General features: G+C 35.3%; 5 protein-coding genes and 3 long non-coding RNA genes across 10 annotated transcripts in view; 2 read left to right on the top strand and 6 right to left on the bottom strand.

Annotated features, from left to right (window-relative positions):
• LOC141391406 (uncharacterized) overlaps positions 1-1,335 on the bottom strand; it is a 1,976-nt gene extending 641 nt beyond the window's left edge. The window contains exon 1 of the mRNA XM_073964307.1: positions 1-1,335. This exon is cut by the window's left edge and continues 182 nt beyond it. Coding sequence (XP_073820408.1) covers positions 1-952 — 952 coding nt within the window. The 5' untranslated portion in view covers positions 953-1,335.
• A 17,756-nt stretch (positions 1,336-19,091) lies between these two features.
• On the bottom strand, positions 19,092-26,787 carry pit (probable ATP-dependent RNA helicase pitchoune). 2 transcript variants are annotated; one of them, XM_073962050.1, is made up of 7 exons: positions 26,557-26,787; positions 26,302-26,505; positions 24,254-24,982; positions 23,886-24,187; positions 23,551-23,703; positions 23,310-23,480; positions 19,092-19,671 (listed from the first exon to the last, which is right to left on the bottom strand). In XM_073962050.1, the coding sequence occupies exons 1-7, from the start codon at positions 26,678-26,680 to the stop codon at positions 19,336-19,338; spliced, it is 2,019 nt and encodes a 672-aa protein (XP_073818151.1). In that variant the 5' UTR covers positions 26,681-26,787; the 3' UTR covers positions 19,092-19,335. The 2 variants fall into 2 exon arrangements, with proteins under 2 accessions (XP_073818151.1, XP_073818150.1); XM_073962049.1 differs by having other exon boundaries at positions 26,302-26,760.
• Positions 26,788-41,417: 14,630 nt separating this feature from the next.
• Positions 41,418-54,274, bottom strand: LOC141389873 (acyl-CoA Delta-9 desaturase-like). Of its 2 annotated transcripts, none has more exons than XM_073962063.1 (5): positions 54,082-54,274; positions 43,286-43,535; positions 42,603-42,939; positions 41,992-42,177; positions 41,418-41,929 (listed from the first exon to the last, which is right to left on the bottom strand). In XM_073962063.1, the coding sequence occupies exons 2-5, from the start codon at positions 43,527-43,529 to the stop codon at positions 41,614-41,616; spliced, it is 1,083 nt and encodes a 360-aa protein (XP_073818164.1). In that variant the 5' UTR covers positions 43,530-43,535; positions 54,082-54,274; the 3' UTR covers positions 41,418-41,613. The 2 variants fall into 2 exon arrangements, with proteins under 2 accessions (XP_073818164.1, XP_073818165.1); XM_073962064.1 differs by lacking the exon at positions 54,082-54,274 and adding an exon at positions 44,711-45,471 and having other exon boundaries at positions 43,286-43,703.
• A 12,198-nt stretch (positions 54,275-66,472) lies between these two features.
• Positions 66,473-68,217, bottom strand: LOC141391405 (acyl-CoA Delta-9 desaturase-like). Its single transcript, XM_073964306.1, has 4 exons — positions 67,974-68,217; positions 67,312-67,648; positions 66,915-67,100; positions 66,473-66,851 (listed from the first exon to the last, which is right to left on the bottom strand). The coding sequence occupies exons 1-4, from the start codon at positions 68,215-68,217 to the stop codon at positions 66,536-66,538; spliced, it is 1,083 nt and encodes a 360-aa protein (XP_073820407.1). The 3' UTR covers positions 66,473-66,535.
• Positions 68,218-85,876: 17,659 nt separating this feature from the next.
• LOC141389866 (uncharacterized) lies at positions 85,877-95,293 on the top strand. The gene is made up of 3 exons (XR_012409192.1): positions 85,877-86,020; positions 94,123-94,691; positions 94,752-95,293. It is a non-coding gene; the product is annotated as an uncharacterized lncRNA (long non-coding RNA).
• Positions 94,075-95,086, bottom strand: LOC141389865 (acyl-CoA Delta-9 desaturase-like). Its single transcript, XM_073962045.1, has 3 exons — positions 94,758-95,086; positions 94,498-94,683; positions 94,075-94,412 (listed from the first exon to the last, which is right to left on the bottom strand). Exons 1-3 carry the CDS (start codon positions 95,084-95,086, stop codon positions 94,088-94,090), a joined length of 840 nt encoding a protein of 279 aa, XP_073818146.1. The 3' UTR covers positions 94,075-94,087.
• Positions 95,294-130,333: 35,040 nt separating the features above from the next.
• Positions 130,334-131,801, bottom strand: LOC141389863 (uncharacterized). The gene is made up of 2 exons (XR_012409190.1): positions 131,537-131,801; positions 130,334-131,446 (listed from the first exon to the last, which is right to left on the bottom strand). It is a non-coding gene; the product is annotated as an uncharacterized lncRNA (long non-coding RNA).
• A 370-nt stretch (positions 131,802-132,171) lies between these two features.
• LOC141389864 (uncharacterized) lies at positions 132,172-133,803 on the top strand. Its single transcript, XR_012409191.1, has 3 exons — positions 132,172-132,619; positions 132,674-132,799; positions 132,865-133,803. It is a non-coding gene; the product is annotated as an uncharacterized lncRNA (long non-coding RNA).
• Positions 133,804-144,179: the final 10,376 nt, after the last annotated feature.

Here is a 144,179-nt window from a genome sequence, read left to right as displayed (position 1 = left end):
CCACAGGTTGGTCTGCTGGAATGGTCTTGGCTTGACGCTGACTTCTCTCCAAAACCATTTTTTCATATTTCGGAATTAACTCCTTGAATTGTGCCAATGTTGTTACGCTAAAGAATATTGATGCGGCCACAGACTTATCTTGCATTCCGTCAACGATATATTCAACAAGTTCTCGTTCAACTATCGGGGCATCTTCTGACAGTTCCTTCATTACTAAAGTATATCGATGCAGGCTCTCGGTTGCCTTATTCCATTTGCGAGCGTCCAGTGTTTTTAACACCTCTCTTGTTCCGACAGGTTTTTGAAACTCGGCACGTAGTTCTATTTTTAGCTTTCCCCACGTATCGGATTTCGTGCTACGTAGGAACACGGCGGCGCTGCCTGCCATCATACGTCGGGCATAAATGAATTTTTCAGAGGGGCCACAGTTCATTACATCAGTCACTCTGTCAAATTCTGATATCCATTTTATAACCGGGTATTCGTCATCGCCCGTGAATTTTTGCAGTACTCCTTCCACATCAGCAAAAGTGGCCACGCACTTTTTCTGGCCTTTTTGCCCTTCTAACTCCATTATTTCTTTCTCTAGCTTTAGAATTCTCAATCTAGCCTGCAGCTGTCTTTCAATGGCTTCTGTTTCGTCCAACTCGGCTAGTTTTTCTTCTTTTGTATGTTCTGCTTGGGCGTGTTCAGCATGTTCATTTGTATCTGCCGTTTCGGCTCGTTCAGCCCGTATATTTTCTTTTGCATGTATATACACTTTTTCACTTTCGTTTGTTTGAGCCGTTGACGATGCTGGCAGCATCGCCGCTGCTTCTTGTTGTAGTGGTGGTGGTGACGCTGTTGCCCCCACCACTCCTCTCACCAATTCCCGTAGCTGCCCTATAGTTGCCGTTGGGGGAAAATCTATTCCAGCTTCTGTTAATTGATTCACCAGAGTATCACGTACCATTTTATTTTCATGTGTTCGCTATACCACCTTTAATAATTTTTCAGCTCAATTTTTTCCGTTTTTTGTTTTACTTCGCTGGGTATAAACTGCTTTATTTCTTTTTTCCTTTTATTTCTTCAGTTTTTTCCTCAGTTTTTTTTTCAATTTAACATTCATTCACATAGACATATATTTTCCAATCTTCAGTTTTCTTTTTCTATTTCACGTTTCAATTACTTATACGGTTTTCAGGACTTTTTCTTCTAGGTTGGCTTTTCCTTATTTCACAATTGTATTTGCGTAGTTATTGTCCACACCTGAAGCTGAAGCAGTCTTCTTCGTTCGCCGGTTACACAAGTAATGGCTTGTATCTTTATTTCATTCTTTTTTATCTATACTAGTATACATGATTTTACAAATACATGGTTGTATTTTTATCGTATTAAGTGTTATCGATATTTGTTTAATTTATAATGGGTGTGTTCGTTGATATTTCTACTACAAATTTTTTTTTTTTATGATGTGCAGCTATAAGCAATGTTGAAATAATAAAGTGAGAGATATTTCAAGTTCGGGAGAGAAAACGTTAAAATTTTTTACAATTCATTATCTTTTCTTGTATTGTATTTGTTTTGCACACTTCTTATCAATACAAAATCAGAGTGGTTGAATTTTATCCTTGTTTTGAGTTCGCAAAAAAATTAAAAAATTTTCTATGTATTTTACAACCAAATTGAAGTAAAATCGCCAAAATTTTGATGCAGCTATGTATGCCAAAAATGCTGCTATTGAATGTGCACTAAAACATAATCGGGTATGTGATGAAAACCGAATCGACTCGATTTGCAGAATCGAAATGGTATATAATCAGAGTGCCGTTGATGATATTTATGGTTTTGCTTCGCAAAAGCCCCTTATTTTAATAATATTTTTAAAATCCATTTTCAATTTCATTAAAATATTCACCAAAACTAGAGATATACGATTTCGATTTATGGCAAAACGAGTCGAATCGTTTTCCATCACATACCCGAATATCTTGAACGGTATCTGTAGTTGCCTATAAACAGATTTTTGGTCAGGTAACGCCAAAATGCAGCTATGAATGATGTAGGTAACCAGAAATTACTGTAGTAACGCCAGAAACGCCACGGAAAATAACGAAATGTACAAAAATCATGAAATTTTAATGCTCTGTAGCGTTACGTAAATCTACTTTAAGATGTAGTTATGCCCGTAATTTCTACGCGTAGTTATTTATGAGTTCATAGATATCCCCCGTGTAAGTAAAATTTCATAATTTCAATGCATATGTTACGTTACCGGGTCGAAAACGGCCGTGTTACTTACACCAAGGATTTTGCCTGGTTGATCATTGCCAATGTGCTAAAAATTGTAAAACACTTATATGTGGCAATGTTTTTACGAAATCATAAATGAAAATCATCAATGTTACCACATGTTTTCAAAATTTACACGCCTTGGTAAATGGCACGTAGAAATTACCAAACGCGTAGGTAAATATATGTAACTAATAGGTAGCTAGCTATCCGGTTACCTAGGGCTAGAAATTGCGGGCATTAGTTGAATTTATATGAATTATTGACCCAAAGTATATAAATTCAACAGAAAAAGTTCACACTATTTAAAATACAATTTTGAAAATTGGTACATAATACCAAATGAAGGCGAACCATTCATACAACAATTTCATCCCGGTTTTCGGTATTTTGAAATTTTTATCTTCTCGGTTTGGCACATATATTCCAAAAATTTTTAACCACATTCGCTTTTTTGATCTAATTTCCATAGAGAACTGTCACTATCGCAAGATTTTCAGTATCTCTTAGCCTACTATTTAAGAACATCGGCTATAATATGCAATTCATATAAAAGAGTTATATATATATATATATACAGTTTGTCAAGTAATTGTTTTCGAACCAAGAAAACTAACATTTTTCTGTATTAATTAATGAAAAATTACTGATAATTGTGATAAAAAATGTCGGGTTTTTTGCAAAAATTAGTTGGACGACTTATTTAAGACAAGATTGTATGTATAAATAAAAAATTAACCCACGTAGACCAAAAAAAGATAACGAAAAGCAATAACTACATGTAATGCAAGTTGTCAAATAAATGTTTTCGAAACGTAATGGAGGTTCCAATATACCCCATATTTTCGGTAAATACTTGAAAATCAGGACAATTTATGCATTTTATTTTTAACAGGGAGTAACTACTAACAAGTATCAACAATATTAGTCATCGAATATCCGTACTAGGAGGGTTACCATATGGACCAAGGGAGTACCAGGTCATATTACATGTAAACAGGGTCCTGTAGGTTTTAAACCGGGAATATTTGAAAACTAAGACGTTTTATGAGTTTCTTTAGTTCACTAGGATGGATTGTCATCAACTAAAATAAATATTACCTTCAGAATAATTAAATCAGGAGGGTTGCCAGATGTACGAAAAAGGTACCATGTTATATAAACAGTAAACGAGACCACCTGTGTCTCAAAACAGGGCACCGAAGTTCGTTATTTCACTTAATATTAATTAAGAGGTAATAACATTTCACGAAACTATCGGAAATATCGCAGTAAGAGACTAATATTGCTTAGAAATGTATGGGGTACAGATTTCGACAATTTTCAGAAATGCCTACTACGACCTATTGGACTCATTTAGTGTACTCTGCAATACTACTCAGCATATTTTTTAAGGGAAAAATAATGCTGGCGGCAAAATAATGCTTCAATTTTACCATGGAAGCCAAAAAACTTAGAGAATTCCTCTGAACTGGCTCTAAACAGTGGACATCGGATGTCCATTATAAAATCAGTATAGACTGACAATATCTTGCATATGTATTTCTAAGCGATATTTGTACCTTTATGTCATATTTTGATTTGTTTTAGAGGATTGTTTCTTCCATTAATTTAATTTGAGTTAAATAAACAAATCTTAAGCCCTGGTTATGGATTCAGGTGGTCTCATTTACTGTTTATATAACCTGGTACCTTTTTCGTACATCTGGCAACCCTCCTGATTTAATTATTCTGAAGGTAATATTTATTTTAGTTGATGACAATCCATCCTAGTGAACTAAAGAAACTCATAAAACGTCTTAGTTTTCAAATATTCCCGGTTTGAAACCTACAGGACCCTGTTTACATGTAATATGACCTGGTACTTCCTTGGTCCATATGGTAACCCTCCTAGTACGGATATTCTATGACTAATATTGTTGATAATTGTTAGTAGTTACTCCCTGTTAAAAATAAAATTCATAAATTCTCCTGATTTTCAAGTATTTACCGAAAATATGGGGTATATTGGAACCTCCATTACATTTCGAAAACATTTATTTGACAACTTGCATTACATGTAGTTATTGCTTTTCGTTATTTTTTGTTGGACTACGTGGGTTAATTTTTTATTTATACATCCTATCTTGTCTTAAATAAGTCGTCCAACTAATTTTTGCAAAAAACCCGACATTTTTATCACAATTATCAGTAATTTTTTCATTAATTAATACAGAAAAATGTTAGTTTTCTTGGTTCGAAAACAATTACTTGACAAACTGTATATATATATATATATATATATATACCCTGTAGGAAATGTCAATAGTGAATCTATACTGACTTCCTACTGACATTGTCAACAGTACTACTGACAAACTGTAGACAACTAATGTAATTTCCTATAGACATTTTGTATGAACGTGTCATTCGAAAGTCAGTACTGACAATGGAACTAGTATGTCAATAGTAAGTCAGTAGTTCCTGAGGAACCATGTGTTGACATTGGAGGTAGTAAGTCAGTATAGACATTGGAGGTAGTAAGTCAGTATAGACATTGGAGGTAGTGAGTCAGTATAGACATTGGAGGTAGTGAGTCAATAGTACCAGATATTCAATACTAAATTGTTTAGGTTATTTGGAACTTTTCATAGATAAAACAGCTATATAGTACGTTTAATAAGAAGATGAAGCTACACATTTGTTTAAATACTATATTTCATTAAAGAATAAAAACAAATAATATTGAAAATGCTAAAAATGTACAAATTGCGTATTACAGTATTTTCATCTTTTTAAATGGCTAAGCCAAAGATTCCACATAAGTAAAAATTACAGCCTGTTTCTGTATGTCGAAAGAAGAATGTGTGCGAATGAAACACGCCCAAACCTTTGCTTTTGCTTCAAAACGAAAAACAAATTTGAAAAACACACAAGAGTTTGGGCGAGTTTCATTCGCACACATTCTTCTTTCGACATACAGAAACAGGCTGTTAGTAAATAAAGACAATGCTTTCAAGGCTGCTTAAATATTTTAACTTATAAATAATAAAAAACGTTCTCGTTTTATTTTCTTGGCCAAGTCGCACCAATGACTTGTCTGCTTAAAATAGTTCTTCTTCTGTTGCACTTAACGTTTTATCAAGCGATTCGCTGAATGTTGATATAACATCTAGGAATTGAAAAGAATAAACATGTATAAATAAACATAAATAAAAAATATGTCCTTAAATTTGCTTACCTATTGCAGCTGTATAACATTGGAAAAATCTCACAATCGATTTTTGCCAAATAATTCTTCAACATTGTAATTCATTATTATGTTTAGTTGCATTCAGCATTTCCAGCGAGACGGGACAATATATACATCAGGCTCCACAATCTTCTCTAAAGGTTCCACATAATGTCTAATTGTCCAAATTTCACCACAAATGTTGTTAGTCGCCTCAGAATTCGTACTTTGCTATAGAATTGTTTATTTTTCACATGTATTTTATATTTTCTTTTGCTCATACTTGTTATTGAAATTATATGCCTAAAGTTTTCACGATATTTTATTGATTTTTACAAAAACACTTTTTTCACCAACCGCAAAAATTATTTTACGCCAAACAATTAAGAAAATTAAAAAAAGGATGCTTCGTTGCTATCATCTGTCAATATACACAATGCTTCTTCTTATTAAGGTAAAGGTATCAATAGTTGACAACCTGGTGACAAAGTGTTGACTTTGTTCACATATTAGTAGACAAAGTGGCGACATGTCAACACATGACCCCACACTTCCTACAGGGTATATATATATATATATATGTACGTAACCCTTTGAGGGTTACGTCTTTGGGCATTTCAGGTGATGGGAGACTTCTCTCATATCAATGAGTGCACCCCGATTCATATTAGCTGAATGATATTGTTACGAATGTAACTGATAGGTTTAAGTTAATTTAGTTTAATTTCCGTTAATTTAAAAATTTGAATTGTAACGTAACGTTTTATTACGCAGTTATTTTATTTAAGCAACAACAACTACCATGTAGAACTCTCTTCATCATTCTAGTCGTTACATTACCTTTTGTTAATGTTCTTTTGTTTGTTTTGCCAAAATCATGTAATTATCGTTTAGTTTGTTACTTCTTTTCTTGCATTTATTTGTTGTTGTAATTACGTCATTGATCATCCCCCATGTATGTGAGTCTGGTTGTTCGCTTAGTGCGAATGTGCGTCTGTGTGTTCGTTGTACATATTCGAGGAGTTGCCAGACATTTTCTAGAGGACTCTCGAACAGGGAGACTTTGGGATATAAATACAGGGGAACTGGCAATGACGAGTGAGTTGTGTTTTAAGCGTTGAACTGAACAGATCGGTTAAATAAGAGCTGCGTGCTAACTAGAGACTTGCTGTGTGCTTTGTAATTAAAGTCGGTTCTGAATAAGTGTAATAAAGTAAATAAAGCATTGTAGAAACGTAATCTAAAACGAACCCTGTTTTATTTGGTACAAATCGTATCGGGGAATAAAACAACGTCTACACGGAGATTAGTTAAATCTAATTCCGTAACAATATCATATCATTGATATGGGACGTACAGTTTATCGCTGAGTCCGAACGGCGTGTCTAAGACACCACTTCTGTAGAGAAGTTTTACATGGCTGAAATACTCAGGAAATGTCGCCAACATTACTGAGGGGTATATTTCCACCGTTGAAAAGTGTTTGATGTTGCCTGGCCGGGGAATCGAACCCACGACCTTCGTGTGCAAGGCAAAAAGAGTTTCGCAGGGGTATAACTCAATATTTTGTCTCTGTATAAGCTACTTTTATAATATTTATCTGAATGAAACTTCTTTGAATTAGACAATTAGACATTAAACAAGATGAATAATTTGAATCCGCGAATGCAGATTGGACTTGTATCGAATATTTCTAATCCAGCTTTTGTGTCGATAACATACGAAAATAATAATCTTTTATGTCTTCTAAACATAACTATTTTACAACAATTGATAGGTACCGTGCAAGCCAACTAAAAGCTCCAAAAATTTCATTAAGAAAATGGGAAAGCGTTTATGCACGGATTCGGGAGATATAGACTACCGTTCATAGACTCCGAATTCTACTCGCCGTACTGCTTGAGACTACCACGGCGTTTTTGCTATTTATTAGAAAAAGAATTCAAACATTTTTATACCCTCCACCATAGCATAGAGGCTATATTAAGTTTGTTTTTCAGTTTGTAACGCAGTGAAATAATCATTTGCAACCCTATAATAATAATAATAGTAATAATAATAATAATAATAACTAAAACAAAACTTAAAACACGTCTTTCCCGACACAAATCTGATCAAAAAACGGACAAACCTATTGAACAAAAAACCGCATTAGGAGTTCATTGCACGCAAACAGGGCACAAACCTGACTTTAAAAACGTTGACATTCTGGCACATGAAAATAACTACAAAAGACGATTTACTCTAGAAATGCTTCATATTATTAATATACCGACTGACAAAAGAATAACCCCCAGTTTTTGTAAACATTTTTATTCTTCTCACACGAATTGTCAAATTTTGTAGATCGATTTACTCGCTTTAGCGCAAATGTAGAGCACTAATTTTTAAATGAGGAATCCTTAATGATATATGGAACGGGTATACGAAAAATTAGATGTGTATGTCATCTGGGGGCTGAGCTATGAATGCCTAAATTATTACGAATATAGACGAACGAAGAAAAATAAGTTACAAAAACTGGGGGTAAATTTTAAGACTGACACATACCACTGTGCACATATATATAGAAACTTAGTTCATAAGCATAGACGAAAGCTCAGTTGACGTTTACATTAGAAACACAATAGTCGCTCTTCTTCCATAAATTCAGGTAAAATGAGAATAACTTGTGTTACATTTATATATTTTATAAGTTGTAATCATGGTAGAACAAATATAAGGTAAAGTTAATACTACAACAACTACAACTCGAACAACAACCACAAAGGAATTTGTTTTTGTTTGTAACGTTACTGCCAGTTGTATTTGTAAACAAAACAAGGAAATGTCTATAAATTATTGGAATTTAAAAAACTAATAATTTTTCACATTTGGTTCAATATTTTGGAAAACATGAATGAAAATTCGTTACATTTTCAATTTTTATGTTTCCACATCATTCCACTAAATGCATAAATTCTCGCAGAAAGTAGAATTCTTGCAGAAAAGTTTGGGGTCGCTGGAAATTCATAGAAAAAGGAGAAGCTGTTTCAATGTTTTGTTTTAGAAATCAAAGAAGCACATGTTTATTAGGACTTTATTTTTTTTTAAATTTTAACAAAATACCTCACATATTAACAAACGTTGTATCGCCTCTACAAGCGGGGATTTACTGCGCTACTTATCGTTCGAACTTGGAGGAAGTTACATATCATTGATATGAAGAAGTCTTTCACATATTTTTTTCTCAAAAAATATGTCCCTAATGTACATCGAAATAGAAATAAATGTATAAAATGTCATATGAAATTTGACACTAACGTTACAACCCAGTTCAGTCAGCTGTGTATTGCTGCTACCTTTTCTTATTCGACCATGAGTTGTAATTATAAATTTATGTTTTTAAAACAGATCCCTGAGGATGATTGTCGAAGACAATTGAAATATTGGAAATAAAACTTAAAACAACCAAATAAAAAACAGTCTTTTAATGACCTTCAGCCAAACTATTACCAAACAATAATAATAATAAGAATAATAATAAGCACTTACAATGAACGGCTTTCCAATAAGAATCACCAACAACCTTATTGAGCAAAGGAAAACACGACGAAGAGAAGATAAAGTAGAAAAAACATACAAATCAATGATTTACATACCACACATATCCGAAAGGTTCCAAAGATCAAATTTATATGACAAAAACAAAATTGTAATAGCCCAGAAAACAAACAACACTCTAAAACATCTCTTTAGTAACACCAAGAACATAATACAAAACGAAGACAAACACAACGTCATATACAAAATAGAATGCGAGGGTAATAGCAATGAGCAATGTGGACAAATGTACGTAGGCACAACAAAAAATAAACTTAAGACGAGAATGTCAGCTCACAAGTCTAACATTAAAATGAGAAACCAAAATATTACTCAAACAACGGCACTTGCGGAACATTGCAAGAGAAATAATCACCTGCCAAACTTCGATAACGTGAAAATACTCCAAATTGAGAACAATTACAACAAAAGATTAACATTAGAAATGCTACACATAAACAATTTACCACCAACCAAACGAATAAATTTCAAGAGCGACACGGATAATGCTGCTTATTGTTATCGCCATCTCACACAAAAAAATAGATCGTGCAATATGTAAAACAACTCAGTGCAATATTTACATTAGACGATGATAGTGAAAGTTCTATCGTAGTTTTTAAGTAACACTTGACACTTAGTTTATACGGTTTTACATGTAAGCGCAATTTTTATAATTTTTGTGTGGTAATGTTTCTGTTTTTATTGTTGTTTAACTTTTACAAATTGCTGTGATAATATTAAAATGCATAAATATTTTGTAGATTCCCTGAAGATGCAATGTAACTCATTGCGAAATATTGGAAACCAATAAAAAAATAAAATCTGGCCTCAAGCTCAAATAAAGTCTTTCATTACATAATAATTATTATTATTATTGTTCCACAAACATCCCAGATGGGACAAGGGAGACTTCTCTCATATCAATGAGTGCACCTCGATTCATATTAAGCTCAATGATATGGGACCTACAGTTTATCGCCGAGTCCGAACGGCGTGTCTTAAGACACCACTTGTAAAGAAGTTTTACATGGCTGAAATACTCAGGAAATGTCGCTTTGCAACCCTATAAATTATATATATTCTTGATCAGGGTAAAATTCTGAGTCGATTCATGCAAGTAATGGTAGTATTATCATCAGGAATATAATAACAATATTTAATTAATTAATAATTTAATTTAATAATATTAATAACTAAAAGTCATTAAGGCCTTCGTACATAAGCCGACTTGCTTGCTTACCTTGCTTACTTCTGATAAAAGAATAAACAAGAAAAGGGCAACCCAGTTCTAAATTTCTTCGCCCTTCTTTATTCTTTTATTTTTATTATGTCAAAAATGAAGCAGGAAAGCAAGGCAATCAGGCAGAGCACCTTATGTACGCAGGCCTTTAAGGCCGAGGAAATTTAGTACATTTTCATTCATCTTTTTCCTTTTTTTTCTAAAAAATTTTGTGTTTTCAACACATTTTTCAATTTTGAATTTAGACATGACATAATTAATTTTTTCGATAAATTCTCTCATTTGTTAGGGATGGGACATACTTATTCGTCGTTCAGAGAGTATTTCTAATCGAACAACGTAGAAAAATCGTCGTTCGTTCATAGAATTTTGTGTGGGGAAATAAGTAATTTATTCGTAGTTATGGGTCGAACAACGAATAGAGAACGAACGACGTACCGTGGAAACGGGCTATTAGAAATACTCTCTGAATGACGAATAAGTATGTCCCATCCCTAACAAATGAGAGAATTTATCGAAAAAATTAATTATGACATGTCTAAATTCAAAATTGGAGCATTTGTTGAAAACACAAAAATTTTTAGAAAAAAGGAAAAGGATGAATGTACATTAATGAACTAAACATTTTATATAGATGCAGGAGGAAGATGGTTGTGTTTCCTTCTTAATTCCACACACATTTCTTGTCCATTAGTTCAAAATCGTGGCAAAAATCAGAAACAAAAGGAAACAAATAACTGAAAGTCTGTATACACAAACATTGTTTTGACTTGTCTCTCCCTCTCTCTTTAATTTTGAAAATAGAAACATATAAAAAATATATTAAAAATGCAAAATTATTCAGAATTTATGGAAAAAATCATGGTATAAGTAAAGAGGTAGGTTTAAATGAAAACAATCTATAGAGCCCTGCTTTTTCCTGAATTCCTATTACTTCAAAATTAATAAAGACAAAAGCAACAAGTGGGTTTGTTTATAATACCTTATTTCGAGCATTTTATAAAAAACGCGAAAAATGAATGAAGTGTCAAGGTTTCTCCACATAATCGAATTGTGGATATTATAAAATGATTGTTTCAATGCAAAGCCGAAGAATTTCTTCCAAACAAATATTCTAAAAACAATTTTAAAAATCATTGAATTCGATTGTTTTTAAAATTGTTTGGCGTATTTTTCAAACAATACACACACATACACAGATTGTGTACTTTGTTTTGACATTTTAGGAATACTCGAATGAAAAAAATTAAATTGACAGAAAGCTTTAGCTAACCTTTCTTATTAAACCATGGAAAAAATGAATGAAATGTGTGTAGTTAAATATAGAAGATACATTTGAAGGAAAGTTTATTGCTTTTCGTATTCATTTATGGGTACTTTACACGGTATGTTTTTTACATATGAGTTGTCACTTTGCATATACATTTTTTCGGTTCAAATTTCCGTGAAAACAAGGAAACAAAAATTAAGGAAATTTTGTTTATGTTTTTGTAAATTACGAATGGTGTCTTATGGTGTATTATTATCGAAACGGGTTAGTTCGTGTACGTCGTTCGACAGGCGAACAACGTAATTGAAACGCTCGTGTGAACATGACATAATACTGCTCCTACCGACATATATGGTTTGTTCCAGTACTGCAAGAATCTACTAATTTGTACTATTTTTTCCGATAACATAAAGGAAAAAATGTTATCGTAGTAAAAAATAGTAGCTTCTTGCAGGTTCTGGAACAGAGCAATATGAAATAACTGTTGCTTTATTGGTCTGTTCTAGTACTGCAAGAATCTACTAATTTTTACTATATTTTTCGATAACAAAAAGGAAAAAATATTATTATAGTAAAAAATACGTTCTGGAACAGAGCAAATTTTCATTTTCTGTTAAAACATATTTTCCATTTAGTCACTTTTCAATTTCCCTTCACATAAATATGTACATATATTTTATGTGTTCAATAAAATAATTTGAATTTTGAAAAATATTGAATTTAAATAAAATATTTAATACGATTAACAAACGAATTTATTATTGGATTTAACCATCAAAAGCATTACTTGCATGTCCGTCCCTCTGTCTGTGGTAATCACCCTAGCATCCACAAAAATTCAAAAGGACTCTTAAATTTTGGCAATGTGCGTATATTTGTTTGCAGGTTGAAGATGGGCTGTATCGGTCCACGTTTGGGTATAGCCCCCATATAACGGTATCGACCGATTTCTAGTATTTTGACGTTTTTAGCTACATTTTCTGGGCGAATTAGCATAAGGGTTCCCAGTAACTAAGAAACTTCTCCACCAAAAATTATGGAGATAGGTCCACGTTTTGAAATAGCCCCCATGTAACTATATCGCCCGATTTCAGGTATTTTCAAGTTTTTTGCTGACCGAATTAGCTAAAATTAAATATTTGGGGTTCCCAATGGTCAAAAAACTTTTCCACGTAAAATTGTGGACATTGGTACTTTCGTAACAAAAAGGAAACTAATTATTTCAGAATATTTCATGTCGAAGGGTACAAGTTTCCGCCAGCTTAACACTTTTTGCTTGTTAAAATTAAATGTATTGCTGCAACAGTAAGATAGTTTTTATATGGTAACATGGGGCGCCTTCGCCACTGGGGCGGATACGTCAGCGCGATTTTCTCGCAAATTACAAGTGCTAGAAAAAATCCGTTAAAGGCAAAATTATGAGTTTAATGAAGATCTATCATCTCGTAAAAGTTGGCTGTTGTGTCATAGGTATGATAGCGGACGCACTCGGTTTTGTGTTTTCAGTGTATTGGGAAAAGACAAAAATATCGAAACTTTTGGGGTATTTATCTTAATGAGAGAAGGAGTACCATCGGTCAAAATGCCCAAAGGGTCCTCGAACAGCCCTTAAACTGCTGTTATGTTGAACTCTTGTGAGCGAAGTACGAGAAGCGAGAAGCGTTACTAGCTGTACAAGTATTAATACAAAATTGTCGAGAGGTACAAAAAGATGTATTTTTATGTTTCGTACACTACGAAAAAGCTTTCGATACGGTAAATCATGATAAATTGGTGGAGACATGGTATAAGTATAGAGGTAGATTTAAATGAAAATAATCTATAGAACCCTTGTTTTTACTGAATTCCTAAAACTTCAAAATTAGTAAACACAAAATCAACAAGTGTGTTCGTTTACAATACCTTTTTTGAGCATTTTATAAAAAACGCGAAAAATGAATGAAGTGTCAAAGTTTCGCCACATAATCGAATTGTGGATTTGATAAAATGATTGTTTTAATGCAAAGCTGACAAATTTTGTGCATACAAATGTTCTAAAAACAAATTTGAAAATCATTGAATTCGATTGTTTTTAAAATTGTTTGGCATATTATTCAAACTGCACACATACATACACACATTGTGTATATTGTTTTGACGTTTTAGGTACACTCGAATGAAAAAAATTAAACTGACAGAAAGCTTTAGCTAACCTTTATTATTAAACCATGGGTGGAGATCCTACTTTCAATCGGATTGGAAGACATAAACTGCATTAAAAACCTATACTGGAAACAGATAGCAAACATTCAAGTAGATAATGAATTAACTAACGATGTTCCAATTTCAAGAGGTGTAAGACAAGGCTGCATATTGTCCCCTCTTTTATTTAACATATATTCCGAGAAAATATTCGAAGAATCTGTACGTGGAAAGAATATTGGTATCCAACTAAACAACACCTTAATAAATAACATAAAATATAAGCTTCTGCAAACAATTATCCAAACAAAAATCAAAAACATTCAAGATTGGACTGGACACCATAATGAAAGAACTCTTCTGAATGCCGCCAAAAACAGAAACCTATATATAAATTAATAAACTGATTTGTTAAATATACCAAATTATTATTATTATTGGTCTGTTCCTTTACTTTTGAAAATAGCAAAACCGGCAAAAGTAGTAAAAGTTGTAAACTGCTCCCATATGAATTGTATGGTGTCTGAAGTAAAGGAACGCTTTTCGAGTAAGAAGTGGTAAAACTTGAAGATTCTTGCACGTAAAGGAACAGAGCTTATTATGTAATTGTATGATCGCTAAAACCCGAATACGGAATGGCAAATAAAGAAGAAGAAGAGCGAAGTACCCGAAGATGTTGAAATTTTGCGTGTGAGGCATGGTACAATTAGAAAGGTAGATGCCTCAGCCCAGCTGATCGAATCTAAAACGTCAAAAAACTAGGAATTCGCCATGAAAAATCAAAACAAAAAACCATATGATTCGGTAAGTAAGAGATAGCATGTCTACACTTTATAGGCAAACACAAGCGATAAAAAGAGACAACAAAAGACCATTTGGCGAAAATTTTGACAGTTTACATTACAAAGCAAGTTGCTTTGTTGTAGCAATTCGCCGATGCATCTACCTTTCTTATTGTACCATGGTGTGAGGTACTTGAAGGAAAGGGCCTATATAATCTAAATTCCAAACTAAATTATTAACCGATATGACTTAAACCATGTTTGAACATGACATCAAATTGTCTGAAACGGATTTCTCCTACTGTTTAACAAAAATTTTGTCTAATAGGTATAAGATTTCAAAATGTTGGCGAAGGCAATGAAACAAATTTTTACTTGGTTTTCGAGATATACTCCACGAAAAACCGATATATGGTACATTTTTACAATAGACATTTCATTTTATGCACATCCACTCACAGAATACTGAACTAGTAACACATTACAAATCATGCTACAAGACCGAGCAATTATATGTATATGTACGTCGGTAGCCGAGTGATGGGGAGGAAACGGATGTAATCAATTGGGTAAACAAAGCGAGAGCAGGATTCGGACGACTGCAACACGTATAGAGAAACTCTCATATATCCAAGAAAACCAAGCTTAAAATATTCGAATCACTATAAACCCGATTCTGCTATATGGCAGTGAAACCTAACTTGTGTCTTACACCATCACGCAAAAGCTACGGGGATTCATATACAAATGCCTCAGGATCATATGCAGGATATCCTGGCCCAACACCATAAGTAACATAGATCTGTGGAAGCGGATGAATCTGGAACCCATACAAAAGCAGATTAATCTTAGAAAATTTTCATAACATAATCAGAACGACGCTTGAATGGAATCTCAAAGATTACAAAACGAGGTCGACAAAGAAACACCTGGCGGCGAACAATAACTTAAGAACTAGCCTTACTTAGGAAGATGCAAAAACATCGGTAACTAATTGAGTAAGGGCGATGCTTTGTGGAAGCCCTATGCTCCTGTATGGGGACAAAATATAGGTCTAATGACCATGGGAATTTGAACAAATGCAGCGTGTATCCCAATCCACATGCAAGACATGTGTTGGGTATCGTGACATACAACTTGAGGCAGCTTCATGGTACGAATCTTTACCGGAATAAAATCACTTATGCTTGCTTTGGCAGCTGCGATTGGTGGGGGTTGTTGTTCTAACAGTGTTTATTATTGTGTGTTCGTTCTTCTGCTCTGTCTGGCTCTGGGTATATCTCTAGTTCCAGGAAAGTGACTGCTTCGATGGGATGTAATCACAGATCCACTGGAGTTTGATGAGTAGGTGTGGCAGGGCAGTCGAAAAGGGTCCATGCCGCATGCTGGGCAGATGTTTTGCACGGCGCGATCGATATTTGCCCAATAACAATTTAGACGACTGCAATATCCTGAATGTAGTTCAGCCAAAACTACTCTGGTTTGTCGTGGCTGCTGACGCTCCTCAGTTGCGATAAATGGGGGATGTACTCCGAGGACTTTATTATTATTTTTATGTTTGTTGATCTAGGGTTTCTCTCCGATATTGTTGGACCTCCCTCTCTAGAGCATGAATATCCTTCCTGGGTATGTCGAGCCTAGCTAGCAGATGGTGATTGGTAACCCCCGTGCAAGTACTGCAACAAGCATCTCATTGTGTTGCTGCACCGGAATAATCGTTGCCTCATCATGTAGATGGTCCACTGAAGACTTGAGGAACCACCCTGTTGCTGTTCTCAGGGCGGCATTCTGACAAGTTTGAATATTTTTTCATTGCATATCTTATAAATTCGGGGACCAAACTGGCGCCGCACAGCTTACCACAGACCGACCTATCGCGTTATATGTGGTCAACAAGGGGACTAGGGACTTGAGGACTTTGTTCCTGCTTCTTTAGTTTGTCGCAGATAGCTGTGGCGTGTGCGCACGACTTGAATGTAGTGTCGAATGTGTTAACCCTAAAATTTAGGGGCGGTGTGTGGTCGGAATTCCGCTATCGTCTACCATGACATTCAACTCTCGTCCAAACTGCGCTGTCCACGTGGTGAACAGAGCGAGTGAAGATTTTGTGGCGGAAATCTGCATATTCCTCCCGTGGAAAAAGTTGGTGAGATCGGCTAAATAGGAGTTCAGTCTCCCACAGATGTCATCAGGGTAAGTACCTGACGCCAGGATCGTACAATCATCCACATACGTTACGATCTCAATGCCCTCTGGAGGGGGCGGAATACAGGAGAGGTAGAGTTTAAACAGTTCCGGAGATATCACCTCACCTTAGGGAACTCCCTGTTTCACTCTACGGGGTTTGGATTTCTTGTTCCTGAATTCCACGTACGACTGGCGTCCACATTAATTAATTATCCAACGTTTCAGACTTGGCCGGAGGGTTGTCTGCTCAATATCCTCAAACAGCGTAGAGTGTCTGACAGTATCAAAGGCTTTTGATAAGTCAAGCGCCACCACCACTGTTCTATAACAAGGCGGTCTCTGGTTGAGTCCTTGACAAATATGTATGTATGTGTGGAGATGGCTTGCAGCGCTGTTGTCGTGCTGTGCGGCTTACGTAATTCATGCTGATGATCGGCAACTAGATAGCTATTTCTGACGCTTGGCATGACTAAAGGCCTAGGTACATAAGCTGCCTTACCTGCTTGCCTTGCTTCTGATAAAAAAATAAAAAGGGCAACCCTGTTCGAAATTTGCCTTCTTTATTCTTCTATTTTTATTATGTTAGAAATGAAGCAGGAAAGCAAGGCAATCAGGCGAGGAGCTTGTGTACCCAGGCCTTGAAGGGGTGAGTACATAAGCTGCCTTGCCTGCTTACCTTGCTTGCATCTGATTAAAGAATAAAAAAGAAAAGGGCAACCCTGTTCGAAATTTTCTCGGCCTTCTTTATTCTTTTATTTTTATTATGTCAGAAATGAAGCAGGAAAGTAAGGCAATCAGGCAAGGCAGCTTATGTACGCAGGCTTTGAGGTCCTATCTTTCCTCCTTCCAGGGTTCGAGAGTGACCCAACTTATCCCACAATCCACTTATACCGGCTCCAATGCTGCAACTCTTCGGATGATTTAACCACTTGTTCCGCTTATGCTCGCCGACCAATTAACCACCAGTATCAACTCCTTGACTCTGGGGTTGACTCGACGAAACTCATTTACTAATCCCGTCGGTTCCGCTAGGAGTTTGGTCTCATTTCGGGTATTCGACCAGCAGGTATATATGGCAGCCGTGATGATGTCGCGGAACGTCCTTTCCGCTACCCGAACATCAGAAGTATTGGGTAGATCTCTGAAGATGTGATTAGTGAACTCTCTGATTGACGAAAGTGCGGCCTTCGGAGGTGATGAAATCGGGCGGTCTGCTTATGTAGACAATTATAAGGTGATGGTCTGATCCAAGAGAAATGACGGGTTGCCAGGCAACGCTATTTATCAGACCAGGTGACACGATGGTTATGTCGGGCAAAACTGTGACACTCTCCTCAAATTCTGGTAGGGGTATCCTCATTGGTCGTGCAAAACGTAGAGCTATCAATCGGCTCAGCCAACGCTGTACCCCTCAGGTCGTTCCCGAGGACCGAATGCTCCAACACATTACATTACATTCCTTCAATACCAGACGATTATGACCTACCAAAAACGGTCTAATGCTAGGCCTGTAACCTGAAATGCAGCTATTTACCGGCTGGATGTATATGTACGTTCAGCAACGCTACCTCGACAATTCCACACCTAACTGCTACCCCCATCTGTATTGAACAGACTGGTGCAATAGGAAAGCAAATCTCCCAACCTCCACTTCTGGTTCAATCCTTCCTCAATACGTTGTAACCAGGACAGCGCTGTAAGCTGCAGTTGTTGTTGAGCTTGGTTTCCTGCACATCCGAGACCTTGGCCTTCTTCCGATTCACGAAATCCCCTATTTCCTCGATCTCACAACGCAGTCCATTGCAATTAAATTGCAGATAGGATGCATTTTCTGGGATTGGAACAACAGCGGCTGGTGTTAATTGCTGCGTGTGCGTGCTGTTGTTCTTAATCTGACGACGACGGCGTAGCATGTCATCATATAGTCCCTCCAGTGGACAAGCAACCCCTTAGATGCACCCACTACTGACATTTATTGCATTTCACCGAAGATTGGATAAGGGTGACGATGCAGATGTGACAAACCGAGCACAAATATATTGGCTCTGGGCTTTCCTCCGTCTTGGCACGGACCAAAAGAATCCGGAGCAGGCATTCCGGGAAATACTACTCCCAACACAGAAAAACGAAAAAAGAAAGCTAGTCGCCCCACGTCCACTTCTGATGGTCCATTAACAACATACTGGCATGTTCGTTCACGCAGCATGCATCAACATAGATTTTACGGTAACATTGGTAAATACAGAAAAGTCCCTTAAATTTTCCATGGACATGGAATCAGAACCTCAGATTTGTTTGCAATATTGCGAGTATGATCGACTACATTCAGAGTCTCGCTAATCACTCTTAAAAAAAACGTTTAAATTTGTTTGTACAATTATATAAAATCTTTATTGTGATTTTTCTTGATTTAGTATTTTTTCACGGTATTTCACTAAAAAAATAAAACTTTACAAAGAAAATATTTATAGGACACATGGACAAACAACATGGCCCTTACATCAATACACAGAAGTCAACATGTGTAATTTTGTAATGGCAGCATGTTTTTTTTTTCGATTTTTTACTATAAAACTAGAAACATCTTAAATTATCTTCTCAGCTCGTATTACCGCATGAAATTTTTACCCTTCTTTTGTAGCTGTTCACGACTAACTTGTTTAAAGATACGCTGTTTCTTTTCGTCGTTGTTGAGGTTCTTGTAATAACCAAAACCACCACCGCCGACACGTTTTTCGGGACGAACACGTTTGGCAGCACCCACCTTAAGATCCACAACGGGAGGTACAAGGAAGCCGAAACTTTTTGCCACCGCTTGCAGATCTAGGGTGTTGACATCGAATATTGTCTTCAACTGATGCGAATCATAGGCACGAACATATGATTTGAATGCCTCCTTGGCCGATTGATTGAGGAAGTAATTTTTCGATATGAGTTTCTCCAACTGAAAGAAAGAAAGAATATGAAGATGTTAGAAGGAAAGAAAGAGAAAGGCAGGGCAGTGTGTTTCAACTGCATATAAACAGGTCTCCTTTTCCGCGACATTGAGTCATATCCCTGGCAAATACACTAAAGATCAAATCATTACCACAAGTCAAATCCTGGAATGTACTCAAGAAGAAAATTCCGGTCGATAGCTACTAGTTTCCTTTTGTTTCCAACGGCGTATTCTCTACAAAAATTGCTACCACATGCTCTTGTGATATGGAGATATCAGCAACAAAGTCAACTGGAACAACTTGAAAATGTTTGTTTGATAATTTGGTACGCAAAATGTGTTTTATTCCTCCGTACAGAACACCTCTTATGAGCCCCGCGTTATATGCCCGATATTAGCTGTTTTTAGAGGACAATGACCGCCTGGTGCTAACCATCTGGGGCTTCAATGTTCATCATTAGCTACCGTAAATAAACCACCCAACTTCATAACCTCTGAACGCCGCATTTTCACCCATCAGGGGAAGCTGACCGCTTCAGAGATCTGCCCATTCCATCATATTCGCGGGTAGCTGAGAGAACTTTCCGAGAGTGATAGTGCTACGACACAGTTTTTCGTGGCTCAAATACTCAGGAAATGTCGCCAACATTACTGAGAACTATTTTGCCACCATTGAAATTTTGATGTTTCCTGGCCTGGGAATATAACCGGAGAGCTTTAGCGTGCAAGACGGGTGCAAACCATTGGCAGATGGTGGTTCCACTACTGAAGCCAGGTTAGGATATCACAAAAAGAAATTTCCCTCCGGCCGCCAGTAGCCATTATTTTTTCGACGATGAGAAGTAGATTCTCAGTTTCCCAACATCAGCATGGATTTCGGAAAATACACAGCACCACAACATCATTACACGCCATATCCACACATATCAGTCGAGGACTGGACCAGAACAGGCCGTGCGACCGCGTGGTCATGATTGTCAATGACTTGTTGAAGGCATTCAATACAATCAACCATGTCAAGCTGTTCGAGAATACAGAGAATACTTCCCTCCAGTAGTGTTTGAAACGTTGGAACTATACGTGCGGACGCAAGTCGTTTGTGGAATTCAGATAACAGGAAGTCCAAACTCGTAGAGTGAAACAGGGAGCTCCCCAAGGAGGAGCTGTTTAACATCTACATGACGGCATAGACATCGTAATGTATGCGGATGATTGCACGCGATAGGTTAAATGTCTAATAAGCTAACCTAGTGCAGTTCTTCCATTCGAGGAATATGAAAATATCCGCCGCTAAATCCACTGTCACACTGTTCACCACTTGAAAGGCTGAAATGAGACTCCCAGTGAACATATTGGTCGATGGTGTATTGATTCCGACCAATAACTACCCTAAAATATTGGGTGTAACTTTCGATAGCATGTTGAAGGCGTCCGCCCAAGCCACAGCAATTTGCGACAAGAACAGAAGTAGTAACAATGTCCTCAAGTCACTGGCCGGCAGCACTTGTGCTGCTGACAAATAAACCTAGCAATAGGCCGGTCTGTTGTAAGCTATGCGGCACCAGTGTGGTATGCAAATGTTAGCGTGGAAGAATATTCAAGCCTGCCAGAATATGGTGCCTACTCCAGTGTACCATCATCATGAGAAGACGAAGATTTTATAGGTGTATTACAACAACATGATCAACGAGCCTATCTGGCAGGCTTGGATTTTATTGCCGTGTTCGGAGACCAACCCCACAAAAGAACTCCAGCTGTCAAGAACAACACGAGTGGTTTTATGCCGTTTAGATCCGGACGATGCAACCGTATCAATTCATACTAGCCCTGAATGGATGCGACGATACCCAACACAAGCCCTGCATGTGAATTGGAACCATTACACAACACACTGCCTTTGTTTTGCTGCCCAGCTAACACCACTCACCTGTCTCCAGATTCTTTATGGTCTGGTTCTTTTGAGTCACTTGCAAACCCAACTGACCTGACACCAGAACTACTATGGACCAATGAACACTAACAAACGATCTCCAAAAGATCTCTTCCAGCCAAGGAGGACCTGGAGACGTTTTCTAGCAATCCCAGAGGTTTAAGGGGAAGAAAAAGAGTACATATTTCGTCGCGTGAGCTCTCCTCCGGTGAAGAAATGCCCATCACAGTTTACACGTTGGATCATACTGCAAATGTCATCTGGAACATTAAATCATCTAAATGTATTGAAACAGCGGAATTAGCCAGCATTGCCGAAGTCTTGAAAAATGGGCAGAGTTTCCTATTACTGAAGCTAAGCACGGATGTAAGCAAATGTAAATTGTACAAAACGATCTAACTTTTGGCGCCATAAACGAAGAGCCTTGGGTACTACTTCTCCCAGCACCAGAAACAGCTTCGAAGTTTTTGATCGTCTTCTTGGATTCTTTATTGTGACATTACGACAACATTTCCAATTTCCGATTATATTAGTCGAAAATATAGCCAAAACAGGCTATGCCACAGAACATCGCTTGGCCATTCAAAAAGTCTTTCATACCGTGCACACTGTTTGAGGAGAACAACTAAGCCCCCCTCCGGTCAAGGTGATATTTGCGGAACCTATAACTTAGGTGGATTCCACCTCCTCCAAACGTCATGTAAATCACTAAGTGGGCGAATGCTTGCACGTTCTGCAATGGTAGAACAATTTCGATCACTAACTATATCAAGATACTTCTGATCACACCAGATATAATATTGAAAACGTTCTTGCATGTCACAGCTATCTGCGACAAGCTGAAGCATAGGAATGTAGGGAACAACTTTCCTTTGCCGACAGTTTGCATTTTTTTCAAAAATCGTAAGATTCATTTATTAGACGGCCTTCGGCCGGGGATTTGGGACTTTCTCCTATGGACAGGAGCCAATCTCGGGAACGGGAACAAAATTTTCTTTTAAATTAAAATTTTTCTCTAAGTAGCCGGCCTTTAAACAAGGGGAATTTTCTGAACTTCAAAGGCCCATATCTCGGGAAGTATACATTTCCCAAACAAAAATTATACAGCGTTGGAATCAGCATAAAAAGCACTATATGTGGTAATTGTTTCATATTTTTCCGAATACTGTCGGTAAAGGAAAGATATGCCGAATGTAGTCATCAACACCTTAACCGATAGCTATTGGGCTGTAGTTATAACGCGAAAGGTCATAATGTGGCAAGTTATGATGTTTGAACACCATCCTTACAAATACAACAGTCATGAGGAGCCATGACACTAAGAGACGCATATTCTTCCGGTACATCTTCATGATCAAAAGCCCGATAAGATGTATTCGTGGCAGTAACTTCCTGGGTGTTGCTGTGGGAAGTCATCCTTAATATTTAATACGCTATAACTGAGGCGATAAGTTATATTGGGGGCTTCATCAATACGTAGACCATCGAAAAGTTCCTGCGGGAAGATGTTTTCTTATAGGAAATCCCAAATATATAACGCGTCTAAAACAAAGTGGCTAAAATCCTCAAAATAACGAATACATTCTGATACTGTTCTATTAGGACTCTCTACGTTAAACGGCACCGAACAAAGTAAACAACTAACCACACAACCCTTGAACAAAATTGTTCTGAAATTTTTGTATTTTCTAAAATATTTTTCATTTCATCTCACCTGTAATTGAATATCGGCAATTTTATTCCATGAGAATTCAAATTCATTCAATGGAACCTTGGCTGCTTTCAAATAGCGCAAGAAACCTAGTTCTTCGGGACGTAACATAAGTAAGGCATGGCCAGAACTACCAGTACCACGGGCGGTACGACCAACACGATGAATATATTCCTATTAAAAAAGAATAAAGCAAATTTACTTTAGAACAGTAAAACAGAATAAAGAGGTTAAAATGCTATACTTTTGGATCATCTGGAGGATCAAATTGTACAATCCAATCTACTTGAGGAATGTCCAAGCCACGGGCAGCAACATCTGTACAAAGCAAAATTCCCTCAGAGGCATTGCAGAATTGGAAGAAAGTTGTGGTGCGTTTGGTTTGTTTTTGTTTACCCTAGAGAAAGGCAAGCAAATAAAAACATTAATATTAAAATCTAAATAACTAGTTCTTCCTCTGTTCCAGAATCTGCAAGAGTCTACTATTTTTAAAATGTTCCTTTACAAATTTGTCAACAAATTCGAAAATAGAACAATTTTGCAGTTTCTGGAAGAGAGCATATGTAAGCAGCTACTTACATGTATGGATGTTACTGGCAAATCAATATAATTAAATAGCTCATGATGATATTTCACAGACATGCAGGACGAGAAGAATACCATAACCTTCTTCTTGCGATTCTTTTTCAAGAAAGTAAACAATACAAGCAGGCGTTTTTCCGAGGGACACACAATATAACCCTGCTCCAAACCACTGACAGTGGCTGTCTCCTTGTTATCATCAACACCAACATAAATGGGTTCTTTTTTCAAGGCCAACTTGGACAAGGCATCGATTTTTTCAGTCTGTGTGGCAGAGAACAACATTGTTTGACGGCGTTCTGCAAGAAAGAATGCAAACACATTAATTTCTACTAAAACAAATGATAGTTTTTTGTATAACATACTTGGCAAAAGATTGACAATTTGTTTCAACTCTTCCTCAAAACCAATTTCCAAAATACGATCAACCTCATCAATAACTAGACATTGTAGATTTTTGTACAAAAAGTCTGGGGAGTTTTGCAAATGATCCAATAAACGTCCCGGTGTGGCAACAAGAATATTAACACCTTTACTAAGTTTCTCATTTTCCACTTGACGATTTGAACCACCCATAACCAAGCCGTAGGTGTGATGATGATAGGTCATTAATTCTTTAAGGACACCAAATGTCTGCATGGACAATTCTCTGGTGGGGGAGATGATAATGACACCGGTACCATTTCTTGGCATAAAACGTAATTTGTAAATTAACTCAACAGCGGGAATTAAAAATGCCAATGTTTTTCCCGAACCAGTACGAGCAGCACCCACTAAATCACGACCTTCTAGTAGAGGTGGTAAGGATTTAGCCTGAATTTCGGTCATTTCACTGAAACCCATTTGTTCGATGGCTTTTAGTGTAGGTTCGGAAACAATGCCTTTCAGAGAGGCAAATGAACGATCAGAATTATCACGTTTAGACAAGGCTTCTGCCGCTGCTGTTGGATCTAGCTCCTCAAAGCCTTGTTCTTCAACAGAAGATTTTTTTGCTTTCTTGTCTTTTTTGCTAGTTTCAGTTTTGGCTTTTTTCGCAGGTACTTCCTCTTCTTCCTCGTCATCCTCCTCTTCGTCTTCTTCACTTTCTTCGGAATCTGAAATGTTAAAAAAGCAAATTTATTAATACAAATTTATAAAAAAATGCGTTTTGAAAAAAAAAAAATATATATTTTTGGAAAATCAGTTATTTATATATCACATGATATTATTGGCCCACCAAAAGACATTAACTTGTCTTTGGACCTATTTCGAATTCGCCTTTGAATCATCATTTTTAGTACATAAGTTATTGGAGAGAAGGGCATAGGTAAAGATACAACAACAACAAATATATTAAGAAACTTGTGACTCTGTAGACATTTTCTGCAAGTACGGTTTCTACATCCGACAATCCATCGATTGTTGGGACTAGAATCAACGACAGATAAGGCACATTTTTAATATTTCGGCATGGAAAAACTAAATTTGATATTTTTGCGCTTAGCTACCACTCGGATTTATACCTTTTTATTTGTGTTTTTTTTTTTTCTAAGTAGCAGTTTTAAGAAATTCTCCTATGGACAGGTACAAATGTCGGGTACGGGAACAAAATATACATATTTTAAATCTTATGTTTTTTTGTAAGTAGTCGGCCTATACACAAGGGAATTTTCGGGACTTCAGGTGACTATATCTCGAGAAGTATACATTTCCCAGAAGAAAATAATATATGGCTGGAATCTGTACAAAAAAGACTATCTGTGGAACATACTCCAAATATTTCCGAGAGCGGTAACTAAAGGAAATATAAGCCAAACTTTCAACCATTCTAACATTATGAATAAAACGACGGGCGTAATTTCTCCATCAACAACTGCCTTCAATCTCACCTTGTCGCAAATTTAAGCACACCCGCCACGCTGAACTACAGGGACGATTCCTATTCTGCGTTTTCCAAAATATTTTCAATCATTTTAAAAGTTGGGGAATAATTTGAGTTTAAGCAATAAGCTCGGATCAAATTATAATCTTTTTTCTATACATACAGGGGGGATTTAAGACTTTCTGCTATGGACAGGAGCAAATCTAGGGCACGGTAACAAAATATCTTTTAAATTAAAAATTTGCTCTAAATAGGCGACATTTAACCAGGGAATTTTCGGAACTTCGGAGGCCCATATCTCGGGAAGCCGAAGCCAAATTTGGGAGTTGACCGTAATTCTTGGCGCAATAATTATAATATCCAAAATGTGCAATACATTTATATTAATTTCGTTTTTGTTCCGCGTGGTAGCCGCAACAGTAGAACTATTAAAAAACATGCTTTCGTCCAACAACATGCAACATGTTATAGTCTCTGTCTCTCTCCAAATGTGCACCTTATCCCAACAACTCTATTATTTTTGGAGAGATGTAGCTCCCTCCCGCAACTTACCATCATCATTATTATCAGCTTCATTCTCATTTTCCTCTTCGTCACCACTGCTTTCTTCATTTTCTTCCTCGTCCTCATCATCATCGTCGTCACTTTCAGAATCAGAATTTACAACTTGCATTTGTTGTTTCTTTTTGTTTGGTTTCTGTTCTTTTTTGGGTAATTTCTTTTGTGGAACTTGCTGGAAATCTTCATCAACTTCATCTAGAAAAGAAGTGTTTTTATTTGTAACGCCACTACACAAATCATTCTTACCATCTTCCTCATTTTTTGGCGTTGGTTTGGGTGGTTTTGCTGCTCCCTTCTTTTGGGCCAACTCCTTCTTCATTTTCTCACGTTTTTTAATCTTTTTCATTAATAATTTTTCACGTATTGACATTTTTAAACAACTTTAAAATAAACTTCCAAAGTGAATCTAGCGTTTAGTTGTGTTGCACGTTTCACGTGTTTTGAACCAGGGATACGTAAGTCGACTTTCGATTAATTAACTTTTTGATTAGTCTAAAAAACGTAGACGACTTTTGGTTATAGAGAAAAGCGAAAAGTCGAATTTCCATTGTTGCAGTAGAAGGGCAATCAAACAAGCCGATGGCGCCGCGAGCTGTCAAACGTGTGGCCTGTTCCCGTACTTTATAAAGTGGTAAAAGTTGTAAAAGTCGTAAACGATTTTCATATAAATTTTGTATATGGGAACTCAAACTGTGTAAAAGTGGTAAAAATTGTAAAAACTTTTTAGTTCTGGAACAGAGCTATGATGTGTGTTCGTTTGTCGAAGGTCACACTAGAGTGTTTCATTGAAACAATTTCATGAAAATAAGTCGAAGGTCACACTAGATGGTTTCATTGAAACAATTTCATGAAATCCAGGGTTCCTAGGTCGATGTCCATACTAGAGTAAAATCATGAAGTTGCTGTAGTGGGGAACTCGATTTAAGAATCCCTAAAAGTTTCCATGAGACCACTCTAGTGTGACCTTCGACTAAGGGTTCCTAGGTCGAGTTTCACAGTAGAGTGATATCATAAAGTTGCTGTAGTGGGGAACTCGATCTATAAATACCTAAAAGTTTCAATGAAACCATTCTAGTGTGACCTTCGACTTTAGTCAACATTTGTACAAATTGTTACTGGATGCTGTTCCTTTACTCTACATTACAATGCAAAAGACCTTAAGGGGTGAGAACATAAGCTGCCTTGCTTGCTTCTGATAAAAGGATAAAAAAGAAAAGGGCAACCCAGTTCGAAATTTGCACGGCCTTCTTTATTCTTTTATTTTTATTACGTCAGAAATGAAGATGGAAAGCAAGGCATTCAGGCAAGGCAGCTTAAGGCCTGCGTACATAAACTGCTCTGCCTGATTGCCTTGCTTTCCGGCTTCATTTTTGACATAATAAAAATAAAAGAATAAAGAAGGCCGAGGAAATTTCGAACTGGGTTGCCCATTTCTTTTTTATTCTTTTATCAGAAGTAAGCAAGGTAAGCAGGCAGGACAGCTTATGTACGCAGGCCTTTATGTACGCAGGCCTTTAGTAGTTTACAAGAAGTTACTGGACTTGTACAAATTTGTACAAATTATTGAGTAAACGAACACACCTATGATTTAATTGTTTAAAATAATAGGTCTGTACGATAACCCAAAAGTTTGTACAAATTTGCACAAACTTTTACGAAATGCTATTCGATAACAAACTTGTTCAGTAAAAGAGAACTGAGAAGACTTGCAAGTAGTTGCAAGAACTTGCAAATACTTTTTACTTGCAAAGTTATCGCACAGGCCTAATAGCTTTGTTCCTTTACGTTAAAGTTTCCTTAAGTTTTACCAGTTCTACCATTTGTAATTCGAAAAGTAGTAAAGCTTGAAGGAAAATTTAAGAGAGAGCATGCCAAAATGCCTTCCTCTTTTACTAGTTTCTACCCGAGAAATTTCGTGGTAGAAAAAGTGGAAAAATCTGTCAAACTGCAGATTCGACATTCATTTGACAATTAAGACAAAAAAAGAAAAAAAAAACAACGCGCACAGTAAAAAGTATTTGTAATTTCTTGCAAGTACTTGCAACACCTCCCAGTTCTCTTTCACTGAACAAGTTTGTTATCGAACAGCATTTTGTAAAAGTTTGTTCAAATTTGAACAAACTTTTGAGTTATTGTACCGACCTAATATAAATAATAAAAAATGTAAACCAGTGAAATAAAAAATTAAAAACAGTTATTATGTTTGTTGTTATTTTTAAGCAGCCATATTTGTTTTTTTGACATTGCTGCCAGATCTACTGTTTTTCCGTTCCTTTACTTTTGTGCAAAACTTGTTACGTGAGAGCAATTTTGACAGTTCTCTCTTTTGATAATTCTACTATTAAAAAGTAAAGGAACAAAGCTAATATCTTTAAATTTAAAATTGTAAAGGCCTAGGTACATAAGCTGCCTCGCATGCTTGCCTTGCTTGCTTCTGATAAAAGAATAAAGAAGAAGGGGGCAACCCAGTTTGAAATTTGCTCGGCCTTCTTTATTCTTCTATTTTTGTTATATCAGAAATGAAGCAGGAAAGCAAGGCAAGCAGTCGAGGCAGCTTATGTACCCAGGCTTTTTAAGGCCTGCGTACATAAGCTGCTCTGCCTGAATGCCTTGCTTTCCTGCTTCATTTTTGACATAATAAAAATAAAAGAATAAAGAAGGCCGAGAAAATTTCGAACTGGGTTGCCCTTTTCTTTTTTATTCTTTTATCAGAAGTAAGCAAGGTAAGCAGGCAAGGCAGCTTATGTACGCAGGCCTTTAGGGCCTCGCCTGGTTGCCTTGCTTCCCTGCTTCATTTTTGAAGGCAGCTTCCTGCTTCATTTCTGACATATTATTCTTGCTTTTGATAAAAGAATAAAAAAGAAAAGGGCAACATATAGTACATATACGAAATCGAGTGGATTTCAACTGTCAATTCCTTTGTGTATACGTCAAATGAAATCTTATCTAAAATCCCTTGGATTTACTTGACGTTTAAGTAATGGAATTTACAGTTGAAATCGAGTCGATTTCTAAAATGCAAACCTATCACTAGGCTTTGGCTCGACTTTTTTTTGGTCTCTGCCTTTACTTTTGAAAATGGTGAAACCGGCAAAAGTAGTAAAAGTTGTAAACTGCTCTCATATGAATTGTATGGTGTCTGAAGTAAAGAAGCGCTTTTTGAGTCAAAAGGTTTTAAAGCTTGAAGATTCTTGCACGCAAAGGAACAGAGTTATAAATACGGACTTTTAGAAAACCAGTATTCCAAATACTTCCTTTGCGAGGAAACCGTGCCCGAACAGGAAGTGTATAAATGTATCGACCACTTACCAATAAAATATCTAATATGATCAACTGCGGAATCTTCGTTTTCCACGACAACACGAAAATAAAAAGAAATATTCAATATTCATAGTCCCAATTTACATTAGGCAAGTCTCTGTTTGTTTGAGAGACACGTAAGGGGAATGGAAAAATATTTGGTCTGTTCCAGTACTGCACATTTCTACACATTTTTACTATTTTTTTCGATAACATAAAGGAAAAATCGGTTATCGGAGTAAAAATGTGTAGAAATGTGTAGTACGGGAACATACCAATTGTTGGTACCGGCAATTTTCAGGCAATTCCTTTTATATTTTTAGTATTTGACATTATTTTCATTGTTTTGAAAACAAAACTTGTCGGAACAGAATTGCCTTTTATAAACGCAAGAGGCAAGTTTTAAAAGGAACGAGAAAAATTGCCGCAAGTAATCTCGCCTAATGTAAATCAGGACATACAATGTAGAATAAGAAAAGGTAAGGCTGTAATGTTAGTGTCAAATTCCATACGACATATTATATATTTATTTCTATGTTCGATGTATATTGGGGACATATATTTTTTGAAGAAAAAATATTCGTAAAAAAAACTATTTCCCATAAAGACTTCTGCATATAAATGACATGTAACCTCCTCCAAGTCCGAACGACGTGCTGCTCTCTAAAACACCGCTTAAAGAGGCGGTACAATATTTGTTAATATGGTGTGGCATTTTGATATATTTGAAAAAATAAAGCCCTAATAAACATGTGTTTTTTGATTTCAAAAACAAGAGATTGAATCAGCTTCTCCTTTTTCAATGAATTTCCAGCGACCTCAAATATATTTGCAAGAATTATACTTTCTGCGAGAAATAATGCATTTAGTGGATATGGACATTCAAATTGAAACGAGTTTTCATTCATGTTTTCCAAAATATTCAATCAAAAAAACATTACTTTTTTAAATTCCAATAATTTATAGATATTTCCTTAGTTTACATTTTTCCTTTTGTTTACATTTGTCTTTGGCACTAACGTTACAAACAAAAAACAAATTCCTATGTGGTTGTTGTTAAGTTGTATTTGTTGTAGTACTTACTTTACATGGTTTGTTCTACCTAGTCCGGTCAAAATAGACATGCGTATAAGGGGGAAATAGCAAAAATTCCCACAAAGCTGAATTTTGGTGGAGAGCTAGGGTTGGCCATTAGAAGCAACGTCCTAAAAGTCCCCATCGATTCCATGTGTGCAAAACAAGTTATTCGGGGTCAAAGGTCATTTTTGGAGGCATTATTCAGTTTTTTAATTTTTCTCAAAAACGGTAATACTTAGCAAAAGCCCGCTAAAGTAAAAGTCCTTATGACTCTTAAAAAAGACTTACCATTCTCGAGATATCTCGATATAAAGGTCAAATAAAAAATTAGCCGCGTAAGTACATTATGAGGCGAACCGGTTAAAGTAACGACACTATCCCCCATTATTATGAGTCTTCTTTTGTAATAGTTTGGATTTACCGAACAGATTTATAGCGTTCCGGTTAACTTAAAGCTAAGAGTGATGATTGCATTTCAAGGAGGAGCTTCTTGTCATTAACTTTCAATGTGAAAATTATATTTTTAATGCCTCCAAATTAGTTTATTTTGCATTTTCAAATCCATAAGATAGTAAAAGAACACATGTACTAATGGCCCTATGTGTTAGATACTTCCGTAAGCTTTCAAACGATATCCACTTTGCAGTAATCGGTTCAGTAGAACCGGGTCTAACCCGGTTTTTAAATTTGGCCTTTCGGGTCTAATAACCGGCGAACCGGATCCGCAACCGTTGAAAATTATACATTTCCGCAATCAGCGCAACAAACCCTACCTTCGGACAAAACTTGAAAAAAATCGGAGAGTTTCCGTTGGGGTCGTTCCCGTTGGGCTTTCGATTATACATGTAGGTTAAATGGGCTATTTTTGCATAAAATGACTCTAACATTGAATAACTGTATTAAACACGCTCCCATTTTGTTGGAATTTTTTAGAAGATAACTATAATTTCGCTCTTCAAGAAAATATATATTTGTTGGGGGACAGACCCCCAACATATTTCCCTTATAAGTGCATAAAAATCATGTGTTTTTTAGAACAGTTATATCTCAAGAATGGTTCCTTCTAAGAAAAAATTGTAAGGGTCAAACCTGTAGATAATTTTTTTGTCTACAATATTTACTTTAGTCACTCTTTGATTAGATCAACCGTTTTCAAAAAATAAATCCGAAAACCTAAAAACCCTTAAATTTTGACCTTTGATCCCGAATAATTTTGTTTGCACACATGGGATCATGGGACTTTTAGGACGTTGCTTCTAATGGCAAACCCTAGCTCTTCACCAAAATTCAGCTTTGTGGGAATTTTTGCTATTCTTGACCGGACTATACCATGATATTCATATTTCATTGTTAACTGTGACAAGTAGTACTTGGGGATTTTTTCTGGGGAAAACAAATATTTTTGGGGAAAACTGAGCCAGAATTTGGGGACAAAGTACAGAAAAATACTGGCAACACTGAGTGCAGTTCTCATAACAAAGTAATCGATAACATAACATATCGAATTCGATTGATGGTTGGCAACTCGTCTTTAGAAAATATCCGTTAATGCCATGTTCATACCAGCATTTGAATCACATCGTTCGTTCTCATAATTACGTACACGAATTAACCCGTTCATACGACATGGTACACAATTCATAGGAACATGATTCATATTTTCATAGTTTTTGTTTACTGATTTTAAAGAAAGTTTCAGCCAAAAAACGAGTAAAGTTAATTGATATGAACTGAAAAAATATTTGTCCTTCTTTTGTCTATCTATTTAATATTAAATTATTTTAGCTTCATTCATGCTTTCTATTTTTTCTCACAATTATGGTGTTTTCAGTATATTTTCAATTTTTTTCTATTTTAAAAATTAACGAGAGAGACCTGCCAAAATAACTTTTTGGTATACAGACTTTCCGGCAGGCATTTGATTTTTGTTTCTAAATTTGTACGCGAATTTAACACGATGGAAAAGAAATGCAAGTGCAATGAAAGAGAAGACAAATTTTTTCTATGATTTGAATATATACTAGTCGTTAAACCGTTTACTTTTCATTCATATTTTGTAGTTTTTCTAAAAATGTTTGAGTTTTTGATAAATTTTTAAATTGTGTATTTTTCTTGTCATAATTAATTTATTTCGATAAATTCTCTATTTTGTTTGAGATGGGACATATTTTATCGTCATTCTGAGAGTAATTTAAATTGAACAATGTACAAAAATCGTTGTTCGTTCAAAAAAAATTTTGTATGGGAAATGAAGTAATTACATCGTAATTTGGGGTCGAACAACGAATAGAGAGCGAATTACCGTCAGTCTGAACAAGGCATAAGGTGCCAACAGACCATGGCGGAATAATAAGGTGTTACATCGTTAACAATAATCGGGCCATTTACCACACCAAACGTCAAAATAACGCATTACTGTGAATTGCTTGTTTACCTTTTGTATGTAATTTTATTCACAATAATACATTTTGACAACTAATGTGATAATCAGCTGTTTTTGCCGTTGTACCTTTATTATTGTTCCATGCAACAGACCATCTGCTTTTTTACGTATGTTATGTAGCTTGCAAGATATATTTATAAGGTCACGTAAGGAGAAAAAGTACAACTCTGATTTGACCGAAAATTCTTCAATCTGTCAAAATGTTTGTTTACGTTTGCATACAATTAATTCACAAAAAAAATTGACAGATTGAAACCAATCAGCTGGTCGTTTTAAGCCACCTTATTATTTCATCATGGTAGCTTGTATATTCACATGTAAATTCATATGTACAACAAAATTCTCATTTTACATACAATTTATGATTTTTCCTATCATACCTGAGGCTGGGTTTTTGTTCTATGAAAATTTAAAATGAAAAATATTTTCTTTATAATTTTTTTTTCATTTGGCAGCTTTCTCCTTTATAAAAGTTTTCATTTCACATTTTCAGAGAAACAGAATTGAGCCCCTGTAGTGCGATTCTGTAACTTTTTTTAATAACGAACCGACATCGGTAGGTAACGAAAATATTCGATTGAATTAACGATTGTGTTATTCTGTAACTTCATGTTACTGATTGTAGAAATCGTTAACTCATACCGACGAATATCGAAAAATGTCAATTATTATATTTTAATATTAAATAAAATATATTTTGAAGCTGAAAACATTATTTCGTAGCAAAAACAAAACAAAGGAGGAACAAATTTCTGCCTTTTAAAGGAATGTGGCTGAAATAAATGTCTTCAAGCATTCCAGCATGCGTAAAGGCCTGCGTACATAAGCTGCCTTGCCTGCTTACCTTGCTTACTTCTGATAAAAGAATAAAAAAGGAAAGGGCAACCCAGTTCGAAATTTCCTAGGCCTTCTTTATTCTTTTATTTTTATTATGTCAAAAATGAAGCAGGGTTTTTTATTACGCAGTTACTTTATTTAAGCAACAACAACTACCATGCATGGTTTAATAAGAAAGGTTAGCCAAAGCTTTATGTCAATTTAAATTTTTTCATTCGAGTATGCCTCAAACTTCAAAAACAATATACACAAACTGTGTATGTGTGTGTGGTGTTTGAATAATATGCCAAACAATTTTAAAAACAATCGAATTCAATGATTTTTAAAATTGTTTTTAGACCATTTGTATGGAAGAAATTCTTTAGCTTTGCTCTGAAACAATAATTTCACCATATCCACACTTCGATTATGTGGAGAAACTTTGGCACTTCATTCATTTTTAGCTTTTTTTTATAAAATGCCCAAAAAATGCGTTGTTAACCAACCCACTTGTTGCTTTTATTTTGAAGTTTTAGGAATTCAAGAAAAACAAGGCTTCTATAGATTTACCTCATTTAAATCTACCTCTTTACTTATACCATGCTACCATGTAGAACTCTCTTCATCATTCTAGTCGTTACATTACCTTTTATTAATGTGCTTTTGTTTGTTTTGCCATAATCATGTAATTATCGTTTAGTTCCTACTTCTTGTATTTCGTGTATTTGTTTGTTGTTGTAATTACGTCATTACTTGTCTACTTGTATGTATGTGAGTATGGTTGTTCGCTTATGGGGTTTCTACACGGTATGTTTTTTACATATTCATACATAGCAACTGTCACTTTTTTCGCCCATATGTAATTCCTTCTGCACGGCAAAATTTTATTTTTCATTCGTTTTCTGTTGTTTTCTTTATTTATATCGCATACAAACAAAACAGCTGTTTACCTTTGGTTGTACAGACAAGAATAGAGCGCGTTCTATTCGAAAAATGTACATATGAGCTTTGTTCCAGAACTAAAAAGTTTTTACAATTTTTACGACTTTTACACATTTTACCCGAAAACCCGTTCCCGTACACAAAAAAGTTGTAAAATGTTCACTTCTCTTTAAACAAAATTGGCGCTGAATTACGCTCTCTTTAAAAACTTTTTACTCGACAAATTTGAACGTGTAAAAAATAGTAACATGGATGCCGGCGTCTGATTGGCTGATACACCGACTTTGACATTTGTCCAGTTTTTTTGACGTATTTTCCATTTTTCCGTTCCCGAACTATTTCAAAAATCTATTTTGTGTGAACAATTTTTTTACAGTTCTCTCTTTTACGAGTTTTACTATTAAAAAGTACGGGAACGAAGCTATGTATGCACATAATACTTTCATGCATTGCAATTTCTGTATGGTTCACACCATGTGTACAAAATTCAGATTTGTAAAAAGTGACAGTTGGTATGCACAAATATGTAAAAAACATACCGTGTAGAAACCCCATTAGTGCGAATGTGCGTCTGTGTGTTCGCTGCACAGATTCGAGATGTTGCCAGATTTTGTAGATAATTCTAGACCAAGGAGATTTTGGTTATAAATAGCGGTATGAACGGCAACATTGGGTGAGTCGTGTTTTAAGCGTTGAACTGAACATATCGGTAAAAGAATAGCTGCGTGCTAACTAGAGACTTGCTGTGTGCTTAGTAATTAAAGTCGGTTCCGAATAAGTGTAATAAAGTAAATAAAGCATTGTAGAAACGTAATCTAAACGAACCCTGTTTTATTTGGTACAAATCGTACTGGGGAATAAAACAACGTCTACACGGAGATTAGTTAAACCTAATTCCGTAACAATATTTTGGGTTGTGGCGCTCTGTATGGAAATTCAGAACAGTGTAAAAGAGCTAGTTTCGCCATATGACGAATGAGCTTTGATATTTGACATGACTTAAGCCCCTTCAGTGGTCATGGATCCACGTTACCGTCATTTAAGTTTATATATTCACATATTTAATTCACGCCCACATTAAATGAAATTTCTCATAGCGGAGAGTATGGAAAGTTCGAAAATCCAAGCTTATATGCCATTTTTAGCATTCTGATTGTTAGTGATGTTGAGTTTAAATCTATAAGATTATCACAGAACAAAGTAGTTTATAGTAATACTATTCACGTGTTGGCCTCAATGCTAAATTAAAGCCAACGAAAGCCTCTTAAAAAGATAATGTTAAGGACATTGGTATAGGTCTTACATAGCAGTACCACACTTGAGTTCTTTTGAAGCATTAGCTAACTTTTTTCCTCTTTACTAAGTAAAACAAAGGTTAGCGCAGTTTTCATACGTAGGGTAGCATGGGGCATCTTCGCCACTGTTGCTGCCCCATGCTATTCTACACAGTTAACATTTATGTAAATGCCTTACGAAGATTTTTCTCAATAGGGCGTAATTTGCCTTGTGTGCCCTCTTTATGATATTCATATATGTTCATAGTTTCATCCCGTCTCTCTTCGTTTTGGATTATGCCAACTTCTTTCTTTCGCGGAATCGAAAGACATATAAAAACATCAAATATTGCTTTCCATACAAAGCTTGTTGTTTCTGCTGTGGATATGGGTATTGTTGTGGCAACTTTTTTTGTTCCAAATCAAATTTAAATTCATTTGTGGGCCTGGAGAATCCGGTTTCAACAATCTGATTTACTATCCTGCAGTAAAAATGTGTTTCCAATACAAAGGCTTAGGTAGTGGAGCATTTGTTGCAAGCACAGACCATGTTTTTCCGCGGATCCCTTCTCCACAGCATGCCTCGGTGATGGTGTTGCTTTAGAGTGCCATACCCCATACCAGTCGGAAAATTAGTTGGACTAATGGACTAATGGCACCTTTAGGCGCATACCTAAATATGTCTGTATTCCCAAAGCCACTGTGGCAAAGATGTACGTATAAAAAGCCAAACAAATCACGAAAATCAATTTATTGTAAAGGAAAATTATTTGTGTCTACGAAACATGGTACAATAAGAAGGTAATTTCATGCTAACATATGATTCAAATTTTTTTTAAATTTTGAATTTGAAGTACATTCATTGTCAAAATGAATTTGACACAGAATGTATGTACATACATATACATATGTATCTATAAATGTCAGTTAAAATTAAATTTTCATTTGAATTGGTTTTAAATTGAAACGAAAAAAATCTCTAAAATCAATACAGTCTTCAATAAAATGCGAGCGATTAACATATTAAAATGCTGATTTTGTTGTAGATGGACCCTGCACTGCTCCAACCGTTGGAGCTTTGCAAAAACATGAAGTAATTGATGATAATTATTGTATTTACCCAGCCAGCCTGCAAAGATTTGGACAAACTTCATACTCTGGCTAAGTTATTTCACGAATCCAAATAAAAGAAGATCATTACTGCCCTCTGCCTCTAACGAAGAAATGCCGATTACACAAGAAATTTGGTGTCTGGTTTATGCAAAAGTGGCAAGGATGGCAATCTATTTAAGGTCTGGGACTGTTCTTGGAAAGAAACCAAAGCATTTACACCTGCAAAGCGGTTAAACTGAGTTTCAATATTTTGTTGCTGAAATTTTTTAAGCAAGACCACCAAAAATCTCAAAATTGAACTAAAACGTATATAAAATAAATTTAAAAAGTGAAACAACGCTTTTTATGCTTTTTATGCCTTTTTTTATGCTTTTTTTATTAATAGAAGTTTACAAAGAATTAGTAAGATTTTTATATCGGTAAAAGTAGTGATGTCGGGAATTGTCTGCCTAAACTTTTCAGTGTGGTGTATCCTATATAATAGACTATCTCAATAGTCTTTTACACATTATTTAACCGTGGCTGTAACACTGGAATTTTCCAATCGTTTCGTTTCCGCAGCATCTGGAAGTGAGCGGTTGTTGAGACTTTGTGGTGTTGAAATTGGTTTTTATATGTATGTGCGCCTTAACAGCCATGAAATTTGTTGATATATTCAAAATTTCTTTTTTTCACAAACATAAAAATAATCACAAATACATGTTTTTGACTTTTGTTATGAAATGTCATTTCACATTATTGTTGTTCTGTATTTGACACGCTCCCGTACAGACATACAGGGTTGTATTTACCTGAATTTGACAGATGCGACTACCTTTTATCATTCTACCATGCTACGAAAGATAAAGGGTTTAATATGTTTTAATCGCGGTTTTGTGTTTTAAACGGGATTTTGGTCATAACGTTTTTGTGGTAGGATTGCGAATTATTTTAGTGCGTCACGTTGAATATTTGGTATGGGCGTTAGTCTTGTACCAGACACACGCTACAATAATTTTCAGGTAGAGTTAAGTGTCACCTGTTTTGATTCTCCAGTAATACTAGTATCAAATACCAATGACATTTTCCCCCATTATTATAAGTCTTCTTTTTTAAAATTATAGATTTTACGGAAAGATTTATAGCGTTCCGATTAACTTAACGTAAAAAGTAACCATTAAATGTCAAGGAGAACCTTCTTCGCATTAACTTTTAATGTAAAAATTATTGGCCTGTTCCCGTACTTTATAAAGTGGTAAAAGTCGTAAAAGTTGTAAAAGTCGTAAACGATTTTCATATAAATTTTGTGTGCGGGAACGCAAAATGTGTAAAAGTCGTAAAAATTGTAAAAACTTTTTAGTTCTGGAACAGAGCTTATATTATTAATGTCTTTATTTTGCGTTTTCAAATCCATCCAATATTAAAAGAAAACATATATACATATATGTCCATATTTATATTAGGCAATTTTCCTAGCGGCAATTGTCAGTTTGCTGGAGAGAGAGAGATGAGGCATATGGTAACCATTTGCCTCTCAACACCCTCTCTCACCGACAAACTGACAATTGCCGCAAGGAAAATTGCCTAATGTAAATATGGACTAAGGCCCATACCTACATACGGTATACGTATACCCAGGGCGTGCGTGGTGAAAAAAGTAGAACACATGTATTCTCATGAGAACTACCGAAATCCGTCGAGCGTATATTTTTTGTAAGTTGAAAAAATTCAACTACGACAGAACGTTATTACAGCAAAAATGAGTTACATAATCCCACTACTGAAATCCAATTAATTGCAAAGGAAAATTATTTATTTTACGAATGAAAACATTTAAGTAAGTTTCGGTCGCGGATTTTGTGTTTTAAATGTGATTTGGGACTCAACGTATTTGGGTAATACGGACGCTCAGAGAGCGTTTTTTTGGTAGGTTGGTGAAATATTTGTGTACGTCCCGCCGTTATTTAGGTTTAGCAGTAATAATAGCCCTTTGTATTCTTATTTCTATTTTCTATGTACATTAGGCATATATCGAATCGAAGATTCTACGAGTCCGCACGACATAACATATGGTCTGTTCCTTTACTTTTGAAAGTGGTAAAACCGGCAAAACTAGTATAAGTTGTAAACTGTACTCATATGAATTGTATGGTGTCTGAAGTAAAGGAACGCTTTCCGAGTAAAAAGTGGTAGAACTTGAAGATTCTTGCACGTAAAGGAACAGGGCTATAATAACATAATTTCATGCAAAGACATAAAATATAACAATATGGGACATTTACATTGCTACTATACATCTGCAGATGGTGCTGGAGGTCTAACATAATGTTATGTTCCAATATGGTGACATAAAACTATGTTATATTTGTTTTTGTTGCCGTCGTCTTCTGTTAGTTGTCTGTTATACACACCCACCATCTATGATTTAATAGTAAAATTGAGCTGCATTATGCATCTTGTCCAATCTTTACCATTTTATGTCTTTGTTATGAATTTAAAAACAAATGGTCTGTTCCAGTACTGCAAGAATCTACTAATTTTTACTATTTTTTCGATAACATAAAGGAAAAAATTGGTCTGTTCCAGATCTGCAAGAATCTACTAATTTTTACAATTTTTTCCGATAACATAAAGGAAAAAATGTTATCGTAGTAAAAAGTAGTAAACTCTTGCAGGTTCTGGAACAGAGCAAATGTTATCGTAGTAAAAAATAGTAGCTTCTTATAGGTTCTGGAACAGAGCAAAAGTATAATTTCAGGTTACAGAACCTAGTGTACGAAGTTTCACCTCCTTCACACCCCTTGCCTATAAACTCATTTTCACGTTAATGAAAATTTTCATAGTTTTCACAAGACTTATTGACGCATGTTGACTATTTTCATTAGTTCATTCTTCTATTGTTGCAGCGGAAACAGGAGATTTTTATTTATTGTAGCTCTGTTCCTTTACCCTGCGTTTACAAATGACGGGACAGTTGACTTCATGTATTGATTGTCAAAATCCCACAACTTGCCTGTGTGACGTAGGCGTCCCGACAACTGCAAAAACAGTTGTAAAATTTTGAATGAAAATCATCGACATATTTTTGTTTTCCATTCGCATATTTTGTTTTTGTTTTTGTTCATGTTCTTTTGTTTTCAACAAATTTCAATTATTATCTCACTTATTTTTATAAAAATGCCAAAAAATTGTCTTCCTTACTGTCTGTGAAAAAATTATGGACAGCTGGGAGACAAACGACAAATGTACATATGCATGTGTTAGTAAATCAGAGTTGTATTTGAAGACAAACTGTCTGGTGTAAACACCTACTTACGTACAGGAATCTTCAAGTTTTACCACTTTTTACTCGAAAAGCGTTCGTTTACTTCTGACACCATACAATTCATATGGGAGCAGTTTACAACTTTTACTACTTTTGCCGGTTTAACAATTTTCCAAAGTAAAGGAACATACCATGTATTAAAATAGCTTTCAGTGCAAGAAAATGAAAATAATCACAAAATATGTGTAGTATCTTGACGATAAAAAAATACGCGGCTTCATGGGCAAAGTCATATCGCACAATACGTATGTACATATGTCTGGTTACTTGCAAGTTCCGGCTAGAAGAAATTTCTCCAGCAAAAACTTCCAAAACTCAATGATGAACTGTAAACAAAGTGAGTTAATATACAACTTTCTGTAACAATTTGTGCAAATTGTTGCAAATTTTGAGTAACCAGACAGTCCCAATATCATGCTGTTTTACAGTAAATTTGGCTTAAATATGTGGTCTGTTCCAGTACTGCAAGAATCTACTAAGTTTTACTATTTTTTTCGATAACATAAAGGAAAAAGTCTTATCGTATTAAAAATAGTAGCTTCTTGCAGGTTCTGGAACAGAGCAATAATTTACTACTAAACAGACCAGAAGACTAATTCATATGGTTTGCATTGTTTGTGTTAATGTTTAAAAGCTCTAATAAAGCTTTTGAAAGTTATTTCTTAAAATATGAAGACTCTTTGCATGTAAAATACAGAAACGCTATTGCCTACTCAGGGGAAGTGAATGTGAAATGGATGCACGGTGAATCCCAGAACATGCCCGATTAATCTTGTTTAAGGAAGATTATTGGAATAGGAGCTAAACGGGTGAGTATTATAAAAAAAACTACACTAAATATAATGTTATTGCATTTTATTACTGTAAAATGTAACGATATCAGTTATTATGGATTTTAATGTGTGAACATAGGGGATATCTTGATATAATACATAGTCATAGTGTTTAAAGATTCCATTTTCTTGAAAACAAAAAAAAAATGTACATACTCACTAATTTAATATCGTAATTTATTTGTAGAATCTAATCGTTAATTAATTTAATTTCTTAGTAATTACTGCACACTCCATATCATTTTTGGTTAGGTCCTTATCACCCCAACCCCATACAGGATGATTACCATCACCAGTACGTAAAACACGTCGTTTAATGATTTCTGGCGAAACGGTTTTCATGTCATAGGCCCAACCAATTTTGGCCATCAGTTCAATGAAAGCTGCACTGATATTTTTGCGAGAACCACCTAGTTCAGCTGCCTTATAATCCCATGGGAAAACATGATGATAATTGTGAAAAGATTCACCAAGAGTTATGCCGGAAATGAGGTCATTTTCACCGGGATTAAAACTTCTACAGAATGAAAAATAAATATTCAGCGATTTATGAATACGGAAAAAATTTATTGAACTTACTTGTCATATGGCTTATTACCAAACAAATGACAGACGCTGTTTATACACCATGTGCTATTTAAAACGAAATACCAACGCAAAATTGCACATACAAATAAGGCGTTCTTAAAAGATTCATTCCAACATAAGATTGGTACAAGTGTGGGTAACACAAATGTAAAGGTGAACATCAGTGTGTAGTAATGTCTGGAAAAGTAAAGAAATATTAAAATCAGTGGATTTTCGAAAGAAGTTTTACTATCCTTAACTATACAAGCGCTATTTCACTGGACCTGTTTAATGATGTCGATACGGAAAAGAAATCTTAAACGCATTTTACACTTGCACTTAAAACAGGTGTTTTGGGAGTTTACGTCATTTATTTGACATATATTGTATAGAATTGACAACTTAAATGATGCATGTTTTGTAAAACATGTTAAATTTAAAATGCGTTTTATGCAAACAACTTAAGGCCGCGGTACATAAACAGCTTGGCCGGTTGGCTTTCTTGCTTCGCTTCATTTCTGACATGGTAAAATTTTACCTTAAAAATATTTGTATTTTGTATCGACATACATATAGAAACAGGATGCGTAATTTGTTTATAATAATAATTTTGTGTGGCTTACCTGTGCTGAAACATAACAACTCGGTTATTTTCTAAGTCGGACACATCCACCGTTTTACCTTTTTTTAAGACATCAGGATGTTTCTTGGCCATTAGCCACCCCATATGTGAGAAAAAGAAACCACGCATAGCATTGTGGGGATCAGCATCTGTCTCTGAGAATTTGTGATGTACCCGATGATCGCGACACCAAACATAAATGGAATTTTCATAAGTCGTGCTATTGAAGATCATCAATAAAATTTGCAATGGTAGTTTTGCTTTATAGGAACGATGTGACCAAAGGCGATGTGCTCCGGCTGTTATACCCAGACCACTAACGACTGACATGACGGAAGCTAAAATGGGAATAAATAAAAAGTCCACATCCTATGAGTATGAGATAATTACACTGTTCCAGAACCTGCAAGAAGCTACTATTTTTTACTACAATAACATTTTTTCCTTTATATTATCGGAAAAAGTAGTAAAAATTAGTAGAGTCTTGCAGTTCAGGAGCAGACCAAATATAACATTTCTTCGTGGGGGCAATAATCATCTATGGGTTAGTGGTGGATGGGTGCACCTTCGAACGTAAATGACACTTTTTCTCAAATTCTGCTTTCTTGCATAATCGTTTTTGAAACAATTATCAGCCATTATGTTCGATTGAGGTGTGCTCAACTTGACTATTTTTGAACTTACCAAACAATAGAGACTGCCATTTCACAGATAATGTGAGTATCAGATATAAACCATAAATTGAAAATACGGTAACAATTGATAACAATATAACATTAAGCCAAACAATTTGAAGTTTGCGATTATCGGCTTGTTTTAATTGTTGTATATCTTTAGATAGGCCGCCATCTGTTGTATCAGCATCCTTTTCGTGAAGTATGCCAGTTGTTGTATTCATATATAGGCCCTGATCCGACTTGGGAGTCATAGTGTTCTGTAAGCAAACGATTAAATTTATTTGTTAATTTATGATTTCATTTTAATATTTTCTATAGAAGCGATGAAGTCGTTCTCCAGGGTTTCCGTGGTTCTATAGATAGCATAACATATATTTCCCTTCTTCTAACCTTAAGTAGAAGATTCCACTTGCCAATCTATATATGTATCATGGTACAAATACACAGGTAGCCGCATCAGAAATTGTTGGTAACATAAGGTGTCAAAATTTGACATCAATTCAATGCACTTGACACATTATGTTACCATCAGCTGGCATGATAATGCTACCTGTATTATTGTACCATCCCAGCAAAATAAATTGGAAGTAGTGCAATGTAGACTAGTTCCTTCACGGCATGTTTTTATGCAATTCAAACGGAATCGTGAAAAAGGCACTCCATTCCTCACATTCTAACCGCATTTGGATGCAATCCAAAGAATCACATCCATTTGTCACATTTTAATAACATGCGGAGGCAGTTCAACGGAGTCGTGAAAAAGGCACTCCAATTCCTCACAATTTAACAGCATCCGGATGCAGTTCAAACGGAGTCGTGAAAAAGGCACTCCGTTCACTACATTTTATTAGTCAGTTTATTAATCAGTTTGTACATCTCTACAGTCAGCAGTCCAAAAAGAGATAATCGTGTTAACATTTCCAAACATTTGTTAATACAAACGAAATAATATTTATTTTGTGAACATTTTTCCGGTAACTCACGAGAAGAAAATTTCCCAATGGAGTGCTGTTGGAGTACATGTCGAAATCTTAACTGGTGATGGGAAGACAATATCAAACCCATTTAGCAGATGAAGCAAAAGCACTTAAGCTTGGATTATATGAAGAGCGGAGAAAACACACATGTTTGCGATTGAATCTAATAGAGAATTTTCATAATTTGTGTTAATTTAATAAAGTTATTAATATTTTTGTTTTACACAAATAATAAATGCATTTTATTTTGTTATTCAAAACACGTGCTCTGGACTGCCTCCTATTCTACCCCAAAAGGTCAGTTAAAATGCAATGCCAAAGGGTCAGTTAAAATGCAGTGCCAAAGGTTCAGTTAAAATGCAATGCCAAAGGGTCAGTTAAAATGCGGTGCAATGGAGTGCCTCTTTCCGGGGTCACTCCCTTGTAAAAATGCAAACTTTTCGCTGGGATGGTATGTATGTATACACTATAGCTTTGCTCCAGAACTGAAAAGTTTTTACAATTTTTTACCACTTTTTACCAGAAAAGCCGTTCCCGTACTTAAAAAAGTTGTAAAATGTTCACTTCTCTTTAAACAAAAATGGCGCTGAATGACGCTCTCTTTAAAAACTTTTCACACGACAAATTCGGGCGAATAAAAAAAAAAACAGTGCAATGCAGAGATATGTGGTATGTTCCTTTACTATTGAAAATTGTAAAACCGGCAAAAGTAGCAAAAGTTGTACACTGCTCTCACATGAATTGTATGGTATCTGAAGTAAAGGACCGCTTTTCAAGTAAAAAGTGGTAAAACTTGAAGATTCTTGCACGTAAAGGAACAGAGCTATGATTTCACAACATCTATCGATGCAATCCATACGGAGTTATGAAAAATGGACTCCGTTCGATGTATTTTAGAAACACTCGCTTAAAGATCTCTATAGGAACAAGCCAATTTGTTGATACCTACAAAAGATGTCGCAGTCTTTTTTCCAAATACAAGAAAGAGTGCCAGCCAAAAATTTTGGAAGTTGTGCATGTGGAGTTATGATTTCACAACATCCTTCGATGCAGTCCACACGGAGTTATGAAAAATGCACTCCGCTAAATACAATTTATAAGCAGTTACTTTAGAGATCCCTACCAAAAAAAAGAAAACAAAAACAGTTGGTTGATCCCTACCCACCGCTGGCGAAATCATTTATTCTAAAAATAAGTCGAAGGTCACACTAGAGTGGTTTCATTGAAACTTTTAGGTATTTAAAGATCGAGTTCCCCACTACAGCAACTTAACGATATCACTCTACTGTGAAACTCGACCTAGGAACCCTTGTTTTCAAAAGATGTCGCAGTCTTTTTTCCAAATACAAGAAAGAGTCCCAGCCAAAAATTTTGGAAGTTGTGCACGTGGAGTTATGATTTCACAACATCCTTCGATGCAGTCCACACGGAGTTATGAAAAATGCACTCCGCTAAATACAATTTATAAGCAGTTACTTTAGAGATCCCTACCAAAAAAAAGAAAACAAAAACAGTTGGTTGATCCCTACCCACCGCTGGCGAAATCATTTATTCTAAAAATAAGTCGAAGGTCACACTAGAGTGGTTTCATTGAAACTTTTAGGTATTTAAAGATCGAGTTCCCCACTACAGCAACTTAACGATATCACTCTACTGTGAAACTCGACCTAGGAACCCTTGTTTTCATGGAATTGTTTCAATGAAACTCTCTAGAGTGACCATCGACTATGAGAGAGTGTATACATTTCTAAGAATTTGTTATAAAATAAAGAAATAAAAACTTAATAGAACGGTTATAGCTCATTTAGACTAGCCATAAATCCTCGACTAGATTTAATAAATCCAGTACAAATATTATTGCATTTAGATATACATTTTGGAGGATTTAAATGGCAGTCAGCTGATTTTTGTTCATAGCACAATTATCAAGGTAGATGCATCAGCCCATCTGATCGAATTTGAAACGTCAAAAGAATTTTTTGTAAATTGAATTCGTCTCAAAAAACATACGTCAAATTACAAATTTATTGTTTAATACTGAAAATGTTAGCACATTATGCTACTAATGCTAACTAAAGAGCAAATAAAGAATTATTTTATCGCAGTTTGCCCATCTAAAATCATGGTAGAACAAACCAGGTAAAGTAAATACTACAACAACCACATAGAAATGTGTTTTTGTTAGTAAACGTAAGTGTCAACGTACATGTAAACAAAATAAGGAAATGTCTATAAATTATTGGAATTTAAAAAAAATGATAATTTTTCACATTTGATTGAATATTTTGAAAAACATGAATGAACATTTGAATGTTTCCATATCATTCCACTAAATGCATAATTTCTCGGAGAATGTAGAATTCTTGCAGAAAAGTTTGGGGTCGCTGGAAATTCATAGAAAAAGGAGAAGCTGTTTCAATGTTTTGTTTTAGAAATCAAAGAAGCACATGTTTATTAGGGCTTTATTTTTTTAAATTTTAACAACAGAAATCAAAGAAGCATATGTTTATTAGGGCTTTATTTTTTTTTTAAATTTTAACAAAACGTTGTATCGCCTCTACAAGCGGGGATTTACTGCGCGGCTTATCGTTCGAACTTGGAGGAGGTTACATATCATTGATATGAAGAAGTCTTTCTGGAAAATGGTTTTTTCCGAATGATATATTTTTTTTCTCAAAAAATATATGTCCCTAATGTGTATCGAAATAGAAATAAATGTATAAAATGTCATATGAAATGTGACACTAACGTTACAACCCACTTCAGTCAGCTGTGTATTGCTGCTACCTTTGCTTATTCTACCATGTCTCTTTTGCAAGAAAATTGTAAAAAGTAAACAGACACATTAAGTCTGTCTGGTTACTTTCCCAGCAAGACCTTTCTCAGAGAGTAAAGGATTTTTATTCTCTTTTGCTAGAAAATTGTAAAAAGTAAACAGACGTCTTCCCAGCAAAAACCAGCAAGCAATCAGCTGACTTGCCAAAACAACAATTTGTCCGCCAATAAAGGAAGCAAACACGTTGTATTTCATTAAAAATAAAAAAGAAAATGAAACAAAAAAGTTTTTTTACACTTTACAAATTTGTTCTCCATAAAACAATACAATTTGACCATGTTATTTTCACAATAAAATTGTTTTTAATTTTCACAAACATAAATCAACAAAAAACTAAAAACAGATGATTGACTATTTTCAAGAAGAAGAAGAATTGCTAGTGCTTGCTAGAAGAAATTTGTCCAGCAAGAATTTGCAAACTCTCAGTGAAAGAACAGTCAAAATGTCTCTCTCGAATCGCTCTCTTTTGCTGGTTTTTTGTGTTAACAGACGACTTCCAGCAACAATTGGTACATGTTGTTACAAATTTTAGGGTAACCGGACAGACCTATTCCCAGCAAACAATCAGCTGACTTGCCAAAACAGAACAATTCGTCCGCCAATGAAGGAACCAAAGAAAGCAAAAATGTTGTATTTTATTAAAAATAAAATGACCCAAAAAAGTATTTTTTTCCACTTTGCAACTGTGTTCTCCAAACAAACAACACAATTAAACTTGCTATTTCCACAATAAGATGATTGTTTTCAGGAAGAAGAAGAGTTGCTGCTAGGAGAAATTTGTCCAGCAAGAATTTGCAAACTCTCAGTAAACGAACTGTCAAAATGTCTCTCTCGAATCGCTCTCTTTTGCTGACGACTTCCAGCAACAATTGGTACAAATTGCTACAAAGTGTAGGGTAACCAGACAGACTTAATATTACGGTGTATGTAGAAAGGAGTTTTCACTTTTTAAGAATTATTTAACCAACAGGAAACTGCATATTGTAGTTTCTGGAGAAAATAGTGAAATGACTGAAGTTGAAATGGGTGTACCCCAAGATAGTAGTCTAGGCCCATTATTATTCTCTATATATTTAAATGACATAGCCAATTTAACGTTAGCTGGGCGTTTGGTCATGTTTGCGTGATAATTTGTAATAATTATTACGAAATGTTACTAAATGCTGTCTTTTTACACAAAAGTTCAGTAAAAGAGAGCGAAGTGAGAGAACAATTTTGACAGTTGTTTGCTGAGAAATTGCTAAAAGTTGCTGAAAGAATTTTTCCCAGCAACATTTAGCAAGTTCGATCAGCTGTTTTTCAATCATCTGCTAATGGTCAGCTGCGAAATGTTTATTTTATTTTTGTGGAAAAATGCTATACATATTACGATTCCACTATAATTATTGATTATTTATTAATATATTAATTATTATTTATTTATTTTGGTTAAAATTGCAGAACTTTGTCATTGCTTTGGAGTTAGTTTTTCTTTCATGCATTGGCGCCAATGTTTTTGTTTTGGTTATCAACTGTTATCTTGCTAACGTTTACTAAATGCTGTCTTTTTACTTTTTTCTCTATTTTCGTATCAAAGAGTAACATTTTTCTTACTCTCTGAAAAGAAGTTACTGAATAATTATTACTGAAAAAGTAAAAAGACACAACTTATGTTAGTATATTTTATCCTTATCCTGTGTACGGGAACGCAAAATGTGTAAAAGTGGTAAAAATTGTAAAAACTTTTTAGTTCTGGAACAGAGCTAAAGTCTTCCACTAAAGATTACCATGGAACGTGATGTGTCGTTACTAAGGCCCTAAGTATACCCGAAGTGACAACATACATGTGAAAAAGTAGATGTTCTGATGGCCGCCTTATTGAATATGTTCGAGTAAACAAGATGTGTCTTATAGTAAAGGGGTGTTTACACTATCTATGAATGTCATATGAGATGTTAAATTTGCTACATGTGAATTTTGTACATATAGTTGGTCTGATCCTTTACTTCTGGAAATGGTAAAACCGGCAAAAGTAGTAAAAGTTGTAAACTGCTCCCATATGAATTGTGTTGTGTCTGAAGTAAAGGAACGCTTTTCGAGTAAAAAGATAGTAAAACTGGAAGATTCTTGAACGTAAAGGAACAGAGCTAGTGTGACCACTATGAAAATTTTCATCTATCAAAATGATGTGGCAACTCATATGTACATTTTTCATTTAGGGAGCGCTCTATTCGCGCATGTATGTATTTTCGTATGCAGTTGAGAAATTGTTAGAAGAAAACAATTTTACCGAAAAATTAAGGAAATATGTAAAGAAAACGAAAGTGTGAGTGCGATTAAAGTTTTTAACAATATAAATTGTGTTATTTGCGTGATTTGTAGTTTGTGGTTATATGAAAGTGTATGCTAGTGTGAACGCAAAAACAAAAGGTGGTATGGACTTTGACAAACATAAGCTTTGTTCCATAACTAAAAAGTTTTTACACATTTTGAACATTTTTCCCGGAAATGCGTTCCCGTACACCAAAAAAGTTCCAAAATGTTCACTTTTCTTTGAACAAAATTGGCGCTGAATGGCTCTCTCTTTAGAAACTTTTTACACGACAAATTTGAGCGAGCAAAAATGTGCAACGTGTTTGCCGGCTTCCGATTGGCTGACACGCCGACTTTGACATTTGTTTCAGTTTTTTGACGTTATTTTCAACAGATTGCTCTTTTGACACTTTTATCATTAAAAAAGTACTGGAACGAAGCTATAAAGGATGTCGAATGGGTAAAAGAAGTGACAGCTCATATGACATTGATAGATAGTGTAAACACCCCTTAAGTTTACATTTAGTCCGTGTTTAGACACACGGAAAGTAAATTCAGTTTTTAGGCAATAGGGGGTAGGAAAGAGTATTGAGGAGCTCTTTCCTCTCCGCTCTCTCCCAAAAACTCAATTTACTTTCCCGAGAAATTTGCGTGTCTAAACACAGACTTACGAAATCCACTCGATTTCAACTGTCAATTCCATTGCTTAAACGTGAAATGAAATCTAATTTCAGACGTGTTTTCGTTTGACGTATACGCAAAGGAATTGACAGTTGAAATCGAGTGGATTTCGTAAATGTAAAGCAAACATTAATGTTAATAAAACAAAATTAATAAGATTTAGACTACTGTCATATCATAATAATAATTAATTTACCATAATTGTTGGTGCAAATGTGATAAATGAACTTAATAATGTATAGTATTTTGCTAAGTTTACATTTACGAAATCCACTCGATTTCATCTGTCAATTCCATAGCTCAAACGTCAAATGAAATCTCATCTGAAATCCATTGGATTTCATTTGACGTTTAACCTATGGATTTGACAGATGAAATCGAGTCGATTTCGTAAATGTAAACATAGCATTTGGGTGTCAACTTGCAAAGTAACCTCAATTGGGACGGGCAAATAGATTATATAAAAAGTAATAGTGCGTTTATATATAATCGGATTTAAGAAGGTTAACCCTGCAAAAGGCTATAATATAAACATGGCCTAAGATAGCTCCTGCTGTGGGTATATTTTATAAAATGATGCACGTTCTAGACACAAAAACAAAATTTATAATATATTATTTAACAATCATTTATGGATTTAACAAATGCATTAAAAAACTTAAGTCCATGCAAAACAAAGCTTTGAAAATTGTGTTTAACCTGCCGATTAATTTCCATACAATAAGTCTATACAGTGACATACATATGTAAAACAGTTCTTCCGGTATATGCTTTGTGCCAAGACCAAATATTAATATACAGTATGCAAGTTCATATTCGTACACCACTAAAAACTGAATAAAATCGTTGTTAATTACATATTTAATATGTAAATGTGAAACAATTGATGAGAATTTCTATGATGAGGAATGAATTTAAAAATATCATATTCCGTCGTTAGGTATAGATAGAGCCTATGTGCGTCCGTGTTTAAGTCATTGAATAACATTGGCTATAGTACAATACAGTTCCTGCAAAATCTAACAATCAGTAATACGAGAAATCGGAACAATTTAAGAATTGTTAGATGTAGATTGGAAATGACTAAGCAGCGGATAACATATATAGGAAGTGGTTTGTTTAACAGCTTACCAAAGCATATAAAAAAAATCGGAATCCTTATCAATAGATATGTATTTTACGTATCTCAACAATACTTCTAATAAGTCTGTGCGCTGCTAAAAAATATCTCGACCTAACATCTGCTCGAGCTGGTGAGACGCCATTTTTGTAGGCATTCGTACACTGCTAGGTCTTGTTTCTGCCCTGAGCTACTTTCAGTTTCAGGAACGCCTAGATGTTGTTTTTTACCCCCCATGTGATACCAGAACAGCAACCCGTTCTTTCTGCTCTGTTTTGAGAATACCTGGTAATAGTTTTCCATACCTGTGCACACAAGCCTCGTTCTTGAAGTTGTTGCGAGTATTTTGCACGGTTTATTCTTCGCTGTTCACGGATAAAACTTCTAGAGATTTTATATTTAATGGGATCCGAGAGCTTCTACTGTAGCCAAAATGATACGAGTAACGTTCTTATAGGACACCTTACAGGGGTCCAGAAGCAATGACAATTTCCTGGTTAGGATTTTCTTGAAGCCACGCTTCATTCTTTTCGGGACATATGGTCCTTCAGATTCTACGATATGTTTAGCATCAAAACAAGACCTAGACCTCACTGAAAATCTATTGAAATACGAAAACACTAACAGCCAAATATCAGAAAAAGAAAATAACAACATGATAAATAATCTGTGGTATCTTAGTCCTGAACTTGTTGACCTGACATTGTTTGATCCGACGGTGCAAAACGCCGTAAAGAGCCAAAAGGCTACAAAAATCTTAACAAAGCAAAGATGGAAATTTGTCCAGAAATATTCGATTCAAACTTCCAAAAGAGCAACTGCTGAAACTCCTAGAAAAAGGTCTGGCATAATTAAAAGTGGGATTTGTTGGTGTTCAAGAGGTTAAACATTAACTCCGAATTTCCAGGAGGCGCAACGAATGGTAACAGCTTGAAAGTTGCGAACTACATAGCAGAGCGTTCTTCAAGTAATCAGCTGTACCCAGACAGCTCCAAAACCAGATGATGTCTGACGCTTGAATAAATTTCAATTAGAACAAAATGTGAAAGACCTTTGTCTTCATTCCAAAAATTTTAAAACAAGGAAGAAACAGTTTTTTTTTAAATATCATTTTCGCCCTAAGGTGTACTTAGTCACGTTTTTCGAGACATCGGCTTTATTATCTCGAATTCAGTAATACTTACGTATTTTGTTGTTCAGCAAGAAATATTAAGAACAGAATGGCCTTTAACTTAATGCATAATACGGACAAAAAGCTTTAACCATTTCAGAGAAATGGGTCGCCGAAGTCGCCAAATAGCCAAAAAATCATAACTTCGAGGCACCAGTGGCACGTGTTAACATATTCCAATTAAAAAAAACTTGACCAAACTATACACCTAGGGGCGTGCCGCCTAAAAATATCCGACGTCGATTTGTTCCCTTTGAACAAAAAACAGCCTAATGCTAACTAAGACACAGAAAATATTGAATTTTACATAGAACGTTTGATAGTTTATCAAATTTTATATTTTTGCATAGTTTAATACATGGCGGAATAATGCTTGGTTTACATTTACGAAATCCACTCGATTTCAACTGTCAATTCCTTTGCTTAAACGTCAAATGAAATCCAATGGATTTCAGATGAGTTTTCATTTTACGAATACGCGAAGGAATTGACAGTTGAAATCGAGTGGATTTCGTAAATGTAAACCAAGCATAAGAAGGTGTTACATCGATAACAATAATCGGGCCATTTACCACACCAAACGTCAAAATAACGCATTACTGTGTATGTAATTTTACTCACAATAATACAAATGTGGACATACAGAAGAATATTGAAAATTCCATGGACGCAGTTTGTTTCAAACAGTGAGGTACTGCAAAGGCTACACCAGGAAAAGGAAATAATCCATATAATAAAAAAACGAAAAACAGCTTATCTTGGTCATATAATGCGAAACAACAAATATAAGCTACTCCAAAATATAATCCGAACAAAAATTGAAGGAAGACCCACTAGAGGAAGAAAAGAACTGATATGGATTAATAACATACAGGAGTGGACTGGTATCCAAGATGTTGGGAATCTTCTCAGCGAAAGCCGAAACAGAGAGTCATTTGCTGAGATAATAAGAAATTTATAAACACCAAAATGAAATTTATAATGTAACAGATGTAATATGTATGTATATAATTGCATTGATCGCCAAAATTCGAAAAACGAATAGGCAAATAAAGAAGAATACATTTTGACAACTAATGTGATAATCAGCTGTTTTTGCCGTTGTACCTTTATTATTGTGCCATGGTTTAACAATAAAAAAATTATATTACAATACCAAACTTGTATACCCTAAACCACACTGTCGTAAGAGGTTTCAATAACATAAAAATCTGCTAAAAAATCGGCGTTAAACGGCCAACTATCTTAATTTAGAAAACTTTGAAGATTTTTGAAGACTTTTCCAACATTAATTGACACTTTTACGACTTTTATGACGATTTTCGGCCAAAAACTTTCTGCTTATTCTGCATATTTTTTGGCATTTTGGCCTCAACTAGACTTATATAGCGCTGAGGTCACATTACTATTGTTATGTAATTTCACTGAATTTCAATTATAAATAAAAAACAGTTTTCCATGGCTGAAATACTCACTGAGGGGTATTTTGCCAGCTTTGAAAACTTGATTTAGCCTGACCTGGGAATCGAACGGCATACCTTCTAAGTGCAAGGTGGGTGTGCATACCACTGCACCACAGTGGCACCCAATTCCAATTTTGATATCATGTGTGTTCTGGTAACAAAATCAGGGAACTTATTTACCAGAATACACCCGATTTTTTTTTATAATTTTCATTGGTTGAATTTTCTATTTGAAGCTGGTAATAGCTTTCCAGTGTACATACCTTAAATTAATATCCGTGTTGTTACGCACGTAGCTTATTTTAATAGTTCCCTTTTAGACCTTTTAGATAAGGACTCTTTTAAACAGGATATAGCTCTTTTCTTAGTTCCAATTTCACTCGTTTCCGAACAACTACTGAAAGTGTGTCACTATTTGGTTCGCAATGGACATTGCAAATGACTGAACTTAACTGCAGCTAATAAATATCAATTCGACGGAAAGAAAAATTATGCATATAGTTAATAATAATTAGATTATACTGATTAATAAATCAATTTCGCATATTACCCCACCATGATGAATACGTAGATGCGTGTCTATGTTTAACCCATTTAGAATCGGTGTGAAAAAAATATGAAAATTTTTGAGTAATGTTAAACATTTTCATTAAAAAGAGTTTTTCTCTAAAACAAAAAAATTTCTTGACTCGGTCTCTTTTACAATTCCAAAAACGTTGAGGTGTAATAGAAGTTTATATTTACTTGGGCGAAGACAAACTCATATCCCTGTATCATATTTTTTACGAGTTTTTATTTAAGATTACATAAAATCTTATGCACATAATCTCCTTCAAAAGTGTTTTATTTGAAAATCCTACTACAGGGATACGATACGCCTGTTCCAGAACATACAAGTATCTACAAATTTTTACTACGATAACAATTGTCCCGTTGTGATATCGAAAGCAGACCAATTATTTTTAGCTCTTTTCCTTTACATGCAAGATTCTTCAAGTTTTACCACTTTTTACTCGAAAAGCGTTCCTTTACTTCAGACACTATACAATTCCATTTTCAAAAGTAAAGAAACATACCATATGTTGTACAAGTTTTGTATTTATAGCATGTGGTCTGTTCCACAACTTCAAGAACCTAATAAGTTTTACTATTTTTCCGATAACATAAAGGAAAAAATTTATCGTAGTAAAAAATAGTAGCTTCTTGCAGGTTCTGATTCTGATGATTATTTCGGCTGGGATTCGAACCTGGGTCTCCGACAACTGAGTGTCAAGGTTGCCGGCGTCTTAGCGTTCTGAGCCACCATCAACTTGTCAAAACTTTAGTAGACAATAGTTGATGATCAAAAGTCTTCTGATTTAAGAGAGCAATTACTAATGACGTAGGAATAAAACTTACCATAGTATTTGTTAACATTGAAAAATGGGATTACCAAGCAGGACTATAGGAAAAGTTTGGAGTTTCAATTAACTGACATAATTTCGCATATGCATTTATCTAAGTCCCGGTCCACACTAGAGTAAATTTCATTAAAAAATTTTATGAAATTATGTGTTTTTAGGCCGAATTCCCCATTACAGCAATTTCATGATTTTACTCTACTATGGAACTCGATCTAGAGACGCATAATTTCATGTTACAATTTCAGTGAAATTACTCTAGTGTGGCCCGGGACTAATGAAGTGCGATATATATACTAGGTCCCAAGCTTTGCCTTCGTCTGCCACAAAAACAACATACGCCTGAAGATCGGCTTAACCACCCGTGAAACGTAGCGTAATGGTTGAATGCGTGGGACTTCGGTAGACTCTTAATTTTTCAATGTATATAATAGGTCTAATAAGCTCAACTCGAAAGAGAATTAATTAAATATCACTATAAATGACCTTCGCCTTAATAAGGCAAAAATAAAAAAAGATTATTAATTATGTTCATTATAAAAGAACTGGACTGCACAACGCAGATATTTGATAATTTTATAAATAATTAATAATAATGTTTGTATAAAAAATATTACAGCAAGACACCAAACCTACTATGTGCATCACATCGAGTGCATCCACTCGATTTCAACTGTCAATTCCACTGCTTAACGTTAAATGAAGTCCAATGGATTTCAGATGAGTTTTCATTTGACGTATACGCAAAGGAATTGAAAGTTGAAATCGAGTGGATTTCCTAAATGTAAACCAAGCATGGGTCCCGGTCCACACTAGAGTGATTTCATTGAACAAATTACTTACTTACTTAGCTGGCCCATTACAGAACATTTGTTCCATAGACCGAACTAAGAAAAGATCTCCAATTCTCTCTGTTTAGTGCTGTATTCAACAGTTGGTCCGATCTCAATGGACGCATTGCGCGTCGACACCATCAACTTGGTCTTCTCGCCGTTTACCGCCAGACCGACTTTAGTAGATTCTCCTTCGACCTTCATATATGTATCGGTTACTTCTTTTACTGATCGTCCCATGATGTCTATATCATCAGCATAAGCAAGTAACATGTGGCTATTGGTGTAGATTGTGCCACTTCTTTTGACTTTTGCATATCGTATAACCTTTTCCAGCAGGATGTTGAAGATATCACGCGAAAGGCTATCTCCTTGTCTGAAACCTCTTTTGGTACAAAACTCTTCAGAGACGTTCTTTCCTATTTCAACAGAAGATCTTGTGTCAGTTAGAGTCATTTTACAAAGCCGAATGAGCTTTGCGGGGATACATAATTTAGACATGGCTTGGAATACCTTTGAACCTAGCGGGCTGCTTTATAATCGACAAAAAGGTGGTAGGTGTCGATCTGCATCTCTTGGGTCTTCTCCAGGATTTGCAGCAGGGTAAATATCTCGTCAATGGTGGACTTGCCAGGTCTAAAGCCGCATTGGTATGGTCCAATTATCTCGTTGACCATAGGCTTTAGTCGTTCGCACAATATCACTGACACGATCTTGTAGGCAATAGGGAGTAGACTTATGCCCCTATAGTTAGAGCATACAGTCTTATCTCCTTTCTTGTGGATGGGGCACAGGATACTCAGGTTCCAATCGTCGGGTACTCGGTCTTCCTGCCAGATGATGCTAACTATCTGATGAATACACATTACCAGCGTGTCGCCTCCGGTTTTGAACAGCTCGGCTGGTAAGCCATCGGCTCCTGCTGCCTTATTATTCTTCAGCCGATTTATTGCTGTCTTTACCTCATCTTGGCTGGGCCGTATACATTCAATACCATCTTTTAAGATTGGGTATGTGGTATCTTCGCCGTCTTCGCTGCTATTGGAAACCAACAGTTTTGTACAGTTACCAAATTACCTTGCTGGTCTCTACAGGAGGATGCGCCTGTACCAAAGGCATCAGTTTGATGCTTGACTCTTTGGTAGAATTTTCGGACTTCATTCTGGTTCCTGTACATCTCGATTTTTTCACACTCCCGCTTTTCAATCTCCCTCTCGATTTCAACTGTCAATTCCATTGCTTAAACGACAAATGAAATCCAATGGATTTCAGATGAGGTTTCATTTGACGTATACCCAAAGGAATTGACAGTTTAAATTCACTCGATTTCGTAAATGTCAATGTACTTTAAACCTATTAAGTTTCTAAAATAAATTATTAACACACTTAGCGCCGAGATTCTTTTTTTTAGAGAAAACTTAATAAAATTGATTTTATTGAGACTAAAAAATGCTTTAAAAATTATTTTTTTTTTCTCTAAAACGTATAATTTTGCTGGAATTTGAATTAAGATAATCTTGCCGTTACGGCAGCGTAAAGCTACGGGCGTCAGTGGTTTAAGCCGAAAACATATCCTACGTTTGAGTAAAGTTTTGCGTCATTTCTAGTAAAATCATAAAGAAACAAGTAAAAAAAGTATAAGTCAGCCACGCTGACGGAGATATACCCTCAGCCATTGACAAAAAAAAAGAACAACCAAACACAATAATTATGCCGTAAATAAAATATCATGGTACAATAAAAAAGGCAACCTTATGCTATCATATGTTTACAATTTTTTCAAAAATATGTATTTGACAACATCTCATTGTCAAAAATGATTGCATATGTACAGTGGTGGCCAATACATTTGCAACAAAATTGTACATCTTCGAATATACGTCTCTAAAATATTTATTTGAAAGTGAAATTAGGTATTTTTTTTAAATTATTTAGAGTTTAATGCTTCAAAAATAGCTGTGTTCCTTTTCTTACCTGAGGTTACCATTTTTACCATTTGTTACCATTTTTAACATGCAAAGCGTTCCTTAACACCAAAAAGTGGTAAAACTGGCAGCAATTTTTAAGAGAGTTAGAGAGGAGAGAGAGCCCATATGTCTTTCTCTTCTACCACAGGCTACCAGACAAATTTCTGCAGGTAAAAAAATGGTAGAACTGATTTTTCGACTTTTGTTTGACGATTAGGGATACGTATTACCAAGCAAAAATCGATCTTTCGATCTTTTGATTCTTACTTAGAACTCAAGAATCGATCATTCGATCTTCTGATTCTTACTTGGAACTCAAAAATCGATTTTTTGATTCTTACGTAGGAATCAAAAATCGATCTTTCGATCCTTTGATTCTTATTTAGAACTCACTTGGATAAAAGAATCGTTCGATCGAGATTACTCCTTAGTTGAAAATGTGAACGTTTTAGTGTACAATGCTTCGCGTTTAACACTGCCGTACCGTTAGATTAACTTTGTCCATCAGTACAACAAATAATATAATATTAGCTCCGTTCCTTTACGTTCAAGAATCTTAAAGTTTTACCACTTTTTTCTTGAAAAGCGTTCCTTTACTTCTGAGACCATACAATTCATATGGGAGCAGTTCACAACTTTTACTACTTTTGCCGGTTTTACCATTTTCAAAAGTAAAGGAACAGACCAATTGTTGTCTTGCTCTTACCAATGTAATCTCTATTTCATTTTCGTGGTACATCAAAAAGTCAAAACAGAATTGATCTTTCGATTCCCACTGCAAGAATCGAAGAATCATAATAGAAAATCGATCTTTCGATTCTCTATGAAGTCAAAACTCGATTCCGATTTTTAGATTCTTTAAATCAAAGAATCGAGGAATCGATTGCTCGGAAATCGACTTGCGTATCCCTATTGACGATTATTTCACAATGAAAAAAAAAAAATGGACGAAAAACAGAAGAAAAAGTCGAACGCTGATAAAACTAAATTAAAAACTGTGAAATAAAAGACGAAAATTGAGTTTTTATGTTTTTTCTTGACATTGCTACCAGATCTACCATTTTTCCGTTCCTTTACTTTTCTGGTAAAAATGTTCATGAGAGAGCAATTTTGACACTTTTCTCTTTTAACACTTTTACCATTAAAAAAGTAAAGGAACAAAGGTAATAGGAACTAAACGTTTCGACTCGATATACAACAACAATTATGAAAAAAAAAAAATTAAAATGCTTCCCGGAAATGTCTATATACTAAATTTGTGTGGTAAATTATCATCTGATGAGCTTTCTAAATCTTTTCAAGTTTATAGACTCCCGAATTTCCAATTATACCCTACGCTCAAATATTTTCGAGACCTAGACTTCTGAATTTTGCTAACAAACGATATAACCAGACTCTAGACTCTGAATTTTATTAAATCGAAAACTGAAATGTGAAAAACTTACCATTATTTCCGAAGTTTTAGACTCTTGCACCCATGTTCATGCTTCTCCCCTATGACCCGCCACCCTACCGGTGAAGTACGTATGACTGATATCAGTTTAAACATTTTAATTTCCAAAAACAAAAGAAAATAATTTGAATCATATAAAAAATGATATTTTACAAAAATTTAAGATTTTTGCATGTGATTTGGTTCAGTTGCAAATGTTTTGACCATTAAATGTTAAGGCGTGTTATTTTTCTTCTAAAATTTTTTCAAATTTTTGTTGTTGTATTCCAGTCAAAAATTTTTATTTTCTTATTTTTGAAGCATTAAACTATAAATAATTGCAACAAATACCTAATTTCACTTTCAAAAAATATTTTAGTGACATTTTTCTAAAATGTGCAATTATGTTGCATATGTATTGGCCACCACTGTATGTGAACCTAACCCAGCTAACATTTTTTTCCGAATTCGTTTCGAATTCGGACAGAATTTCTGAAAAAATATCCGATTCTGATGCCGAATTCGTACCGAATTCGGTACGAAAGTTGTATGGACGTGGTCACCGAATTCGGAAAGAATTTTCTAAGGAAATTCTTAAAAAATATTAGAGTTTCGCGACGAATTCGGTCCGTATTCGGAGAAAATTTTAGATTTTCTGACAGAATTCGGTCCGAATTCGGAAGAAAATTCTGGAAAATTCGATGAAAAATTTAGATTTTCTTAAGAAAATCCGTCCGAATTCGGAAAGAAATTCTGGAAAAATTCGGAGAAAAGTTAAGATTTTCTGAAAAAAAAATCGGAAACAATTCTGACGCTGATGCCTTTGATATTAACACAACACGTGTCGTGCTGTACTGGAAGATTCTAATTTCAAACTTTCTAATGATTGTGCCTGTTGTTATCATTTTATGATTAACAGTAGAACAATGTGCAGAAGCATGTTGAAGCTATCAACACTAGCTTGAATTGTTATATGTTGCATTTATATTAGAAAAAAATTTTAAAATTGTATATGCGAATTTTATGACCAGTCATTTTGTTCTTCGACATCAACCGAAAAAAAATCCCTTAGAAAATCCATTAGAAATCGGAACGAATTCGGAATGACGATTCTTAAGATTCTTTAGAAAATGTGCAGAGATTCTTAAAATAAACTTATAGAAAATCGGTCAAAATTCTATGAAATATTAGAGAAATCGGCCACATTTCTAAAAAATATTCAGAAAATATCAGAAAAAATCTGATATCATAGCCCTCGGAAAAAATTGTTAGCTGGGTAATTGAAAATAAATATATGTATTTGTGCATGTCGGTTGTATTTAAATTTTAAATGAAGTAAAAACTAAAACTGGAGACCGCAAGTTCTGTACATACATACATAATGGTTTTGAAGGAGAAACGTGTGTTCACAAGCTTGCAAGTCTGCAGTCATCAGCTATGTTTACATTTACGAAATCCACTCGATTTCATCTGTCAAATCCATTGGTTAAACGTCAAATAAAATCCAATGGATATCAAATGAGATTTCATTTGACGTTTAAGCTATGGAATTGACAGATAAAATCGAGTGGATTTCGTAAATGTAAACTTAGCATTCATCTGAATCGCCATATATTTCCAAAGCGATTAATTTTCAAAACGATTTTATAATTATTAAAAACGTACAAATGTAAATAAACAAATCATGGTAGAACAAATATAAGGTAAAGTAAATACTACAACAAAAACAACTCAACAACAATCTCATAGAAATTTGTTTTTGTTTGTAATGTTAGTGTCAAACGTATATGTAAACAAAATAGGGATATGTCTATAAATTATTTAAATTTAAAAAACTAATAATTTTTCACATTTGATTGAATATTTTGGAAAACATGAATGAAAATTCGTTACATTTTCAATTTGAAAGTTTCCACATCATTCCACTAAATGCATAATTTCTCGCAGAAAATAGAATTCTCGCAAAAATGTTTGGGGTCGCTGGAAATTCATTGAAAAAGGAGAAGCTGGTTCTATATTTTCTTTTTGAAATCAAAGAAGCACATGTTTATTACGGCTTTATTTTTTAAAATTTAACAAAATACTTCACAAACGTTGTACCGCCTCTATAGGCGGTGTTTTATTGTGCGGCTCGTTGTTCGGACTTGGAGGAGGTTACATATCATTGATATGAAGAAGTCTTTCTGGGAAATAGTTTTTTTCGGAATGATATATTTTTTCCTCAAAAAATATATATCCCTAATGTACATCTAAATAGAAATCATGGTACAAATACACAGGTAGCCGCATCGGCAATTGTTGGTAACATAAGATGTCAAAATTTGACATCAATTCAATGCAATTGACACATTATGTTACCATCAGCTGGCTTGATAATGCTACCTGTATTATTGTACCATGATAGAAATAAATATATAAAATGTCGTATGGAATTTGGTACCACACCAGCTGATCGAATATGAAAAGTCAAATCCCTTTATAAAAAAATTATTTTTGTTGTAATTTCCCCAACAACATAAAGAAAGTTTTGACATAACATATTCAAAATTTTACGATGCCACTACCTGGGTAATTGTGCCATGACACTAACGTTACAACCCAATTTAGTCAGCTGTGTATTGCTGTTACCTTTTATAGTTCTACCATGTAAACAAATGTTGTTTTTGTTTTTAATGTCATATACCCCGGTTACACTATTGAAGGTTAACCCACTGGGCTTAATAGATCCAGTGGGTTAATCTTTGCTGGTTACACTTAGCTTTGCGAGGATATAATCTGTCAGCTGATGTTTGTTTACGTATACATACAAAATAACTGATAAAGTCGTGTGTTACACTTTTACAATTTCTCGTATGAGATATCATCCCCTCTTTGCTCATATTGGTATATTTTACACACAGGGATACATTTTTGTATCATGGTATCAAGCGTACTTTTTGTTAAAAAAGTGTCTAATGTAAAAAAATAAATAATTTTATGATTTTCAAATAACTTTAGATTTATTAACTCCATAAAATCTCATGCGACCAATCGTAAACGTGTAAAACACGACAAACTCTGTTGCAAAAACAGTTGCAACTTTTGGTACTTTTTGAGTAGAGTTGGATTTTTTTGCACAAATACCGAATACAACACTGTATTTTTGGTGGATTTGTGCCGGATTTAAAATAAACCCAGTCGTGAGAGGATTTAATTTTTGTATGGCAAATCTGGTCAGATTTGACCAGATTAAGCAATAAATCCTCATAAAGTGGGTTAACCCGACAAAAAACTGTAGTGTAACCGCACTAATAATACACTGGACATGGGGGTTTGATTTGAAAGGTTAACAGAAAGTACCAGAGAGGGGTGTCCGAAATTACAAATGATGTTACCTTTATTGTTTTACCATGATAATTGGTCTGTTCCTTTACTTTTGAAAGTGGTAAAACCGGCAAAAGTAGCAAAAGTTGTAATCTGGTTTCATATGAATTGTATGGTGTCTGAAGTAAAGGAACGCTTTTCGAGTAAAAAGTTGTAAAACTTGAAGATTCTTGCACGTAAAGGAACAGAGCTAATATTTATTGATTTTGAAAAAACAAAATTGATTTTGTATCACGTGTTTGCTTTGAAATATGTACGTACCGTAATGTCTGAAGGAGGAATTCGAAGAAAATTCGCGAAAAATGGAAAAGAAACTAGATGCTAAATTAGAATAAAAAATTCAAAAGTCTCATGATGGAATTAGTGGCACATTTTAGTAAAAAAAAGATTCGAGAATATTACGGAAGTTATTGAAAAGCGAGTGGAGGTTGTAGAAAACCATTTAAAGAAATTGGATAGGAAATTTCTGGGTCACGACAAGAAGTTTGTGAATCTGGAAAAGAAAATGTCGGAACTGGAAATCAAGGAGGACCAGTGCAGGTTATTGATAACACTCTGCTGCTGACGTATTACAGAATATTCCCGCCGCTTCTAGAAACAACTATGGAGATATAATTGCTGCTCTCGAACTTAAGTACGGTGGCGGACATAAGCAAGATACAATGGTGAAACCTCAGGCTTGCAACGTGCGAAGGCTGCAAGATAAGGACAACAATCCCCAAACCGTTGTCGAACTTATGAAAGATGCACTAATGCAGGAAAAAGATAAAATGAAACGAGGAGCTGGTAGAACGAAAAAGACTTGGTATAACTGTCGGAAAGCTGGACACATTGCACGAGAATGCAGATTGCGACGACCAAGTCCCAGATCCGCCTCACCACCTTCGAAAAGCGAAGTCCATCTTGTGGCCAAGAATCCGAAAAATGAGACATCAGGTGAATTAAATAAAATAAATTCCGCCAATTACGAACGGCCGTTGGTAGATGAAGAAAACGATGGTCTCACAATTTCTATTACCATAGTCCAGCAGAAGAATCACAACTTAACTGTTAAAGGCTTCATCAATGGTGTATTGCGTACCTTGACATTGGACACCGGTGCAACAAAGTCCATTATTAGACTGGATTTGGTAAAAGGGAAGGTATTGCCGTTAAATGGAGTCAAATTGCGGACGACTACAGGCGAGGCTGCAACAGTACATGGAAAGGCCTACCAAATAGGGATACGTAAAATCGATTTCGGTTAATCGATTATTAACCATAAAATTTCCAAAAGTCGTAGTCGACTATTGACCGTGCGAAAACCGAATAATCGATTTTTCTCAGGCCATGTTTATATTAGAGCTTTTTGCAGGGTTAACCTTCTTTATGAGGATTTATTTGAAATATAAGCAACGGAATTGGCATTTGAAACCCAGTGGGTTTGTTAAATCCGGTTATATATAAACGTACTATTAGTCGACATTCGGAAGACGGAGTCAACCATTAGTCGTAGTCTATTATTAATCGTAGTCTATTATTATTCGTAGTCGGCTAATAATCGTGGTCGACTATTAGTCGTAGTTGACTATTGGGTGTGCTAAAACCGCATAATTGACGGTACTTTTTTATACATATAACCATCACGGATCGCATCAACGAAAATGGTCGATTATATTCGGTTTTCGGCGGTTAACGATTAATCGAAAGTCGACTTTTGGAACACTCTCAAATAATCGACTAACCGAAAATCGAGTTTTAAGTTTTTCACGAAAACCGAATAATCGAAAAACCGATTATTGCAATTCACTGCATATCCCTACTACCAAAGGCTAAGTATTGGTAGAAAATAGGTAAATTTCGATTTTATAGTGGCCGATATTGTGAACGAAGTTATACTTGGTGTAGACTTCATGATTGCCTTCGACATCAATCTGGACTAAAATACCGTGTAATGACATGGTCCAATGTGGAAATACTGATAAATGTGGACTACAACGAGAAGGAAAGCATGCATCGGTCAAGTGCAGAATCTGACGAGATCGCTGTAGATGTCCGTGCGCTGAAGGTGGAAGCCGCCAACAATTGGTTTGTAGGAAAGCGGAAAATCCCGCAATAAGGAGGAAAAAGCGAAGATGTACTTCGAGGAAAGGTCCAACGAAAAGCGGCCGCATAGCTAGGAAGGACAAGTCCCATGAAGAGCAGGTGGCACTTAGGAGGTTGTCCACGAAGAAAGAAGACAAAACGTCGCGTTTACTGAAGAGAAAACAACGATGTCGTCCAGAGGAGCAATAGTCCAAAGCTGACGGCATAGAGTGTACATCTAAATCGGTTGCCACCACTACGGAACAAAAACTGTGTCTATAGACACAGTTCAATTTTTGACAATGACTCCAACTCCACTCCAATAAAAATTTCCGTCTCATCTTAAGTTTTTATTTCTTTATGTATGGATGTAGTGAAATCATAAGGCCTGTTCGATAACTTCGCAAGTAAAACGTATTTGCAGGTTCTTGCAACTACTTGCAAATACTTCTCATTTCTCTTTTACTGAACAAGTTTGTTATCGAACAGCATTTTGTAAAAGTTTGTACAATTTTCTACAAACTTTTGAGTTATCGTACAGACCTATAATCTTAGTGTGAAGTTGTGCATCTTGCGGCAGGAGTTGTATAAGCACTTGTTGCTTCGGGCAATGCTGATTTCAAATTCACCCAAAGCTACAGATAGTTCCGCAAAATCTTCAGCGTGGAACAATTGACTACAGAACCAAATTATTTTGATTTGATCTCTTTTCTTTTCAATGATTTCCATTTATGTACATATTTTATTTCAAAGGAGGGAGAATAAAGTTTTAACTTTACTCCGTATGTTTTGAATAGAGAAGACAACGTAAATGAAGTCTACCATGCCGAAAAGCTGCTGGTCAAGCTGCAGCTAGAGCGGCCATCCCCATTATTTAGTCCTGTCCAACCGTTTGTCAGGCTGGAGCGCATGATAATTCACGAACGGATTAGGCCCAACATTTGATACTCGTAATATTTCTTCCAGATATAGATCTTTTCCATCCTCCACGATATGTGACAGTACCTCACCGGGGCCTGAATTGCTTGCATGTGGTTGTTGTTTTGACGCGTGACCAGACTTACAACGGACCGACTGTGTCGAGACCTTATAGTACGTTTATATATAAGCGGATTTAACAAACCCACTGGTTTTAAATGTCAATTCCTTTACGTATACGTCAAGTAAATCCTCATTAATGGGTACTTTACACGGTATGTTTTTTACATATGAGTTGTCACTTCTCCCATACAAAATGTATATGCAAAGTGACAGCTCATATGTAAAAAACATATCGTGTAAAGTACCCATAAGAAGTTTAACCCGGCAAAAGGCCATAATATAAACATGGCCTAAGGTTTTTAATAGCGATATTATTTGAACATTAATCAGGTAATACATAACATATGGCCTGTTCCCGTACATTATTACATATCTGATAAATGTTGTAAAAGTAGAAAACGACGAGAAAATGGTAAAAACTTTTAAATTCTGGAAATGTTTATGCTTCCTTCCCTAAAAGAGGCCACAGCATTTTGGCAATCCCCGTAAACCAGCATTCGATCTGTCCCCAGATGGAATGTCTCAACATTCAACCATAATTGTTAAAAAATAAATTTAAACATATGTATGTATCTTTTAATTGGTATTATAGTTTATTCTTACAATTATTTCTTTAATTAATTTAATTGCTTAGTAAAAACAGTACACTCGATATCATCTTTGGTTAGATCTTTATCACCCCAACCCCATACAGGATGGCTGCCATCTCCAGTACGTAGAACACGTCGTTTTATGATTTCGGTTGGAACGGTTTTCAGGTCATAAGCCCAACCGATTTTAGCCATGATTTCAATGAATAAAGCACTCACATTTGCGCTTGAACCACCCAATTCAGCTGTCTTATAATCCCATGGGAAAACATGATGATAATTGTGATAGCTTTCGCCAATTGTAATACCGTTCAATATAGGATTTTCTCCAGGATTGAAACTTCTTTAGTATGAAAGAGAAAATGTTGTGTGATTTATGAATAACTAAAAAATCGATTCAACTTACTTGTCATACGGCTTATTTCCAAACAAGTGACAAACGCTGTTTATACACCAGGTAAAATTAACCAGGACATACCATCGGGATAGTGCACACACAATGAAGGCGTTCTTAAAAGATTCATTCCAGCATAAACTCGGTATCAATGTGGGCAATAGAAATGTGAACGTAATCATCAGTGACTTGTAATACCTGAAACAGAAACCAACATTTAAAATTAACAGCATTTCATTGCACCTGTTTCATGATGTCGATACGGAAATGAAATCCCACAATAACTTTAGCTTTGCTAACACAATTACATATGTATTTCTTTAAAAGCTATTTATGTAGGGGAGTTCCATCGCTTTAATTTTTGTATCGATCTAATAGAAACAGGATCAGTTCTTTGTTTATTTTTCACCTGTGCTGAAACATAACAATTGGATTGTTTTCCAAATCAGATATATCCACAGTTTTACCCTTCTTTATGACATCAGGATGTTTCTTCGTCATTAGCCAACCCATGTGAGAGAAAAAGAAACCACGCATAGCATTGTGGGGATCAGCATCTGTCTCCGAGAACTTGTGATGTACCCGATGATCACGACACCATTCATAAATGGAATTTTGAAAAGCTGTGCAATTGAAAATCATCAATAAAATTTCCAGTGGTCGTTTTACTTTATAGGAACGATGTGACCAAAGGCGATGTGCTCCGGCTGTTATACCAAGACCACTAAGATATGTTATAACGACGGCTAAAATGATATAAAATTAAAAATCGACAAGCTATGAGTATTATTTGTTTATGGGTGGGCGGATGCACACACACCTTAGAACATAAAGTACACTTTTTTTCAAATTCAGTTTTTTTTTCATCATCTTTATTCGTCTTTTAGTCGGTTATTTGTCAATTATGTTCGATTGAGGTGTGCTCCATGTGACTAGATTATGTTTTGGTCTGTTCCAAAACTACAAGAATGTACTAATTTTTACCATTTTTCCGATAACCTAAAGGAAAATTGTTGTCATGGTAAACAGTTCTTGTATATTCTGGAACAGACATTACCTTTTTAAACTTACTGAACACAAAAGACTGCCATTTCAGGGATAATGTTAAAAACAGGTATAGACCATAAATGGAAACCACGGTAACTAGTGTTAATAATATAACATTAAGCCATACTATATCAAGTTTTCGATTATCGGTTTGTTTTAAGTCTTGTATATCTTTTGCAAGACCACCATCTGTTGTATCAGCATCTCTTTCCTCAAGTATCCCAGTTTCAGTATTTATATAATGGCCCTGATTCGTTTTGGGTGTCATAGTGTTCTGTAAGTAAGTAAACGATTAAACTAATTAAGTTCCATTTTAATATTTGGTATGTTCCTTTACTTTTGAAAGTGGTAAAACCAGCAAAAGTAGCAAAAGTTGTAATTTGCTTCCATATGAATTTTATAGTGGCTGAAGTAAAGGAACGCTTTTCGAGTAAAAAGTTGTAAAACTTGAAGATTCTTGCACGTAAAGGAACAGAGCTATTGTTACGAATTTAAAACGCATTTTACACTTGCACTTAAAACATGTGTTGTGGGAGTTTATGTCATTTATTGTATGGCATTTACAACTACAATGATGCATATTTTATAAAACACAATGTAAAATGCGTTTAACTGCTAGGTTTAAGTTGATTTAGTTGAATTTCCGTTAATTTAAAAATTTGAATTACTAATTTAGTTTTATAACAACAATTACGTGTAGAATTCTCTCAATCTTTCCAGTTCTTTCTTTCCATGTTTATTTTGTTATTGTTTTACATTTATCTATCATGCATATATTGCTTAGGCGGCCATCAGACCATCTGCTTTTTCACATGTATGTTGTCACTTTGGGTATACTAATATACAGAACAGCTGATGTCATACATGTGAAAAAGCAGATGGTCTGATGGCGGCCTTACTTACTTCAAATACAACTCTGATTCACTAACACATACATTCATTTGTCGGTTGTCTTCCAGCTGTCCATCACTTTTTCACAGACAGTCGGCTTAAAAAATTTTTGACATTTTTGTGAAAAAGAAGTGAGATGATAATTAAAATGTGCTGAAAACAAAAGAATATGTACAAAAACAAAATGTGTGAACGGAAAACAAAACGGAATCGATGATTTTAATTCATAATTTTACAACTGTTTTTGCAGTTGTCTGGACGCCTACGTCACACAGGCAAGTTTTGAGTTTTTGACAATCAATACATGAACTCAACTGTCCTGTCATGTGTAAACGCAGGGTTAGAGTAGGTTTCCCCTATTGTTGTTGTTGTACTTTCTTTTATGTTTGATTTGATAATTGTCACGTCATTTCGCTTAGGGGTAGTTTACACTATATGTAAATGTCATATGACACGAAATAAAAACACTCCATATCTACCCACGTAGGCAATGTGGAGACGTAATTGTATTAAATTTTTGCTGGTGTGGGCGCACAAAGTAAATGGCGTAAGGAAAATCCCCAATATTGCACATATTAGCGACTATATAATGCTGGAAAATTTCATGTCATATGACATTTACATATAGTGTAAACTACCCCTTATCTTGTAATTATTGCTCTCTCGCCCTCGCTTAAGCGCTCGGCACATACGGTCCGTTTAGTGCCACGTTGGGACACCCGTTGTTCCAAAAAAGTTAAATTATGTTTAACTTTAATGCGTCAGCCACATTGTAGTTTTTCAAAAAAACTTGGCTTAAAGCGCTCGGCACATACGGAGCGTTGTGCGTTACGTTACAACAAGCACATGAAAAAAGTGTAAGTGAAGCCAAGTTTTTTGAAAAACAACAACATGGCTGACGTATTAAAGTTAAACATAAGCTTCGTTCCAGAACTAAAAAGTTTTTGCACATTTAACACATTTTGAACATTTTTCCCCGAAATGCGTTCCCGTGCACCAAAAAAGTTGCAAAATGTTCACTTCTCTTTGAACAAAAATGGCGCTGAATTTCTCTCTCTTTAGAAACTTTTTACACGACAAATTTGAGCGAACAAAAATGTGCAACATGTTTGCCGGCTTCCGATTGGCTGACACGCCGACTTTGACATTTGTTCCACTTTTTTTGACGTTTCTGCCATTTTTCCGTTCCCGTACATTTTGGAAAAATGTGTGCGTTGAACTCATTTTTGACGGTTTTCTCTTTTGCACATTTTTCCATTAAAAAAGTACTGGAACGGAGCTATAATTTAACTGTTTTGGGACAACGCGTTTCCGAACGTGTCACTAAACGGACCGTATGTGCCGAGGGCTTTAGTGCGAGTGTGCCTCTGTGTTTGTCGCACAGTTGGATTCGAGATGTTGTCAGATCCTATAGAAAGATCGGGAACAAAAAGTGACGGGCTATAGATACAAGGGAGTTGTTAGGCAGTGAGTTAGTTGTGTTTTATAGTACGTTTATATATAACCGGATTTTACAAACCCACTGGGTTTCAAATGTCAATTCCATTGCTTATATTTCAAATAAATCCTCATAAAGAAGGTTAACCCTGCAAAAGGCTATAATATAAACATGGCCTAAAGGCCAGAACAGAATCAATCGTCGCTTGCTTTGCTTGCTTCCCCAAATGTAAAGTTATAAAGGAATGCCAGAGCCTCCTAAAAGTGAACGCAGGCGGATTTGCAAAGAGGCTCTGGCATTCCTTTATAATTTGACATTTGGGGAAGCAAGCGACGATTGATTCTGTTCTGGCCTTTAGACGTCAAACTGAACAGTCGGTTAAAGAAGAAGTAAAGGAAAACTTTGTGCTTAGAATTATGGTCGGTTGTGATAAGTGTAATAAAGTAAATGAATCGTAATCTAAAACGAATCCTGTTTTATTTGGTACAAATCGTACTGGGGAATAAAGCAACGTCTACACGGAGATTAGTTAAACCTAATCCCGTAACAATATTATATTTTTGTTTATTTATTAAATACTGGCACCACTCGTTCATTGGATCACTTCTGTTGTGCCATAAATATGAGGTCTGTTCGTTTACTCAATAATTTGTACAAGTCTGGATTCTTGTTCTAAGAAAATTTGAAATGAAAAATATTTCCTTTATAATTTTTTTTTTTCATTTGACAGTTTTCTCCTTTATAAAAGTTTTCATTTCACATTTTCATAGAAACAGAATTGAGCCCCAGTATGTCCCAATTTACATTGGGCGAGTTTACTTGCGGCAATTGTAATTTTGTTGGAGAGAGAGGTGAGGCATATGGTAACCCTTTGCCTCTCAGCACCCTCTCTCACCTACAAACTGACAATTGCCGCAAGTAAACTCGCCTAATGTAAATTGGGACTATTTTCTTGTAATCGACTAAAGGCCTGGGTACATAAGCAGCGTTGCCTGATTGCCTTGCTTTCCTGCTTCATTTCTGACATAACAAAAATAAAATAATAAAGAAGGCCCAGCAAATTTCGAACTGGGTTGCCATTTTCTTTTTTATTCTTTTATAAGAAGCAAGCAAGGCAAGCAGGCGAGGCAGCTTATGTATCTAGGCCTTAAGGTATTTTGCATGGTACTGTAGAGTAAACGAACAACATCCAGTAACAATTTGTACAAATTATAACAGCCTGTTTTTGTCTGTCACACGAACTGTTCGTAATAAAACGTATACGTTAAAAATTTGGTTCTTGTAAAATTTTACGAACCATTCGTCTTTATCTAAAAGCTTTCGTCTATTTCGGAAAAGCTTTATGAATTTTTATTTTGTGAATTTTGCATCTGCATCTGTACGTAATATGTGTTGCTTGATGGCAACCCCGATAAACAGATGACAAACAACAAAGAAGACAACAGCTTCGTTCCCGTACTTTTTAATAGTAAAACTGTAAAAGAGACGAACTGTAAAATTTTTTTTCCCACACAAAAGTTTTTTGAGATAGTTCGGGAACGGAAAAATGGAAAATACGTAAAAAAAACTGGAACAAATGTCAAAGTCGGCGTATCAGCCAATCAAACGCCGGCAACCATGTTACTATTTTTTACACGCTCAAATTTGTCGAGTAAAAAGTTTTTAAAGAGAGCGCCATTCAGCGCCATTTTTGTTTAAAGAGAAGTGAACAATTTACAACTTTTTTGTGTACGGGAACGGTTTTTCGGGTAAAATGTGTAAAAGTCGTAAAAATTTTAAAAACTTTTTAGTTCTGGAACAAAGCTAAAAATGTAAACAAATTTGTCGAAAAAATAATTAACAATAGCTGTGTTCCTTTACTTACCTGAGGTTACCATTTTTACCATTTCTTACCATTTTTAACCTGCAAAGCGTTCCTTAACCCCGAAAAGTGGCAAAACTGGAAGCAATTTTTAAGAGAGTGAGAGTGGCGAGAGAGGGAAAATGGCTTTCTCTTCTACCACGGGCTACCAGCAAAATTTCTGCAGGTAAAAAATGGCAGAACTGATTTTTCGACTTTTGTTTGACGATTAACGACGAAACTGGACGAAAAACAGAAGAAAAAGTCGATCGCTGACAAAACTAAATTAAAAACTGTGAATAAAATACGAAAATTGATTTTTTATGTTTCTTTTTGACATTGCTGCCAGTTCTACCATTTTTCCCTTCCTTTACTTTTCTGGTAAAAATGTTCATGAGAGAGCAATTTTGAGCAATTTTGACACTTTTCTATTTTACTCCCCTTACCATTAAAAAAGTAAAGGAACAAAGCTTATATGAGGAATCGGCGGTACTTCTTCTTCTGTGCTTCGGTGAAAATATATAAAATGACATTCCCCACCAGTTTTCGTGCGATTTGTGACATTTATTATTCAAATAATTCAGTTTTCATTCAAAACGATGGGTATTTTCCATTCGTTTATTTCTGACGTATTCGTTCGTCTGACTTTGTTACGAGAACCAAAAAATTACGAAAATGAAAAATTTCATTTGTTTGTCACACGAATACAAACGTCAATTGCTATGAAAACCAAATTGTGTTTTCGTTCATGAAATCGACGAACGAATGGACAAAAACAGACTGTAAAGCTGAAAACACATCCAACGTTTGAGTAAAGTTTTGTGTTGGGCGTTGAGAATAAAACAACAACAGGGCGACGCCGACACCAAAGTCCAGCGTTGATCTGTTTGCATCATGCCCAACAGTGTAAAAACGGCCAAAACGACACAAAACTTTACCCAAACGTTGGATGTGTTTTCAGTAGTGCGATTTTCTAAATCATTTTTGAGTTACCGACAATTATCGGTAAAATTAAAATGCTTATAATGTCGGGAATAAACGATGTTTTCGGTAAGTTAGCGACTAATAAAAAGAAATAAATTTCTACCGATAGGAAGAGTGTTGTCAACTTTTATTTGAACTTTTATTTCATAATTTTGCGTTTTAATTTTACCGATTTTTGTCGGTAACTCAAAAAATGTGTTAGAGAATCGCACTACTGCTTAAAGCTGAAAACACATCCAACGTATGATTAAAGTTTTGTGTTGGGCGTTGAGAAAAAACAACAACAGGGCTACGCCGACACCAAAGTCCAGCGTTGATATGTTTGCCGGCATATATTTCAAATGAATTTGAATTTTTCGGCATCATGCCGAACAGTGTAAAAACGGCCAAAACGACACAAAACTTTACAAAAACTTTGAATGTGTTTTCAGCTTTAGTTTTGTGCAGTTTTGGCCGTTTTTACACTGTTCGGCATGATGCCGAAAAATTAAAATTCATTTGAAATATATGACGGCAAACATATCAGTGCTGGACTTTGGTGTCGGCGGTATCGGACAGATAACCCGTTTTTTGTTCTTACATGTTTCCTTTAATAATAAGTGTCAGATAAATTAAAAGGAACTTTGTGTTACTTTTAAAATTTAAGGTCCATACCTATATACGTCCGTATACCCAGGGCGTGTGTGGTGAAAAAAGTAGATCACATGTATTCTTATGTCATGTTCACACGAGCGTTTCAATTACGTTGTTCGCCTGTCGAACGACGTACACGAAGTAACCCGTTTCCACGACACCATTCTTAATTAACAGAAACATAAACAAAATTGCCTTAATTTTTGTTTCCTTGTTTTTACGAAAATTTGAACCGAAAACACATAAAATATACATTAAATGAATAGGAAAAGCAATAGACTTTCCTTCAAATGTATCTTCTATATTTAACTACACACATTTCATTCATTTTTTCATAAATTCTGAATAATTTTGTATTTTCAATACATTTTTATATGTTTCTATTTTCAAAATTAAAGAGAGAGAGACATGTCAAAACAATATTTGTGTATACAGACTTACAGGTAGTTGTTTCCTTTTTGTTTCTGATTTTTTACGCGATTTTGAACTAGTGGACAAGAAATGTTTGTGGAATTAACAAGGACACACAGCCATCTTCCTTCTATATACAACGTTTAGTTCATTAATCTGTTTCCTTTTTCTAAAAATGTTTGTGTTTTCAAAAAATTTTTCAATTTTGAATTATGTCATAATTAATTTTTGCGATAAATTCTCTCATTTGTCAGGGATGGGACGTACTTATTCGTCGTTCAGAGAGTATTTCTAATCGAACAACGTAGAAAAATCGTCGTTCGTTCATAGAATTTTGTGTGGGGAAATAAGTAATTTTTTCGTAGTTATGGGTCGAACAAGGAATAGAGAACGAACGACGTACCATGGAAACGGGCTATTATGAGAACTACCGAAATACGTCGAGCGTATACTTTTTGTAATTTTAAAAAAATTAACTTTGACAGAACGTTATTGTTTGTATGTGTGTGTTTTGTATTTTAAAAACAAAAGCCGAACAAAACGTGAAATACAATTCATTGCAAAGGAAAATTATTTGTTTTACGAATGAAAACATTTAAGTAAGTTTCAGTCGCGGATTTTGTGTTTTAAATTGGTCTGTTCCTTTACTTTTGAAAATGGTAAAACCGGCAAAAGTAGCAAAAGTTGTAAACTGCTCACATATGAATTGTATGGTGTCAGAAGTAAAGGAACGCTTTTCGAGTAAAAAGTGGCAAAACTTGAAGATTCTTGCACGTAAAGGAACAGAGCTAATGTGATTTTGGACTCAACGTATTTGGGTAATACGTCGCGCTGAGACATTTGAAACCCAGTAGGTTTTTTAAATCCGGTTATATATAAACGTACTATAAGTGTGTTTATGACCTCTAGATAAGATTGTATGGCAGATGAGAACAAAATTTAAACATTTGCAAGTAAAATCTTTAAAAAAAACTACCATTGCGGGCCAGAGGATGGCTACGTCGTGCTTAATACATACCTTAAATAACTATCCGTCTTATAACTTGCGTAGCTTATTCTAATAGGTTCCTTTTTATATAAGGAGTTTTGTAAACAGGATAAAATATTTTTATTAGATATAATTTTGCTCGTTTCCGAATAGCAATTGAGAGTATACTATTTCTATTTTCTATTACTATTTCGTCCGCAATCGAAAATGAAACTGAAATTGGAGCAAATGAATAATGCTATTTTAATGATTCCTCGGTAAGAATAAGTATTTATGTACTTAAGATTAATTATGTTAAATCTGCTCATTAATAAATCAAAGAATTGGAGAAAAATATGCTGCTGCACACCAACAATGAATATGCAATAAAGTAATGTGGCATTTTTTCTTTTCTTAATTTAATTTTTGCCAAAAATGCTTTCAATAAATAAAACACTAGACTGAGTGTTTAACTGATGGCCCCTGTTGCCAAAGTTTTGGCGAATTAATCCCATATAGTTCGAATCGTTTTCAATTCCGTAATTTCATTTCGATAGTTCTTGTTTTATGCTAAGTTTACATTTACGAAATCCACTCGATTTCAACTGTCAATTCCATAGCTCAAACGTGTAACCTATGGATTTGACAGTGGAAATCGAGTGGATTTCGTAAATGTAAAGCAAACATTAGCTTCTTCAGATTTCGATCGGTTTAGTGAATTCCGAAAATCTCATTATTTAGCAAGGCCTACAGAAGGTCGGCCATTCGGAGTACTGTTAACAATTTTTGACAACAAACATAATAGATTTTACATTATTGTGATTTTAGTTTCATTGTATTTGAAATCACAATAATGTTTTTGACATCAAACATAATAGCTGTGTTACAGAACTAAAAAGTTTTTACAATTTTTACGACTTTTACACATTTTACTCGAAAAAGCGTTCCCGTACACAAAAAAGTTGTAAAATGTTCACTTCTCTTTAAACAAAAATGGCGCTGAATGACGCTCTCTTTAAAAACTTTTTACACGACAAATTTGGGCGAGTAAAAAAATAGTAAAGCTGAAAACAGATACAACGTTTGATTAAAGTTTTGCGTTGGGCGTCGAGAAAAAAACAACAACAACAGGGCGACGACGATACCAAAGTCCAGCGTTTATCTGTTTGTCGGCATATATTTCAAATGAATTTGAATTTTTCGGCATCATGCCCAACAGTGTAAAAACGGCCAAAACGACACAAAACTTTACCCAAACGTTGTATGTGTTTCCAGCTTTACATGGTTGCCGGCGTCTAATTGGCTGATATGCCGACTTTGACATTGGTTCCAGTTTTTTGACGTATTTTCGATTTTTCCGTTCCCGAACTATTTCAAAAAAAATTGTGTGTGAAAACAAATTTTTTGCAGTTCTCTCTTTTGCGAGTTTTACCATTAAAAAGTACGGGAACGAAGCTAATAATCAGCTGGGCTTATTGGCCGACCTTATAGCTCTGTTCCTTTACGTGCAAGAATCTTTAAGTTTTACCACTTTTTACTCGAAAAGCGTTCCTTTACTTCTGACACCATACAATTCATATGAGAGCAGTTCACAACTTTTGCTACTTTTGCCGGTTTTACCACTTTCAAAAGTAGGCCATATGTAGGCCTTGTTATTTAGTATAAATGTGGCAACATTAGAGGAATCAAAAGAAACAAAACAAAAACATATGATAATAGGTCTGTTCGATAACCTAAACGTTTGTAAAAATTTGTACAAACTTTTACAAAATGCTGCTGCAAGAACTTGCAAATACTTTTTACTTGCGAAGTTATCGAACAGACCTAATGACATGTTTTGCATTGTACTGTAGAGTAAACGAACAACATCCAGTAACAATTTGTAAAAATTTTGAGTAAACGAACGCAAATAATTCCACTTGCGAAACCAAAAGTGGTTTCATTCCTAAAAAATGTTAGTTTTTTGAAGAAGCTCAATACGGGATCAATTCCACTTTCGATGGGAATTCGTTTCTGTGACATGCCTGATAGAGTAATTTCACGGCCGTATAGCAAAATGTTGTATACGGCAATGTGGCGAACATAATAAATATATCATACCTATAAAGCTTTCGACAATTTCAATGCCACATGCTTGCCCTTAAGGTCTTTGGTGATTTTAAAGTTTACCTCACTGAGTGGCGTTAAGGCCTGGGTACATAAGCTGCCTCGACTGCTTGCCTTGCTTTCCTGCTTCATTTCTGAGATAATAAAAATAAAAGAATAAAGAAGGCCGAGCAAATTTCGAACTAGGTTGCCCTTTTCTTTTTTATTGTTTTATCAGAAGCAAGCAAGGCAAGCAGGCGAGGTAGCTTATGTATACAGGACTTAACTACTTCAAATTTTTTAGTTTTGAAGTTAATGTTATTCTCCATAATCGTATTAATTTTGCAGGAATACCAAACTCAGACATGGCTTGGAACACCATTTTTGTACCTTATTGCTGGCTGTCGAAGACGCCTTCATTGTCGACCACCTATTAGGTTGTATGTGTCGATCTATTTTTCGTGGATCTTCTCTAGAAATTGGTGTAATGTGAAGATTTGGCCTATCGAAGATTTCCCAGGTCTAAAACCGCATTGGTATGACCTGATTATTCCATTGACCACAAGTTTTAGCCGTTCACACAATACAGCCGACAGTACTCACCCATACGTTTGGTGTTTTACACTCTGGTAAATTTGTCGGACTTCATTATGACTCCTGAGCATCTCGAATTCCTCATGCTTAAGTTTTCCCGCTTTTTTTTCTTTCTCCTGAAATACACTTCTCCTCGTCTTCCGAAAATTTTCCTTGGCGCTTCGTGTTGCTACTGACTTCAGGGTTGCCCTGTATTCTTCTCTTTATTAGCCTTACAACACACTTGATCGTACCATGGATTTTTAGGTACATATTGGTTTTTGGTACCCAAGTATGGATTTTGTGGGAGTTCAAAGACAGTAGGCTATTCTTTGTCATTGCTCTCTCCCATCATTGGGACAAGGGGTTCCGTCTGGATATCTGCTGTTGTTGCAGCTTCTTGACAGTCAGCTTTCATCCTGTGCTAGATCACACTTTTGACGCATTAAGACCAGTGCCTATCTTGGCAGCTGAATCTCGCGTTACACTTCTTCAGCAGAAGGAAACTATTTTGAAAAATGACAACGCACCCCAGCTATCCGACATGCAAAAACGACCTTGACAATCCAATTGAACTAAGGGAATTAAATAGTGCTCAAAGAAAGGCAAAACCTAATAAAGCTTCTGGAGAAGACCGTATACCACACGAGTTCCCTACATATGGCCCGAAACAACTATTACGGGAAATCATTAAATCTTGCAACAGATGAGCTCTGTTCCTTTACGTGAAAGAATCTTCAAGTTTTACCACTTTTTACGTGAAAAACGTTCCTTTGCTTCAGACACCATACAATTCATATGGGAGCAGTTTACAACTTTTACTACTTTTGCCGGTTTTACTATTTTCAAAAGTAAAGGAACAGACCAAATGTATAACCATCGTCAAGTATTATTAGGTCTGTCTGGTTATCCTGAAATTTGTAACAATTTGTACCAATTGTTGCTGGAAGTCGTCTGTTAACACAAAAAGTCAGCAAGTCTTCTTCTTCCTGAAAACAATCAATCATCTGTCAAACATGGTGGAATTGGCATAAGAAAACATATGTGAGAAGAAGAATCAATCATCTGTTTTTAATTATTTGGTGATTTATGTTTGTGAAAATTGAAAACAATTTTATTGTGGAAATGGCAAGCCTAATTGTATTGTTTTTTTGTAGAACAAAGTTGCAAAGTATAAAAATTCCTTTTTTGGGTCATTTTCTTTTTATTTTTAATAAAATACAGCATTTTTGCTTCCTTTATTGGCGGACAAATTGTTCTGTTTTGGCAAGTCAGCTGATTACTTGCTGGTTTTTGCAGGGAATGTGTCTGTTTACTTTCTACAGTTTTCTTGCAAACGAGAATAAAAACTTCTTACTCTCTGAGAAAGTTCTTGCTGGATAAATCTTGTTGGGAAAGTTATCTGACAGACCTATTATTTACCAAATATTCAAAAAAGAATGTGCCACACAAACCCAAAATTATCGCGGGATATCGTTTATGAATAGCTTACCAAATATTATGATGGCATAATGACAGAAAGTTCGTCCACATGGGTAGAAAAGCATAAGAAGAGAGGCTTTCGTCATGTTTCAAGAAGATCTATAGCCTCAAAACATCTCAAACCCCGGGCGAACTGACAACATAGCCATATCATTTGAAGGCCCGACTACTGTAATCTCCATCCCATATTTTATCAGCTTTCTGCAGACGATTTGTAGTGTATCCCCTCCGCCCTAAGTTCGGAGAGGAATACTGCCAACATCACAACTGAAAATGTGATCGCAACTGGCAACAAAAATTCTGAAGCACCTTGGACCTAATGGTGGACTTATCTTGCTGCTACGTTCAATGTATGCTTAGCTCTTTTGAAATGCCCGACCTGCGGAAAGTTGTTTCTGTCCCCAAACATGGGATGCCGGAGCACTTTCGAAGTTCTCATCGACCTATAACACTCCGATCATCGGTTGTCTATGTGCAAGAGGCGATATTATTACCATAAATCACTGAACATTTTTAACTTGCCGACCACTAACATAACTTCCAAGCTGAAAGTAGTAATGCCACTCAGTGAGGTAAACTTTAAAATCACCTAAAGGCCTGTGTACATAAGCTGCCTCTCCTGCTTACCTTGCTTGCTTCTGATAAAAGAATAAAAAAGAAAAGGGCAACCCAGTTCGAAATTTGCTCAACATTCTTTATTCTTTTATTTTTATTATGTCAGAAATGAAGCAGAAAAGCAAGGCAACCAGGACACTCCTTGCTTATTTTTTGCCGGGGAAGGGGGGAGGTCTGTGTGCCCTTTAGAATAATTGTGTGATTTACCGTGTCGAAAGCTTTCGACAAATTCAATGCCACATGCATTTTGTAATTGTACGTTTGCCTGGCATCTTGCTTAAAGGCCTCGACACATAAGCCGCTCGGTTTTCTTGCTTAATTCATTTCTGGTAAAGTGTCTAAAAAAATCCACCGTGAAATAACTTATTTTTTGAGTGGCTAGCCACACTCGTACATTTTTTTGAGAGTGGCAAGCAACACTTGCATTTATTCTTTAGAGTAGGGTTGCAAAAAACCACGTATGTGACTGTAGTGGTAAGAGTACCAAATTTACTCTTCGATTGAGCACAAAATTTAAACATGTTATTTTTAACAGATTTTCTTTATTTGTTTGATATGGTCATATTAAATAAGTCATTTTAAATAACAAAGCAATAAATCAAGAGAATAAAAAACAAACGAAATGAATTTTACGCTAGAGTACTGTTTTGTGCATCCCTATTTTAGAGTAACAAAGCCGCCATACACTTGTTTTTTAGCATGTGGCTCATGAATGTCAAAATCAGCTACTTATGCATTTCTCTGATTAAAATGCTAATAATTTTGGTAATTACCGATGTTTCTCGGTAAGTTAGCGACAAATAAAAAGCAGTCGTAAAGTTGTACCGATATCAAGAGTGTTATCAACTTTTATTTGAACTTTTCATTCATAATTTTGCGTTTTAATGTTAACGATTTTTGTCGGTAAATGAAAAAATGAGTTAGAGAATCGCACTACAGGACATTAAAATATCAAAAAACTGCAAATATTAGGAATCGCATTTGATAACCTCCACCTTTTCGGCGAACACGCCAAGAATACGCCCATAAGGCTATGCTTCCCCAATATGTTTGCGTCATTTGTTGGAACAAAAATAGCACGTCGAGCATTAAAATACAAATATTCAAATTTCTCTACATAAGCAAAAGTCAACATTGACAAACAATTTTGATTCGGAATTACTTAAGAAAAGAACAAACAAAGGCATCGTTTCGAGAGTTTTTAACCAATGCTATTTTATATGTAAAAATATTCTATATTATATAATAAATATTTATAAATATATATTTGCAATTTCAACAAAACATTGCACATGTTTAGAAAATATGCAGCGTCATCTACTCGTATACGTATGCACTTCTGAATATTGTTAATTCTTTTGTTTTTTTCTTCATAATGCTGTGCGTTTGTTTCTTTAGCGTTGTTTTTGGAACAAAACAGCGAAGTTTGTAATACTTCAAGACTCACATCTGAGAAGAGTAATATAGAATTTGTTTACTTGTTACATAGAAGGTGGGGCCAATTGAAGTAGAATTGGTGCAAACATACCTATGCGTATGATGTCCTTTCATTTTCTAAAGTAAAGGAACAGACCAATTGGCAGTGTCCCTCTCCTACCTTAGACGCGAGAAGCTCTATGCTCCACTATGCTCAAACGCTGCTCTAAAGTAAATTTGGCCCATTAATGTTTCGACAAAAGTGTGATCTAAAACCGGATGTCGACAAGCTGCAACAACAGCAGATAACAGCCTACTCCGCACCCTTGCCCCGATAATGTGGAAAGGCAATGACAAATAATAAATAGCCAAATGTCTTTAAACGGAAGCAAAACCTATACTTGGACACAAAAAATACCACGAAACACACGTGTTTGGCCGCATACTCACCACCAAAGCACAAACAACTTTTTTTACCCTCCCGTCTTCGCTTTTGCGTCTTCTATTACATCATACACACAGATCTTTGTTATAAAACAGCATTCCGCAGCCGCGAGAGTGATATAAAAAATATGTTCTAACATAAAAAATATGTTGGTACCCAAACAAATAAAATTGAGATATGGTTCAAACATTTTCAACGAAAAGTGCAAACAAATGTTGTTCTATGCCCTGATTTTTGACCTCTATCAGATATACCCTTAATGAATTTTCATATTCATTTTTTAGAATATAACTTCAAAAACTAGAAATTTCCATCCAAATTGCCTATAAAGGGACACTAATTACGATTATGGCAAAATAACGCCATCATTCTTTCTGTCGGAATCAATGACAAACCTACTAAAAACTCTATCAATGTCCGTGTTTAGACCAATGTCGTGCTTTGATATTGTTAAAGTTACGAAGTTTTTCGGCAATTCACACACACACGACCCGAACGCAACGAAAGGGCACACAAATGTTTTGATTTTTTTTGTTTTGCAGCATGCGTGCATACAACGTTACTAACACACTTGGTCTGTTCCAGTACTGCAAGAATCTACTAATTTTTACTATTTTTTTCGATAACATAAAGCAAAAAATGTTATCGTAGTAAAAAATAGTAGCTTCTTGCAGGTTCTGGAACAGAGCAACTGTCAAAAGTTGCAAATATTGAGAATTTTGTGTGCCCTCTTCTTGGTCGGCTATGGTTTAGACACACAAATTTCTCGGGAAAGTAAATTCAGTTTTTAGACAATAGGGGGTAGGAAAGAGTATTGAGGAGCTCTTTCCTCTCCGCTCTCTCGGAGAGAAATTTGTGTGTCTAAACACAGACAATATGGTAGTTATTAATCAATTATTGTTATGCATCATTTTAAATACTCAATTTTAATATTCCCATAGTCCATATTTACATTAGGCAAGTTTCCTTGCGGCAATTGTCAGTTTTATGGAGAGAGAGGTGAGGCATATGAGCTGTGTTCCTTTACTTACCTGAGGTTACCATTTTTAACCTGCAAAGCGTTCCTTAACCCCGAAAAGTGGCAAAACTGGAAGCAATTTGTAAGACAGTGAGAGTGGAGAGAGAGCGAAAATGGCTTTCTCTTCTACCACAGGCTACCAGCAAAATTTCTGCAGGTAAAAAATGGCAGAACTGATTTTTCGACTTTTGTTTGACGATTATTTCACAATAAAAAAGAAGATGGACGAAAAACAGAAGAAAAAGTCGAACGCTGACAAAACTAAATTAAAAACTGCGAAATAAAAGACGAAAATTGTTTTTTTATGTTTCTTTTTGCCAGATCTCCCATTTTTCCGTTCCTTCACTTTTCTGGTAAAAAATGTTCATGAGAGAGCAATTTTGACACTTTTCTCTTTTACCACCCTTACCATTAAAAAAGTAAAGGAACAAAGCTATGGTAACCCTTTGCCTCTCAACACCCTCTCACAAACAAACTGACAATTGTCGCAAGGAAAATTGCCTAATGTAAATATGGACATATTTTTTCCGGTAAAATTTTAGTGAATATTTTTGTATGCCATCTTACCCCCCGTTTACACATTCAAGCGACAGTTCGAAAAATACCAATATACCCACACATATTCACTGCCGCACCAACTATCAACCTCACTGCCGATCAATTGGACCAAAAAATATCCTCGACATGCATTTTTTAAACAAATTGGAGATGAAAAGACTAGTCTTCAAAGGACAGTAAATATCCTCTAACTTAATATAATATATGTACCGTTTGCTAATATGTTTTCCAAAGATTTATAGCCCATTTAGATATGACTTCATTAGCCGGATTTAGCACAGGTTTTATTTGCTAAATCCAGCCAAAAGCTACCAGATTTACCATACAAAAATAAATCCTCCTATTGAGTGGATTTGTTTTAAATCTGGCATAAATCCTCGTATACAACTCTGTTTTTGCAACATGTTGCTAGAAAATACAAAAAGTTGCAAGCTGGCACAAGAAACAAGCTAGATGCATCGGTGAATTGCTTCACTAAGAATAATTTAAAATGTAAAAATTTTTAAACAAGGCGGACAAATTAAATTTGTTTTGATGTACAAATTTGATTTTAATCAACCAAGACTAAAATGTATCATGTCTAAACGATAAAATAATTCGTTTATTTATTTTATTTGCTCTTTAGTTAGCATTAGTAGCATAATGTGCTAACATTTTCAGTATTCAACAATAAATTTGTAATTTGACGAATGTTTTTTGAGACGAATTCAATTTACAAAAAATTATTTTGACGTTTCAAATTCGATCAGATGTGATGATGCATCTACCTTGGTAATTGTGCTATGAACAAAAATCAGCTGACTGCCATTTAAATCCTCCAAAATATATATCTAAATGCAATGAGATTTGTACTGGATTTATTAAATCCATCCGAGGATTTATGGCTAGTCTAAATGAGCTATAAATGACCCATTATAGCCTTCTTTTATAATACGTAATGATTAAAAAATTGTGTTCCGAACTTAATGTTATATTTCTATGATGTGGAACAAATTTGCCCAGAGTCTAGTTATTTTTTTTTTCGACACAGACTCCGTCTCCAGTTCCAGCAAAATTGCTCGACACCGATACCCTGATTCTTATTTACTTCGATTCTATTATACCGTACAGTGCAGACGTTTCGTAGTTCAGTACACGTGAATATAACAGCCTGTTTCTGCATGTCGAAAGAAGAATGTGTGCGAAAGAAGCACGTCCAAACTCTTGTGTGTTTTTCAAATTTGTTTTTTGTTTTGAAGCAAAAGCAAAGGTAAAATAATTTCGAAAACTAAAGTTCGGGCGTGTTTCATTCGCACACATTCTTCTTTCGACATACAGAAAATGGCTGTAAATTCATGAATGGATTTCAAATTTACTGTGCCACTTGTGGCTTGGTTTTGTAAAATATATTAGAATTAAAGCAAAAATATATATATATATATATATAAATTCATTGACGGAAAAGTGAATTTGAATGTAAAAACTTATTAATATTTAATTATTATTATTAATATTTAATTATTCTGCAAAGTGCTAATATTTGTTTTCAAACAATCGAAGCCAAAGCGTAGATTGCTGTGGTATGCAAATACATATATCAGTCGTCATTCGACTTCCTTATGTTTTTATAATTTTTTTTAAAACATTTGACAAATCCGTTATTCGAATCTCCATATAATATACATATATATATATAATACATAAGCTGAAATACTAAGAGCTTGTTTACACTATCTCTCAATGTCATATGTGCTGAAATTTCCATCGTTATACAGTCGCTAATGTGTGCAATATTGGGGCTTTTCCTTAGTCCCGGTCCACACTAGAGGGATTTCATTGAAAAATTTGCATGAAATTTTGCGTCTCTAGATCGAATTCCATAGTAGAGTAAAATCATAAAATTTGCTGTAGTGGGGAATTCGATTTAAGAACGCCTAATTTCATGAAATTTTTTAATGAAATTCACGCTAGTGTGGACCGGGACTTACGCCATTTACTTTTTGTATCCACACCAGCAAAAATGCAGTGAAATTACGACTCCACATTACCTGGGTGGGTAGATATGGAATGTTTTTCTTTTGTGTCATATGACATTGATAGCTAGTGTAAACTGACTCTAAGTAAGTAACTCTAATGCTAAGTTTACATTTACGAAATCCACTCGATTTCATCTGTCAATTCCATACCTCAAACGTCAAATTAAATCTCATTTGAAATCCATTGGATTTCATTTGACGTTTAACCTATGGGTTTGACAGATGAAATCGAGTGGATTTCGTAAATGTAAACATAGCATAATTCTTATTTACTTCGGTTCTAGTATACCCTAAAGTACAGACGTTTCCTAATTCAGTAAACGTGAATACAAATTCATGACACAGATTTCAAATTTACCGTGCCACCAATGGTTTGGTTAGGCAAAATAATTTAGAATGAAACCAAACAATTCATTGAACGAAAAGTTAATTTGTAATTAAAAAAAAAAATAACGTACTTATTAATATTTTATTATTCTGCAAAGGGCTAATATTTGTTTTCAAAAAATCGAAGCCAAAGCGCAGATTGCTGTCGTATGCAAATATATCAGTCGTCATTCAAAGGGGGATTTTCTATTTGATATTATTTCGACTTTCTTACGTTTTTATACATTTTTTTAAAACACTTGATCGTTCCGCTTGTGGTTGTTTAGTTCACTAGGCATATTAGACGTTAATGGCTACAACAACATCGATTTTGGTAAGATACATTTATCTTGTTCTAAAATACCAGGATATCCTAAAATCTCAACAATGTTGCGGTATCGTGTATTCCAGCACGTTACATTTTTTAAGCACGTACTTCATTTGAAGATTCATAATTATTCAATTTTTCAATACTAAACATTAAATAATATTAATGTTAGCTTTGTTTCTTTACTTTTTTAATGGTAAAATAGGTAAAAGAGAAAACTGTCAAAATTGCTCTTTCATGACCAGTTTTACAAGAAAAGTGAAGGAACGATTCTCTAACTTATTTTTAAGTTACCGACAAAAATCGGTGAATTTAAAATGCTTACAATTTCGGTAATTAACGAAAAATTTCGGTAAGTTAACAACCAAACTAAAGATGTTGATAAATCCTACCGATAGCAACAGGGTTGTCAACTTTAATTGATACTTTTCATTCATAATTTTGCGTTTCAATTGCTCTGTTCCAGAACCTGCAAGAAACTACTATTTTTTTACTACAATAACATTTTAACCTTTATGTTCCCTCCATATCATTGCTACGATTCGTTTTCGGATGTTTTGCGAGAGTTTTGCGGATATTTTGTTCGAGAACGACACACGAAAACGAATCAAAAACGATTCACTGGTCGCTCAGTTTGCGGCAGTAAAACTTTCGTTGTCGAAGTATCGATAGTAATATTATTTTCGAATCCAAAACAATACGGGAACATATAATTTATCGATACTTTAACGATTCAATTTAGATATCGCTAGAAGCTCTTTAATGTTATTATTATCGATGTTTTTTGGTGTTTCATTTGCCATCCGTTTCCAATAATAAAACTGGTATTTTAGGTAAATTTTAAGACATATTTTTATTGAGTTAGTTAATAGGAAAGTTTGTTGCAAAAACAAAAAAATAATATAATTCAATGTAAGAAATGCAAAACAAACAGAAAACATAACAATTTTTTCAAATTATTAAACAGCGGGAGAAACTAAGACTGTGTATATTTAGGAAAATGTATTGCAAAAACAAAAAATAATATAATTCAATGTAAGAAATGCAGAACAGACAGAAAACATAACAATTAATTCAAAGTATTAAATAGCGGGAGAAACTAAGACTATGTATATTTAAATTTCTTCATTTTCTTTTTGTGATTCATCGAACTTTTGCTTTTTCATTTGGCATTTCACGGCTTTTACAACTCTGTCATGAGCATATTCAAAATGCTTTTGTGATATCCTATCAAAATCGGAATCATCCAAGGGAAATTGTTGCTTAAATGCACCTTTAAAACGAGAGAAAAGATATGTGTTTTAAATTATTATTTCAAATAGACTTAATATAAATATATTTACTCCGAATTGCGGTCGTTATAACTGACCCTGTTATGCAATCTTTAGTTGCTGTTCCACGCCAAGAAAACTTTTCGGCCAGCCGCCAATACAGGTTTTGTTCCATGTACATTTATTAATATGGGCCACGCCTGTTTAAGTGAACTTTTAAACAGTGGCAGCCCATCGATATTTACATTAAGGGAGATATCTGAACAACCGTACTGACATTTACTCAAAAAATCTGTAAGCGCGTCTTTAATACCGTAGTGAACGTACTCGCCAGGGTCAACAATACGTTTTTCAAAATGATTTTAATTTCAAAAAATCAAATTTGACAACAATTCAAAAAAATGTTATTTCTTTGCCTACACTATCGAAAAAACCATTGCCTACTATTCGAAAATAATAGCACTTTCGAATTTTTGTGGTGAATATTCGAATAATATCCGCACTTGGCATGGAGGGTTATCGCATGGTAGAACAAAGAAGGTAAAGTAAATACTACAACAAATACAACTCAACAACAACCACAAAGGAATTTGTTTTTGTTTGTCACGTTATAGTATGTTTACATTTACGAAGTCCACTCGATTTCAACTGTCAATTCCCTTGCTTAAACGTCAAATGAAATCCAGTCGATTTCAGACGAGTTTTCATTTGACTTACACGCAAAGGAATTGACAGTTGAAATCGAGTGGATTTCGTAATGTAAACCAAGCATTACTGTCACCGGTACATGTAAACAAAACAAGGAAATGTCTATAAATTATTGGTGAACAATTATAAATTCGATGGGATGCTCGGTGCATCCAACAGACTGCCGCATCTAGTCTGTATATGAATTACTAAGATGAAGCAGTCGGTCTGCTTTAGTTGAGTGGTTGTAAGGCACTGATTTATTCAAAATATTTACAATTTACTTGCTACTTTACAAAATATTTCATAACCTAGGCAATCAATAATTCCTATCTCTAAACTCTTCATTGACCAAACCAAACAACCCGTTCATCAATGAAATTCTAGTGGAAGATTTATTTTTAATTATCAAATTTTCCATCGCCTCGACATGAACCGAAAGTATGTACAAACGTTATTTGTACATTCTCGCGGCCGGCTAAAAAAATAGTTTGTAGTTTAATTATCAGTATTGAGGTATGTACAAATACATGAAATTCAGAAATTAATGATTCGTTGTGGACTGTATCTAAGAAATTTATGTTTAAGAATTAAACATTCTGGGGCGGGCCTTAAAATGTTTACGGTGTGAGCAGACGTGTTCGCATCACGTCTTATGTCGTTAAATTTCTAGGAGTCTATTTCTCCAGTTATATCCGACTTCGATTACTTTTGTTTTTTTATAAGATGATTCGCAAACAATGTCCTAAATTTTTAACGTCTTTGTTCAAATTCTCCTCCTTTACTAGAAGAAATCAATTGAATATCTCTAGTGCTGCTTATCTAATGGATAGATCATTCCAAGTAAGAGTAGGGCGTCTTTATAATGTTTTGCCCAACAATTTAAAGGTATTCAATATATCACCGGCAACTTTCTCAATACATCTTATGCATCACTTAGAGTGATTAGATTTTCCATCGTTTGATGAACCTCAGATTGGAATGTTTTCTTTTTGTTTTAAATGATCTCATTTTTAAGTGTCAGTTAATCTTTATATGATTATAGCATATTATTTTCTATAGTTTATTAGGTTTTATTCTGCCTTTTTAAGTACTTTGAGTAGTGGGAATATAAATATTTGTATGAATTTTTTTTTTTTTTTTTCCTAATACCCCGTTTATATATAACCGGATTTAACAAACCGACTGGGTTTTAAATGTCAATTCCATTGCTTATATTTCAAATAAATCCTTATAAAGAAGGTTAACCCTGCAAAAAGTTCTAATATAAACAGCATATTATTTGCGTATTTTCGTAACTATAGGATTATTTCATATATATAAAGTTTCATATGCACACAGAGTAGTGATAACATATGTACATATATGCAATATAAGCTGTGTTCCAGAACTAAAAAGTTTTTACAATTTTTACGACTTTTACACATTTTACTCCAAAAACCGTTCCCGTACACAAAAAAGTTGTAAAATGTTCACTTCTCTTTAAACAAAAATGGAGCTGAATGGCGCTCTCTTTAAAAACTTTTTACACGACAAATTTGGGCGAGTAAAAAATAGTAACATGGTTGCCGGCGTCTGATTGGCTGATACGCCGACTTTGACATTTGTTCCAGTTTTTTTGACGTATTTTCCATTTTTCCGTTCCCGAACTATTTGAAAAAACTTGTATGTGACAACAAATTTTTTGCAGTTCTCTCTTTTACGAGTTTTACTATTAAAAAGTACGGGAACGAAGCTATAATGTAATATGCCATTTAGATATGACACCATTAGCCGGATTTAGCGCATTATCAGGTTTTTTGCTAAATCCAGCCAAAATCTACCAGATTTCCCATACAAAAATAAATCCTCCTATTGAGTGGATTTGTTTTAAATCTGGCGTAAATCCTCGTATACAACTCTGTTTTTTGCAACATGTTGCTAGAAAATACAAAAAGTTGCAAGTTGGCACAAGAAACAAGGTAGATGCATCGGTGAATTGCTACACTAAAAATAATTTAAAATGTAAAAATTTGTAAACAAGGCGGAAAAATTAAATTTGTTTTGATGTACAAAGTTGATTTTAATCAACCAAGACTGATATTTATGATGTCTAAACGATAAAATAATTCGTTTATTTATTTTAGATGGGCAAACTGCGATAAAATAATTCTTTATTTGCCCTTTAGTTAGCATTAGTAGCATAATGTGCTAATATTTTTAGTATTAAACAATACATTTGTAATTTTACGTATGGTTTTTGAGACGAATTCAATTTACAAAAAATTCTTTTGACGTTTCACATTTCACATTCGTTCAGATGGGCTGATGCATCTACCTTGGTAATTGTGCTATGAACAAAAATCAGCTGACTGCCATTTAAATCCTCCAAAATGTATATCTAAATGCAATGAGATTTGTACTGGATTTATTAAATCCAGTCGAGGATTTATGGCTAGTCTAAATGAGCTATAATTCATTTTAATTGGCCCGATGGCTTAGAATTATTGTAAAGTTGATTAATAAATAAATAAATATGTACGAATTTTTTAAAATATCAGAACAGAATGAGTTTGAAATTAAAATAAATTCGAGAATATAGTATAATTGTGACCAAAAATGTACCTCTGCATTTACGTGATGGCACCCGTCAATCGCTGCAACCATCTCTCCAAAGAATATCTGGTGTGTTTCCCTCCACCTTTATCGGTCAACCTCATTCTGCAGGCTACTGAATTTTTATGAAATAGTTTATTCCAAAGTTTAAGGCAGTAATCCTTCTCTGACTCGCTATTCATCTCGCGCCGTCGTTTCCATTTCTCAGCAGTATACACTCTGCCCTCTTTATGTATCGGCATCATCTCGTTTTCAGCATTAGATTCGTCTGTATTTCTTGTTCAAGGAAATGCTGGTTTCTCAGATATCTTTCTAGGCTTCGTAATGGAAGCGATTCAGCTGCTGATGATGGCGACTCACATTTTTCTTCGATGTTGCTTGAAATCGTTGGTGCATTGTCATCGGACGAAGCATCGATTTCAGCCATAATTTCCATATTAGCAATGATGCACAAAATAATATGTGTGACTGTAGTATTTGTATTTTTATCGACGCTAGAGTACTGCTTTGTTCATAGCTGATATTATGTGTGTTCGTTTACTCAAAATTTGTACAAATTGTTACTGGATGTTGTTCGTTTACTCTACAGTACAATGCAAAAGACCTTAGCCGATTACAAGAAGTTACAGAACTTGTACAAATTTGTACAAATTGTTGAGTAAACGAACACACCAATTAGTGTCATTGTCGTTGTTCGTATTACATTATATTGGTGTCTTGTTTGTAGTTCTCCATTATACCCCGGTTACACTATTGAAGGTTAACCCACTGGGTTTAATAGATCCAGTGGGTTAATCTTTGCTGGTTACACTTAGCTTTTCGAGGATATAAACTGTCAGCTGATGTTTGTTTACGTATACATACAAAATAACTAATAAAGTCGTGTTTAACACTTTTACAATTTCTCGCATGAGATATCGTCCCCTCTTTGCTCATATTGGTATATTTTACACACAGGGATACATTTTTGTACCAAGGTATCAAGCCGCGGTAGAACAAATACAAGGTAAAGTTAATACTACAACAAATACAACTCGAACAACAACCACAAAGGAATTTGTTTTTGTTTGTAACGTTACTGCCAGTTGTATTTGTAAACAAAACAAGGAAATGTCTATAAATTATTGGAATTTAAAAAACTAATAATTTTTCACATTTGGTTGAATATTTTGGAAAACATGAATGAAAATTCGTTACATTTTCAATTTTTATGGTTCCACATCATTCCACTAAATGCATAAATTCTCGCAGAAAGTAGAATTCTTGCAGAAAAGGAGAAGCTGTTTCAATGTTTTGTTTTAGAAGTCAATGAAGCACATGTTTATTAGGGCTTTAATTTTTTTAAATTTCCACAAAATACCTCACATATTAACAAACGTTGTATCGCCTCTACAAGCGGTGATTTACTGCGCGGCTTATCGTTTGAACTTGGAGGAGGTTACATATCATTGATATGAAGAAGGGAAATGGTTTTTTTCCGAATGATATATTTTTTTTCTCAAAAAATATATGTCCCTAATGTACATCGGAATAGAAATGAATGTATAAAATGTCATATGAAATTTGACACTAACACTACAACCCAGTTCAGTCAGTTGGGTATTGCTGCTACCTTTTCTTGTTCTACCATGGTATCAAGCGTACTTTTTGTTAAAAAAGTGTCTAATGTAAAAAAATAAATAATTTTATGATTTTCAAATAACTTTAGATTTGCTAACTCCATAAAATCTCATGCGACCAATCGTAAACGTGTAAAACACGACAAACTCTGTTGCAAAAACAGTTGCAAATTGTGGTACTTTTTGAGTAGAGTTGGATTTTTTTGCACAAATACCGAATACAACACTGTATTTTTGGTGGATTTGTGCCGGATTTAAAATAAACCCAGTCGTGAGAGGATTTAATTTTTGTATGACAAATCTGGTCAGATTTGACCAGATTAAGCAATAAATCCTCATAAAGTGGGTTAACCCGGCAAAAAACTGTAGTGTAACCGCACTATTACTGAAATCTGTTTCTTCGAATGTGATGTTGGTGTTCTTGGAGGAATTATCTTCTTGTTTCTGCTCACTTGTTTCTGCTGCTGCTGATTCATGTTGCCGATGATAACTATTCAGATGATTGTGGCGACTATTTGAAGGTGACTGGTGCTGTTGGATTGATACTCACAGTGTTGTGATGATTGCTGTCCCATGGTTTGTTTTAGATGTTGTTGCACTGTTGTTCGTAGAATTCAGATTCATATTGAATCTGGGTTTCTCGTTCTCTGATGAAATTTTTCGTATTTCGTTTGTTGACGACTCCTGCAATTTTTCTCCCACCACGCAAATGTCGGTGTTTAGTTCTTCAGATTGATTATTGCTCATGGATGATGTTTCAGCTGCTGGTGACCAGGAGTATCTTTGTTTCCTGCTGTTTCCATAACTAAACGATTTCGTTGTGTTTTCCTTCTATTTAATTGAAAAATCAAATTTAGGCCGATCGTATATCTTATTCTTCATTTCATACAATTTCTTTCTAATATTTCGCTGCTCAAGGACGATATTCATGTCCGCCCGCTCCCACTCTTCCTTTAAATGCAATCTTGGTATAGATGTCCTCGAGTCTCCACATCTGGTTATCCAACTTGTCGAATAATTCTCTTAGAAGGTATTCACTTTCCACGTATTCTCCTTTCGCTATTGTCCTCCTTATCTCTGACAACTGAAGATTAAATTCACCCTTCAGGCACCTCAATTCTACTGCTTGTGCCATAGCTTTCACTTCTTCGTTTGTAGGGGTTTTTCTTACTCTTAGTCTTCTCTCGTCGTACTCGTTAATCTTCTCCTCTTCGGTTTACGAATAATGCGAACGCATTTTTCGCGCCGCCGTTGTAAATTCGTAGAGTAATGCTCTTCTTATTACTGAGCACACTGCTGCTTTAAATTTTATGGGTGTTCTTTCAACTCCTTCTTCTCTCGGATATCGTTCTTCCTCTTGTCTGCTAGCCATTTCTGTTCTCTCTCTCTAGTTTTACCATTTTATGGGGTTAAGGAACGCTTTGCAGGTTAAAAATGGCAAGAAATGGTAACCTCAGGCAAGTAAAGGAACACAAATATTTTGTAAACTTTGTTGACACGATTCCACAAACTGACGTTTTGCACTTTATACTTCAATGTTTCATTCTGAACTATTTCTTTAAATCACACAGATTAATTTGTTTCACTTTTCAATGACAGTTGAAATCGAGTGGAGTTCGTAAATGTAAACCAAGCATGACAAAACCAGTCCTTGACTGCAAAATCCGTCAAAGGGATGTTTTTGTTATATTTTTTTTTCTTTGTTTTCAATTATATCTATGGTTTAATTTGTTTGAAACCATTTTTTTCATTTGACCACAAGCCCGCATACTTCTCATAATTAACCCTATATTCTGTTTATTTTACGCATTATGTACAATAACAAAAAAATCTTGTTTGTTTTTATTTACAAATATTTAAAACAATATCCCATATAACAAATGCTAACTTAAAATTGTCACCTATTTCTTAACTTTATTCTTATTAACAATAATAGCGTCTTTGATCTCATCTTTGGGCTGGTCTTTATCACCCCAACCCCAAATTGGATGGGTGCCATCACCGGTACGCAAGACACGACGTTTAATAATATCTGGCGATACCGTCTTCATGTCATAGGCCCAACCAATCTTGGCCATCAGTTCAATGACAGCTGCACTGATATTGTTGCGAGAACCACCCAATTCAGCTGCTTTATAATCCCAGGGGAAGACATGATGATAATTGTGATAACATTCACCAATGGTTATGCCAGATATGAGGTCATTTTCACCGGGATTGAAATTTCTACAAATTTGAAAAGATAAAACAAAAAATTCAAAACATTATATAGACACTTATTTCAAGGAATGGATAAACTATATCGTCTTACTTGTCATATGGTTTGTTGCCAAATAAATGACACACACTGTTGATGCACCAGGTACCATTCAAAATGAAAAACCAACGGAAAGCGGTACAGACATACCATGCATTATCCATGGTCTCACCCCAGCAGATCATTGGAAACAGTGTGGGAAAAATAAATGTAAGAGTATACATCAAGACACCATAATGTCTAAAATGGTAGGAAATTATTTTGTTTTTAACAATTTAATTTAATAAAATTATTTTTTCTTCTCTTAGACTTACTTCAATTGGAACATAACAACCGGATCAGCTTTCAAATCAGACACATCAACAGTTTTACCCTTTATGCTAACATCGGGATGTTTCCTAACCAACAACCATCCAACGTGTGAGAAGAAGAAGCCACGCATAGCATTGTGAGGATCAGCATCGGTCTCAGAGAATTTATGATGTACACGATGATCACGGGCCCATATATAAATGGGATTTTGAAAAGACATTGTATTGAAGATCATTAGCATAATACGCAATGGCAGCTTAGCTTTATATGCACGATGTGCCCACAGACGATGAGCACCAACGGTAATACCAAAACCTCCCAAATACATCATGGTAAGGGCTGTGGAAGAAAAAAAAAAATAAGAAACACATTTTTTGGGTAAGTAAATAACAAAATTTTCTTTCTGTATGCAAAGTTCATATTCGTACATGCCTCAAAAATGCATAAAATCTTTATTAATTCCATATTTTATATACAAATAGGTAACAATTGATGGGAATTGCAATAACTAACAAAGATTTAAAAATAAAAGAACAAATTGTTAATTTATTCCGTCATTTAGGTATAGATCGCACCTTTATGGTTGGCAAAATTCGTATTCGTACACCTAGAAGCACTATATATTTGTGGTATTTAAGGGTTTTTCAAGCAAAATTCCACTCAAGGCCGGCGTGAAACAAGGCTGTCCATTGCATTGAAATCATGCTGATTCTGAGCAAGAATAAGAGAGGAATAACTTGGAATTCCCACCAGCATCTGGAAGACCTCGATTACGCAAACTATAGCTTCGTTCCAGTACTTTTTTAATGGTAAAATGTGCAAAAGAGAAAACTGTCAAAAATTAGTTCAACGCACACATTTTTCCAAAATGTACGGGTACGGAAAAATGGCAGAAACGTCAAAAAATCTGGAACAAATGTCAAAGTCGGCGTATCAGCTAATCAGAAGGCGGCAAACATGTTGCACATTTTTGCTCGCTCAAATTTATCGTCTAAAAAGTTTCTAAACAGAAACCTATTCCGCGCCATTTTTTTTCAAAGAGAGGTGATCAATTTGCAACTTTTTTGGTGTACGGGAACGCGTTTCGGGCAAAAATGTGCAAAATTTGTTAAATGTGTAAAAAGTTTTTAGTTCTGGAACGAAGCTTACATGACTTGGTGAAACTTGTGAAAATGGTTGGACTCGAAATTAGTGAAGAAAAAACATACGCAATGCGTATAAACAACATAACCGACAACGACCTTAATATCAGCAATCACCCAATTTTTCCACTAACAATTTCTGGTACCTGGGAAGTATAATGTTAATAGACAAAAGCGTGGAAGTAGACATTATAAATAGACTCCACACAGCGAATCAGCATTCGGCAGCCTCAATAAAAATGGAGAGCAAATAAAAATGGAAGTGAAACATGGCTAATGTCTAAAACTATATCCCAAAGTCTACAAACGTTTATTAACAAGTGCCTACGAATAATACACAGAACACAGTCTATACAGTCGGACACTCAGCCCAAACTAGTTAGCCCTGACTATTTACTTTGCTGTCAATGTGACATAAAATATGAAGGAAATCAAATCACAATAATGAACAATCTATTATGTTTGTGGTCAAAAGTTGTTAACAGAACTCTGAATGGCCGACCTTCTGTAGGCCTTGACACAGAATATTTTGGCTAGAAAATCATAAACCATGAACTACATCTATTGACCTATGAGGAAGCAATAGAAAAGCAAATAAAAAGAAGGAAGTGGATAAAACACACACTATGACAATCTCAAAACTATTGCTCTGTTTCAGAACGTGCAAAAATCTACTAATTTTTGTCTACGATAACAATTTTCCCTTTATGTTATCGAAGAAAATAGTACAAATTAGTAGATTCTTGCAGTTCTGGAACAGATCAACTATCTCAAGAGCACCATTAGAAGGGAATCCGCATGGCACAAGAAGACCGGGAAGATTGGATAAATACTTTGAACCATTGTCGACACAAATCCCAGCTAACGAATTCGGTCAGAATCTCTGCACAAGTTGCCGATTCTGATGCCGAATTCGGTACAAAGATTGTATGGACGTGTCCACCGAATTCGGAAAGAATTTTCTAAGAAAATTCTAAATAATATATTAGAGTTTCGCAACGAACTCGGTCCGAATTTGGAAAAAAATTCTGAAAAATTCGTTAGATACTTTAGATTTTTTGAAGAAAATCGGTCCGAATTATCCATTAAATTTAATCGCAACTGAATCTATTTCCTTCTTCTCCTCTGCATTTTATACAACCGCCATTGATTTTGCTTCATCATCGAAAAGGTTTTTTTTTTATGTTACCTTCCCATCACTAGTTCAGCTTTCGACATAAACTCCACTCCATTAAGAATTTCCGTCTCGTGAATGTATCGAACGGAGTGCATTTTTCAAAACTCCGTGTGGACTGCATCGGAGGATGTAGTGAAATCATAACTCTACATTGCACAACTTCCAATTTGTTTGCTGTGTAGTTTCAAAAATAAAACCCTGCTTTTACACATGACAGGACCAGAGCTCCGATTTGCTCGTTTTTACTCGCGAGTGGGAGTACTCGAAGATGGTGGTCGGAGGTCCAGAGAAGGTGGTTCCTCCGAACTTCGGAACCACCTTCTCTGGACCTCCGACCACCGTCTTCCGTACTTCGGAACAACCTCCTCTGAATCTCCGACCACCCTCCATCGAACTTCGGAACAACCTCCTCTGAATCTCCGACCACCCTCCATCGAACTTCGGAACAACCACCTCTGGACCTACGACCACCCTCTTCCGAACTCCGGAGCAACCTCCTCTGGACTTCCGACCACCCTCTTCCGAACTTCGGAACAACCTCCTCTGGACCTCCGACCACCCTCGATCGAACTTACGAAACTTCCTCCGAACCTCCGAACAACCTCATCCGAATCTCCGAACACACAAACGGTCAATAAATAAATAATTTTTTCCTACTCTATTTCGAGCATTTGCACTCCCACTAGTTTTTTCTTGAAAAATTCTTACTCTTCAAGTTCTCGTACTCGCAAAAACTTTTCACTAGGGAGTAAGAACGAGCAAGTCTGAAATATGCTTTGCGAGTGAGTATACTCGATTTATTTATTCTACTCGCGCGAGTACTCCCGCTCGAATTTCATTCGCGAGTAGAATTCGAGCGAGTATTTCGGAGCTCTGGACAGGACAGTTGAGTACATGTATTGATTGTCAAAAACCCAAACAAAGACATGAACATGATACAATAAGAAGGTAGCAGCAACTGCCCTTTTTGGTAACATAAGATGTCAAAATTTGACATAAATTCAATGCAATTGACACATTATGTTACCATCAGCTGGGCTTCAGCTGGGCTGATAATGCTACCTTCTTATTGTATCATGGACATGAATATAACAAGATAGGATATTTTAATGTTATCATTCATCAGTGAATGGCTTTTGAATTTAATAGGCCATTTAGATATGAGTTCATTAGCCGGATTTAGCGCATTATCAGGTTTTATTTGCTAAATCCGGCCATAATCTACCAGATTTCCCATAACAAAAAAAAAAAAAAATCTCGTATTGGGGGAATTTTTTTAATAGCTCATTTAGACTAGACAAAATTCCTCGACTGGATTTAATAAATCCAGTACAAATTTGCACAAACTTTTACAAAATGCTGTTCGATAACAAACTTGTAAAGTAAAAGAGAGAGAGAGAGGAGACAATAGTGAGAGAATTTTGGAGAGCTTTGGAGAGTTTCGATTACAAGTTTTTGCAAGGAAAATTTTTCTTGTAAGAACTTGCAAGTTTGATCAGCTGATTTAAATTCGAATGTTTTGTGGCGGAGTTCTTGGCAAAAACATAAACAAACGTTTGGTTATTAAAATAAATAGAAATGAAAAAAGGAAAAATTATTAAATAAATTATGGAAAACGATAATGTAAATAAAATAACTTAATTTGTACTTCGTGGTGACTACTTTTTTATTTTATTATTTATTTATTTAATCTTTTCCGCCAACTTCTTCTTCTTCAAATCACCTGACTTCTTGCAAGTTTTTGCAAATTGCTGTTCGATAACAATCTGCAATTTTTTTGCTTCGAGAGAGTAAAATTGGAGGAGAGACGTTACTGAGAACTTGCTGAGTACTTGCAAGTACTTTTCACTTGCGAAGTTATCGTACAGACCTAATGTTAGCACATTGTGCTACTAATGCTAACTAAAGGTCAAATAAAGAATTATTTTATTGCTTATGGGTACTTTACACGATATGTTTTTTACATATGGGTTGTGAATTTTTACATACAAAAGGAATATGCAAAGTGACAACACATATGTAAAATATATAACATATCGTATAAAGTACCCATTAGGCATCGTACATATTAGTATTGTTTGATTAAAATCAACTTTGTACATCAAAACAAATTTAATTTTTCCGGCTTGTTTACAAATTTTTACATTTTAAATTATTTTTAGTGTAGCAATTCACCCATGCATCATGGTGTAATAATAGCTGTGTTCGTTTACTCAACAATTTGTACAAGTCCAGTGACTTCTTGTAATCGACTAAGGTCTTTTGCATTGTACTGTAGAGTAAACGAACAACATCCAGTAACAATTCGTACAAATTTTGAGTAAACGAACACACATAATATAAGGTGTTTGCATGAATTACAACAACTAACCATTTTACAATAACATATTTTTATGGGAACTAAATGTCAATGGCAACGTATTCAATAGGGTCTTTCCAAAATAGTTCAGAAAAATTTACAATAAATAAATAAAAAGATTTAAAATTTAATTCTAATTGGCATCGAAATTACTCTACACTTCACATATTTATCGTGCGGCACTGAATAGAACAGATTGGACATCTATTTATTAAATTTTGGAATATTCGGAGTAGATCCTAATATATTCTGAGTTCAAAGCCGTATGATTGCAACTTACACCTTATTTTATTGCACCATGCGATGCATCTACCTTGTTTCTGGTGCCAGCTTGCAACTTTTTGTATTTTCTAGCAACATGTTGCATAAACAGAGTTGTATACGACGATTTATGCCGGATTTAAAACAAATCCACTCAATACGAGGATTTATAGCTCATTTAGACTAGCCATAAATCCTCGACCGGATTTAATAAATCCAGTACAAATCTCATTGCATTTAGATATACATTTTGGAGGATTTAAAAGGCAGTCAGCTGATTTTTGTTCATAGCACAATTACCAAGGTAGATGCATCAGCCCATCTGATCGAATTTGAAACGTCAAACGTAAATTGAATTCGTCTCAAAAAACATACTTCAAATTAAAAATGTATTGTTTAATACAGAAAATTTTATTACATTATGCTACTAATGCAAACTAAAGAGCAAATAAAGAATTATAGTACGTTTATATATAACCGGATTTAACAAACCAATTGGGTTTCAAATGTCAATTCCTTTGTGTATACGTCAAATAAATCCTCATTAAGAAGGTTAACCCTTCAAAAAGCTATAATATAAACATGGCCTTATTTAGAATTATTTTTTCGCAGTTTGCCCATCTATAATATATAAACGAATTATTTTATCGTTTAGACATCGTAAATATTATAGCTCATTTAGACTAGCCATAAATCCTCGACTGGATTTAATAAATCCAGTACAAATCTCATTGCATTTAGATATACATTTTGAAGGATTTAAATGGCAGTCAGCTGATTTTTGTTCATAGCACAATTACCAAGGTAGATGCATCAGCACATCTGAACGAATGTGAAACGTGAAAAGAATTTTTTGTAAATTAAATTCGTCGCAAAAAGCATACGTCAAATTACAAATGTATTGTTTAATACTGAAAATGTTAGCACATTATGCTACTAATGCTAACTAAAGAGCAAATAAATTATGATTTTATCGCAGTTTGCCCATCTAAAATAAATAAACGAATTATTTTATCGTTTAGACATCATAAATATTAGTCTTGGTTGATTAAAATCAACTTTGTACATCAAAACAAATTTAATTTTTTCGCCTTGTTTACAAATTTTTACATTTTAAATTATTTTTAGTGTAGCAATTCACCGATGCATCTACCTTGTTTCTTGTGCCAGCTTGCAACTTTTTGTATTTTCTAGCAACATGTTGCTAAAAACAGAGTTGTATACGAGGATTTATGCCAGATTTAAAACAAATCCACTCAATAGGAGGATTTATTTTTGTATGGGAAATCTGGTAGATTTTGGCTGGATTTAGCAAATAAAACCTGATAATGCGCTAAATCCGGCTAATGGTGTCATATCTAAATGGCATATTAGTCTTGGTTGATTAAAATCAACTTTGTACATCAAAACAAATTTAATTTTTCCGCCTTGTTTACAAATTTTTACATTTTATATTATTTTTAGTGTAGCAATTCACCGATGCATCTACCTTGTTTCTTGTGCCAGCTTGCAACTTTTTGTATTTTCTAGCAACATGTTGCAAAAAACAGAGTTGTATATGAGGATTTATGCCAGATTTAAAACAAATCCACTCAATACGAGGATTTATTTTTGTATGGGAAATCTGTAGTGGGATTCTCTAACGCATTTTTTGGTTACCGACAAAAATCGGTAAAATTAAAATCCTTATAATTTCTGTAATTAACGATATTATTCGGTAAGTTACCGACCAATAAAAAGTAGTCGCAAAGTTCTACCGATAGTAACAGTGTTGACAACTTTTGTTTGAACTTTTCATTCATAATTTTGCGTTTTAATTTTATCGATTTTTGTCGGTAACCAAAAAATGCGTTAGAGAATCCCACTACTGGTAGATTTTGGCTGGATTTAGCAAATAAAACCTGATAATGTGCTAAATCCGGCTAATGAAGTCATATCTAAATGGGTTATTATTTTTGTATGGGAAGTCTGGTAGATTATGGCTGGATTTAGTAAATAAAACCTAATAATGCGCTAAATCCGGCTAATGATGTCATATCTAAATGGCCTACTTTTATATTTATGCATTTGCAGTTGTATAATGAAAAAGTTGTTAAAAATGTGTTTCAGCAACATTTAGTAAAAATTTTCGAGTACAAGGACAAACCTTAATATTAAATGCTGAACATAATTTTAATTGTACATACATGCGGACTAATGGAAAAAAATAATTTGCGCAGTATTGAATAATTTCAAAATTCCGAGACAATAATAACCAACCACAACAAGTGTTGTGCTAATTAATATCAGCAAAATTGAATAATATATGAATATTATATTTTTTATAAATTTCAGTTTTTAGAATATATTTATATTTTGAAGTAATTAAACCCGTTTTAAGTGAATCTAATTAATAAATAAAAGGACAAAAAAACAAGTTCCAGAAAACGTTAAATACATTTAAGATTTTTAATGTCAATTTCATAGCTTAGAAATCAAATAGAATTCACGAGATTTATTTGTCCGGTTATATGTAAACGGTCTATAACTCTCAAAACATACTAATTGAACGGTGACTTATGTTTGCATATAGAAAGGTTTTTTTTTTAAATATGACGCATTTGAAAATGTGTGCATGTGAACAAGTTTCTTTTATTTATTTTTTGACTTTATTAAGTGTGGATTCATAATTTGTGGTTTTATTAGCTTCTTAATTGAACAATTTTTTTTTTACCAGGAAATATTTTCTAATTAGGATTCCCTCGGGCTCAACAATATATTCCTATCTGTTTAATATTCAACTAATAATAATTTATAAACACAAACTCAAAATGCAGCTATGAGAACAAGTTTCAAATAGGATTTTAGTTAATTGTTGCCTAGTTTAAATATGTATAGTAATTTCAGTTTATTTATTTTTTCGTTATAAACGTACCTGTACTTCGGACTGACTAGATCGAAAATATACATAGCTTTGTTCCTTTACCTGCCTGAGGTTACCATTTCTTACCATTTTTAACCTGCAAAGGGTTCCTTTACTTTAACAAGAATACAATTTATATGAGACCAGTTCACCACTTTTACCATTTTTTGCCACTGTTACCATTTTTTAAAGTAAAGGAACAGACCACATATGTACATTGATATACATATGTATGTACATACATAATATGTATTAGATCTAATGAGGTATTGAAGAGAAGAGTTTAACATTAGGCAATTATCCTTGTGGCAATTGTCAGTTGTCGGTGAGAGGCAAAGGTTTATACGTTCAAACAAGAATGGCAAATTTTCTTCTCAATTTCTTTGCAGTTTAGACACGCAAATAATGTTTGTGTTAATTTTCTGATTTTTCTACACACTCATATTCTCGTTTGATCATGTATAGGCAATACTAAGTCCGTGCTTAGACACACGGGAAAGTAAATTCAGTTTTTAGGCAATAGGGGGTAGGAAAGAGTATTGCGGAGCTCTTTCCTCTCCGCTCTCTCCCAAAAACTCAATTTACTTTCCCGATAAATTTGTGTGTCTAAACACGGACTAAGGCGATATTGCTTATAGAAATGATGATGATTCATTAAAAATTAAATAAATACATACATATCGTCACCTTAAATGCCCGAAGAAGTAACCAACATCGAAACTCGTTTTTTGATGGAATCTGTCACAAAAAGCTACAATACATACTCTGGCGAAATTTCAAGCTTCTACGTTAAAAAATAACGATCCTATTCAAGAAAGGGCAGTTCGGAGAATGGGATAACATTGCAGATTTTGCTGTAATGACGAATCCCAAAACCAAGCGTTTCAGCGGTTTTGGCTTCATTACCTACTGCCATTCGTATATGATTGATAATACTACAAATACTCGTCCTAATAAGTTTGATATTCTATAAAACAGTTTTTTATTTTACAACTTTTTTTGCTTCTCCTGTAAATTTTTGGTTTTGTGGGTTACGTCTTCGGGCATTTATGGTGACGATATGTACATATATGTTTACTACTTATTTTTTGTTCAATTTATTTTTCATCACAAAAGTTTTTAATTCAAATTTATGCGTTGTTGTTTATTTGCCGGCGGAGAAAATAAAATGAGAGAAAATGCAAAAAAATCTGCAAAGAACAAAGAAACAAAACAGAATTTGCTAGTACAAGGGTGTGTGTGCCCACTCTTATTCCTCTCTACTCCCTCGGCCATAACTCAACTTTCTTTCCCATTAACTTTGAACGTCTAAACAACGACTTAGTCCCAATTTACATTAGGCGAGTTTACTTGCGGCAATTGTCAGTTTGTTGGTGAGAGAGGGTGCTGAGAGGCAAAGGGTTACCATATGCCTCACCTCTCTCTCCAACAAAATTACAGTTGCCGCAAGTAAACTCGCCCAATGTAAATTGGGACTTATCAAACTGGCAATCAGGGATGCCAAGTTGGTGACTTTCCCGCTACTTGTGGTGATTTTTGACGTACAAAAAACACTTTTTAGGAGTTGTAGAGATTTTTATTTTAAATCGCGACAGTAGCGATTTTGGCTGTCCAGCAAGAACTTTCTCAGAGAGTAAGGGGTTTTTATTATCTTTTGCTAGAAAATTGTAGAAAGTAAACAGACACCTTCCCAGCAAAAACAAGCAATCGATCAGCTGGCTTGCCAAAACAGAACAATTTGTCCGCCAATAAATGAAGCTAACACGTTGTATTTTATTAAAAATAAAAAAGAAAATGAAACAAAAAAGTATTTTTCCACTTTACAAATTTGTTCTCCATAAAACAATACAATTAGACCATGTTATTTCCACAATAAAATTGTTTTTAATTTTCACAAACATAAATCAACAAAAAACTAAAAACAGATGATTGACTGTTTTCAGGAAGAAGAAGAATTGCTAGTGGTTGCTAGAAGAAATTTGTCCAAAAAGAATTTGCAAACTCTCAGTGAAAGAACTGTCAAAATGTCTCTCTCGAATCGCTCTCTTTTCCTGATTTTTTGTGTTAACAGACGACTTTCAGCAACAATTGGTAGAAGTTGTTACAAATTTTAGGGTAACCAGACAGACCTATTGCATTGTGCAGCGAGGCCAGATAGTGTTCACAAATACAGAAAAGCATGGAAATTGGCATATTTTGTTGAAGAAATGGATAAAAACATATGCGATTTTTTAAATTTCACTCTCAAATTTCTTCTAATTTCACTGTCTGCAAATACAACTCCGATTTACTAATACATACAAACATTTGGCTAGTTGCCTCGGCACTGTCTGGTAATTTTCGTAGACAGTAAACATGGACATTTTTGAACAAATGAAAACAAATCTATTTCTATGAAAATTTGAAATGAAAAATATTTCCTTTATAATTTTTTTCATTTGACAGCTTTCTCCTTTATGAAAGTTTTCATTTCACATTTTCATAGAAACAGAATTGAGCCCCAGGACAAAATATGTGAACGGAAAACAAAAAAAATCGACGATTTTTCATTCATAATTTTACAGCTGTTTATACATACAATACATGTACTCAACTGTCCTGTCATGTGTAAACGCAGGGTTACAAATTTGCGTAGTGTTTTGGTCTTAATCAGTAGAGATTTGTGGTGGTTTTTAACACAACTTTTTTATAGTGATTTTTACCTCGGACAAACTGACAAACTGCTGACAATTGCCGCATGGAAAATTGCCTAATGCTATGTTTACATTTACGAAATCCACTCGATTTCAACTGTCATTTCCATTGCTCAAACATCAAATGAAATCGAATCGATTTCAGATGAGTTTTCATTTGACGTATACGCAAAGGAATTGACAGTTGAAATCGAGTGGATTTCGTAAATGTAAGCATAGTATAATGTAGATATGGACATATACATAAATACTTTTTCTTATACCCTTAATATCATGTTTACAATAGGACGTTTCAACAGATTTGCCTCCTTAATAAGGATTTATTTGACATCAAACGTTTTCTGTTTACAAATTCTTCCGATTTGAATTTTCCGGGAAATGAAAATATGAAAATATACAAATAGTTCTTGTTATACTTACTAAACACATACGACTGCCATTTTAATCGTGTTGTACACAACAAATAGACTCCATAGGTGGCCGCAAATGTCGCATAGCCGAATATAATCACATTACGCCATACAATCTGTAGTTTACGATCTTTAGCATGTTTCAATTTCTCAATATCTTTGACCAAACCGCCATCAATGGTATCGGCTTCCTTTTCATCGAGGATACCGGTTGTGGATTGTTCAATGCTCAAATTTGGTGGCATATTTCTGAAAAAAAATAAAAGCGAAAGATGGGAGAAATAAAAACGATAATGTCAAATGTAATTTATCTCTTTAAAATAGGTAACGAGGCCATAAAAGAGAATTAAATTGTATAATTGTATAAATTTTGCAAAATAATCATAAGGTGTGTTCGTTTACTCAACAATGTAACTTCTTCTAATCGACTAAGGTGTTTTGCATTGTACTGTAGAGCAGGCCTGCTCAAGGTGCGCACCCGAGCTGTCGGTGTGTGTCAATTTTCTCACACACACAATTTAAAAAGAGAGCTTTTGTTTTTGTTTTGAATATTTTCAAAATTAAAAATCAGTCTCTATTGAACATTCAATGAGGAAGGTTCTGTTTTCGAATTTGTCTATGAATTTATATGCGTACACTGAAAAAATGAAAGAAGATACTGAATACGAATTTTTATTTGCCTAAAATTTTTACGGCAAATTAGAGTGTTTGGTTTGTCAACGCACTTTGGTTTGTCACGAACTTGATTTGCAACAAATCATAACATCAACAGTCACATTTGGTCAAAATAAAATAATTATTCTACTCTATATTTTGAAATATAAAATAAAAAAAAAACTGTTACGATATTTCTCACAGTATACAGAGAGACAAAGGAAAATTGAAATTTGTGTATTTCAAAACCAACACAATTACAAAATGTGTTTGTATGTGTCTGAGCAGGCCTGCTGTAGAGTAAACGAACAATATCCAGTAACAATTTGTACAAATGTTGAGTAAACGAACACACATGTACTCAAACCTGTAAATTTAATTGTTCTATAATATCATATTATATTAGTTGGTTTAGGACCCGACTTGCACGCTGAATGCCCGGGACCGATTCCCTGGTTTGGAAGGGGTTCTGATGCACCAATTCTGTTTTGTTGGAGTACATGTAAAACGGAAATACCATTGGTTTCTTTTGGTCACTTCCTTTTTCTGACTTTTATAAAGGTATTTCTAAAAAAGGAAATAAAAGCTTCGTTCCAGAACTAAAAAGTTTTTACGCATTTAACACATTTTGCGCATTTTTTACCAAAATGCGTTCCCGTACACCAAAACAGTTGCAAAATGTTCACTTCTCTTTGAACAAAAATAGCTTTCTCTTTAGAAACTTTGGGCGAGGAAAATGTGCAACATGTTTGCCGGTTCTGATTGGTTGATTCCCCGACTTTGACATTTGTTTCAGTTTTTTGACGTTTCTGCCATTTTTCATTTTCGACAGTTTGCTCTTTTGACACTTTTATCATTAAAAAAGTACTGGAACGAAGCTAAAGTTAGCCACGGTGGTTCTACATTCACCGTTTTAAAATAAAAAATGAAGTGACCCAAAGAAACCAAAGGATTTTTCGCATTCCATGGACTCCAACAATACATCTGTACTGTCTGTACTGCGATTCCATAACAAATGTGTTTTTCCCAAAAAAATCAACATTTCATATCAAAATTTCAGTGAAATTGCTGTAGTGTGGACCGGGACTAAGCGAAATGTTCTCATTTATAGAAATGAGTATGCAAACAGAATTTTAATTTACCCGATTCGGGACTAGAAAAATCATCATTTCAAAAACTGAAAAGCCAATTGATAATTCTCTTCGACGAGATGTAGTCATGGTATTGGTAGCGATCAGTAAATTTTGCAGTCGTTTTGTTAACATTACTCTCTGAATAGAAAGTTAATGATGAAGTTAAGCCAATGGGGGAATACTCCAGACTTAGCAATCAATTTAAAATTCATAAATTTAATAGTAGTTAAATTTCAGAATAACACATCTACCCCTACAACTTTGGCATACCTACGGTGTACGACCTGCATTTCTGAATTTGACCCTAATACCAAAATTCAGAATTCTTAATCTACCGTACAAACGGTACTATTTAGTACCACTTGATACTTTTTGTATTTCCAAAACCACTTTATATCTCCACCCTACACATCAAGGTCGCTTCATACCATGGCACAATAATACAGGCACAACGGGAAAAACATCTGATTATCACATTAGTTGTCAAAATGGATTATTGTGAATAAAATCACATACAAAAGGTAAACAAGCAATTCACAGCAATGCGTTATTGTGAACAATTTTGACGTTTGGTATGATTTGATGTAACACCTTCTTATTCCACCATGCTTCATACCAAATTTTCAGAATTACAACACAATCCCAAAAACCTAATTTAGTACTTTTATATATCTTCTTTTATATATCCATATCTTAATCCTACACACCAATTCTAACCCCAATACAAAAATTCAGAAATCGACTAACACTATCTTTTTACCATACCGCAATCTTTATGTTTCGCATTTTCCATACTACTTTTAGTTTTTTCGTTACACCGCAAGTACGTTTTCGTCTTACATAACCTATAAATGTAAGCAACATAATAGGCCTGTTCGATAACTTCGCAAGTAAAAAGTATTTGCAAGTTCTTGCAACTACTTGCAATGCTTCTCAGTTCTCTTTTACTGTAAAAGTTTGTTATCGAACAGCATTTTGTAAAAGTTTGTACAAATTTGTACAAACTTTTGGGTTATCGTACAGACCTAATGTAAAAAACCTAACAAACGCTATTGGTTTTGCTAAAATGTCTAATCACTCTCACTTTTGCATTTTCTGTACTTATTTTCTTCGTTTTTTTTGGTTAGTCCGGGTCCACACTAGCGTGAATTTCATTAAAAAATTTCATGAAATAAGGTGTTGTTAAATCGAATTCCCCACTATAGCAATTTTATGATTTTACTTTACTATGGAGGTCGATCTAGAGCAAACCCGTTCGTGGGTATTGATTTGGTTACGACGTCTTTCGGCAAATCACACACACGCGACCCGAACGCAAAGTAAGAGAGCAAATGTTTTGATTTTTTTACTTCAGTCTTGTACTGAATTTCATGCAAGCAGGTTGATGCCGCTTTATTTGTTTATTTTTGGGTACACAGAAAAGATTTTGCAGTTGTACAGCAAATATGTGGAGGGAAGAATTTGAAAATGATTTTTGTTTTGTATTAATATTTTTAATGACGCAGAATGCCTCGTCTGCAATGCAACAATAAAAAATCTATGTATGCTTAGAAAGTCTTAAAAAATCATTTTTATATACAATTTGTTTTTTCTCTCAAAAAAATTAACATATGAAGAAAAATACTTTTCAAATTATGAAGTTATTTATATTATTTTTAATTTAAGTCATACAAAGCGAACGCGCCAACAATATATTTTTCATTTCACACTCAATATGAAAATCATCACCCTGTTCTGTCAGTGTAATTTTACCCACACATAAACAATTTAAGCGCTCGCTCTTCTTGGTCGGCTATGATCTAGAGACGCATAATTTCATGCAATTTTTTCAATGAAATCACTCTAGTGTGGACCGGGACTTAAATTGTCAAGTTATTTACCAACTGCACACGAAAATACATAACCGAATAGAGAGCGCTCAAAACGAAAAAAATACATAAGAGTTCCCACATCATTTTGTTATATGATTTGTTGCGGAATTAGATTTAACTAATCTCCATGTAGACATTGTTTTATTCCCCGATACGATTTGTACCCAATAAAACAGGGTTTGATTTAGATTACGTTTCTACAATGATTTATTTACTTTATAACTCGTATTCACAACCGACTTTAATTACTAACTAGGCATTTACACCAGACAGTTTGTCTTCAAATACAACTCTGATTTACTAACACATGCATATATTTGTCGTTTGTCTCCCAGCTGTCCATCATTTTTTCAAAGACAGTCGGGTTAACAAATTTTTGACATTTTTGTGAAAAAGAAGTGAGATGATAATTCAAATGTGCTGAAAACAAAAGAATATGTACAAAAACAAAATAAGTGAACGCAAAACGAAAAGAAATCGATGATTTTCGTTCATAATTTTATAACTGTTTTTGCAGTTGTCTGGACGCCCACGTCACACAGGCAATTTTTGAGTTTTTAACAATCAATACATGAACTCAACTGTCCTGTCATTTGTAAACGCAGGGTAAGCACGCAGCTTCTCTATTACCTAGCAAAAACGTTTGGAAGTAGTGCAATGCAGAGTTAGGATTTCAATACATCTTTCGATGCAGTCCACACGGAGTTATGAAAAAATGCACTCCGCTCGATACATTTTAGAAGCACTCGCTTAAAGATCCCTAGCCAAGCAAACCAATTTTTTGATCCCTACAGTCGCAGTCTTTTTTCTGAACACAAGAAAGAGTTTCTAAAATTATAAGAATTTGTTTTAAAAAAATAAAGAAATACAAACTAAAGATACTAAGATTGCTGTAATTCACAAGACGCAAATTATTTTTGAAGTGGAGTTTGAGTTTTTTTGGGAATCTGAATTGTAGTTGGAGGAAAAATGAAAAACCATTTGGATGATGAAGCAATATCAGTTGCGGTGTCATAAAAAGCAGAGCAAAGGAAGTAAACTCAGTTACGATCAAATTTAATGGAGAGTTTTTATAATTTGTATTAGTGTAATAAAGTTAATATTCTTGTTTACACGAATAAGCAATGTATTTTATTTATTTTGGGATATTTGCAATAACTTGCATTTTATAGCATCTTTAGACTGCATTTAAATTAAATCCAAAACACTACATCAAAGGCTGTGATTTGGATCGAAAATGGAGTGCATCCTAGCAGTTTTCCGTGGAAGCAAAATGGAGCGCATCCTAGCTGCGCACTCTCTTGTAAAATTCATAGGTGAATTCATAGAAAAATATGTACTCCAGCGGCAATTGTTCTAGTGATTTAACTGCATCCGTGGATGCAAACTTTTTGCTGGGTTACTTTACTTCTCTAACCGACTGTTCAGTTTGACGTCTAAAACATAACTAATAGTATGTTTACATATAACCAGATTTAATAAACCCACTGGTTTTCAAATGCCAATTCCATTGGGTAAACGTCACATAAATCCTCATAACGGAGGTTAACCCCGCCAAAAGCTATAATATAAGCAGGCAATAACTCGCTGTTGCTGAATCCCCTTGAATTTATTCCAATCGAATCTAGTTCCCGATACAAACACGCACGAATAGACCTGGCAAAAAATCGATGGCACTATCGATATTATAGAATATTTTTTAAAAATTCAATATCGATAGATATTGATGTCTTCATTTGCTGTTAAAACATATTTTTAATCAGAAATAAATAACACATATTTCGCTTCCATAAAGAATATCTGTGTTCAACATATTTATTTAAGATTCGCGAGGAATTTTTCTTCTATCATTTGTATATTCTTTACACAAAAACTTTTGAAAGCAAATGAAGACTACGGTCTGAATTCGCCTTTGTCTGTGACCTTATATATGTATACGGTGGGTGCATGGTGGAATAATAAGATGTAACGCCAAAAACAGCTGATCTTCATACCAGTTGTCAAAATGCGTTATTGTGAATAAAATCACATACAAAATGTAAACAAGTAATTCACAGTAATGCATTATTGTGAGCAAATTTGACGTTTGACATGATTTGATGTAACACCTTCTTATTCCACCATGTGTGGGTGTCACTAAAAATGATGCAAACTGAAAAATGTTGATAACTCAGAAACGAGTAGAGATTTTTTAACAATTAAAAAAAGCTTTGTTCCCGTACTTTTTAACAGTAAAACTTGTAAAAGAGAGAAAAATTGTTTTCACACAAAAGTTTTTTTCAAAAAGTTTGGGAACGCAAAAATGGAAAAAACGTCAAAAAAGCTGGAACAAATGTCAAAGTCAACGTACCAGCCAATCAGACGCCGGCAACCATGTTACTTTTTTTTACACGCTCAAATTTGTCGAGTAAAAAGTTTTTTAAGATGGCGTCATTGAGCGCCATTTTTGTTAAAAGATAAGTGAACATTTTACAACTTTTTTGTGTACGGGAACGGGTTTCCGGGTAAAATGTGTAAAAGTCGTAAAAATTGTAAAAAATTTTTAGTTCTGGAACAAAGCTAAAATAATTTTGTTGGGTGAAAAGTTGTCTTTAAAATGGTATACACAAGTTTTCCATTTACAGTACCGTTCATGGTAGAACAAAGAAGGTGGAGTAAATACTACAACAAATACAACTCAACAACATAGGAATTTGTTTTTATTTGTAATGTTAGTGTCACCGGTAAATGTGAACAAAACAAGGAAATGTTTATAAATTATTGGAATTTATAAAACTAATATTTTTTCACAATTGATTGAATATTTTAAAAAAACATAATGAAAAAACGTTACATTTTCAATTTGAAAGTACCCATATCATTCCACTAAATGGATAATTTTACGCAGCAAGTAGAATTCTTGCAAAAATATTTGGGGTCGCTAAAAATTCATTGAAAAAGATGCTGTTTCAAACTTTTGTTTCTGAAATCAAAGAAGCACATGTTTATTAACAAAATATCACGCATATTAACAAATGTTATACTGCGTCTATAAGCGGTGTTATAGTCTGCGGCACGTAGTTCGGACTTGGAAGAGGTTACATTTCATTGATATGAAAAAGTCTTTGCGGGAAATAGTTTTTTTCCGAATGATATATTTTTTCCTCAAAAAATATACATTGAAAATTGAAATAAAAATATAAAATGTCGTATGGAATTTGACTAACATTACAGCCCAGTTCCGTTAGACTAAAATTTTACCGAAAAACCAAAAATGGGCATTTTTAAATTGAGCACTTAAGAGGAAACACCACAGTAATTAATTAATTGGTCTGTTCCAGTACTGCAAGAATCTACTAATTTTTACTATTTTTTCCGATAACATAAAAGAAAAAATGTTATCGTAGTAAAAAATAGTAGCTTCTAGCAGGTTCTGGAACAGAGCAAATAATTACAAAATTGTTGACGCTTTTTACCATTTTAGTTAACAGAACGGTGGAATAATTGGTTTCCTATCGTTTTCAGTAGTCTCGTCATTGATTCCGACGGAAAAAAATGATGTTCCTGACGTAATTTTGGGATCGTAATTACTGCCCCTTTTAGGCATTTTGGCTAGAAATTTCTCGTTTTTGCAGTTATTTTTCAACAAAGGACTGTGAAAAATTATTTTCGGTTATGTCTAAAGGGCGTGCAATCAATTTAATGATATATGGAAAGTCCAGTATTAGCCAGTCTTGCCCCTTTTTAGACTAGGTTTTATGGTCGTTGTCCTGATGGAGGAAAAATCAGGGCATAGAACATTGTTTGCACTTTTCTTTAAAAATTGTTTTTATTATCATTATTATTGCGGTGCATTATTTTCAATGCTAAATTTTTTACATTTTTTTCAGGTTGCATAATTTCAGTGACACCCACTATATGTAATTTTTCACAAAATTTAGCTTCCACTTCAATGTTGGAAAAGGCATGTCAGTGGTATTCCAGGAAAAGGCAAAATCCACGGCATTATCTTTCAGACAACGCATCCCTACCAATAAAATTAATAACAAATATCGGAATATATAAAATATATAATCGGAATCATTCAAAAAATTATTATCCAATGGCAGCTTCTGAAAATGTCCTTATTTGGCCGGGTTTAACAACGTGCCAAACAAAAATGTGGTGTCCACATTGATTGCTATTAATATCCAAAGTTCCAATTTGTGTATCGGAATAAATTCTTTAACCATATTTCATATAACATAATATTTAACAAAATTTTTTATTTCAATTATTTACTTAGATTTTTTTTAATATTCTTTACTTTTTTAATATCCAACAGTTGGTTTCAAGTAAATTTTGTATTTAACAGTAACACAATATCACCAATAAGTATTCAAATTTACGTACAATTATTTTTTTTTAAATCGTGTTCTTATTACGATATCCGTTACCGCTATACACTCTTTCAAATGTTCTTTTTGAAATATTCAGTTGTATTTCTTTTCTATTTTTTCGATCTGCTTTGAAACTATACGCGATATTTGAAGAACCGTTCCCTTAGGAAATGTTCGAACATCTAAAATATTCTGACGGAGGAAAAAATTTATAAAGGCTTTTTGTTTTGCAGTTAGGTAGTTCTAATTATTAAACCAGTTTCAAAATTTTAATTTAAAACCGACTTCAATTTTAACTGTAGCGATGGGCGAAAGTAATTGCAATTGTGTGAGTGTGTATGCATGCATTAATGCATGTATCATCATCGGGTAGCGACATTTTGCAAGTAGAACGAAACGAAAAAAGAAATCTATAGAACAAACCGGTAGAATTTATATCGGCAAAAATCAATTTCAAAATTTATTTCATTATTTGATTTTGACACGACTTTGAGAAACAAGTTGTGATAATCGAATTCAGTACACCTTATAGGCAGGTTAACAAAAAGATTATAACTAGCTTGAGTAGTGAGTATTTAATAGTGGGATCATATTCAAGAACAAGACATATTGGCCCAAACTCGATTGCACGACACATAAAGATTTGAATTAAACAAAGTAAACATCCGGATTTGTTATTAACTATTCTTATTGAATGCAAATAATTCAGTTAGGAGCAAAGGAGAGGATACAAACCCACCATGGTATTATTTTTTATGTATTCCCTTTTTATAAATAATTTATTACCCCGGTATGCCTTAAGTAATTTGTTGTATTAAAATAAAAAACTGAACCAGTTTGTTATCGAACAACATTTTGTAAACATTTATACAAATTTATACAAACTTTTGGGTTATCGAACAGACCTAATGATCTAAGGTAACCTCACGCTCACAGAGTTGTATTCGCTTTGCCGTCCCTCCATTAACAAATGATTTTGACAAACTTTGTACTACTAATTTCTATTACTTTTTTCGATAACATAAAGGAAAAAATGTCATCGTAGTAAAAAATAGTAGCTTCTTGCAGGTTCTGGAACAGAGCATATATGTTAAAATATACATACGTCAGTTGTATTTAAATGTTCAAATTCTAATTTTGAACGGAATTTCACAAAAAAAAGAAACATCAAGATGTGTGTTTTATGTAAGAAAAAGAAATGTGGTACTAATGGTTCTTTTTTACCATTCCGAAATGCGAAGACCTAAAGCTGGGTACACATTGTCAGTTTTGAATGACAGCTTTGTTGTTGCTTGCTAGTGTGGCCGTTAATTTTTGTCATTCATCATGCAACCACAAAATATTTTGTGGTTGCTGGACGGTTGGACATTTATCGATAATTGCAAAAAATCGTCATTCAAAACTGACAATTGGTCTGTTCCAGAACTCGAAGAATCTACTAATTTTTATATTTTTTCCGATAACATAAAGGAAAAATTGTTATCGTAGTAAAAATTAGTAGATTCCTGCAGGTTCTGGAACAAGCATAATGTGTACTGTACTTAAAAAGGAAATGGTCGGAGGCATGTGGAATGAAGTTCACAGGTAATATATACAGTGACTGTCACTGAAAATGATTGCTGCATTCCCGTACATTTTTAATTAAAATGTTAGAAAAAAGAGCGAATTGTCAAAAATTGCTTCCCCATACAAGTTTCTTAAAAAGTACGGGAACGGAAAAAAATGACCGATATTGAAAAAACAGGAGAAGAGGGTGTTATTCGGCGCTATTTTTGGTTAAAGAGAAGTGCAAGTCTTGCTAGATTTCGGAGTATGGGAACGAATTTTTAGCACTAAACGGGAAAACTACTACAGGTAGTAATATTTTGCAGGTTCTGAACACAACTTTTATCTATCAAAATTTATTATTACGATGTCTCAACGATAAATCATTTTTTATTTTTTCATTTGTTAGTACTATACACAATTAAAGTGCAGTACACATTGTCAGTTTTGAATGACGATTTTTTGCAATTATCGATAACTGTCCAACCGTCCAGCAACCACAAAATATTTTGTGGTTGCATGATGAATGACAAAAATTAACGGCCACACTAGCAAGCAACAACAAAGCTGTCATTCAAAACTGACAATGTGTACACAGCTTAACACGATATATAGATAATAGCTGTGTTCCTTTACTTACCTGAGGTTACCATTTTTGCCATTTGTTACCATTTTTAACCTGCAAAGCGTTCCTTAACCCCGAAAAGTGGCAAAACTGGAAGAAAATGGCTTTCGCTTCTACCATAGGCTACCAGACAAATTTCTGCAGGTAAAAAATGACAGAATTGATTTTTCGACTTTTGTTTGACTATTATTTCACAATGAAGAAGAAAATGGACGAAAAACAGAAGAAAAAGTCGAACGCTGACAAAAGTAAATTAAAAACTGTGAAATAAAAGACGAAAATTGATTTTTTATGTTTCTTTTTGACACTGCTGCCAGATCTACCATTTTTCCGTCCCTTTACTTTTCTGGTAAAAATGTTCATGAGAGAGCAATTTTGACACTTTTCTCTTTTACCACTCTTACAATTAAAAAAGTAAAGGAACAAAGCTAATTTTACGATAATTTTCGAAATAAAGTTGTAAATTGTATATTTTTGATGACTAATTCAATTTACAACAGCTCGTTTTGAAAATTCATGTTCGATCAGCTGCACATATGCATCTACCTTGATTATTGTAATATGTTTGAAATAAAAAAAAAAAATAAGTGTAAATACCGGGGTGTATATCAGGATTTCGTGAATCCAGTGGATTTTGGAGCGCAAGTGTAAACTTGGTATTATTCTAAACAACGCACGAAAACACCATACTATAATACGCAACCCTGCTTTTTTGCCATAAACTACCAAAAAATGCAACTGTTTTATGTTGTTGCTGTATGATGGAGAAAAACAAAAATACTTAATCAATAAGAAAAGTGAAAATAAATTGTTAAAAAAACTTGCAATAATTATGTTTTTATTTGAATTAATCGAGCTAACATGGCCTAAGGAATTTGTAAAATGAATTCTAGCGAAGTACCACACACTCAAGCACTATGCTATGATCGTTTCGCTGGTGGTTTATGCCAGCTCCTCAGGCATATTTTCAATGTAAATGGCTAGAAGACAAAGCCTGATGTTGATAACTTCTATTTATACAACCAATTTTACAAATTTGTAGATATGACGTATTTTGTTTTTTTTTTTTTGAAGTCTTTTTCTATATCAAGTCACCCTAGTGTCTTGTCTAGGAATCATTTTCTCAATACATACACATGTACAATCGAAGGGGGTTTCCTTCATGAATTGTACTGCCCTCCATTTCGGAGGTTGTTGTTGATATAATATCAAGAAGTGCCGATATGATAGGTTAGCAGTGGCTTAAGCGGGGTACACACGATCAGTTTTGACTGTCAGTTTTGCTCAAATAATCGGTTGTTTGCCGGTCTGGCCGTTCACTTTTGTCAGTCATCAGGCAACCACAAAATATTTTGTGGTTGCTGGACGGTTGGACAGTTATCGATAATTCCGAAAAATCGACAGTTAAAACTGATCGTGTGTACCCCGCTTTAGAACGCTAAGGCCTTGACAACATTGTCTGTTTGTTGGAGAGGACCCAGGTTCAAACCTCAGCAACCGGCAGCCGGGCTCTGCTGTGAGTTTTTATTTATTATTGTCTTTTTACGACGAAGGCCATTATTTATGAATGTTTTTAATTAATTATTTGAATTAATCGAGCTTTTTTGATTTTGAATTATGTCAAATCAGTTGATATACATTTGTGCAGCGAAATTCCTGTTTTGTTTTTAATTAAAATTGTGTCTGTGTGTTGTGTAATTGTGTGCGTGTGTATGTGTTATTACGTGCGTGTGTATATGTAAACAAATGACGCAAATGTAAATAAACTTAATTTATTTCTAGGATTTCGTAAAACGAAATCATATAATGTTCTAATCTAAAAATGCTTTTATGTATACTGTTTCGACACAGGTTGTATTTGACAGCTCAAGGACGGTTTTTTAAATGAGATTACCTTCTTAAGCGCTCGGCACATACGATGCGTTTAGCGTCGCGGTACAACAACCACATGAAAAAAGTTTAAGTGATGCCGAGTTTTTTGAAAAACAACAATGTGGCTGACTCGTTAAAGTTAAACATAATTTAACTGTTTTGGGACAACGCGTGTCCCAACGTGTCACTAAACCGTCCGTATGTGCCGAGGGCTTTATTCTGCCATGGACAAATTTGTTTAATTTTTGTATGTAAATTAAGAAAAATTAATATTTTGTATAGTTAAAAAAAATCATTGAAAATTATTACAAAAATCAAAATTGTTCATTACATTAGGTCTGTACGATAACTCAAAAGTTTGTACAATTTTTTACAAACTTTTACAAAATGCTGTTCGATAACAAACTTGTTCAATAAAAGTGTAGTGAGAAGTAGTTGCAAGAACTTGCAAATACTTCTGACTTGCCAAGTTATCGAACAGGCCTAGTTTTTAATTAATTACTTGCTGTGTTCCAGAACCTGCAAAAGCTACTACTTTTCACTACGATAACAATTTTTCCTTTATGTTATCGAACAAAATAGTAAAAATTAGTAGATTCTTGCAGTACTGGAACAGACCAACTGTGTTGCAAATGCTAATTACGGTTTTTTTATCTTTTTATTTATTATTATATTAATACTTTGCCGGCTTACTTACTTACTTACTTACTTAGCTGGCCCATTACAGAACATTTGTTCTATAGGCCGAACTAAGAAGAGATCTCCATTCCTCTCTATTTGTTGCTTTGCACACTGGAATACCGCGCCTTGTCATCTCATCATCCACTTGTTTGCGCCATCTATTCCTTGGCCTGCCAATTCTGCGTGCACCGCCATGTGGCATGTATTCATACGCCTTTTTAGCGGGTTCATCATCGCTCATTCTTATGATATGGCCTAGCCAACGCAATCGCTGCATCTCGATACGTTTAACAATATTCATGTCGTTGTATAGCAGATACAGCTCGTGGTTCATGCGACGTCGATATTCACCGTCAACGCAGATTGGTCCATAGATCTTTCGAAGAATTTTTCTCTCAAACACACCAAGCACTGCCATGTCTGCTTGCGCAGTCTTTTACTACCTCAATATTATAGGAACCAACTTCCACAGTCGGTCCGAGCTCAATGGACGCATTGCGCGTCGACACCATCAACTTGGTCTTCTCACCGTTTACCGCCAGACCCACTTTAGCAGATTCTCCTTCGACCTTTATAAAGGTATCAGTTACTTCTTTTACTGATCGACCCATGATGTCTATATCATCAGCATAAGCAAGTAACATGTGACTGTTGGTGTAGATTGTGCCACTTCTTTTGACGTTTGCCTCTCGTATAACCTTTTCTAGCAGGATGTTGAAGAGGTCACACGAAAGGCTGTCTCCTTGTCTGAAACCTCTTTTGGTACCAAACTCTTCGGAGAGGTTCTTTCCTATTTTAACTGAGGACCTCGTGTCAGTTAAAGTCATTTTACAAAGCCGGATGAGCTTTGCGGGAATACCAAATTCAGACATGGCTTGGAATACCTTTGAGCGCAGCGGACTGTCGAAGGCTGCTTTATAATCGACAAAAAGGTGGTAGGTGTCGATCTGCATCTCTTGGGTCTTCTCCAGGATTTGCCGCAGGGTAAATATCTGGTCAATGGAGGACTTGCCAGGTCTAAAGCCGCATTGGTATGGTCCAATAATCTCGTTGACCATTGGCTTTAGTCGTTCGCACAATATCCCTGACACGATCTTGTAGGCAATAGGGAGTAGACTTATGCCCCTATAGTTAGAGCATACAGTCTTATCTCCCTTCTTGTGGACGGGGCACAGGATACTCAGGTTCCAATCGTCGGGTACTCGTTCTTCCTGCCAGATGGTGCTAACTAGCTGATGAATACACCTTATCAGCGTGTCGCCTCCGGTTTTGAACAGCTCGGCTGGTAAGCCATCGGCCCCTGCTGCCTTATTATTCTTCAGCCGATTTATTGCTGTCTTTACCTCATCTTGGCTGGGCGGTATACATTCAATACCATCTTCTGGGATTGGGACTGTGGTATCTTCGTCGTCTTCGCTGCTATTGGATACCAACAGATTTGAAAAATGTTCTTTCCATATCCTGAGTACACTATCTGTATCAGTTACCAAATTACCTTGCTGGTCTCTACAGGAGGATGTGCCTGTACCAAAGCCATCAGTTTGATGCTTGACTCTTTGGTAGAATTTTCGGACTTCATTCTGGCTCCTGTACATCTCGATTTTTTCACACTCCCGCTTTTCCATCTCTCTCTTTTTCCTGCGGAAAAGACGTTTCTCCTCTCTCCTTTTCTCCCTGTATCTCTCTCGTGCGCTACGCGTTGCTACAGATTGTAAAGTAGCCTTATATGCCGCATTTTTCTCTTCGGTGGCAGCACGACACTCCTCATCATACCATGGATTCCTTGGTGGAGGTCTCTGGTATCCAAGTATGGATTTTGCGGCTGTTTGCATGGAGTGGGCAATGCTTTGCCATTGCGCTGATATGTTATCGGGATGAGGAGGGCTTTGATTAAGCAATTGGGCTAGTTGAGTGGAATATGCTGTGGCTATCTGTTGTGATTGCAGCTTACCGATGTCTAACTTTCGTGTTGTGTCTGTTCGTACTTTGTTTGCTACGTTTAAGCGGGTGCGTACCTTTGCTGCAACAAGGTAGTGGTCCGAATCAATGTTTGCGCCTCGGAACGATCGTACATCCAACACGCTCGATGAATGTCTTCCATCTATCACAACATGATCAATTTGGTTTCTTGTTTTCTGATCTGGAGACAGCCAGGTGCCCTTATGAATATCGAGATGATTAAATCTGGTACTGCTAACTACCATGTTTTTTGCAGCTGCAAAGTCTATCAGTCTCATACCATTGTCAGATGTTTCACTGTGGAGATTGAATTTCCCGACTGTTGGGCCAAAGATATTCTCCTTTCCAATTTTGGCATTAAAATCGCCTAGAATGATTTTAATGTCATGGGCAGGGCAACGGTCATATGTTTCTTCTAAGCGCTCGTAAAATATATCTTTGGTCTGTTCATCCTTTTCTTCAGTGGGAGCATGAGAGCAGATAAAGCTGATGTTGAAGAATTTAGCTTTTATTCGAATTGCAGCAAGTCTTTCATTCACTGGAGTGAAGCTGGATACAAGATGTTTTAGTCTCCGACTAACTACGAATCCACAACCAAACTCATGCTTTACGTCATGGCAGCTATAATACAGTGCGTCACCTTTAGGTGTTGTTGTGACGCCTTTCCCAATCCATCGTATTTCCTGTATGGCAGTAATATCGGTCTTGTACTTTTCAAGTACGTCTGCCAATGCGAAGACTGCACCTTCTCTATAAAGAGTGCGAACATTCCAGGTGCAGATTCGCAGATCATGGTCCTTAAAACGTTTGCGGGGTTCGTCAACTTTAGAGGGGTTTGTTTTTCTTTTCTTTCGTTTTTTCATAGTAGGCTGTTTTTTCTAGGGGAGGGTTACTAACCCGACGCCCAAACCCAAGTTTTTAACGTTCTTATGGGTGAACGCGCGGCACATGTTAGCTCACTACCTTTAACGGGTGTTAAAGGCAGTTCCCCAGGTGACACCACGGGGAGGTCAGTGTCCACTTGGGATGAAAGAGGGACCAAGATAAATCCTGGGCTTTGCCATGTTAAAACCGGTCAGGACCGTTCCTTGGTATCTTCCATCCCCTTTGCCGGCTTTACCACTTTCAAATTAAAGGAACATACCTAAAATGTTAATAAGACATAGCATTGGCTACAACGCGCGCTTATTTTTGTTATTTTTAAATTGACGCACTTGTATGAGGTTTATCGCCTTTTTTATGTCTCTTTAGTACTCCTTTTTGCCATATCCCTCACATTTTAGTACTTCTATAATTAAATAGCATTAACTATAAGGAAAAGAGATTTGGAATTGTGAAAAATTGTACTTACCAAACATAACATTAATTACCCAGCAAAAAAGTTTGAAAGTAGTGCAATGCAGAGTTATGATTTCAATACATCCTTCGATGCAGTCCACACGGAGTTATGAAAAATGCACTCCGTTCGATACATTTTAGAAGCACTCGGTTAAAGATCCCTAGCCAAGCAAGCCAATTTTTTGATCCCTATAGTCGCAATCTTTTATTCGGAACACAAGAAAGAGTGTCTAAAATTATAAGAATTTGTTTTAAAAAAATAAAGAAACACAAACTAAAGACACGAATATTGTATTAATTCACGAGACGCAAATTATTTTTGAAGTGGAGTTGGAGTTATTTTGTCAATCTGAGCTGGAGTAGGAGGAAAAATGAAAAACCATATGGATGATGGAGCAAAATCAATTGCTGTGTCAGAAAATGCAGAGCAGAGGAAGTGAACTCAGTTACGATCAAATTAAATGGAAAATTTGTATAATTTGTGTTAATGTAATAAAATTAATACGTGTAAATGTAATAAAGTTAATATTCTTGTTTTACACGAATAAGCAATGTATTTTATTTATTTTGGGATATTTGCAATGGCTTGCATTTTATAGCATCTTTAGACTGCATTTAATTTCAATCCAAAGCACTACATCAAAGGCTGTGATTTGGATCGAAAATGGAGTGCATCCTAGCTGTGTGCCGTGAAAGCAAAATGGAGTGCATCCTAGCTGCGCGCTCTCTTGTAAAATTCATAGGTGAATTCATAGGAAAAGATGTACTCCAGCGGCAATTGTTCTAGTGATTTAACTGCATCCGCGGATGCCAACTTTTTGCTGGGTAAATTTTCGAAGAACTTTCATTGTCGCTTTCTTTTTATTCCCTCATAATTGTACTGCATCACCAGTTCTTCGGAAATAACTTTTGGATAGTCCACGAGGTAATAAACTTTTTTCCATAATTGGTATCTGTAAGAGGAAAATAAATAGTAGCAATAATAACAAAATAAATAGTAGCAATAATATGAAGTCAAGTTCTCCCCGATTCATTGGTAAATTTTGTGAAGATCAGATTCGTTTTGCATGGGGAAATTGATTTATTTGTTAAATCTTGACAATGTAGAGTTTCCAGTTTTATTTATATTATGTTATGAATATTTATGAATGTATAAATTTTATCTGCAAAAACGAAAACATAAACAAAAAGGTCGAAAAATATGTCGAAATAAATTTAAATATATGATTATTTCTGAGAACACAAAAAAAATATTATTAGTATATCTTTCCTACTACATATAACCTATTTTTTGTTAGGAGAACAGTTTTATTTCCAATTTAACATAACATAATTGGTCTGCATTTTTAAGCTTAAATAAAAACCTGGATGATTAAGAGATATATGCAGTTACTCCCAACTTGGTAAAATGTAAATGTTTCTGGGTTTTTCTGTGAATTCTGTATGAGAACTAAGATCTGCACTAAAACTTTCGTCTGCACTATTTTCAATAATTTCACTTTCACACTTTGTATTATTAATTTTCTCATTATCCAGTCCACTTGCATACGTTTTTTTCTTTTTTTTTTTTTTTTTTTTGCTAATAATCTTCTCCAATAACTATTGGAATACATTTTACAAAATTACGTCTTTATTGTTACACTACACAAATAAAACTGGCAAATTTATGATGCGACATGAAGGCGTCGGCAGACAACGGGATACAAAATAAAGAAGTAAATGATAACTGAATAATTACATTCCCTTGTCGTATCCATTGGGAATGTAAGAGGTAATTAATAGCTTTGTTCCTTTACTTTTTTAATGGTAAAAATGGCAAAAGAAAAAACTGTCAAAATTGCTCTCTCATGATCAGTTTTACCAGAAATGTAAAGGAACGAAAAGTGGTAGATCTGGTAGCAATGTCAAAAAGAAACATACAAATTGATTTTTCTTCTTTTATTTCACAGTTTTTAATTTTGTTTTGTCAGCGTGCGCCTTTTTCTGTTTTTTTGTTAATTTTTTTCTTCATTGTCAAATAATCGTCAAACAAATGTCGAAAAATCAGGTCTACCATTTTTTACCTGAAGAAATTTGTCTGGTAGCCTAAGGTAGAAGAAAAAGGCATGCACTCTCTCCTCTCTCACTCTCTTAAAAATTGCTTCGAGTTTTACCACTTTTTGGGGTTAAGGAACGCTTTGCAGGTTAAAAATGGTAACTAATGGCAAAAATGTTAACCTCAGGTAAGTAAAGGATTATTATTATTATCATTTAGTTTTTTAATTTTCATTTTATTTTGTAACTTATAATGCATTATTAAATTTATTTTCAATGGTATATGTTCCCAATTTTCCCCACTGGTTAAGGGACAGAGAGGACGTCATTGATCTAACTATCTCCAATCTAGATGACTGTTATCAGAAACTGGAAGATATCTGAAAAATGTTCATCCTCTGACCATATGAAGATATTTTTCGAGATCCTTTTTAACGGAGTTCCACAAAATCCATATAGAAACCCGAGAAGAACAAATTGGAAAAGATACACCAAACTCTCGGCTGACGTCCAGCTGAAGAGCTTAAGAGAACTGTGGACAACCTCCTGACGTTCTTCCTCACTGTCAAAGTACTCTCCAAGAACCCCAAATCCATTGGGAGCTTAAAGAAACTAACAGTTAATACATTCCAACCCTACAAATCATCTCACCCTGAGTTTATAACACCGACGACGAACTTCTGCAAAAAAAGATCTATAGGGTCTGTCTGCTTTTTTCGTGCATACCTGGCCTGTGGAAAGAGGTGAAAGACACTAAAATCCCTAAAGCAGGGAAATCTATTCGCAATGCACCGAAGGACTACTGACCCGTTAGCTTGTCCTCCTTTTACCTCAAGACACTCGAAAGGTCGACCTGAAAATTACCAGACATATAAACATCGTTTTTCTAAGCAACTCGCTGCATGCCTACATTATGCGGAAATCTGTAGAAACAGTTCATCATGCGGCGGTGTGTTATGTTGAGAGGGAACATGAAAAATTCAAAATTTACGCTGGCCGCTTTGCTTGATATAGAAGGAGCATTCAATAATTGACAGCTTGACTCGATTCACCTCCCACTTAGAAGCAGGAAACCATGACATGTTGGATAAATAGAATGCTAGAAAGTAGAATTATAAATTCAAGTATTGGAAAGACGACCATTAGAAAAACACTGACTAAAATACTCCTCAGGGTTGGGTGCTCTCACCGTGATCAACAACTTACATACGGAATTTGATAAATAGGGCACTAAAGTTGTCGCCTCCGCGGATGACGTAGTACTATTTATTTCTGGCAAATTCCTGTCTACAATTTCGGAACTTAATAAGGAGGCTTATCAATGCTCGATTAGCCAAAGTAAACAGCTTTTGAGTAAATCCAACGAAAACAGAACTGGTATTGTTGATGCCGGGACGAAAAGTGAATTAATTGCACTCTATTCGTGCAAGAATACGATTTGGAAAAGCTGGGGACTGAACCCATAGATTATGTACTGAATGTATAACACTGTTGTAAGGTCCATCCTTTCCTATAGATCTCTTGTCTGCTGTCCATTTTTGGCATGGAGAGTTCTCTATACCAAAAATGGACATCCAGCAAAATAGCCAAGATGCAAAAGCATCATCGGTTCAAGTAACAGTAGCCATTGTGGGAAATGTAGCGATTGTATAACGCCAGTCTTGAACTTTGAAGATGTAGATGTTGTTATCTCAAGTAGAAATGACTGGAAACGAAGTAAGCCTCATCTGGGTGGTCTGGCCTGCTATACAGACGGTTCCAAGAGGGAAGAAGGTACCGGAGCTAGCGTATACTGCGAATGGCTAAATCTTGAATAATCATATAGTTGGACAATGACAGTTGTGAATTCCAGGCTGAAATATTCAACATCTTCATAAAAAAGCAGCAACGGTGATGGCTACCTACAAGGTTAACATGAATGGTCTGTTCCAGAACTGCAAGAATCTACTAATTTCTACTATTTTTTCCGATAACATAAAGGAAAAAATGTTATCGTAGTAAAAAATAGTAGCTTCTTGCAGGTTCTGGAACAGAGCAGAAGTTTCTTCTTTTTTCCATTTCACTGACAGGAATGGGATCCCTTTTGTAATGTTAAAGCAGATCTCTAACATTTGCAATGTAAATTGCCATCCCTCTCTAATTGTGAGTATATTGCAGTTGTTCGATTAGTTAGTAGTGCCAAAGAAATTCTCAATGAGAGCGTTTCTTTCGAGATTTACTTGTATGTATTTGAGCGAAAAATTGTCATTTGGTAATAAAAGTTTTTTTTTTAATAAATAAGAAAAGTAATTGAAAGTTTAAAAAAAGAGGCAAAAATACCTTGAGCTTTATTTCGGACCTTCCTGGCATGTCCATTAAATTTAAAAAGTTTATTAAATTCAACAACCAAATATTTGACCTCATCTTTAAATGGTATTTCAAGGATTTGCTTTCAGGAACAACGAATCTTTTACATTTTCCCGAAGCATTTCTGATACAATTGGCTTCGCTCTTGGCAGAATTATCATAAAACTGTTTCACTTTGTCAAGATAATGTGAAATGTTTACCAATGCACCAGCAGGGGATTCATTGCGCAAATACAATAGAGAATTATCCGCATAAAAAATAGCAGATGAATTTTGAAAGTTGTGAGGAATATCGTACATAAAAATATTGTATAAATGGGGAGCCAATACACACCCTTGAGGGACCACACATTTTACATTAGATAAATCTGACACCAGATTTTGAAATTGAACACAAAACTGTCTATTTGTGAAAAAGCTTTTAAATATTTTAATAATAAAGGGACTAAACCCGATCCTGATCATTTTGGTCAGTTTTCCAATATGACTGGCATGATCAAAAGCTTTTTTCACATCTAGCAGTACTGCAACGGTACAATTTTTTCCCTTAAATTCAAGACGATGTCGTTGTGGAATTTCAACATGGCATCAATGGTCGAGCGATCCTTCTGAAAACCGAACTGGGAATTTGGTATATACGGAAGGTTAACTTCAATATCCATTTTAGCACGAAGAATCATCTCAAATAGTTTGCCTAAGTTGGATAACAAATATATTGGCCTCATGTTAGGAATATCTTCACTATTGCGCTTCTTCTTTATGGGGATTATCTTCGAAATTTTCCAAGAATCAGGAAAGTAGCCATTGGAAATACAATTGTTAAATAAAAAAACTTCTAATGCTTTCATAGGAAGTTTACGATTTTTTATTTTTTAAGTTAGCTTCAATGCCAAAAACTTCATTTGTAGTTGTAAGAGCTTCAAATCTGCCCTGATTCCTTGCATCCGAATCCCTTAAAAATAAAAAACTTCTTCATTAGATGGAGAATTAGGAGATGGATTATTGTATATGTTCGAAAAATGAATCATTGGCAATAATGGTGCCATCGACGGATAACTTTTCAATGGGTTTAGTTTTCCGATGCCCAATAATATTAAAAACTTGTCGGTGTGCATTCGGGCCCCGTTTAATGCCTTTAAGTTTTTCCTTCAACAACGAAATTTGTTCATATTCTACCTGCTTTTTTTATCATTGTTCCCAATAATTGAATTTGTTTAGATAATAAACGATATTCAGGACTGTGCCGGTTACTAGAAATTTGGTAAATTCTTTTAAGTTCTTTCTGCCAAGCATACTTAATTATGTACAGACTTTTTATTATATCAGATACGATAAATTTTCTTTTCCCAGTTACGACTTTTTCTGAATGATCATCGGAAACAGAAGTTATGGTACGAACAAATTCATGAATATAATCGTCGATCTCATTGTTAGACAAGTTTGTAACGGAATTTGAATAGTGATTCAAAATATTTTCAGTTACATCATACTTAAAATTTTCCCAATTGCGGTTACGATAACTAACAAAACTTGAAGGGGGTTGCAAAACTATCTCGAAATTTGGAAGCACGACATTCAAATTTAAAGGAAAATGGTCTGAAAAGGTGGGTAAACACGAGGTTAAGCAAATGGGAGTGGCTAAATCAGAGGCATAAGAACAGACAAGGAAGTGATCTAAAAAAGATGATCCATTCGGAAAAGTGGGACATGATAAAGAAATTCTAGAAAAATAATAAGGATGCTGCTGGAGAATATCATAAAAACTATTACCGTTCAAATTATTTACTGAGTCTCCCCAGGAAATATGCTTCGCATTAAAATCACCGCCGATAAATGTGAAATCAAACCCTCTAGAAAAATTCCCAAACACACAAGGGAACTTGACACAAGAGAATTGGCAGAATTACAGGGAATGTAAATCGAACCTAACAACAGTTTTTCTACAGACACCATTAATGTGGACCTCGACAGAAATAAATAAACTTGGCAGACTGAAACCTGCAATAACTTCTTTTTTATATTTAAAATTTTGCCTAATTAAAATGGCAACACCCTGAGAACTGTAATCTCTAATAAAATTATAGTCCTCAAAGCCAAAAGCACCCGTTCTTGAACGCAAGTGAGTTTCTTGTACAAATGCAAAGTCAATATTGTATGTTTTTACAATATTGAGTAGTTTGTACCTACGGCCACAAACAATTAATGACCTCACATTAAATGTGATAAGATTAAGGATATTACGGACCATAGAAGTCGTTGACTTCACGTAAGAGGCTTATACAGCCTCTTCCTTAGAAAGAGATTTTAAGTGTCTCATAAAAGTCGCAATTTTTTCTTGAAGGGAAATTACCTTTGGTGGGCAAAGTTCCTTGGTCAATTTTAAAAATTCGTCAACAACTTTAGGTTTGTTGGAAGATGACCGATGACCACGTGAAGCATCTGAGTATGAAATATTAGGGAGACAAAACGATGAAATAGCGTTAAAAACATTTTTGCTAGCTTTTTCTTTCCTCTCAATGGCGGCTGATCGTACTTTCTTTTTCAACTCTACGTACTTTAAATATTCGAGACATCCTCTAAAACTAGATGGGTGACCGCGGTTTTTACAAAAAGGTTGATTTCCCTCACTCTGAACAAAAGAACATTGACCTGGTTCATGATTTTTATCACATTTCACAAAAGCAGATTTTCTATTGCAGTTGCGGGACCTATGTCCCCACTGCTAACATCTATAACATTGAATATCGCCCGAGTTTCTCTTAGGAAGCTCCCAAAATGCTCTTTGGTCCAATACATATCTTACTGCATTCAATTCAGATGTAGATTTGCTAAATTGTAGTGTTACCAGAAAAAGACCTGTATCGAAATTGTGTTTCTTCGAGAAAAATGTGCTAAATTTTGTGACACTGTACACTGTATCCGGAACTAGAGTGTCTAAATATGCTTTGATGTCGTCAAATTCTGTGTTATGTAATAGACCACGAAGAACAAAGCCCATTTCTTGTCCCAGATGCTTCGAGTTTTTGCGAGAGATTTCCGATTTCAGAATCAGAGTTCGTAATTATACATGATTTATCTGGGGTTATATTCTCCGAAGGATTGCAAGCTAGCTTGCCCAATGAGTTCAAATCCATTTCAAAAATCAGAATCCAAAGGAAATTCTATTTTTCAATTTCCAAGAAAAAAATTAATTTATTTTATATGACTGAAAACACGTCTGTCTTGTTTGAAATATTCGAAGCAAGTCCACAATAATGTAAAATGTATTATGTTTGTTGTCAAAAGTTGTTAACATAACTCTAAACGGCCGACCTTCTGTAGGCCTTGGGAGCTCTTTTGTAGCCCTCTTGATTCAACAACCCCAAAATAGCTTACATAATATTTTAACGTCAATAAGACAGGTCTCAAAATCGAAATATACGTATTAATCCTCAATAATGATGACAACATGATAATATTCGTATTCAAAATCGTAAATTAAATGCATCATCACAAATTAAATTGCTTAGAAAGTGTTCGCGCAAAAAAGCGTTGTGTATTCTTTTAAATAAAATTACGAATTATTAAAAAAATATATTATTTTAGAACAGCTATGAACAAAGTAGTACTCTAGCGTCGATTCATGGCACAAGTACTACAGTCACACATATTATTTTGTGCATCATTGTTTTAGAAATTCTTTCTTAGAAAAAAATCAAGTTTAATATAAATCATAAAAACTGTTTGTGACATGTGTCACATATATTAAGTCATTAAAAATAATTTATGCTAAAAGACAAAGAAGAAGACTTAGTTACCCATAGTTGATGCACCAACAATTATAAATGTACGCTCTATTTATTTTAAAAATATTTTTAAACAATCTGCTATTTGCGGTATTTTTTGGTAACAATGTTACGTGCGTCCATTCCGGTGTTCGATTTGGCCTCCCGACTAGCCAGTGAGAAGCTACTAGGGCTAGGGATCTCAACCCGCCGACGAACCCGACACACAACAACATTGAATGAGGGAAACTATTTTACGGATACTCTACACTCTAAGTAAACAATGAAAGAAACATCTCACAGGAACCTTGATGTTTGATCCCCCACGAGCCCACCCGACCTCGGTCCCACACATCCCATACTTACTTTTACGTTGGACCCCTCGAACCACACACACTTCCCACCCCTACTTCATCACGCAACCCCCACTATTATTCAGATTTACAAAGACATGTTTTTAAATTTTAACAATATACACATGCAATACAAGTTTTATTTACTGATTTCTTTATAGTATCTTGTGGGCAATATTACCTTAATTGTTTATAATTTTTTTCTATATAATTTTCTTTTTCTGTGAGGATATAAGTCATACAATAATTAACAACATATAATCTAAGAACAATACCAGCTCCTTACACAACGATGGCTAAATGCCTCGGTTGATACAAAAACATTACCCTTCACGCCTTGTCCTTTTGCGCACACTGCCGCGCCTCTACTCTACTTTCTAACCACTAAAAGAGCTCTCTTATCTGGTTGATATATTGCCAACAAAACAATTTGGCCACCAACAAACAAAACACAAGGCCTTCAGACAATCTTATTGTTTCTCCCTACGCCTAATTTTCTCTTTGCTACACTGGTATTCTTCCTTTACAGGTTTTCTTTTGATAATCGACTCACTACCTACATACATATTAATTATCCGAATAGGATCGCTAATGAAATACAACTTTTATGCTAGCGAAGAATCTATCTCGCCATAAAGTCCAACTCATATAGTTATTCTTTTCTTTTATGTTTGATAGATATCCTTTTTATATATATATATATTCGTTTATTATTTTCTTCTCTGTTTGATAGTTATTCTTTTTTTTATATATTTGCTGATTATTATTTTCTTCATATATTTTCAGCTAGGTATCCTAACCAAGCTCGCACTGCCATTTGGATATACGCACATAGCACATTTAGTGGACAACACAACACCACAATAATTTTTACCTGACTCCACTTGAATCAGACTGCTTGTATCGAAATAGCTGATTCCTTCAGTTGGAGGGCTTATATTTCCCCAAATTACTCCGCCCAAAATAGGCTGGATGGTTGCATACCAGTGGCCGTTTTCTTCCCGCAAGGTTCTGATTATCTGCCACTGTCCGGGATCAATCACTCGCACATCAATATCAAATTGTTCTTGGATTAGTCACGAAGCAGGTATTGCCTTCGGTTACATTACTGCCCAGCAGACATTTCAATAACCGATATATGGATTTCCTCTAAGCAGTCAATTTAAAGGTGACACTGACCCCCGTGGACACCTTCGAAGGCCAGTGCAGAATCTCTGTTAAACGACCACGAAAATAAAACATTACAATCACACACTTGTTCTACGACACATTCACTACAAGTATCTAGATATTTACACACTTACAATAATAAAATATAAATGTTAACTAAATGATGCTGTTATCCGATTTCAAGTTTCGTTTAATTCCATCAGGATATTACGTAGTGGACCGTGGTGTTGGACGTCTTGGTTAGAATAGGCCGACACTTTATCATGTCAGTCCTATATATCACCACCGTTCAGCCGCCAAAAGTCAATTTTCCAGTCAGAAACCATTTTCTATTTTCACGACCAAGTTTTCTTTGGGGTATATTCATCATATGTTTTAGTTTGTTTTGTTTTTCTCGGAGTGTCTCCTTTTCTCTGTCTTTTGGTCTGGCCAGATTGTATCAAACCTTTACTTTAACGCCCCCATATATAAAGGGGATTCACATCTGTTAAGACTCACTCCAATTTTTTCTTTATAAACTTTGTTTCCAAACCCTTTGAGATATGTCTACATCCAAACCACTGATCACGATGAAAATACATTTGCTTTTGAAGCAATCCCCAGATCATGCCATTTTTTTTTCTAATTTATTACTTAATGTCAATTTTTTTTGTGATGTAAACTCGCCTTGAATGTAGCATAAGGAACGAGTTCGGATAAGGTAGGTCGGGGTCGCATACAAACTACTATTTAATCAACCTGACATTTAGAGATATCAACCTCGTGTACCCTTGTTATTTACTGCAGCCTTATTTGCTTCCCACTCCCATCGTAAATATCAGAATTTTACACGCAATTTCATTTATTCTCAACTCTTGCAAAACTTATTTCTTTGCTTGATCATGCCCCTCACGATACTCAGGCCGGGCGATGCATTTCATGGGTTAATAAATTACAAGCTGAATGTACTACGGAGTGGTTGCTCAAACAGAAAACGATGGTTTATCCTATACTCTCATCGTGCTGCCCACAGATCGCTCCACTCGTTTATGATCAGTTTTATTTGCGCCATCATTCCTCTAGAGGGCAACAGGGCTGGCAACAAAACTTCAAGTTTGGCGAATCATTGAAGCCGGAATTGATGTGCCTGCCCGGGTAGGAATTCTACGTGGGGAACACCCACCCCTGATCGTCTCATGCCGGGCTCTACGACGTTGTGGCGGTTAATAAATGCAACAGTGAGTTACTATACGTGCCCTTTAGATACTTATTCTCTGATTTTTTTTTTTTAGTTTAGTGAAATTGTGATTCCATTCGCCTGAGGTGCTCTTTCGGAACATAGTTACCCCTTGTCCTCTTCGGACATTTGCTGAGGATATTATTGAAGCCAGCCAACCGCATGGTGGTCCATTAAACAGGTATCATATTCTATGTGCGCTGTCTCGTTGACTCTGTCATTTTTGTTTTTTTTTTTTTTGTGCAGACGGTAGCTCCTATCAGGACATATCGTGTGCCTATTTTGGGTTGTTTCGGAATGTGAAACTTAACCTATGTTTATGGGGTCAATTTTTATTTATTTTCTTCACTATGAGGGATGTGCATACGCGTTTTGATAGTTTTGGTTATATCTGATAGTGGCCTTTTTTTTTTTTTATTTAGTGTTGATTACATGCCAAATTTTGTAGATCGATTTACTCGCCTCAGAGCAAATGTAGAGCTCTGAGATTTTAAAGAGGAATTTTTACTATATCTAGAACGCGCCTACGAAAAAATTATGTCTGTATGTCATCTGGGGACTGAGCTGTGGATGCCGAAATTATTACGAATATAGACGAACGAAAAAAAGTAGTTACCAAAAACTGTTACCACTACTGTTCGAGAGCGTTTCATGGCGGTATATGGAACAATTCTCCGATCGATTTCGGTCGTGTTTCGTAAGAACTATACCATACATTTTTCCTTAACTCGTTTTGTCTCGAATAAATATGTGTCATGTGATGAGTCATGAAATGAGTGCGCCCTGGTATCACTTGATTCCTGTTTTGTATATGACGATAACGCATTTATGGGCACAACCGCGTCTATTAAGATTTAGATATAGAATGATTATGTTATATATATAGTCACATATATATGTATATAGTATCTCAGGTAATCCTGAAAGACATTATCTGTATACGATGAAGAATTAAGAAGGCCGCCATGTAGTTGCTCCATCTGACACCAACCGCAAGGCTTTATATGATTCGTATTCAAACAATTGTACGGTAATGGACATTGCTATTGAACTAATCAAAAATTATACCACCTCTTTATTGAATGTACCACAGGAAAAATATAAACGGCTCGAAATTTTATAGAAGCCGTCTCAGATATTTTTAGAGGATTAAGTTTTTATTTACTTTTGCCGATATATATTCATTAACGCTTTAGGTCTTTGGCATGACATAGTCCCATCGGTCTCCCCTGTAAATCTTCTATCACGTACATATTGTTGCCACTAGGTTTTACAATACGACATTTAATAAATTTACGGGCAAATTTGGCATTAAAATGTTTGCCAAAGTCACTTAGCACGTAATTTTTTTTGTATACCTCCTGTCCGGGGGCAAAGATGATCGTACGGGCTCTGGCGTTGTACCTTTTGGCACTATGTTCATATGCTCTGTGCATATTTTCTTTAATTCTGTTTCGAATGAACTCCATTCGGTCATTTCTTGATACATGTTTGACTTCATGATCAGTCATTGAATGTAATTTTTTTGCTAACTTATAATCCGAACCATGAGTGTACATATTATGGCCGAACAGAGCAAAAAAAGGAGTGACCCCGATGGCACTATGTACGGACGTCCTAAGAGCACATTCTATGTCTGTCAAATACAGATCCCAGTCACGGTGATCATTTTCCAAGTATGCTCGTATGGCTGCCAGAACAGATTGGTTTACCCGTTCCGATGCATTTGACTGCGGGGCGTAGGGTGCGGTTTGTATGTGATTGATACCATATATTTCAATCATTTCCTTAAATGTTTTTGATATGAACTGGGCCCCGTTGTCAGTATGCAACGTTTCGGGTACACCAAACTTTCTAAAAATGTCTTCGACTAAAAACTTTACAACATTTGCAGCTGTCGCCTCGCGCATTGCTTTAAGCAAAGTGAATTTGCTAAAGTGGTCAACTACGATAAAGATGAATGCATTTCCACTTTTTGAACGCGGATATTTCCCCAAAAAGTCCACGTATAGCTTTTGAAAGGGACGTTCGGTGATAACTTCATTACCAATTTTGGGTTGGGTAGTTTCATTGGTGGGTTTTGTTTCTTTACAGACAGTACATTTGGAAACATATTGACGTACTTGGGTTGCCATTTGAGGCCAGTAATACTTTTCCCTTAACCTATTTAGCGTTTTTGAAATACCCCCATGAGCAGAAGTGGTTTTATCATGGGATTGTTCGATCAAAACGTGAGTTAGTGACTCGGGAACCCAAAGTTTCCACTGAAACTCTTGCGTATCAGCGTCGTAAGATGAATGGCTCTTTTTAAAAACCATGTTGTCCACTATTTTGAGATCGGGCAGATTCTCTTTATTCTTCTCCACTACCTCTCTTAAATCTTTGTATGACTCACTCTCAAATTCCGTGGTCTCGAATTCGAAAACCTGATTGGTGTCTATTTCGTCAGCAGTGGGCAGACGGGACAACATATCAGCTACTACATTTTCCTTCCCTTTGCGGTGCTCTATTTTGAAATTGTATCCTTGCAGCTGCAATGACCAACGAGCTAAACGACCACTAAGGTCCTTTAGACTCATTAGCCATTGCAAGCTGGCGTGATCGGTGATCACCGTAAACTCCATGAGCTCCACATAGGGTCGGAATTTTTTTATGGCCATCACTGCTGCGAGGCATTCCTTCTCCGTCACGCTGTAATTTCTCTGACACTTGTTTAGCTTCTGGGAATAGAAGGCAATCGGGTGTTCATCTCCTTCGCTATTCAGCTGGAAGAGAACAGCACCGATCCCATATTCCGAAGCGTCACATTGTATAAAATAAGGTTTAGAGAAATCAGCGTGACGTAGTACCGGTGCGGAGGTCAATGCCTTCTTCAAGGTTTCAAATGATTCCCTTGCTTTTTCATTAATCGTGAATTTGGAAGATTTCTTTAAAGTATCCGTAAGTGGCGCTGAGATGGTTGCGAAGTCCTTGATGAATCTCCGGTACCAACCGGCCGTACCAAGGAAGCTCCGGACCTCTCTAGCATTTTTAGGTACCTTTATTTTTTTAATTGCCTCTATTTTTTCGGGATCTGTACGCAAAACGCCTTCCCCAATGATAAATCCTAAGTACTTAATCTGCCGAAAGCAGAATTGGGATTTTTTTAAGCCGATCGTAAGATTTGCTTTTTTGAGACAATCGGCCACCTCGGATAGTAAACGTAAGTGTTCGTCGAAATCGCCTGATATGATTAACAGGTCGTCCAAGTATACAAAGACATTCTCCTTAAGTCTTTGGGGAATGACTTTGTCCATCAGACGGCATAGTCGTTGTGCGGCATTGCACAGGCCAAACGGCATCACGCGGAATTGATACAGTGGACGACCTGGAACCGTGAAGGCGGTATACGACTTACTATTTTCGTCAAGCTCTATCTGCCAGAATGCGTATTTTAAATCCACACTGCTTATAAAATATGTTTCATCTATGCGACTTAAAATACCATCGATGTTTTGCAGTGGGTACGCATCCTTGACAGTTAGCTTGTTTAACTTCCGGGCGTCGAGGCAAAAACGGTTTTTTCCGGGCTTTCGAACTATTGTGGTGCGATTGCTCCACGGACTCTCGCTCTCTTCGATTACGCCGAGAGCAAGCATATTGTCAACTTCTTGAAAAGTAATGGCTTGAACCGCTGGAGACATTGGGTAGTGCCGGTCCTTTACGGGCTCAGCCCCATCTACCAGTTTAATCGTATGTTTTTCTAGATGCGTACATCCTAAACCATCTTTTTCAAACGTACGAAACCTCTCTTTTATCTCGTCTAAACGCCTTTCCTGATCTGCGGAAAGCTCGTGCGGATTCAACTTATAAGTGGAATCAGTTTTTGCCATGTCTTTGGTGATTTTTTCAATATCAATTTCGGCTACACCGACCACATCGGGGGCCAGTTGGAATAGACGCCAGAAATCGATGCCAAGATAAAGATTTTGTTCCAATTCAGGACACAGGAATAAGGTCATATCATTCTTTTGACCTTCATATTGTACAGACGTTTTTATCTTCCCTAAAACCATGTATTGTTTCCCCCCCGCAGTGGTAACCTTACTAGACATGGGGATGATGGGAATTTGCAACTCTTCCACTAATTCCCTGCAACTTCTTCCTAACATGCTGACCGAGGCCCCTGTGTCTAAAAGGCCTTTAATCATTTTGTCCTGTATATTGACTTGGGCAAAAACTCTCGGATCTTTCGTACTTGTTATTTTTGATATAGCATCGAGCAAGTTCTTTTTTTCTAAACGCCATTGTTTTGATTTCAGTCTTAATTTGTGGATCTTTTTTGGCAGCTCTTGTACTTCAGAGTTAAATATTCTTTCCCTCACTCTATTGTAATTTCTTTGACGTAGTTCCAGAGGAATGTTATGTCTTTCCGCTGCTGTAAACTTTGTTATATTCGACCTAACGTCATCTTCTACCACTCTTTCCTCATTGTTTGTTAACATTTTGACATTATTGTCTACTGGTTTTGGGGTACAGGGTCCTCGGTTGGACGTGGCTCCCCTGTCTTCGCCACGCCCCTTCTCTGGTTTCCCTGCTGGCAAACCGGGCATCTAGGTGTCGTGGTTTCTGCCTTACCGCATCTGTAGCAAAACAACTTGCGGAATTCGGCCGGGCATTCCATAAAAATATGGCCGTTTTCCCGACAGTTCCAGCATTTGATTTGGGATTTAGCGTTATGTTGCACGCGAAGTGCTGACACATCATCCATCTGCACCTCATCATCGCTATTCCTACTCTCCAGCTCAGTCTCAAAAATTTCATTTATCTGTCTATTTGGTCTCTGTGGAATAGGCATTGATCTGTTTTCACGCCTTGGAAAATTTCGTTCAGCTTCAATGCATTCCATGCGCAATTGCTCGACGGAGGATATCGTCATCTGATATACGTGGCACTTAATGTCCTCTCGAATATTACCTTTGAGGATTCTTATCATCTCGAAGTCAGAGACTCGCAGCATCAACCTTGACCGCAATAGACCCATTTCATGGAAATAATCGTTAATGGATTCGTTATGTCTTTGTTTCCTTTCTAACATTTCCCTTAATACGTCAAATTTTGATTGGGGCGTTTGATATTGACTCAGAAGGGCATGTTTAAGACTGTCCCAATCATTGATTAGATTGCTTTGGCGTTGAAGCCAATACCATTCCCTTGCTTGACCTGATAATAAAAACGAAAAATCTCGTAAAACTTCCTGCCATGGGATACTATATTGGGCCCTCATGGTCTCTAACCTGTATATGAAATCATTTATTCGGAGGTCTTTAGGATTACCATTGAAATTTATGCCTAATTTGTCCACCCTGATTTTCAAATTTTCATAATGGGCATTGACGTTTGGTATAAGGTATTGGCACGATGGTGCTGGAGAAGTGGTCACACTCGGATACTGAATTGTAGGCACGATATTTTCTTGTTGTATGACCTGATGGTTGATTTGCTGTGTTCCGTTGGGTTGGTTCGTTACCTTTGGATTATTGATATTAGAGGGATTTGTATTTGAGGTCGGCTTATTTTGGTTTATCATGGCAGTCGATTGGGAACGAACGAGTTCCGACAACTCTTTCATACCACGAGCTAGTACGTCAACGGTATTTTTCATAGCCGACACTTCTCTTTGAACCATATTTTTGACCTTGTCCTCCAGGGACTTTTGGACCGAAGCGGCCTCTTCCTGGACTAACCCTCTGAACTCTGGGTTCAATGGTTCCCCTGGGTCAAGATTAATGCCGTGGGCTCCGTTCCCGTAGTCGTTACTAGCATCTTGGGCTGTCGCGTTAATGGTATTTTGGCCTGTCAAGTTAATACCATTTTGGCCTGTCGGGTTAATTGCATTTTGGCCTGACGTGTTAACTGTATTTTGGCCTGACGTGTTAATTGACCCTGAAAGGTCATGATACTGAAAGGTATTTAGAGAATTACTTCCTTCGGCCATTTCTTCTCTTTGGTTTGTTCGTCTCTGTTTACTATATGCCGGATAATATGTTGATCTATTCAAATCAAAAGCAGTTGGTCGAACTCTTTTGTTATTTCGGGTCGAACGAGTATTGTAATAACTCATGTCACCACATCTACCTCAGTTTTCTCTGTTAATTCCCAGCAGATTTGATTCTTTTTATATCAATTAGTAGTTTAAATATGTTTTCTTTTGTAATGAATATAATTCAAACACAAGTACTACTTATTCTTATAAGGACATTAGAACATTCAACACTTATTTTCATATAGACGTAAAACAACAATCATAACATAAATTTGTGGGGGCATTGTCTTCTCAGAAGTAGTGGGTGCTTTTTGTGTGGATATCTGATAGTATCTGTTATATTTAAAAAACCGTGGTCTTTATCGAGATGTGTAGATGTTTCTTAAGTCACTCTACCTTATAAAATTGTCACGAATCCTTAACATCAATGACCATGACATTGCAAATATACTTGTCTATACAGCGCTCATGGCACAAGGTATCTACAGTACTCTAAGTTTCCTTACGATTACTTGGCTACTGTAAATATCATATATTGATTTAATTTGGTTCACCGACTCTATTATGACTTTTTTTTTGTAAGACAACAAAACGAATTTTCCAATACTCTCATAATCGCATTAAGGAATTTATGGGATATTGCAACAATTCGCATTTTGAAACAGGAGGAGAAAACATCTTCTTTAGCTTATTAGTTACATTTCTGTACATCATGCCAGATACTATTGTCCGGTTGGTTACGTAATATCACTGTTGGCTAAATTTTATTAAATGTTTTCTTTGGTCTATGACTATTTTCTAATGGTCTATTTCATTTGTGCCTCGATCTTTCTGCACATCACATATATCACAGCTTCACTAATCCTTTTTACTTGCGTATCAGGAAAAGTTGTTTTTTTTTTTTTTAATTTGGGCGCCATCTCTGTTACGTGCGTCCATTCCGGTGTTCGATTTGGCCTCCCGACTAGCCAGTGAGAAGCTACTAGGGCTAGGGATCTCAACCCGCCGACGAACCCGACACACAACAACATTGAATGAGGGAAACTATTTTACGGATACTCTACACTCTAAGTAAACAATGAAAGAAACATCTCACAGGAACCTTGATGTTTGATCCCCCACGAGCCCACCCGACCTCGGTCCCACACATCCCATACTTACTTTTACGTTGGACCCCTCGAACCACACACACTTCCCACCCCTACTTCATCACGCAACCCCCACTATTATTCAGATTTACAAAGACATGTTTTTAAATTTTAACAATATACACATGCAATACAAGTTTTATTTACTGATTTCTTTATAGTATCTTGTGGGCAATATTACCTTAATTGTTTATAATTTTTTTCTATATAATTTTCTTTTTCTGTGAGGATATAAGTCATACAATAATTAACAACATATAATCTAAGAACAATACCAGCTCCTTACACAACGATGGCTAAATGCCTCGGTTGATACAAAAACATTACCCTTCACGCCTTGTCCTTTTGCGCACACTGCCGCGCCTCTACTCTACTTTCTAACCACTAAAAGAGCTCTCTTATCTGGTTGATATATTGCCAACAAAACAATTTGGCCACCAACAAACAAAACACAAGGCCTTCAGACAATCTTATTGTTTCTCCCTACGCCTAATTTTCTCTTTGCTACACTGGTATTCTTCCTTTACAGGTTTTCTTTTGATAATCGACTCACTACCTACATACATATTAATTATCCGAATAGGATCGCTAATGAAATACAACTTTTATGCTAGCGAAGAATCTATCTCGCCATAAAGTCCAACTCATATAGTTATTCTTTTCTTTTATGTTTGATAGATATCCTTTTTATATATATATATATTCGTTTATTATTTTCTTCTCTGTTTGATAGTTATTCTTTTTTTTATATATTTGCTGATTATTATTTTCTTCATATATTTTCAGCTAGGTATCCTAACCAAGCTCGCACTGCCATTTGGATATACGCACATAGCACATTTAGTGGACAACACAACACCACAATAATTTTTACCTGACTCCACTTGAATCAGACTGCTTGTATCGAAATAGCTGATTCCTTCAGTTGGAGGGCTTATATTTCCCCAAATTACTCCGCCCAAAATAGGCTGGATGGTTGCATACCAGTGGCCGTTTTCTTCCCGCAAGGTTCTGATTATCTGCCACTGTCCGGGATCAATCACTCGCACATCAATATCAAATTGTTCTTGGATTAGTCACGAAGCAGGTATTGCCTTCGGTTACATTACTGCCCAGCAGACATTTCAATAACCGATATATGGATTTCCTCTAAGCAGTCAATTTAAAGGTGACACTGACCCCCGTGGACACCTTCGAAGGCCAGTGCAGAATCTCTGTTAAACGACCACGAAAATAAAACATTACAATCACACACTTGTTCTACGACACATTCACTACAAGTATCTAGATATTTACACACTTACAATAATAAAATATAAATGTTAACTAAATGATGCTGTTATCCGATTTCAAGTTTCGTTTAATTCCATCAGGATATTACGTAGTGGACCGTGGTGTTGGACGTCTTGGTTAGAATAGGCCGACACTTTATCATGTCAGTCCTATATATCACCACCGTTCAGCCGCCAAAAGTCAATTTTCCAGTCAGAAACCATTTTCTATTTTCACGACCAAGTTTTCTTTGGGGTATATTCATCATATGTTTTAGTTTGTTTTGTTTTTCTCGGAGTGTCTCCTTTTCTCTGTCTTTTGGTCTGGCCAGATTGTATCAAACCTTTACTTTAACGCCCCCATATATAAAGGGGATTCACATCTGTTAAGACTCACTCCAATTTTTTCTTTATAAACTTTGTTTCCAAACCCTTTGAGATATGTCTACATCCAAACCACTGATCACGATGAAAATACATTTGCTTTTGAAGCAATCCCCAGATCATGCCATTTTTTTTTCTAATTTATTACTTAATGTCAATTTTTTTTGTGATGTAAACTCGCCTTGAATGTAGCATAAGGAACGAGTTCGGATAAGGTAGGTCGGGGTCGCATACAAACTACTATTTAATCAACCTGACATTTAGAGATATCAACCTCGTGTACCCTTGTTATTTACTGCAGCCTTATTTGCTTCCCACTCCCATCGTAAATATCAGAATTTTACACGCAATTTCATTTATTCTCAACTCTTGCAAAACTTATTTCTTTGCTTGATCATGCCCCTCACGATACTCAGGCCGGGCGATGCATTTCATGGGTTAATAAATTACAAGCTGAATGTACTACGGAGTGGTTGCTCAAACAGAAAACGATGGTTTATCCTATACTCTCATCGTGCTGCCCACAGATCGCTCCACTCGTTTATGATCAGTTTTATTTGCGCCATCATTCCTCTAGAGGGCAACAGGGCTGGCAACAAAACTTCAAGTTTGGCGAATCATTGAAGCCGGAATTGATGTGCCTGCCCGGGTAGGAATTCTACGTGGGGAACACCCACCCCTGATCGTCTCATGCCGGGCTCTACGACGTTGTGGCGGTTAATAAATGCAACAGTGAGTTACTATACGTGCCCTTTAGATACTTATTCTCTGATTTTTTTTTTTTAGTTTAGTGAAATTGTGATTCCATTCGCCTGAGGTGCTCTTTCGGAACATAGTTACCCCTTGTCCTCTTCGGACATTTGCTGAGGATATTATTGAAGCCAGCCAACCGCATGGTGGTCCATTAAACAGGTATCATATTCTATGTGCGCTGTCTCGTTGACTCTGTCATTTTTGTTTTTTTTTTTTTTGTGCAGACGGTAGCTCCTATCAGGACATATCGTGTGCCTATTTTGGGTTGTTTCGGAATGTGAAACTTAACCTATGTTTATGGGGTCAATTTTTATTTATTTTCTTCACTATGAGGGATGTGCATACGCGTTTTGATAGTTTTGGTTATATCTGATAGTGGCCTTTTTTTTTTTTTATTTAGTGTTGATTACATGCCAAATTTTGTAGATCGATTTACTCGCCTCAGAGCAAATGTAGAGCTCTGAGATTTTAAAGAGGAATTTTTACTATATCTAGAACGCGCCTACGAAAAAATTATGTCTGTATGTCATCTGGGGACTGAGCTGTGGATGCCGAAATTATTACGAATATAGACGAACGAAAAAAAGTAGTTACCAAAAACTGTTACCACTACTGTTCGAGAGCGTTTCATGGCGGTATATGGAACAATTCTCCGATCGATTTCGGTCGTGTTTCGTAAGAACTATACCATACATTTTTCCTTAACTCGTTTTGTCTCGAATAAATATGTGTCATGTGATGAGTCATGAAATGAGTGCGCCCTGGTATCACTTGATTCCTGTTTTGTATATGACGATAACGCATTTATGGGCACAACCGCGTCTATTAAGATTTAGATATAGAATGATTATGTTATATATATAGTCACATATATATGTATATAGTATCTCAGGTAATCCTGAAAGACATTATCTGTATACGATGAAGAATTAAGAAGGCCGCCATGTAGTTGCTCCATCTGACACCAACCGCAAGGCTTTATATGATTCGTATTCAAACAATTGTACGGTAATGGACATTGCTATTGAACTAATCAAAAATTATACCACCTCTTTATTGAATGTACCACAGGAAAAATATAAACGGCTCGAAATTTTATAGAAGCCGTCTCAGATATTTTTAGAGGATTAAGTTTTTATTTACTTTTGCCGATATATATTCATTAACGCTTTAGGTCTTTGGCATGACATAGTCCCATCGGTCTCCCCTGTAAATCTTCTATCACGTACATATTGTTGCCACTAGGTTTTACAATACGACATTTAATAAATTTACGGGCAAATTTGGCATTAAAATGTTTGCCAAAGTCACTTAGCACGTAATTTTTTTTGTATACCTCCTGTCCGGGGGCAAAGATGATCGTACGGGCTCTGGCGTTGTACCTTTTGGCACTATGTTCATATGCTCTGTGCATATTTTCTTTAATTCTGTTTCGAATGAACTCCATTCGGTCATTTCTTGATACATGTTTGACTTCATGATCAGTCATTGAATGTAATTTTTTTGCTAACTTATAATCCGAACCATGAGTGTACATATTATGGCCGAACAGAGCAAAAAAAGGAGTGACCCCGATGGCACTATGTACGGACGTCCTAAGAGCACATTCTATGTCTGTCAAATACAGATCCCAGTCACGGTGATCATTTTCCAAGTATGCTCGTATGGCTGCCAGAACAGATTGGTTTACCCGTTCCGATGCATTTGACTGCGGGGCGTAGGGTGCGGTTTGTATGTGATTGATACCATATATTTCAATCATTTCCTTAAATGTTTTTGATATGAACTGGGCCCCGTTGTCAGTATGCAACGTTTCGGGTACACCAAACTTTCTAAAAATGTCTTCGACTAAAAACTTTACAACATTTGCAGCTGTCGCCTCGCGCATTGCTTTAAGCAAAGTGAATTTGCTAAAGTGGTCAACTACGATAAAGATGAATGCATTTCCACTTTTTGAACGCGGATATTTCCCCAAAAAGT

This window comes from Musca autumnalis, unplaced genomic scaffold (genome assembly GCF_047663935.1).
Source record: "Musca autumnalis isolate F117 unplaced genomic scaffold, ASM4766393v1 scaffold_1, whole genome shotgun sequence".
In the NCBI taxonomy this organism is placed as follows: Eukaryota; Metazoa; Arthropoda; class Insecta; order Diptera; family Muscidae; genus Musca; species Musca autumnalis.
This window is presented reverse-complemented; position numbering and strand designations above follow the sequence as displayed.

What these genes read in the sequence shown, in the direction of transcription:
- pit (XM_073962049.1), bottom strand. Translation starts at nt 26,680, where the DNA reads ATGTCAATACGTGAAAAATTATTAATGAAAAAGATTAAAAAACGTGAG. An exon ending in AGCTGATAATAATGATGATG is followed by an intron (nt 24,983 to 26,301) that starts GTAAGTTGCGGG and finishes TTAACATTTCAG; the next exon opens with ATTCCGAAGAAAGTGAAGAA. An exon ending in TTGCCGATATTCAATTACAG is followed by an intron (nt 19,672 to 23,309) that starts GTGAGATGAAAT and finishes TCTTTCTTTCAG; the next exon opens with TTGGAGAAACTCATATCGAA.
- LOC141389873 (XM_073962063.1), bottom strand. Translation starts at nt 43,529, where the DNA reads ATGACTCCCAAGTCGGATCAGGGCCTATATATGAATACAACAACTGGC. An exon ending in ATGGCAGTCTCTATTGTTTG is followed by an intron (nt 42,940 to 43,285) that starts GTAAGTTCAAAA and finishes TTCCCATTTTAG; the next exon opens with CTTCCGTCATGTCAGTCGTT. An exon ending in GGTAATAAGCCATATGACAA is followed by an intron (nt 41,930 to 41,991) that starts GTAAGTTCAATA and finishes TTCATTCTGTAG; the next exon opens with AAGTTTTAATCCCGGTGAAA.
- LOC141391405 (XM_073964306.1), bottom strand. Translation starts at nt 68,217, where the DNA reads ATGACACCCAAAACGAATCAGGGCCATTATATAAATACTGAAACTGGG. An exon ending in ATTGTTATGTTTCAGCACAG is followed by an intron (nt 67,101 to 67,311) that starts GTGAAAAATAAA and finishes TTTCTGTTTCAG; the next exon opens with GTATTACAAGTCACTGATGA. An exon ending in GGAAATAAGCCGTATGACAA is followed by an intron (nt 66,852 to 66,914) that starts GTAAGTTGAATC and finishes TTCATACTAAAG; the next exon opens with AAGTTTCAATCCTGGAGAAA.
- LOC141389865 (XM_073962045.1), bottom strand. Translation starts at nt 95,086, where the DNA reads ATGATGTATTTGGGAGGTTTTGGTATTACCGTTGGTGCTCATCGTCTG. An exon ending in GTTGTTATGTTCCAATTGAA is followed by an intron (nt 94,684 to 94,757) that starts GTAAGTCTAAGA and finishes CTACCATTTTAG; the next exon opens with ACATTATGGTGTCTTGATGT. An exon ending in GGCAACAAACCATATGACAA is followed by an intron (nt 94,413 to 94,497) that starts GTAAGACGATAT and finishes TCAAATTTGTAG; the next exon opens with AAATTTCAATCCCGGTGAAA.